Source organism: Tetrao urogallus, assembly GCF_951394365.1.
Source record: "Tetrao urogallus genome assembly, chromosome: 5".
Classification (NCBI taxonomy): Eukaryota; Metazoa; Chordata; class Aves; order Galliformes; family Phasianidae; genus Tetrao; species Tetrao urogallus.
Genome location: NC_136818.1, coordinates 953080 through 1095542, shown reverse-complemented (window position 1 = coordinate 1095542; position 142463 = coordinate 953080). Strand labels below are relative to the sequence as shown.

Sequence of the window (142463 nt, the reverse complement as noted above, 5' to 3'; positions counted from 1 at the left end):
CACTTATGAGATATGATTGACTATTCTGAAAAACTGTAGAGCACATATATGTGAATGGTTTGCAGTGGTCCTTATTTTTATATCGTAATTACTTCCCTCCCTCTTCCTCAATTAGTACAAAGATTGTTTGTCAGTCACATCACTTTTCATCTCAGATTCATCCTTGTCTTTTCCTAGCTCATCTTCATTTAATTTCTGTGGCTTTAGCTGCAGGAATGTTCCTATTTTTTCTACATGTTGGTGATGTCTTTGGGCCACTTTTGAGTAGAATCTGGAATCAGACCGTCTGCTAAGTATGAAATGTGTTGAGGGCAACATTCTTTGGTTCTTGCTTTCAGGTTAGATTGTTCAGGTGATTTTACTCCTCAGGATTCATTAATGCCCACTGGACTTGGTTCATCCTGGCTGATATTGTGACCAAGTTGATATTTAGCTTGGGCCTTCTCCCTGTTATCTGGCAAATGGAAGATCGGGGACAAAGAGGTATTTTCAGCCTTGTGTGTCAAGATGGCTCCCAGTGCCTTAGAAAGCCATGTTGGGAAAGAAGTTGGTGTGCCATCAAGGGTCAAAGCTGTGATGATTTTGCCTTTCTCTGTGATCAGTTGTGCAAACCTTGCCAGCTGCACTGGGATTCATTGCCAGGTCCTGAGCCAAGAGGTTCATTTGGAGACCTGATCCGTTTCCACCACAAACAAAAACGGGTGGGATTTAGGTCCCTGTGCAGAAAGCCTTGCTTTAGCTCAGTGACGTGCTTTTAGCATCCTTACATTTAGCACACAGAGGTTTTTTGCAGAATGACCTGCGTGGTTTTGTTCTGACTGAGTCCTGGAACAGCTCTGTTTCCAATTTCTGTGTGGAGGACGTCTTTCTTAGTGGTGCTTTTTATTTTAAACCCTTGGCATGGGATTAGGTAAAGCCTCCCGAGCCTTCAGTGCCGTAGGTCAATGGCTGTGTTCAGACATCTTCTGAACCAGCAGTTCCATCTTTTGGCCATTGAGATTGTTTTTTCTAACCTTAGCACTGGAAGACGGAGAGCGTGCCCTCACCATCAGCTGAGCGTGTTCAGTGGCACAAGCAGCACTGGAGGTGGAGGCTGCAGATCTTTGGGTGCCAGAAATGGCAGCGTCAGGAGCATCAGCCTGAGTTGGCTGTGTTGAGGTGGTTTTGCCAAACTGTGCTGTGGAACCAAACCATGCTGCTATGCACAGGGGCAGTGGAGCCTGCCTCCGACTCCAGTAGGTTTGGTCCAGATTAGCAGTCTGGCTGCGTTTTGCAATGGTGTTCCAGGTGGGCTGCCTGCTCCTGGCTGTAGTAATGATCAGGCCATAGAGAAACAGCAAAGCAGCACAGAGTTAGTTTAGGCATCATCCCATGATCTTTGCTATATTCTCTGATTTGTGAGTTGATATTTAAAGTAGCAATATAGACGTTCTTAAATATAACTGAAGTTGAAATAAATGCTGTTTTGGTAGTTATTTCACATATATGCATATATTTCACTCTATGTATAACAATTTTTAGTATCCTCAGAACCAGTTTTTCATTACACATATTCTGTTATTTTGAAGCCTAGGTAGATTTGATTATGACAGATTAATTTATGCACATGGTTCTTTGCTTTCCAATACCTAGAATATTTTACATTCTGGGCATGGAGTACGTTGTCCTGAGATTCACTGAAAGTCATGGAATCACAGAGTGGCCTGGGTTGAAAAGGACCACAGTGCTCTTCTAATTTCAACCCCCTGCTGTGTGCAGGGCTGCTGACCATCAGACCAGGCTGCCCAGAGCCACATCCAGCCTGGCTCAATGCTGAGATTTCCGTGTAGCCCATGAAGTGTAGCATAAGGAAACAGGTGATGCAATGTGATACTTCATCCCTGTTTAAAATTTAACTGTTCTGCAAGACTTAACATAGGTGACTAACATTATGCTTTTACAATGCAACTCCTGAACTGGTTAATTAATAAAGTTATATTGTAAGGTTTAAGGTACTGGAAATGGAAGAGTCTTCTGAATGTGATGTTGTTAATAACTTCAACATAAAAATTACTGCATACAATAAAAGTGCGGGGAAACATTGAGATGAATACAGCAGTTACTCCATTAGTGGGAGCATGTTTGCTGTTAGTTGCTTTTTATTCTTTGGGAAAGACTGGTATCTGTTTATCACAAACTCATACAAACATAACTGCAAGCTGCTGCTCACGGAAATGCAGTGTGTAACTGTAATCACTCCGCCAGTCCTGTCGTTGGGGCACAAGAGGTGTGCATTTGTGTTGTGTCACATCTTTGGTTGTGTTTCTGCCTCTGTCTCAGCTGCTTTGCACTCATGGATTTTAACCTTTAGGAGATACCTCTGTTAGCTGCATGCACGCTTCTTTATGTGGGGATAAATGAAGGTGTGAGCAGAAGTTTGTAATCAAGGTTTTGAATAAACCTTCATCACCACTTCATGCCTGCCATGACACCGAGCGGGGTTTTGGTAACGATGCTATGATTTCATTGAAACAGCTTGTGGTAGTTGAGTTTTTTTTCCATGAGCTGTTAAAGGAAGGCATTTTCCTGGTGATTTAATGTATTTACAGTGTGCAGGTAAGTAACTTCTAATGAAGGTAACGAAAGCAAACGTGCAAGAACATACATTAGGCAATGGATGTAATCAGAATGGCTTCTAGCTGATGCCACTGAATTTTGTAGTTTGTTACATCTTATGTACTGTGAATGTTATTCAAACTGGTGCCAGTAGTGCTGTTTTTTCACCAAATATTCAGCGATCTTTCTCTTTATGCTGGTTTTTGCACTTGTATTTTCTCGTGAGCTTCTTACACTGCACAGCGCACCCCTCTGTGAGCTCTGCAATCTCCTCCATGTAACTCCTGCAGTTGCTATGGATGAAGGAATGGATCCAAATCTGGATTAAGATTTATGTGAAAAATTTGGCTGCAAGTTTTATTATCGCATTAATTAAATTACATTACGTCATTGAAGCAATGAATATTTAACTGAGCATTACTCATAATTGCACCTTCCCCGCTCCTCCGTCATAAAATGACCACACATAAAGAAGTGTAATGGATCTTTTTGGAAGAAAAATACAAGCAGTTGTATGAAAGAGACAAAAATATCACAGAGCAATGGGAGATGGGGTGGGATGTTCGTCCCTGTGGGTACCTTTGCAGTGTGCTTTGTCTTCTGGCAGAGTCCCATAGCAAATAGCTGAAATTCATTTGCCTCCATGCAAATGCTGCTGTTTCTGAAACTATTTGTCTGTGTGTCATGAGAAACTGTGCCATCGTGTTTTAAAGTTGTAGTTAAAAGTTATTTTCTATAATCAATTTACAGTGCTGTGAAACAGAACTTTTAAAGTAAATGTTACGTTCACATAGATGGAATACAAACGTGAAACACGGAAATGAGAGTGAAATACTTCTGAGTGTGCATACAGCCACTGCTCTGATGGGAAAACCTTTAGCGTTGCGGGTGTAGGTAATGATGAAATTGCAATGCTCACGTGCTGAGGTGCTCTGTCCAAAGCAGCACCCGGCCAATGGTGGTTGAGTAATTGCAGTCATTTGTCCTGCATGTGTACTGCAAGAGAAATGTGCGTTCATGGAAAGGATCCTCATAAAGTTAATGAGAATCTTAGTGGCAGTGAGGCAGTCTGTCATCAAAAAGTGTTTGCAATTACTAGTGGAACTGCTTTCTCCATTGAGATGACTTAATTAAAAAACATTTGTATTCAATATTTGCATCTTGTACCTGAGCGTCAGAAATGCGAACTGGACTAATAATAATTAAGGCACAATGGTGAAAGTTTCCAATGCGGCAAGCGAGACCAGATTTAAACATTTTCAGTGACTGAGAAGTTATTTAATGAGGTATTGAGTGTAACTGATCTGACTTAAGCACGTTACGGCTTTGTTCAAAAAATGCTTTTGTCTGGGTTTGGAAAATTACAGTCAGCTCTTGCATGATATTTCCAATGAGAATTACAGTGGAGTTAGAGGACCAGAGGGGTTAAAGACATCGTTAGCTAAGATTTTAATGGAGAGCATAATATCAAACAGAACCCTTTGGGGAAATGAGTGGAAAATCTTCGTGCTTGCAGGTGACTTCATTATCCTTCACTGCCTTCGTGTGTTGTGCCAGTGAAGCACTTACTGCTTTGTGAATGGCTCCCAGTCTTCCAGATGCTCTTGCATACTGAAGAGATGCTACTGAAAGATAAAATATTTTCATCATCTCTTTTGGTTTTATAGCAATAATATTTCAAGGTAATGAATACTATAGGAACAAAAATGGAGTAAGAAGTAAGCTGGGAATTGGAGAGAATCAATCAAGAGTTCTATTACTGGCTTAGAAGGGGGGGGTCACGGTATAGTGTATAAAAAGCCACTTTCTGTTTAATCATGTGCACTCAGTCTTGACTAATCATAGTTATACTGATAAGTATTGTTTCAGATTTAACCACTCCGTGCTTTAGGTTTGAACTACATCGTCGTGGTTTGCACCTTGTCTTCCACAAATAGGTGTTACTTTTCCACCAAAGAGGCCCAGATGTATTCTAACAACTCTTCCCTGCAGAACATTAATTTCTCTACAGCACAGAAGCGCCTCCAATGCTTGGTCTTCCTTTGTGACCCTAATGTTCATTCCTTGAGTTCATTCCTTGAGTTGAGCTGAAAGATGGAGGAATGCAGGAGGTCAGTTGTGGAGGCTGTTTGCCTAAAGAAAATAATAAAATACATGATTTCTCAAACGTAAGAGCCAAGTATTTGTTTATCTACATGATTTTTCATTTCAATAGCATATGCTTAGCAGAAAAGGCCTTCTACTGAAGGATGATATTTGCATTTTTGTCAAACGATTTTTTTTAAAGTATTTTAGAAAACGAAACATGAAGTTTTCTCATAGTAAATATGCCTCAATGTTCTCTATCCAACCCTATCACATCATTTTTCTCTAATTGAAATGTCAAAGCAAATCTCCACTGCTTAATTGTAGCATCCTTAATGATGGGCTTTACTTCTGATACAGCATACAGAGATAAAATGGTCAATAGCAGCGGTCCCATCGGTAGAGACTGTGTTAATTTTTGGATTAGGATCAACTCTGAGTACTTCAGAGGGCCTCTAAGTAGTAGAGTAGTTCTAGTTTGTACTAAATTCTTTAATTATTTGTATCCTTTTATTTCTTCCTGTTTTTTTATTTATCACCACTGTAATGTAGTGCTGTGTTCAGAGCATGTTGGTCTACCAGTTTGAGCAAGAAGTTCTGCATCAGCAGTGTGACGTCCATGGAAACAAAGGCAGGATTGGATTTATTGCATTTGAAGTTTATCCATAACAGGACAGCTGTGTTTTGTGCCTTTTGGGAGGGGTCAGTTTTACAGACATGGCCAGTGGGCATGGTGGGGATGGGTTGGGACTGGGGGGTCTTAGAGCTCTTTTCCAACCTGAATGGTTCTGTGATTCTATGATCCTGGCCCAGGCTGACCTGCAGATAATGCCAGGAAGTGCTGGCAGAGCCAAAGCTGGGTGAGGGACACTGGCAGGAGGGAAGGCTGATGGCAGCAGCAGCACGCTGTGGCACGTTGCACCCCTGCACAGCACTTGCCCTGTCCCACATGCCTTCTTTAGTGCAGCACTGGAGGAATATGAGCATTATTATTCCAGTTTTTCAAAATGATTACAATCTTTATGAAATATTTATAATGCTGTTTGGTTTAAATTTAATAACCTCTTTTATAAAGTATCGACTGTGCTTTCAAAATCACTTACGAACATCAAGTCACTCATCATAAACCATGGAGATCAATATATTCAAATGAAGATGCTATTTAAACTCAAGTGTCATCGTAATTTGGAATACAACTTCCCAGCCTTGGCTTTGTACATTGTAGATTCTGACACTGTAGAGCGTGTGAAGTGGCAGTAGTCTGCATCTAGCAGGGATGTGAGCAGTGCTGTGTGCTACACAGGAGCAGAAGAACCTCCCCAGTAAGAGAATCGCAATCCCTTCCATCCTTCAGCTGGTGTTACAGAGTTGCTCAGCAGTTCTCTTCCCGTTTTGAAATTATCTTTGCTGTTTTGGGATTACTCCTTTGGGTCGATGCCTGTGCTGTGTTCTGAGCATTGCTTTTTAAACATCTGTGTGTTCTTAGAAGTTTGCCTGTATTCATACTGATGGATTCTAAGTGCTTGTTGCAGTTGGTGAGCATGGATGCCACGTGTGATTCTCACGTGTGATTGAGAGAAGCATTTTTTTCTCACAGCGTAAATTTGGAGATAAACCAGGGAGATTTATCCCACTCACTTCCTTAAATCAAGAATCTCACCCAGTCGTTTTTCACTTTTATTTCACTGTTTGAGTTACCTGTGCCCAAGCAACAAAAGTGCCTTTTTAGCCGTTACCTACACGGTGATCATTGCAGACATAAATCCAGATGATTCCCCATTTAAAGCCCTTTACTGCATAATGCACGTTTGAAACTAACTTTCTGTTTGCTTTCATATGCTGCCTTCCTGTCCCACTCTCTCTGATAATGCTGGGCAGGAGGACGAGCTGCTGGGGCTGGCATTGCATTGCTCCTCTCCAGCCCAGCTGTGCCCTGCAGCCCAGGGGCTCGGGTCTCAAACTGATCCCTGAGTTTGAAACCTGTGTGCTGCTTTCCATCCCTTTGCAACACCAGGTCAGTGCTCTTACAGCTTTGGGGAGGTAACAGCCACCCTTTGCATTTCTGCTGCAAAAAGCTTCTTAGAAGCTCATAAAGAAACCAATCATAAATTTGCGAACTAATTTAGTTATCACAATTGATATAGTTTTCAGTTGCTTGCAAATGAGTTATTTTCCTTGAGAAACCATGCAGAAGTGTACCAAGATTTTATTGTGATATTGGTGTAATTGTTGCTAGTTTTCTGGTTCCAGAACTTTAGCTGATGTCCAAACGAAGTGCCTTGTTCTCATTTGCAGTTTCCATCTGGTCTAACTCTTTTTACAACAGCAGTATCACTTGAGCCTTAGTCTTATCTAAGGGAAAAGGTAACCAACTGTTTCCAAGGAGAAATTCCACCTTAGATATTTCCTTATCTGTTGCAGGTCGATGCACAAGCTGACTCAGCTGGAGAGACTTGATCTGGGCAATAATGAGTTTTCTGAACTGGTAAGAGGTGCCCCTTTTCCACAGACACCTGTGGCATTTTGTGCTCTGGGCTTGGCCATTGGACTTGAAAGGCATGAAGGCATTGTGGCCACGTGCAGCAATAGAAGCAGTCTGCTGCCTTTGGGAAAGTGTCTGTCTAATAAGAGGAATTGAGAAGAAAATTAAGGTTGAGGGGAGGAATTATGATCATCTATATTAACCTCAGTGAACACCGGAGGAAAAGAGAGTCGTTAATCATCACAGGAACAAATAGCACAAAATGACCACTAATTAACTTAACCTGGAAATTAGTAGTTATTTCAGCCATCAAAGAAGAAAAGGAAAATTCAATAGAATTAGCTCAGGCAAAATCAATTACCTTCCAATTATTGACTAATTGTTTTTTAATAGAAACACGTTATGTGACTGCACATAGAATGGAGGCACTGAGCTGTGGGTGGGTGGGTTCCTTCCTGCCCAATGCACCGTGTGGCTGGGCAACAGGAAGACAACTTCTTATGGGAGTTGCAATATTCCAAGGAATTTAGGCTACAGGAGATGTTTAGATGTCTCTCTTAAGGTGCTGAGATGCTGAACTGACACATTGGATGGAAGTGTCCATAACGTGATCTGTTCTTTTCCTCAGCCTGAGGTTCTCGAACAAATACAGAATCTGAAGGAATTGTGGATGGACAATAATTCTCTGCAAATACTACCTGGGGTATGAACACTTACTTTATGTAATCTAATCTATGGCACTAATGATGAACAGTTCACCGTGCAGCAAATGACTGCATGTGCATTTCCTGAATAGGTGCATATTTTCAGTTAATTCTCATATCATTACCATGAAATAAAAGGCTCAAAATAGCCATGCATATGAAGACCTTCCAAATGTTGTGCTGTTATGTGATAGTAATTAAATTGGAGTGTACCTGTTTTATCTGAGCCTTGTGCAATTTGCATTGCGAGGGAAGTTGTTTTCCACTGTCTTCTCAGACACCGTTGGTACATTTCAGTGTAAGGAAAGCAAGAGCATCAATTTTGCTGATTTTCTTGGTGAAATGTCATGTCTAGAACAAAGTGACCGTCCTGTGATAATGGACCAAGAAGCAGATTGCTTCTGTTGGCTTCAGACTCCACATGCCAACGGATTTTCAAGGAAATCTGAGAATTTTTTCTCTAGCTGCTCACTGATGTTATAGCTGTTGGGATTAACCTCTCATAACTGAACTATGAATATCTGAAACCTGATTTTAGACTTCACAAAATGTAGGCAGTCGATATGACACAGAAATGCACTGCTGCCATATGACACCCCAGTGCTGCTGTGGGTGGGTGAGCTGAGTTGTGTCCCTGGGATCCAGGTCCAACCAAAGAAAGTAATAAAGCCATGTGGCACTGAGAACTCAAATTCCCTCCAGGTTTAATGAATCCAGGGCACCCGAATCAGTTTGGAGTTCATTGTTTATTTTGGTGCAGGATTATAGGCTGGTTTAATGGCAATGGGCAGCATTTTCATAGGCCTTAGAATTATCACCTGGGCTCACAGAGCAACTGATTTTCAGCTCTGCCCCATGCCTTTCCTTCTGCAGCTTTCTGAAGAAATCCCAATACTGATTCAGTGAGACAGATGGAAAAGCATGCTGTGATAACCAGGAGAAGTCTGTATTGCAGTTGTTGGTCTTTAAACTTGGAAATTGGCATGCCATGTCTATCTGTTGAAGTAACGCTCTGTAACGTGCTATTAAGTCTATAGGGAAGTTAAAACAGCTCGTGTACCTGGATATGTCAAAAAACAGGATAGAAACTGTTGATTTGGACATATCGGGATGTGAAGGACTCGAAGACCTCCTGTTGTCATCAAATATGTTGCAGCAACTGCCAGACTCCATAGGTGAGAAAAGCTCCTGTTTTTACACTTTGTGATAAAGCTGGGACAAGAACTGCCATTAAACTCCAAAGGAATTAATTGGGCATTCATACATCTGGTACTGGGGCAGTCCATAAAGACTGCTTTGAACGTCAGAAAAAAAAAAAAAAATCCATAGTTAGGGGCTCCAGGTTATTCTGAGTTGTATTTTTCAAGAAACTAAATAAAGGTACTATTGATCTGGTCTGAATTAGGATGGGAATATAAAAGTGGTTATATTAATAGTATTAAACTCCTGAAGAAAACTAGTTACAGTAGTGCAATTCCAGTGATGGCATTAAAAGAAGAAATAGTTCAACCTATTCCTTTTCTGTTTTGACTATACTGCATATATAGAATTCCTGAATTATTTAGAATGCAGGATTTCTGGAAGGTGTCTGTAGGTACGAGGCTCTGGACAGCCGATCCCTCAGCTTTGCTTCAGGAGCACTGCGGGTTCCTGCTCTCTTCTGTTGCTTCCAGCAGATGAGCCCCCAGATACACAGCATGGTGGCACTGTGGACCCTCCCCTGTTTCAGTTATCAGAGTCAAGCCTTCAGACTGTATAGCTGGCCAACAACACTCTACTACATGGACGTTACTGAGCGACTGTTACAGCTGTTTCCCATTCTGCTCTGATGCGATATCTCACCATCAGCCTTGCAGCTGATTCTCGATGAGTTTTCTGATGTGCATATGCAGATTGATTTTTCAAGGTTACATAACTCTGGTACAGAAGGATGCTGACATTGTGAATTGTGCACTCAGTGCTCATTTCCAAATTCCCATTACTGAATCATAATAGGTGTAACTGAAGCAAAGCAGAAAGAGTCATTTCAGTACTGCATTTTCAGGTGACAGCTTGCTGCAGTTCTGTTTGGTAGAAATTTTTCCTCTTAAAAGACAGTGCTGTTGAAGCCTGGATGTTTGTTGGAACATGTTGGCTTTTCAACAGAAATGTACTATGATGGAAGTGAGTAATGCTTCTGCTATCCCTTTGAAGTGTACTTTTCATCTGCTTCAGCTTTCATACTATGGTGCATTCCACTTAATAATTAGCTCTATGTAAACAGTTAATTTATACTATAACCAATGCTGATTACAAATGTTTGTAAAGCTAGTTTGGAGTTTCCAGAACTCCTTCAGGGCAAAAGCAGACTTTGAAATGTCAGCAACTTCCAGAAGGTGGGAATCTTATTTTCTGACTGTATCAAGCTCAGTTTCAGCCACTGTGATGCAATGATTTTCCTATTCTTTCTGTCTTAACCATTGTATCGATCTCCTTGTTTCACAGTGCAAAGCAGAAGTGTCATTCCCTGGATAAATGTTACCTAGTAATGAATCTGCTGACACTTCAATATCTAGCAGTTCTCTTAACAAAAAGAATTAGCTGCATGCACAAGTGCCTTCAGGACTGATTCTGGTTGTCTGTTCCTACGTATTGTGAAGCACTCAAAGTGCAGCATTTACTTTAGATAGTTTTGCTGGGGACCTTCTGGGACCTGAGCACCTTTTAATCAGGCCACAGGGTACTATTTCTTTTTATTCCTCTCCACGTTTTTCAGCACTTCAGATTGCACTTAATATTGCACTCGTTGCATTTCGGCTCAACGTTTAATCTGCGCTGCATTGTAATGGGGAATATTTTCAATGGGGCAGGAATGTGTTTGTTTATTGTTTAATTGAGAATACTGGAGATTACAGAAAGTTAAGATGAACGTGGAATACTTTTCTTCCCTCCTTCCTTTCCTGTTCTGCAGGGCTGCTGAAAAGGCTCACCACGTTAAAAGTGGATGACAATCAGCTCACAATTTTGCCCAACGCAATTGGAAAGTGAGTATCAAGAGAAATCTTTTCCCTCCAACTTGCTTTTTTTCTGAGATCGAAAGTAAGACAAAGAAGATGCCCTGAATTACAAAATCATCCCAAAACGTGCCCCTGACACACAGCTCGTCACACCGACACGTGGAGCAGCTTCTCTGGACTTACAGTGGCGTAAGCGATGGGAAGGTGAAATGTACCATGTTGTTCAAGACAAAGGATGAAGCGGTGTTTTTGGTGTGAATCACTTGCAGTTTGGATGATTAGAGCAACAAAAGTAGAAGAAAGATAAGAACTGGGGGAATGGCAGTTTCCATAGCAACAGCCGGGACTGATGTTGGAAGGAAGATGGCTGTATACCACATACATATTAAGGTGCCTTAAAATATTGCAGGAGCATAAATGAAAAAGCCATGCCAATTTTGTGGGTGTATGCATAGAAACAGTGAAAATACCATAAAAGCACTGATTTGCTGAAGTTTGATCAGATACTGCATGATCTTTGGTGCAAAATTCCACGTGGTGCTGCTGCGCACAGAGCTTCCCTCTGCTGCCTCGGTGTGTTGCCTGCCTGAAAGCCACAGCTTGCTGTAAAACTCAAAGCAGGTCCAGGCCTTTCCCCAAAGCAACACAAAGAACCAGCTGCCTTGCTTTGGAGTATGATTATTCTGCCATTCCTGGAAGGTCTTTGATTCGATTTATAGCTTCGCATGACACACATCCCTTCCAGCAGAGAATTGCACAGTGAGATCTCCAGAGTAGAAATAATCTCTAACCTCCATAGCCAGTGCTGTCCCACTCCTGAGCCCATTCTATAGTAATATTCTCAGTGATAATTTTGTTGTTTACATGGCATCAGAGAAAATAGTGGACAGTGAAAACTGCAGCAACTGAAACCCGAGGTTTGGCTTCCTGTGATGCACTTCTTGTAGGGCTTTATATTGATGTCATATTAATGGGGTGCATTAAAAGTTGGCTGCATGGGTGATAAAATGGAAATCTGGTTGTGCAGCAATCGCTTCTGACAGTGAGAGCTGACGAGGCTCAAAGCTGTGTTGGACACTGCAGGAAAGTTGATGTTGTGTCCAACGTCACCTTTAGCAATTTTGGGAGTCATTTTTTTAGAAGCTGTCATGTCAGTATTTTCTTACGGATTGCATTGTTCAGGTTGAAGGGAATCCCATCTTTTTTTTCTTGCTTGGTATCTGTTCAGTACTATTTGTTGAGGATCCACAGTTGTGTTGTAAGAGATGTGTACTGCTGCCCTGAAAGGTGTGACTGCAGAACAGCAGGTTGATCACCCAATATTACCAGGTTATTTTTAAATGTAGCACTTTCCCTCACTTAATGAGGACGGTGTCTCCCACATCAAAATGAACTTCCTTTCTCTGACTCATCCACTTGGATAGTTTCCTACTGGGCCTCTTTCTCCATAATGATAGGCACGGTACCCACTGCAGAGTGTATTATTCTCACACAAAGATTAGCAATGTGGAGGAGGGAATTCTCCCTCCAGAGACCAATTTCCTGATGAGCCATGGAGCATTTCAGCACTGCCTGAGTCAGTGTTGTTAGCAGTGAACTGCCACCCTCATTTTTGGCAGGCGTGTTTGGAGCACAAGCCTGCAAATGGCATTTGGAGTTGGACCCGCAAGATGCTATGCTCAGCAGACTCAGCTTAGTAAAATACTTAAGTATATATTTATCTTTCCCTTGTTTGATAATATCAGAGGATTTACATAAAGGGCTTTAGGAATTGGACCCGGGGCAGGAGCCTGTATCCACAGGACCTGATTGAGTGCCCCTGCTTCTGCTTTCTGGGTATAAAGGTTGCAGCCCATGCAACTGATTTTTGTCTGTTCTTCTAAATTCAGATCATTCTTCTATAGATTTCAAGCCCAAGAAGACATTAAAGTTAATACATTACAGCTAATGAAATTTCAGCTAAATTAGCATGATTGGAATTATAGCAGTTATTCTCAACATAGCGTTCATCCACAAGCCATGGTGAATGGTAAATCACTTTCTGAACTAAATGCTTTGCAATGGTGGTTACAGATACAGCACACTTTCGTGAGGACTTTGTTGCTTTTGTTGTGGCCATCTTCATTTGTCTGCTGATGAAGTCACCAGGAGGAACAGAAGCTGAGAACATCCGTGCCAGACAATATCTTTCAAATAAAGTCAAGTCACTCTTGACCATTACAGTTCAGTGGATGAGAGCTTCCAGTCTCCATTAGAAGCAGTTGTCCAAAACTAGCTTTTCAATACTTGAGCTTTTCTGGTTCCGTTATCATCAGTAAAAGAAAGAACGCATGCATCTTTAATTGAACGAGCTTTCGAGTTGGACTTCCCTCTTTCATGCACGTATTTGGTATGAGCACCTGAGAGAAAAACCACAGTACGCATGGAGCAAAAAAGGGCAGTAGAAGTGGGGCATGGTGGCATTCTCGATGAGTCACAAAACTTTCATTCCATGGTTTGAATGAGCAGCAAAATTAATGTTGTTACTGTAGACTTCTTGGGAAATCTGTAATAAATCCATCTTCAGGGCACAATGGCTGCAGAATTGTGATGATTCTAAACTTCCAAAGGTTTTAGATGGCAAATTTTTGTTACTTAACCCCCACACAGCATCTAACAAGTGCGTTTACAATTTCAGTTTATCTTTATTAGAAGAATTTGACTGCAGCTGTAATGAGTTGGAGTCGTTACCTTCTACCATCGGTTACCTTCACAACCTGAGGACGTTGGCTGTGGATGAGAATTTCCTTCCTGAGCTGCCCAGAGAAGTGAGAAGCTGATTCTGTTTTCAAATTACGTCAAAATGTTTTGTGATAGGCCTCAGATTTCATCCCTGTTAAGGCCGTAAAAGCAACTAATTTACTGCAAAAGCAGTAAAGTGGTAAAAATCAAATTAACAATTTGATTTTTATGCAAAAGGGAGAGCGTTGCTGGGAAGCAGCAGTGCAGGTAGCAAAGTGCATCTCCCTGATGTTTCTGTCAAAAGACAGTGTTTTCTGACTCTGTTTTCTGTTCTTTATCATTTATAGGGGGGGGGGGGGGGGGGGGGGAAGATAATTTGGCCACCTTCTGATGTTGAGTGAATGATGATAATGTTTTTCAGAGTGAGTGTTATTATATCTTTGCTTTTTTTTTTTCCCATTCTCACAGATTGGAAGTTGTAAAAACGTAACCGTGATGTCCCTGCGCTCCAACAAACTGGAATTTCTTCCAGATGAAATAGGTCAGATGCAGAAGCTGAGAGTGTTAAACCTGAGTGATAACAGGTATGGTTCAGATCATGTTCCTAACTCGCGTTGTGAGAATATGTTTTAAAAAAATAGCTATTTCTTTTTAGGCATTTGTTAAATTATATTTCTATAATATATGCAGATGCATCCAAAACGTATAAAATTGTATTTATAAATACTTGAAATTTTTAAACTATAGGGAAAAATATCTTGATTAATCTTCATGGTTTGGTTTTAATTCTACTGGCATCCAAAGCAAAGTTGGAACGGGACAAGGATCTGACTCTCAGTGCTCTATCAGAGATGAAATGCTGCTTGCTTATTTTGTCTGCTGCTGTTTCCACGTGAAAGTGAGATATTTGGCTTTAAAACTGGATGCAGTTTTATAATTCAGTGTTGTGTGCCCTGATAAGGAAATTGTGACAAGCTGCTGTATGAGATCATTACATGCCAGCACGTGAAATACCACCCCAACTCCACCGAAATCAAAAGAAAATGTTCTGCTTCCTTCAGTGGGGCGAGGGTCCTGCCAAAAACCAACAGAACCCCACCAGGTTCTGTTCTCATGCACATGGCTGTTCTGAGAAATGCAGTGCTTACTGTGAGACTTTCTTGGTCTGCATCCTGTGCTCCGACTGCCATCAGAAATGACTTTTCCATGGAATTTCCAGATTCACGTGCTCCAAGAACGTGTTCATAGCCAGTGTGTGGACACTTTTCTGTTTCAACTAATTATCACTCGTATCCAGTAAATATCTGGGGAAGCACTTTGTGTACCTGGTTCAATTTACTGTCAGCAGTCTTGTTAAATTGAGGCTGACCAGAAAGTATAAAATCAAGTAATGTTGAAACCCCCTTGTAATACATCTATTCAAAATGGTTCGCTTAATTCCATTAGATCGTTTTCCTCACTGCAATTGTGTATCATAAAATACGTTATGTACAGACTGGTATGTAAAGCTAAACTGAGCTCCAGGTTTGTGGAAACCGCCCAAGTCCCAGAATCAGATCTTAGATCTTCTTGACCTTGGGTTTCAGGTCCCAGTGCTTTCCCAGGGATGTGGGTGCTCTGTCCCATCAGCACACCGCAGTGCTGGAGGTTTGTGCTCCTACCTGTGCTCCTGCAGCCTGAAGCTGTGTTTCAGGCACATTTTGAGTTCTTTCTTTTCCAGCATTCTCCCCAGCACAGCAGTCAGCTTCCCCACACTGTTCTGCATCCACCTGCCCTGTCCTGTCCTAGCTCAGTTTTGTCCAGACAGCTGGGGGTCCTGAATGCATAGGGATGCAGGTGAAAGCAGCCTGTCAGACACGTGATGAGTTTTCAGATGGGTGCTTCCAGTGGCAGCCCCACCTTACTGCACACAGCCAGCTGGAGGGGCACCAGGGCTGTCAGAGCACCTCAGTGTGCTTTGGAGATGCCAGGGAGCTGCAGCTGTCGTACCTTCCCTGGCACATCAAACCACTCTAAGCTGGATCTCGGACCTTTTTTTCAAACCTGTTTTTATGCCATGAATGTGTGTTGAGGAAGAAGAAAACTACTCTCTTTTTTTTTCTTTTTTTTTTTCTTTCTTCGCTTCTTTCTTTCTTTCTTTTTGCTGAGCCAGCTGCAGATTTCAGCCTATGACTACATCTGTAATTACTGCTTTCTGAGTGCTGTTACTGGGGTGACAGGGAGGGGGTGGCTTGCTGCTGGGAGAAGGCAGCAGAGGTGTAGGAGTATGCCAGGTCTCCTGAGCAAGCTGACCTGACAGCTGGCTGCCATGAAAGCAGCACTCCTGCCCAGCTGCCTTTTTCTCTGGCTGCCCAGAGATAACAAAGCAGTGGGATTTCCATTGTGGAGTAAACACTGAGACTGGCATCTCGGGGTGTTCCTTAGGCTGGGGTGTGGTGATCACTGTCCTTCCCACTCCCCTTTCTTGCTGGCTAATAGCCCTACATCTCCTTGTGCTTTCTCAGGGCTACTCAGAGAAGTGGCTGGGATGGCCTGACTCCCTAAAACTTCTAGAAGTGATCTATCTTGTTGTTGTGGTCACATTCTGACTTTCCCCACATATTCACTTTGCTCCCAGTGGCGTCTAGCAAACACCAAAGGCAGTTGAAGGTACACGGTGGCTGTGCACCAAGGCAGGAAGGAGGGGAGGGCAGGAGAAGACAGCCTTTCCTCGCTGGGGTGGGAAGCTGTTCTCTCAACTCAACCTGAAAAGCTGTGCAGTGAGTTGCAGCCATCAGAGAGCTAGCTGGAGAGTGGTCTGAACTAGAAGAGGTAGGAACAGTTGAATTATATCTCACAGAGATTCCCTTCTGCGGGGCCTAGGGGATTTTTTTCCTGCTTTGTTGACATCAGTTTCACCTGAGGTTGATTGTTGCCCTGCTGACACACTGTGACCATGCTGATTTCCTTTTTTTTGTGGAACTTCCTACCTTAGTGAAACGGATGTTCCAAAGTTTCAGCGCCAAAGAGTTTGCACAGAGCTCAGATGCAGTCTTAATGCTGGATCCTTCTTTATTCATTTGGTCTTCTCCATTTTCCGTTTTCATATGTATGTTAGCAGTAAGGCAATATCCATTTCTTCTTTGAATGAGTCCACGTATACATGCTAATAAGGACTGTACTTGGGCTCTACTTGTGGTTAGGAACTTTTCCATGTTATCATAATACTTTTGCCCTTCTGCTCTTCTTCAGATATGACAGAGAAGGTAGAGCACATCAGCTCTTTTCCTTTGAGCCATCGGAAGAAGATACACAGACGTGCAAGCAGAGCAGAAAGACAATTCTAGATCCAAGGTGCCTCTGCACTTGCTTTGTACTATGGCACGGAGCTCCTGGGTCAGGGGTCAGGCTTCTCCCAGGCTTCTTCCCTCCCTGTTCTGAGACCTGCTGAGCCCTGGACTCTGCAGGCTCTGCTGCTAAGGAAGACCCATTCACACTACATACTGCTCTGACAGAATCTTTTGCATGAGACCTCCAATTTTTACCCAAACCTTCTGAGGGTTGGCAGTCACTCCTTGTACTAACAACAAATGGGGATGGACTGTGCATATGATCATAGATTTCCTTTAGAATTTGTCTGTCCGTTCTGTGTGACTTTATTGCTCCTGACTCTGGAGAGGATTTCATGTCCATTCTGTTAGGCTGCTCGTGCAGCTTTGCATGTTAATTTCAGAGGGAACAGACTCTGCTGCTGTGACTGCCAGCCCGTGCTGGATGTTTGAGGATTGTCATGGATATATATTTTACAAAGGGGATGCAGTCTTTCACTGGGGATCTGCTCACTGCAGATTCCTCCTAGTGAATAACTTAGATCAGAGCCATCTCCTTCTATTTTGTCACATGCCAAATTTTACCTACAGTGTCTACAGCAGTGGCTGAACTTGCATGTCCAGTAGCCTCTTAGGTCATTGTCTTTATCCCAGTGACTTTCTCTGCTAGTAGCTGTGCTACTTGAGTGTTTCTTGTGAGATGCCATTTTTCCACAAAAAGTGTTCTATCTGGATACGTTCTTCGTGACATGGGGAGTGCAGTCTGGCTCCAGGCATGCAGAGTGCAGAGGTACTGGTGGCTTTGAACTTGCCAAAGTGCTTGGAACGTTGTCAGTCTGCTCTCCAAATGGTCGTGCATACAAGGTATGATGGACAACTTAGCTGTGAAGTAGCACGTGATGAGGAAAAACCCCATCCTTTGCACTGCCTGGAGCTCGTCTGCTTACGAATATAAAATACCTACGTTTTTCATGTGCAGGATTTTCCATTAAGTTCTCATTGGATATCTTTCAGAAAAGAGGCAAACATGACAAACAATACACTCAGGCTAAAATGAATCTTAATTTTTTTGTGAGCTGACATATTTTGCTCGAAGGTGGGTCAGTGTTTGGAGTCCCTCCCTAGCCTTTTTAATACTACGGTTTCAGCTACTACAGGTTTTCACTCTTGTTTTGTCTTCTGAAGGCCCTCAATGTTTTAAGATGGACCTTGCTCATTTGAATTGACCAGAAGCTATCTTTTAGTTTCAGGATTTTCTACAGGTATTCATATCATAACTCAACTTCAACCAGATAATTACACTCCAGCTTTTCTTTCCCATGCCTTATGCACTAAGACTGTATCTATCCTTCTCATCTCTGTAGCTGCGAGCCCTCTGTCCTTTTATCTTTACAGGTCCAAACCTTTTCATCCCTTTCACAGACTCTTCATCCCCAGGAAACGCAGCATTTTGTTGTTACTACATAATAAAAGGCAGTGGTGGACTGAACCCCAACTTGCCATCACATTGCTAAGTGGAGTCTAATGAGGGCTAGTGTGCATCTGACCGGAGCATAGGTGGCTTCACACACCTTCCTGTGCATTCAGGAGAGTTTTGATTCCATTTACCTGCAGTGCAACTACCTGGGGATTCATCCTTGCCTTTGCCAGGCATCTCTGGTGCTTCAAGAGCCAATGCACATCTGATAATGTAGTTGTGCAGTTACTGATGCATGAAAGATGCAGAGACTTCCACCGTGTAGCGAGTCCCTGGGGGGAGCTGCTTGGATTCGCTCACTGCTAAGAGTGCAGGTGGGATTCGTTCAAAGAAAAAAAGATGTCTTACCAGTAACCGGTGTTCTTCACACTGTGTAGTCCACAGATACATTTGTCTTCCATCTGCTTCTCCTCTCTCCTCAGAGTCCTTCCAGGTCTGAGTCCTGTGATTGAGAGGTAGAATTGTTAGAATGTACATTTGGGCTACACTTCTCAAAGAGCATCGGTTACTGGTAAGTAACCTTTCTTCTAGTTTTAGATTGTTCTTACAGAAGAGCTTAACCAGTCATCACCTTTCTGTATTTGCATTGCTTGTGCTTCTGTCCCGGGGTCACAGCTTGACTGCTACACTGAGTATCAGGAGCAGAAGTTGGATGAAACAAGCATAAGATCGCGTTGCGTTCCAAAATGTAGGACTGTTCCTTGGTGTATCTTTTCCTGTTCAGTTATTTGTACAATATTGCTTATTGACAAAGAGGTAATTGCTTCTGGCCATTAACATCCTCCAGTGTTTTTGTGAGCAGTAAATGAAAGAGTTAATATGAATTATGTTCTTTTGAACTTTCACGCTCTGAAAACCCTGCTATTATCCATTTGCTGAGCATGACCATGGAGAGCTGTCCCTGGCTGGGCTACTCTGAATTACCCCAGTGTCCTCATTCCAGCACATCATAACGCACTGATACAGCACTTCCTTGAGGCTGGGGGTCACAGGGTGCCAATAGCTTGGTGCTCAGGGATGTCCCTTTAAAAAGTGCCATTTTGCACATTTAAACACTGTGAGAAGGACGCGTGCATCTCATGCTTTAGTGGCTGCTGCAGGTCAGAGGTGTTTTGCTGAAAAATTGGTTGGTGCTTCAGAGCTCAACTTATAAGAAGTATTTCTGCTAATAACCTTTAAGCTTTAGCATGGTTTCATATGTACTTCAACCTAATACAAATACAGAAAATATCTGTAACACTGAGAGATTATTTTATGATCACATCTAGCTCATCGTACAACTCAGTTTAAAAGATTCCAAACTGAAGTTAATAGGGATTTAAAAATGGCAGAGAAATGAAACTTGTTTGTGGAAGAAAGTGTGTGCAGTGGAGTGTTAGACCCAGTGTCTGTGTTCCAGAGGGCTGGAGGAGTCCCTGCCTGCAGCCCCTGGGTGCCCCCAGGCTGCCCCCAGCCCAGGCTGCTGCACGGTGGTTGCTCTGCCCCAGGCCAGCAGCAGCTTCCAGCAGGGCGTTGTTGGCTCCGTAGTAAGAAAAGGTTCTTTTGGTACGGTGTAATTTGTCCCTTTACTTGTAAGTTAATTAATTTGACCATCTTCTCAATGAATTATCTATGCACCCATTAAAGTTTAATCTAGAATTGTGGATATATCTTCTTAGACTTATAAAACTGATTATGCATGTAGCTTTCCATGCTATCTAGTGAGATCTTTCAGTATTTAGTATAAAAGAAAAGCTCTTCGTTGAGCAGCACAGTCATAAACTTTCCATGTCTTTGTACTACTATCTGATTGCAGCCACATGTTAGGTGCATGGAAGCAGAGCAAACCAATCACGTTGTCTGTGCTGCTGAAAGGCAGAGGAGAAAGCCAAATCTTTAACTGAGGTGTGTGACTTACTTCTTTGGAACCAGTGGAATTATGCTGATGCAGGCCATGTGGGATCTGGCCCACAGTCTGGAAAGTAAACATAAGTAAATGTAAAGTAGATGAAGCTGCATCTATGCATAACATTGGAGGTGCTTTGTAACGGTGGTACGACCTCGTTTTGGCTGATGAACAGTTATGTATTTACCTTTGGTGGTCAAACTAATGCAGTGTAAGCAGCAAGTACAGCAGGCCCTGTTCTGAAGTGTGCAAAATGCAAAACCTTCTCTCTTGGTAATTCTGTTGTTCATGAAAGTCAGAGAGATGCAGCTGCGTTGTTACTGCAGATGGGGGGGAAATGTTGATGAACTTCACACAGTTGGAAAAGCAGTCATGAATTTAAATGTGGAAAAAAAAGTTGCAGTCAGAAAAAGAGGCTGGGTTTCATTTTGATGGCAGATTGTCAAAAATCAGTGCTGATTTTGGGTGCCTCCATTCACTGATCTCTGATTTGACATCTTTTCTCCTTAACGGCACCTCAGAATCACTTAAAGCAAGGTGTCGGGGCTTCTGGCCATTACAGATGAAAAACTCTGTGTTTGGTTTGGCTGGAAATGTAAAACCAGCCCGGGGACTCCCTTGCCACACATCATTTCTGCTTACCAGGTGTGTTCTCCCTCTGATACCCCTCACTCAACTGGAGTGAGCTGGGAGCAGCAGCAGCAACCTCTGCAGACGCTGCGTCCCAAAGGCAGAGCGATAAGGGGGTCACTTGAGAAGCCACTTCTTGTCTCTTTATACAGAAAAAAAGATCTGAGTAAAATGTCCAGATAACCACGATTGAAGAACCGTTATGCTAACTGTGAGAGCCTACTTGTCACCTCTGTGCATAAAGAACATCTCCGTCTGCGCTGTTCCAGAGATGATGTATGCATTTTAAGATAGCATTGAAAACTAAATCTCAGCAGGTTCAGAGACTCTTGTGGCATTAATTATAGGTTTAAACATGCAAGCACGTGTAAAAACACCCTGATCTATGCAGGTATTTCATAGCACACTGAGTATATACACGTTCATGTCAATTTATTTCATTTGTATAGGGACATCACCTTTAGGACAAGGTATTCTTATTGAAATCACAGTCTTCATGACCGTAGGGGTATTTCTGGTTATTTGCTGGTAGAGGGGCAGAGGGTTCTGCTGGCGGCTGCTTGTCTTTGCTGGAGGTTTGTCACTCTTTCTCCCTGTGCTATCAGTTCGCCTGCCCCTCAGGGAAGGGATTTACACCTCCTTTCTGTGGTTAGATCACAGTAATCGTTCTGCAGTCCTTCCTTTTGGCGGTCTGCTTCTTTTGGCAGCCCTCTGTAACGCAGAGCTGGGGAGCAGCAGCGTGTGACCAGGGCTGCTCTCTGCTTTGAGATGGGCTGCAAAGAGAAAATACCGTGTTCAGAACAGGGTGCTTCCTGTGAAAGCGTGGCTGGAGCTTCCACAGCCACCTCATCACCTGTTCCCTGCTCCCACATGCAGATTGTTTTAGGCAAGGTATTCACATATATCATGAAAAGGCTTTTTTTTTTTTTTTTTTTTTTTTTACTGTTTTGTTTGATTTTGCCGTTTAGGTTCACTGTGAATTTGTCTTATTTTGATTTTATACCTGGCATTTCTGCAGAAATGAATTTCCCGTTATCCTCGAGTAATTTGTGTTCCAAAATGTAACTGGTAAGTCAAAGGTTCCCTACATCACCTGTGCTGAAAGCTGGTAGGACTTTGCTATACGTCCTGCTGGGACCAAATCTTTTCTGTGTTATAGGGTGTAAATATCTCCCTTAATGTGGGAGTACTTAAAGAGGAATCCCCTTAGTAAAATGCTGTATTTTAACAAGATGTGAGAGAAAATAAAGATAAGAAATGATAGCACTTTTAGTCTGATCAAGCCAATCATGCTGTGTATCGAAGGAATTATGTAGCAGTGAGGGACTCACGCTGTTCCCTTCTCATTTACAGGCTGAAGAACTTGCCATTCACTTTTACTAAACTCAAAGAACTTGCAGCTTTGTGGCTTTCTGACAACCAGGTAATGGCTTCCAGCGTTCATAATTTCTTTAGTAAGGTACAGGGGCCATGAACGAGGTCTGTAGCCATACATCACTGCAGCAGAGCTTTAGAAGAGGTCTGTCCCAGCCCAGCTGCTACTTTCCTACCAAGCTGTAGGCAGTCCTGGCTGGCATTCATTATCTGGGTAAACTTGCCATTGCTGGGCTTACTGCTTGCTGCAAACTAGCCTTCTGTGCCCTGATAAAAGTGGTAAACAGGGATCAGAATTATCAAGACAATGTTCTGTAAACAGAAATCCAAGAGGCAAGGCTTTGTTCTCAGCCTTGCTCTTAGTTTGTCCCATTCCTTATTCCGTCCCTACCCCTCCATTTTTGTCTTCTGCCTTTTCCTGTCCATGCTTCCCTTCCTGCATATTTCAAACTCCAGTGAAGCCAGTGAGAGTTTAAATGTACAGAAGATGCACAACAACTCTCAGTCTTGTTTTAGAGAAAATTCTCACTTAAGTTCCTCTTAATTTTAGATATGCCTTCCTTAGTTCCAGGGAGCTCAGTTCATGTGGCATTACCATTAATTCCTTAGGTAACAGCTACCCAGCATCTGAGCACTAGAATAAGTCCCCATCAGTCCTGGCAGTATTGGTGGATAGGATAATTTTGCAGTTCCAGAATGTGATTAAGTGGAGACAAATTCAATTTGTACAGCTTTAGACAAGTTCAACATACCTAGCAGGTTTTAATAATTGCAATAAGTTCTCATAGTGTCATCTTTCCCACCCTACAATAAAGCCCAGCATCAACCATTACATCTCCTTAACTGAAACTGAGGAGCATACTGATGCTGCTGGGAATGAGTCCCTCCTGTATCTCTATGAGGCAGCCACAGGAGCTGGGGCCGTGCTGTGCTGCCTCCAGTATGCCATCCACTGAGGCAAAGCAAAGGGACAGCTGCATCAGTGCTTTGTTGCATTTCCCCTTCAACTTAGTTTTCACTTGTATGGCTAAGGAAAAGGCTTCAAGCTGAAGGGAGGGGAGACAGTCTGGGAGGATTAATACACAAGGATGAATAAATTTTCAAGCACTAAATTAGGATTCTAACTCTTATTTCCATAAAAAATGCCCCTACCCATCCACCAAACATACACTTCCAACTAAGCAGACAATGCTTTTTCAGCATTTTGACATTAGTGATCAGGTTTAGATCACCTTCTAATCCATGAACTGTGACAGTCGCTCCTGGGTGCTGCACTACAGCAAATCAATAACGATAGCCAGCTGAGTAGAACTCAGTGTTGCCTCCATGCAGCTGGCACCAGGAGCACCCTCACAGTTGCAGGACCCACTCCTTGGGCATCCTGGCTTAAAGCATGCAGCTGGTATTTCTGGTGTTAGAGTTCGTATGGCGATCCTGGTGGGAGTTACAGGCAGACTGAGGAATGGGAGAGGTAGAAGTGCCACCAAACACGGTTGGCTTGGCCCATGGAGAGGGTTCTTTCCATTCAGAATTTTGGTTATTCCTGTGTTTTCTGCTTGTTGCCTGCTAAAACTCCGTCCTGGCTAACAGACGTGCTCTCAGTGACCAGCTCTTTGTTTTGCCTTTCCTACGCAGTCCAAGGCTCTCATCCCCCTGCAAACTGAGGCTCACCCGGAAACGAAGCAGAGAGTTTTGACTAACTACATGTTTCCCCAGCAACCCCGCAGCGATGAAGGTAAAACACCATCAGCCTTCCCCCCTGAGGCAGCAGCAGGCTGTGGGGTCTGGTGGCTCAGCGGTGGCTCTGTGCAGCAGTGTCTGTGCCTCCTGAAGCTAGCAGTGTGCACAGAGCAGCCCATGTGCTGCCATGCACCAAAGGCTCCTGCTTCCAGCCCATTGCTCTCAGAGAGGAGTGGGGGCACCTCCTGGAGCCCCAAGGGCATCCGACTTGTTGGCCTGCCTGGGCTGCACAGAGAGAACAGGAATTGCCTTGGGCTGCGTACAAAATATCCACTACTGTTAATGTTTATTGAAAAAAAGAAAAAGAAAAAGGGGTAACAAAAGTGTAACACAGCAAGTTGGACACAGACGAAGGGTCACAGGGAGCAGAGCTGTGAGCCTGACAAAACCCGGGCTTGGCTCTGAAACCCCTGCATCCTACTAGAGAGCCTCCATGCTCCTCCTCCAGCTGTGCCCCAAAGCCCTCTTGCTCTCCACTATTCTCTCTGTGATCTGAGCATTCGCGTTTATTTTTAATGGTGTTCTTAGTTATGACTTCCATTGCCCCCTCAACAGTTTTGAGACAATGATCCAGCGTTTCAGGATCACCCAAGAGCTTCTCTTTTTAGATGATTTCCAGTCTTTGCTGAGGGCATTAATCTCTTGTTCTGTTGCATTGCCGCTTGCAATTTAACTGTAGATTTCCAGTCAGACAGTGATAGCTTCAACCCTACTTTGTGGGAGGAGCAGAGACAGCAACGTATGACTGTTGCCTTTGAATTTGAAGAAAAAAAGGAAGAGGAGGAAAATCCAGGGAAAGTTAAGGTATGGGTTTGTTTGTTTGTTTGTTTGTTTGTTTGTTTTGCATTCACATATTAGAGACAGGGTCCAAAATACAGATGCTGAATTGAACTATTTCTCTGTTCTGACTAATGAGAAAATACTTGGCCGCATTTCATAAGCATCCCTGTTTTCTCTGAGGTGCACAGAACTGGAAGTTTGCAGTTATTTTCCACACAGAATGACTGGGATATCAGAAATCAGTCCAGACCCATAGGCTGAGTGTTGGGCACCTAATGGGGCACCCATTTCATCACTAAGACAAAATGAACACAGAACGCTGGGGACTTGGGGTTACTCTCCAGCCACATCATTCTTTAGAAATATTTAGATCCCGTGGGGATTCTGTATTCCTCTCAAGGTGAAAGCTGATGAGAGCTGTTAATAATAAATATTTAATATCCCATTTAGATCTTGTTGGGAAAATTGATTTTTTGGTTAAATATTTTTCCTAATCAGGAGTTTTCACTTAACTCTTGCAACCAAATATAATTCTTATATATGCTACTGCTTTAATACTTTAGCAAAACAGAAAATGAATTAAAAAAGCAATCTGACTCACAATAAATAGATTAAACAGAAATTTTACCCCATATGAACTGCAGATTTATAGCTTATGTGTGGAAAGCAGAGTTCCTGGGAGTTTCACATTGTTCCACTACTTCTTGTTATAACCTTGACTGTGAGTAACATGTCCAGGTGTGCAAAAGTGTTCACAGAGAAATAGATAATTTTAAGATTGTAGATGGATTTAATTGTATTACCTTTTGTTTGCGAGCATCGTTTTTGGTATTGAAATGTAATATAAGAAATACATTGCGTAGCCATTTTGGTTTTAATATATTTCAGAACTCAGTGGATGACTGAAACCAATGCTTCCTTTGAGTAAGCTATTTCTGTAGACAAACAAAATCCTTCATTCAGTTAATGCTGTTCCTATAGTCGAGTTTGAGTGCTGCCATCTGCTGTGTGGGAATTGGGGAGGCAAATGCCGCTGAGCCCAGTGCCACATCTTGGGGTGTCCCAGAAGCAGCCCTGGACACACAACCCATCCTATGCCTGGGGATGTGCTGAGGACAGCCCACCCTGTCCTGTCCTTCTTGCTGGGATGAGGGGCTTTGCCATAGGGGTGAGCCATGGCCTGCAGGGCTGCTCTGTCCCCGATGCTTGGCTTGGCAGCTGAAGCCAAGGTGGCATTTACCCTTTGGGCCACTGTAGGGGAAGAGCCCAACACCAAAATATATTTTCTGGAGTTCTTATTTACCTGTTTGACTCCCACCTCTGGAGAGAATGTAAACCAATGATCAGCGCGAGTCTTATTTCTGCACAAGATTCCTCCATTTCCATATATAATCATAGAGCCATAAAATTATAGAATGGTTTGGTTGGAAGGGACCTTGAAGACCACCAAGTTCCAAGTAGGGAACATTTCCCACCAGCTCAGCTGCCCAGGGCCACCCACAGCCTCGGGCATCTCCACGATGGGGCACCCACAGCTCTGGGCGGCAGTGCTGGGGCCTCCCTGCCCTCGTGGGGAAGAATTTCCTCCAAATCTCCTCTCTTCCAGTTAAAAGCCATTACCCCCTGTCTTTAGCTAAAATTCTCTGATGAGAGACCCCCAGCTTTCCTGCAGCCTCAGAGGCCCTGGCAGGCTGTAGTGGGGTCTGCCTGGAGCGTTCTCCTCTCAGCCCCCCTCCCTCAGCCCTTCTCTGCAGGGCAGGTGCTCCAACCCGGTGCTCTCCTCCATGATGATCCTGGTATCTCTTCATCAGAGCAAAAATTTACCTTCTGGAGTTGACACCTTAGTCATGCTTAAAGAAGAGTTATTAAAGAGAAAGCTAAGCAAGAGTTAGGAGCTGATCAGGTACGTCCTTCCATCGGTGCATCCTGAAGAGAGCGTTTCTCCTCTTTTCTATCTCTGTGTGTACACCAGATACCCATCACTACCAGGGACCTTCATGGGATGAATTTGAAGGTTATCCCAAATTAGCAAGGGGTGGTTACCACAAACATTGTTTGCATTTTATAAAAGCACACGTGGTTTTCATTTTATGTATTTCATATTTAAAACTGACTTCCCATCCACGCTACATAACACCGATTTGAAGATCAACGTTATTCAACAAATTCTTCCTTAAAGCATTTTGAACTTTGATAATTCTCTTTTCAGAGTCGCTCTATTTTGGTGTCGCATTGACAGTTTTCTGTGTAGCAATATTTCTAAGTCAGCAATGACAATATCTGCTTTCTAGTGCATAGCACCCACCACTGCTGCCAGTATTTTTATGCTGTAATACGCCCAGCGATATCAGGCTCTTACTGAAATCCCTGTCTGACTTGCCTATCACATGCAAGTCCTTTAGTTAATTTCTCTTTGGCTAGTGCTTACTGAGGATTTGCTCTGTGACTGCAGTTCTATGCTTGTCTGTAGCTTTTGCATTGAAATCATGGCTCGGATTTTCTGAAAAAGCGATTGCCTCATTAGGCCACATCTGAAAATGATTTCTTTCAACCGTAAATCAACCACAGCCTTAGTAATGCTTTACAGACTTAATTTCTTTTTTTCTGTTGAAGTTCTTTATTAACATATGACATCATAGCCATACATTTTAACGTTTTATGTTAAAGTCATGTCAGAATCTATTATATGTAATGTTTATTCTACTGTGGCTCAGAATTATATGCTAGTATTTCATACAGCTTTATTTTCAAATCAATCGTGATTTTGCTTCCAAAATATTCTCACTGACAGACCATAATCATCTGAATCCAAAATTGCCCTTTTCCCACCTGTCACAGGTGTAAAATCCAATGACTGTATGGTGACCTATTAAAAGCAAGCTCCCTTTGCTCACCTCATGTATGCAATTGGGTAAAACTTTGCCGTAGAGGCTTCTGCTTACTTATCACACAGCAAAGACAGACTAATTTCAAATTTCACAGCCTCACAAGCAAGCTCAGTTATCCTGACACGCTCAGCTTGCTCTGGGAGCTGCCACTGTTCTTTGCTGAAGGAAATTCAATTCAGAGTTGCTGCGTTCGCACCCCAAGTTCAGCCCAGGAGAATGGCAGGTAGAGCCAGCACCTGCTGCGTCCCAAGGGCTGTGCCTGGGGTCAGAGCTCCTGCCTATGGAAGGGCAGAGCAGCGGTGGGAAGCCTCCACCACAGGCAGCGTGCTGAGGTCAGGCTTTGTTTGATTCCTCAGCATCTCTCCTCGTGCCAGGATGTGACGTACAGCAGACAAAAGAGGTCTGTGACACGATGGGGAGGTGTAAGGAGAGGCCAGCACCATGTAGTAGGTCTCCTTTCCTGCTTGGATCGCTCCTGGCCTGGTAACCTGCCACCCTGTCCACTCTGAGCAGTTTGCTGACAGTGCTGTGTCATGCCCCTCTTCTCCTGTTGCTCAATCCTGAGATTTTGTAGTGCTGTCTTCAAGCTGTGATTGATTTGGACTTGGATGACTGCAATATTTCTTTACTTCTGAGTGATAAAAACAAAAAGCTCAAAGTGTTGATTGTTGTAGGGAATCTGTAGGTCTGTCAGTCAAAGTACTGTTCAGTGTGACACGGGTTGACTTTTCTGTAGTGGTTTAAGTCTGTTTTCCTGTATTTCTGTATACTGGAGCAGAATTCACGTACTCGAGTGCATGTATGTACATTACACATCTCAAAGAGCAAATAGATCCCAGTAGATCAGATTCTGTTCTCAGCTATTATAGATAATTCTGATTAATTCTGTAATCTGAGCATAGCTCAATTAGTTCTGCATTTGCATCAGTATCGTTTTGGAGAAGTGTGATTTAATACGTTAGTACTCTCAGGCCAAGTACAGAATTAAAATGCTATACTCTCCCAGGGTGAAAGGTAGGCTTGCAGGGAAGCATGCCCATCCATTATTTTATGTCACTGGAATTCCATCATAAGTTGCCATAGTGTAACTGATTGCCAAGTTTGGTCCAAGAACTGAAGAATCCGTGAGGGCTAGCTGTATGTAACAGGCTACCTCAAATAGACTAATAACAATTTGAGGAATTTACACTTAGCCATAGTACTGTAACCATGGTTTTAGTTTGCATGCTGTTTTCATTTTGTATTTGTGCTTTAATTCTTTTTATGAATGTTCAGGTTGAAATAAATCTAAAACGTTATCCCACTCCATACCCGGAGGATTTAAAGAATATGGTAAAATCAGTTCAAAATCTGGTGGGCAAAACAAGCCATGGAGTACGGCCTGAGAACTCAGCACCAACCGCCAACACTGAACAAACTGTGAAAGACAAGTATGAGCACAAGTGGCCCATGGCACCAAAGGAGATTTCAGTGGAGGTAATGTAAAAGGATCGTTGTTCCTCTCAAGAGTTCAAGACGGGGTTTTAGTATAACTCCCTCAAATGCTGTGCTGCATCTGCTGTGAGCTTCTTGCCTAATGCTTCTAGTTTAATTCTGCGAAGTAAGCCTGGTTTTATACTGAGTTGCTCTTTCCTCAATGCTACTAAGATTTTCAGATTGCAGCTTTGATTTTAAATCTAGCTGGATCTGAATTTTTGTCTTGATATGTATCAGCTCTCTCCTAAATGTTACCGACATGGCCAATTGGTGAGAAAATGGAACTGACTGTGAGTTACGCCTCAGACTTAAATGTATCTCTGCAACAATATGTAAATGAAAAATCAGTTTGTTCTGTTGACAGTGCTACACCATAAGGTTCTGCTTCTTACAATCCCATTGCGTGTAATACAGAGCCAGCAAGCCTTGTCAAAAGCTAATGAAGCCAACAGAGGCGCCTCCTAACCGCAGGGAGCCATAGATCAGTGCTGCCCGGTGACTTCCAGTGTGTTGCACCACCCAGCCATGTGTGTTGGCCAGAAGTGGGACGGCACACATAGTGAGAGTTCTCTATTCTGACCTAACTGTATTTCATGAAAGGTAATTCCAAAATACTGCACAGACTTGTGCAAAGCTGACGTAAGCAGCTGCAGTTTGATCTGAGAGGACATCTGCTTATTGATGCCTTCATATTGACAGCTTACTTTACGTAGGTACGACTTACGCATAGGGGAAATTTCTCACTCTGGCAGTATTTACTGATAGGTTATAAGGTGCTTGGACAGGTCTACAAACTGTATTCTAACACAGAACACATGAACTATTTCCATCCTGTCAACGTAGACGTGTTTTTCATCCTCCTTTACTGCAATACTGGAGATGGTAGACCTTGCCTAGATGTTGGTTTCCCTAATACTTTAAAAGGGCCAGCAGCAAAATAGCTCAGCTACAGGAAAAAAATAGTGTTCTTGTCATTCAGACAGATAGCATCACTGGGAAGCTTTCATGGCAGGAAAGCAAGATGGTGTATCTGTGTTATTCTCTTTGGCATCCTGTGTAAAGATGAAGAAGGGGTGTCGAAAATGTGTGAATGATTTTGTGAATAATATTGGCATGATTTCAGTTGTAACATATTAAATAAAACATAATTAAGCTCCATTTGCTTTGCAGATAATTAGGAGACAGGATCTCAAGCCTCAAGTTAAAATACAGTTTGAAAATGCAGGTGTGTTCTGATAGATTTAGACTGAAGACAGTATCTTATAACAAGGTAATTTAATTTCAGGTGCAATGCTCACTTTTCATCCTCTGAAGCCAGATCGGCTGGTTTCTTTTCTGATCTCTCTTGGGTTTTCTTGCAATTAATTTACACGTGTGTCTTCACAGAATTGTTTCTAAATAATTAAAGGGAGCATCTGAAATGAATAACAAAGTACATTTCAAACCCCCTGCATCACCCTCCACCTTCAGTGATAATAAGCAATTTCTTAATTAATCATCAGTTAAAATAAGCCTGTTCATTGTCCTGTGTTTCATTGTGAAAGATGTGCCTTGTAGCCAAAAAGAAGGTTGGGATAACACTGTGTACCCCTTCCATGAGCGACAGTGAGGAATACCAAAAATTGGCAACTACGATCTTTACAGTTAATATTCTTGGTATGAATGGGCTGAGAAAATCATTGGAAAGAGATCTGCATGACTCTCAGGTTTCTGTTTTTTAAAAAAATCTCTTTTTTAACCCAGAGTGCAGCATTCCATCCCTTGTGTTAATTCCTAGCAGGTTTATTAGCACTGAGTAGAAAGAAGAGATGGTTTTCTTCTGAGTAATCTGCTGCAGATGCTGTGCTGGGTCTGCTGAGACCTTCATCTCTCTTCAGTCAAAACAAGACCTCAATCCTTTTAACTTCCTTCTTCCTTACTTGCTCAGCTTTGCGTTGTTTTAGGGGGATGGGAGTGAGAGAGAGAAGGCTGTTCTTTCTGTTTTGTGCTCAGCCAGATCTTCTAGAGAGTCTCTAAAACTCATCCTGCCTTTCCAGAAAGACTTTGCATGCTTTTATTTCCCCTGGGCTGCCTGGCTTCAGTTCATTCATTGATGTATCCGTCATGGGAGCTGTTTTCCCCTGAGATGCACAATGACAATCTGACTGGGAGGGCAATTTGTCCTGAAGGTTTTCAGTTTGTGTCTGCTTTTAGGCCGTGCCTTGATGGGCACTTTGCAACAAAATGACCTATATTTAACAAGGAGCCAGAAATATCTTCGTTATCGAGTTTTGCCATATGACTTCTCCATAGCACAGAGCATCTTTATTGAGGTTATGACCTTGGTGGCTTCCAGTCACAGAAGGAAGGTGATGGTGTTCTGTTCTGGAGGTCTGACTTGCAAGAGAGCTTTCTCCAAATAGGGTGTCAAACATCTTAAAGTTAATTCTGAGTTACTTTGACTCCGGCCTGACGTTGTCTAAGAGTCTGGATGTTAGAGGCATTATTCAGGACTGTCTCCAAGGTAAAGCCTTCCTTCCAGAAACTCAGTCTTGAGGCGTGGGTCCTGCACGAGGATTCAGGAGGTGCAGCACTGTGTCGTGGCACGCTGTGCCACCATATGGGCCTGGTCTATGCCTCATGGACCATACAAGGACTTTTTTCCAAGAGACTCGAGACTCTCTTTGTTGTCAGCAACCCCAGTGATATGTCTGCCCTCGGGTGCATATCTGTGTGGACTGAGAGCTGGTTTCCTCCTGAGATGGGAGAACACAGGGAGTGCAATTCAGAGCCTGAGGTGCTCAGGGCACCACTGGGCCTTCTGTCCTCACACTGAAGACCACATACAGAACAGAACAGGCCCATGGTTTATAACTTAGCAAGATGCTGCCAGGTCTGCCATCCTCTGCAGTTCATGACTAAGCACTGGCTGGTTAGCATCTGCAGGTTTTCTTTCCAGAATTCCGGCCATGTTGGCAAACAGGCCTGGCCTTTTGAAGTAAAACATTTTCACAATAAAAAGATCATTACGGACTTCGGCATCTTTGGCTGTAGGGAGTTCTGGTCACTGCTTGGATGCTGTACTTCTGATCACTGGAGCAGTCTGGGTTAGTGTGTGCATTCCTCCAGCTGCTGGCCAGTCCATGGGGCTGCAAAGCAGAAACATAGAGCAGAAACAGCCCTACCTGCCCATGGCAGTTGTTTTTCAGGACCTGTTATGTCTCACTGCATAGTGCCCCCAAAACTCCTTGTCCCAGTCTGCTCCTCATGTACTTATGTCACCAAATCAGCAAGCTCGTGTCTTCTTATAGAGCTCTGCTGCATGGGAATGCCTGCTGGAGATGGCTGACGGTGTGCTGGCTGCTGGACCAGCTGAGATGTGCTTGAGGGTTCCTTCATTCCCCACCTTCTGATCCCAGTTCTGCATTCAGTTTTCCTTCCACCAGTTCTGTCCCTTAGAGGGACTTGCATCTCATCATTACCCTCTGCGTGGGACAGCCCTCGGGTCTGTGGTCACTGAAATGGCCCTCCTGGGAGCTGCTGCTGTGGCAGGAGAGAGGCACAGATTAGGGGACAGATGGCAGATCCTCTGCTCTGCATTCCTGTGGGGTAATCCCACATTCTGGGGACTCTCTACATTTCTAGATTGATGGCTGCATTTTCTTTTGGTCAGTCTAGTAATTGCTATCAGCAAAATACTATGACTGGTTTTCACGCACAGCTTCAGGCAGGTTGCATTTTGTGGTCTTGCCAGGAGAGGACTTGTTAGCCAGGCTTTGTAGCTCTCAAGGGAGCCCAGGCCTGCAGAGGGGTGACCTGGGTGAGGGGCACAGCAAGGCTTTGTCCTACACACACACAGCTGGGCCTGCGCCTGAATTGGCCTCACTTCTATGGAAGGGGATTCGTCTTTATTCTTTCATTAAAACCTTAGTACAACCTGGACCAAGTAACCTTGGCCTGGATCTGGTTATTTGTTGCATTTGCTTCTCGATTTCTGTATGGCTGGCGTGGCATCTTTCCGATTGCCCCAGCTCTCAGCAGGTTGTTCCTCTGGTCCAGTGCAGGCTAAGAGCCCTGCACCATCGCCCCTGCCTTATGTGTGCTGCACCTGCACCGAGCCCCGGGCTGCTCTGCTCAGAGTCTTTCTGTTCTTTGCAAGCAGACCCTAAGAATGAGGTTATTTCGAAAATCACAGCTCTCTAGATTTTGATGTGATGTTTTTATGTTGTCAGACAGTATTTCTCTTTCCCGATTATTTTGCTGGTTTCTGCTGTGCGCTTTCTCTTGAGAAACAGCTCGCTGTATTTTTCTATCCTCAGCATATATCCTCCTGTGTTTAGTCCTGGGGAATAAAACACAAGTACATTCATCTCCTTCCTTTGTCCTCACAACTGATCTATCCAATAATACCTTTTATTTTCCATTAGTGCCCTTTTTTGTCCTTTTAAGCCAAGTAGTAGCAAATGGAATATGGTTGGGGTTTCTTACATCTTTCACTTCATGGCATGTTCACAAATGCCAGACTAATTCTTTCCAAAATGTACTGATTTTTGTTGGAACTGCCAGAGTGGAGGCTAAAATGATAGAAAAGAAAGAATATGGCATAGAAAACTTCATAAAGTCATATGCCTAAAATAAAATCTGTGTTCATCGTTATGTCAAAAATGGAACTGCTGGTTCATCCTGCCTTACAGCAAGTAGTTTTATTTTGAGCTTTTAACTTTTGAAAGTTTCATGGCACAATATTGGGATTCTAGGTGCAAGAATTCCATAAGAGTCACCTGTCTGATACAGACAACACTCATAAATCGACTCTGGACAGGAAGGAGAAAGAAGAGCGTACAAAAAGCTCAGAGGTACAACAAGAAATAAGTTTGAAGCATGCACCATGCTTCAAAAGTGGGAAATCTCTCTCCCTGAATGTATGCACTTTGTTACTTTTCAAAAGTCATTTTGCATGATAAGTTTGTTACACTGCAGTAGAAATGATTGTTCTGCACTGGAAAAAGGCTGTTCACTATTGCTAGCTTTGAGCTGTGTGCACACTGGTTCTGTTAGGTGAGAAATCACACGCACCACAAGGGATCTGTGTACATCAAGGCAGTAAAATCCTGCAGTATCCCAGCATGCAGTGTGAAGCTGTATTTGCATAAACGTTAGCACTGATGGGGTTGAGTTAATGGGTGGTGAGGATGCCTTCTCTTTTCTGTGTTGGTATGGCACTATCTCTAGTAGTACACAAAAGCAGAAGGATTAACATACCTGTTTTTTAAATCTAATCACATTCATCAAGAATAAATCACTCAGCAAATGCTTCTACAAATCTTTGTTTCCACTGCTGTTACAAAGTAGTTAATGGAGCTCAGTTTCCTCGAGGTTTTCTTTTGGGTTAAAATCAAGTAAAATTAAAAAAAATGTTTACATTTCAGTGATGCATTTTTGTTTTTGGTACTCCGTTTTAAATTCTCTAAATGTTGCACCTCCTACCTTTACTGACTCCTCTCTAAAACTGTGTGACCCGTGATCACTGGAGTGCCTTTACAGCTAAGGTCTGGGCACAGGACCCCCATCGTGTCTCCACAAGGGAAAGCTCCCTCCCAGTTACGTTTCTTCTAACCGTTTCCTTCCTCGTTTTCTTTACTAATTTTTCGTTTTCTCCTGGTAGCTCTCTAAAATGTCTTCTTTCTCACTGGGTATTTTCCTTCCCCAGCCTCCATCCTCTACAAAATCACGGCTCATCCTCCCACCTCCAAGCCGATGCATGTTTCTCTTACTCCTTCCCGCAGGGATCTTCCCTGCTGTTAGTTAGCACAGTCTTGCTGTACCCATCCCCACCAGTTCTCTCCCCATGATGTTCCCCTGATCCCACACACTAACGCCCAGTGTGGGCTTCCCATATTGTTTGTCTTCCTCCTCGGCGCAGGGTTACCTCTGCCATCCCTCCGCTTAGCATCCTCTCCTACCCTGTCTCCCCAGGTCACCCATCTTTGGGAATAGCACCTTTCTTATTTCTAAACTTTTTCCCGGTGGTGACATAAAAAAATGCCCCCAAATTGCTTGTTTTCATCTTAATTTCCTGCTTCTGGCTATCCCATGAGCCTAATTTAAAAGCACTTGTTTGAAATACTTCTTACTAAGACCCCATCTCATTTTCTTTCCACTTTTTAACGTACATTATTTTCAGTATGTATCCCATTGCTGTCTGGAACTGCAGAATGTTGTGCAGGGGAATCTTAGAAAGTCTGCAGAAAGAACTCTGCTGAACTCCTGAGGAGTTTTTGAAACCCAAATTATTTAATTTAATGAAGTGTAGCAACATCATGACCTGAATCTATGGAAGGACTAATGCCACAAACGAATGAGGAACACTTACTCCTGAAGTTAGAAGTAGATATTAATATTATTTTTTTATTTATTTCTACTGGCAGCTTGCATTTTTGTGACTTCTGCTTCATCAAAAATGTCTACACGGCCTTGATGTATCCTACAAGTTCCATCTGTTTTGTCCACATTTTCAAAATGAATGCATCACCATAATGTTAGAAGTATTTCTGTAGGACTGATTGGAATTTTCAGCTGACAAATCATTGTGATTAGATTATTTCTGTCTGGTGGGGTGTCGGTGTTTTGTCACATTCATGAAAAGAAGGCTTTAAAATGTTTGTTGACACTGTTTCCTATGTTCACTCTACATTATTGTATTCCTCAGGATGCCTTTGGACATCCTGCCAGTGAGATGAGGATAGGGGAACTTCGTCCTTCCCTGCCAGAGACTCCGTTGTACCCACCCAAACTTGTTCTTCTGGGTAAAGACAAGAAAGGTACTAACTTGACTTACAGCCTTTTACACGGGTGCACACATAATCTGCATAGACAGGATCTAGCATATTCTATACTTCACTGATTATAAAATGTATTTTGTACGTATTTATGCACACAAACTTATATATATATATATATATATATATATATATATATATATATATATATCCATAGTATGCATTTGAAAATGTTTTTTTCTGGAGCTTAGTTTCCAAACGTCACCTCCTGAAAATGTTTGCTGTGTTTTGTTTCAGAGTCGACAGATGAGTCTGAAGCAGATAAGATCCACTGTCTGAATAACAGCGTTTCCTCAGGCACTTACTCAGACTATTCCCCTTCCCAGGCTTCCTCAGGGTCCTCCAACGCGCACGTTAAAATGGGGTCCTTGCAGACATCCGCTAAAGAAGCAGTGAATAACTCTTTGTGGGGGAACAGGTGTGAGCCTCTTTTTAACACAGCTTCTGATTGCCTTTTGTCTTACCTTGTCACACCATATGGACTGATGCTAGCTGTTAAAACATTCAAATCAAAACAGTAACGTTTTACCCCAGGTTTCTTGGGGTGTACATGGCAATACGAGCCCAGGCTGCAGAGTGTTGGCCATTCCTTCCTGCTCTGTAAACGTCAATAATTCTGCGGCTGCTTTTCCAGCCACGTACAACAGCCATGCCCTAAAAGCACCTCATAATTGAGCTGTAATTACTCCGCTCTGTGTGGTCCTAAGCTGCAGCTGGCTGTAGTTTAGTGTTAACAGAGTGCGTGTGTCTCTCATTCATGCTGTCCTGAGCCTCACTCTGCCCCAGAACTCCAATTGCAATGCAGATGATTGGAATTTGTAATCCACACCGGCCATCAGCAGCTGGAAAGTGCTCTTGTTGCATTCAAGGAACACTGTGCTCTGCCTGTTCCTGCCTCCGGTCACCCAAATGTACCTCCATCTTATGAAATCCCCAAGCCCTTTGCATTACACAGGGAGTCTGCTTGCTGGAGATGTGTAGCGTCTTGGTGGTGAGAAGACACACAAACTCCATCTGGTAGCTTTGTTTAAAAAAAAAAAAAAAAAAGTTGCAAGTGTGAAACATTTCCCCTGTACTCACAGAAGGTTATTTTTGAAGCAGGAAAATATGTTCAGCTGGATTTATGTGTGAGCTTGGTTTTGAGCCATCCAGGAATTCTGACTTGCTTCTTGTTTTCTCAGTGTGCGTACCTCCAGCATCTGTGCTCCAGTGCAACATACTGCTGCGGGCACATGCCAGATCAGTGACATAAGGTGCACATCTCATGATATGATCCCAAAGCCCGAGTACAGATGGGAGAATATTAAATAGCGTTACGAGTGTGTCTTTCTGCTGACTGCTTCTGTGCTCCAATGGAGGGCATTTTACCTTGGTTTGCTTTGTTTTATTTCAGCAGGCTGGTGCAATCGTTTCCGCAGCCCCTCGAAACAAAGCCATTACTGAGCCAACGGGAATCTGCTCCGGCAGGGAACGTGCCGCCGCGCACCGACCGGCGTCCTCTGAGTGAGACCTTCACCGACAGCTGGAATGACAGCTCACACTACGACAACACCGGCTTCGTGGCGGAGGAGAGTGTGGTGGAGAACCCCAGCGCTAACCCTCTGCTAAGCACGAAATCTAGAAGCACATCTGCGCATGGGCGCAGGCCGCTGATTAGGCAGGACAGGATAGTTGGCATTCCTCTGGAGCTGGAGCAGCCGACGCTCAGAAACACACACGAATCTGAAGTGCCTCCTCCCAACCCTTGGCAAAATTGGACCAGAACCCCTAGTCCTTTTGAAGACAGGACAGCTTTTCCTTCCAAACTGGAAAACACCCCCACCACCAGCCCTTTGCCCGAGCGGAAAGATCATGTCAAAGAGTCTCCTGAGATAACTAGCACTTTCGCTCCCGGAATAGCATGGGAATATCACGATTCAAATGCTAACAGAAGCCTCACAAATGTCTTTTCACATATCCACTGTCGCCCAGACCCTTCTAAAAGCGTTATTTCCATCAGCAAGAGTACGGAAAGGCTTTCTCCGATGATGAGGGATTTAAAAACTAACAAATTTAAGAAATCGCAAAGTATCGACGAGATAGACATCGGTACCTACAAGGTTTATAATATTCCTTTAGAAAACTATGCATCTGGTAACGATACTGTAGGAGCCCACGAGAGGGTGGACAAGCTGCTGGGCCCGGAGCACGGCATGCTGAGCATGTCCCGCAGCCAGTCGGTCCCCATGCTGGACGACGAGCTGCTGACCTACGGCAGCGTCAAGGTGCAGCCGCAGCAGAAGTCATCCGTGACGAAGAAGGTCTACCAGTTTGACCAAAGCTTCAACCCGCAGGGAGCAGTGGAGGTCACGGCCGAGAAGAGGCTACCGCCGCCTTTCCAGCTCAACCCCGAGTACATCGCCCCGCAGAGCAAGAACCTGCCCCAGGAGCTGGTCAGCCCCAGGGCGTACCGCGGCTACCCGCCCGTGGAGCACATGTTCTCCTTCTCCCAGCCGTCGGTGAACGAGGATGCCGTCAGCACGCCCTTCACGAGCCAGGGCTCCAGGCCGGGCTTCTTGAGGAGGGCGGATTCTCTGGCCAGCTCCACCGAGATGTCCATGTTCCGCAGGGTGAGCGAGCCCCACGAGCTGCCGCCCGGCGACAGGTACGGCCGGGCTCCATACCGCGGGGCCATGGAGCGCCAGGGCAGCATCTCGGTCTCCGAGTCCCAGTTCCTCAAGAGGAACGGCAGGTACGAGGACGAGCATCCTTCCTACCAAGAAGTGAAAGCCCAGACCGGCAGCTTTCCCGTTAAAAACCTCACCCAAAGGAGGCCCTTGTCCGCAAGAAGCTACAGTACAGAGAGTTATGGCACCTCTCAAACCAGGCCGGTCTCAGCGAGGCCCACCATGGCGGCTCTGCTGGAAAAGATACCGTCAGACTATAACTTGGGTAACTATGGCGACAAGCCTTCCGATAGCAGTGATATAAAGACAAGGCCCACCCCTGTGAAGGGAAATGAGAGCTGTGCTAAAATGCCTGCTGACTGGAGACAACAGCTACTTAGACATATAGAAGCTAGAAGGTTAGACAGGGTATGTTTGGCACTTCTCTGCAATTAATGCCTTTAGTCGTGTGTTTTGGTATTTCAAACTATTTGCACGTGCAGTGGTGACCGCCAGAGCTCCCAGTAATGAAATCCCGCGTTGGCGCTGCGGGGGTCTTTGTGTGCAGAGCGGCAGGGAGGAGCCCTGCTGCTGCCTGCCCAACAGGGGCATCCCCTCCTGGCCTCAGCTGTGGGCGCTGCCGAAGGCCGCCGCTCCCGTAACGATTCGAGAGCGTGGGAAGAGGCCGGATGCGTCTTTGCGGTAAAACAAAACGAGGAAAAATATCAACCAAAAAAAAAAGAAAAAATAATCATCGTAATTTTAGTTTTCAGATTGCTGTTAGCAGAGGCATCTTAAAGCTCTCTCTTAGCATTGAAAAGCATTACTGGAAATACGCTGCCACTGCTTTTAACGTGGAATATGATCGTTACTCCTCTTAGCAATAGGAGCTTTTGCCCATTTATCTTCTATCCGAAACGTAACACGATTAGGACAGTGCATGATTTCTTATAATGATGTTGACTATTTAATGGCCTACTTTATGAATCTGGGTTTACTTCATAGCCTACAGTGATTGTGAAAAGCTGCTGTGCTCTGGCGCATAGGTTAGTAGCAAAATGTGTCTGCCTACGTATTTCATGCTAGATATCCACGAGTTTGGTGTGGATATGTTTATTGTCCCTCCCAATTGCACAGACGTGACACATGCTAAAATACCACCAAGAGTTAAGTGGGTAACCTTTCTGACCTGGCTCAAAGGCTGAAGCTCTTTCCTTCCTTCAGCTAGGTTCCCTGTGCTGCGTGAAACAGGTTGGAAAGCGCCCACCCCAGGCACAGTACAGCAGCCAGGTAGAGAAGGTTCTGGTAGCAATAAACACTTCCCAGGTGCTTTAGAAGCATCTTTACTAGTAGCTTACAAGGAGTATGTGCTTAAGAAATGCTCTGATTGGCGGAAAGCTGACACTGGTGATGTCACACAGTTATGCCCCGCTCCCAGCGATGCTGCAGAGGCAGAGCTGGCCTCCAGCTGTCTGCAGCACCCAGCAGCTCGGGGCGGGCTGCCCGCAGGGATGCATGCCTGCAGGCTCATCCCGTGGAGGACTTCCCACCATTATGCCAGATGTGTTTTCTGGCCCAGCTGGGGTGGTGCAGACGTGCCAAAATTTGGCCGTATTTTTAAAGTAAAGACGTGTGCCACATTATATACCGCAGTTCTCAGAATATAGATAAGAACATATTTCATCTGCTGTCAGCGTTGAAGTCTTTTATGGTACCCATTTTATGTACAACTAGCGATGTATTTGCTTCCGTGTGACTCAGTGCATGCATCAAAAAGCTATTTACTTCTTGGTACTGTTTGTTTGCTTAAACTAAAACTTTGTGAAATTAACCATATATGTGTGATACTTAATTGAAGGAGCATGTGTGTTCATATCCTGTCACGTGGTTGTTTCCTCTACTCAGACCGCTGCTTACAAACACAACACAGTTAGCCTTGGCATGCTGCACTCTGGAGGGTTTTCAGCAATGCATGCCGGCAGAAGCATGACTTTAAACTTGCAGACTAAATCTAAATTTGAAAACCAAATGCTTCAAGAGCTACCTCTACCGAAAGTAAGTATGGGATAGCCAGCATATACCAGCATTACCAAATAAATTGATAATAATCCTTGCTTTCTCTTGGTTTAGCTTTTGCCTACTGTTCATGCTTATATTGTACACAATCCAAAAAGCAAAGATGATGGTAACGGTGTTTTCCTACTCGATGATCTTGCTTTTTGGATGAAGGAGCTCACATGGCTGTCATTACTGCTTTCTGCTCTTGTGTTAGATGATGCAATCATTATGTTTTCTAAACGACTTGATGTGTGCATAGAAATGAAGAACATGCTTTGTTTTGCGACTGTTTAATCTTAAAAAATTAATGTAAAGATGTTTGACATGCAGTTGAATAGGTTCCAAGAGACAGGATTTGTAACATTTGAACATCAGCGGGGCACTCTGTAATAGCTGATATGTGCCACGATAAGTGGCTCGCACACCTAACGTAACGTTCAACTGTTTTAGTAACGCCCTTAGAAATAGCATTTTTCCTATTTTTGCTGAGTATTTTGCAACTGTTAATGATATATTGTTGATAAGTGCATACATACACTGCTCTACATGTGCAGATGTTGGGTGAGGAGAATAATGAGGGCCACTGCTGACCCGTCTCTGGGTGCCAGGGAGATGCTGAGCCCTGCTGTAGCCACGTGTGGGGCCGTGTGGTGCCAGAAGGGCGAGCATCGCTGCGTGCCGCACCTCGTTACAGCAGTAGCTGGTGGTGCAAATGAGCTGCATCTCTGCTTGTAATTAAATGGTAGCAGAGTGCAGAGCCAGGCACTGGAACGCCATCATCTGCCCTGTTAATTGCTGACCTGCCGCGGGCACGTGGCTGCAGCCAGCTGGTGCAGTGCCAGGGAGGGCTGGGCTGCTGGGGTAGGGCTGACATCCAACCCCACGTGCCAGAGAACCGAGGGCAGCAGCGTGAGCAGGCTGTGCTGGCCAAAGGGCTCCTGGCTAACGCCAGCACACAGCGGGGTTCTCAAGCAAAGCTGCGATAGCCTAACAGCGCGCACAGCACGCACGGATGGCTGTCAGGTTCCCCTGCTGTGACTCTCCATACCACCACCACCATTCAGCTGTCCCAGGTTTGGGCGAATCCCAGTGTGGGCGTCTGCCTCCTCGTTGTCCAGCTCAGGTCTCGGCTGTGGCTGTGTGTGCTGGGACGTGGACAGCTGTCCGGTGTTGCTCGTGCTGTTTTTCCCATCTGAGAGTTTGTCTGTCTGTTTGGGTGTGTGGTACCTCTTGTCAGCAGTCCTTCACAGACACCCATCCATCCGACAGCAGCTGCGGTCAGGCGGAGAGGTTTTGTACACAAAGTTCAGAGTAATATCACTTCCACAGTTTTGAGGTGTAGGTGAATTTGGAAATGAAAACCTGGACATCAGAGGAACCGGTCAGGGTGATGTGTCTGGGGCGTGTGAATTATTTTGCTTTATATCCCACTGGCATTTCATTGCTACATATCCATGTGACGTGATGCTGAAAGGCACGAGGGGTGCGTTCTCTCACTGTACCATTTGGGAAGGGGGTAAGACTGTTGTTGGACAAAGAATAATTAATGTTTATTATTGTTTGATTTTGTTCTTTCATGCATTGTAAAACATTTTGCGCTTCTCAGTGAATCCAGGCCATGGCAGCTCCATCCTCTCCTCTTCTCCTCCCTCTGTGCTGTGGCCGGATTCAGGAGAGTAACGAGTGGGGTCTGCTTGTCCAGTGGAAGATCAGGAAACCATGTTTAGCAATTATGTATTCTGATGAGGTTAACTACTGAGCCCTCTCCACGTATGAACTGCTGCCCCCAGTTCTCCCTGACAAAGTGGAGAAGTGGTTTTTGCTGGTTTACAGTCCATCCAAGCTCTGTGAACGAGTAACATGCCAAGGAGGGGGATTCGTTTTGCTGCAGAAAATGGAAAGAGGAACTTTTATCACAGAATCTTTCTTTCTCTTCAAAAAGCACCCTCTGATTTTTTTTCCTCGTTGAGTGTGAACTCAGCACCGCACATCAGTTGGGTGCTCACGAGGAAGGCTGCGGTGAGGCTTTGAATGGTCAGTGTCTGCACCACACTGCTTCTCATAGCTGTGCTTTGGGTTGCAGCAGGCGCAGAAGTGTGCAGCAGCCCTGCCAGGCATCAGCATATGGACGTGTGTTGCTCAGCAGGCAAAGCTGCAGCAGTGAGCTCCTGCCTGGCAGCGCTGCGTCCACAGGGCCCTTTCTGCTCCATAATTTCCTGCTGCTCCTCAGAGCTCGGCGTTTTGCGCAGAGCACTTTTGTTGCAGAAGCAGTTTGCTGCTCCTGGTGGGGGCACGCAGGTGTGGAGGCAGAAGAGGGGCCGATCCCCTTAGCAGGACCTGCATTCTGCCCGCAGGAATGGGGGAACTCCCGGCTGTCAGTTTCGTGAGAGGAAATCACAGCTTTCCTGATTCTTCTGGAAGACTTCTTGAATGATGAGAGAATGGTGACAGTTTCCTTGGATTTGAAATAATTAAGGAGGAATTTCCTTTACTCACCCCTGAGGAGTGCAGCTTTTAAAAGTTTTACTGTATTTATTCTTAAAGGATTGCTAAGCCTGCACTGTAGGGGAAAAGTTCCTAATTGGCCACTAATTGGCTGTAATGTTTCAAAGCTGCAGTCCCATGTGTTCTTCAGTCATCTGAAGAAGTGTTTTGCAATTGTTTCAAACCTAAATGGAAAAAAGAATTGGTTGGGGGATGGAGAGAAAAAGCACTGCACCAACCAAAGCTGAAGGAGGAGCTGCTTCCCGCAGGAGGGCAGTGCTGGAGAGCTTTGGGGGCCTGGCACAGAGTGCCATATCCATGTCAGTGTTATTTCAGCTGTGATAAAGAAACACAGCAAGAGGAGAAAAGCTGGAGGAGGCAGGAAGGTGCAGATGGCTTGAAGGGCACCGAGAACTGTGGGGTGAGGAAGTGACCCGAGTCGTGTCTGAAAGGAGAGAAAAGCAGAGAAAAAGTACCCGAAAAAGTGCCAGACTTATTTAGGAAATGATGCGTATGTGATGTCCGTTTGTACTCAGGAAAGCAATTACCTTGTGGTTAATGTGCTTACGGTGCCTGGCTGCCTTGGAACCAGGAGAGCTGTGTGCTGAGCATCCCATGGCCGCAGTGCCACTGCAGGGGATGTCTGTCTGAGCAAAGGGAGGGGAGTCGTCTGGCCTTGCTCAGCATTCAATGAAATGGTTTTGGTGGCCAGTAGGAAAGCTTTCATTCAAACAATTAATGCCCATTGAAATACGCGACTTTGCCAAAATTTGTTGTTCTGAAAACAAGGATCAAGGGTAAATGAGTTTGCTCTTTTCTCTCATCATTCATCGTGCTCGTTATTTCTCCTGTGTATTTAAGATCTCTAACTTGCAGAGTCCCACTGGCGTACGACTGTGCGTTAACGAAATGCTGTAGATATTTAAGAGATTTCCATTTTAGCACTAGTGTTGATTACTGAAATAAGGTTGGAGCAGAGTTGTTGCTGGTGACTAAAGGCTGCCCTACCGTTTGTGAACAGACCCCGTCGCAGCAGAGCAGCGTCCTGGACAACGGGCAGGACGAGGGGCCGGGGAGCGGCCAGTGGAACCCCTACCCGCTGGGGCGGCGGGATGTGCCCCCCGACACCGTCAGCAAGAAGGTGAGCAGCGCGGCCGGGGAGCAGGGGGGCCCTGGGGCGGGCCTGGGAGATGCTTGTTTTTGTGGAATTGTGGAGTTGCTCGTGTTGGAAGGGGCTTTTAAAGGTCTTCTGGTTTGGTGTCAGTGTTTTAAGCAGCAGTCACTAGGAACGAAGGGCCTTGTTTTGATGCTGTACCCATCGTTGTATTTATTCCAATGCTGCAGTGTGAGAACTGGGCACCGTGGGTCGTAGATGTATTCCTGCACATGGCGGGCAGCCACCAGCCCCTCCTGTCCTCAAAATCCTTCACTCACATTCCTCATTTCAATCACATCCGTCGGTTCATGACCAAAAGGAAACGTGCTGAGGTGGGGAGCAGCTCATGGGCTGCCACTGCCGGGACACCCCGAGCACCTCCAGCTTCACAAGGGGAGCTGTGCCTGTAGCAGCGACAGTGGCACCCATTGCTGTCTGTGTGGAGACGGGTCCTGCTCCTGGATGAAGTCTTATGAGTTACAGTGTGCCTATTGAAAACTTCAGCGGTGTAATTAACCGTCAGCACTGATGAGATAAATATTCCCCGACTGGCTTCACATCTGTTTCTCCAAGACAGCAGCAACCCTTTCAAGAAGGTAGAGACAAGGCAGTTTGCACTTATGAGGAGTTACGCTTTGTATCCTAAGTTATCCTTAACTTCACAAGCATTTGGGGGTAAAACCTGCGCTTACCCACCATCACGACTGGATACCTGTTTATGTCTCGCATCACCAGTGTCACTGTAGTAAGGAACTGCAGATTCTGGTTCATTCTGAATATTGGAGCGTCTCAGTGCTCCAAAGCAGTAAGCACAAATGTTGCATAACTGTACTGAAATCTGCTGCACTCCAGGGAGCAACCCTTTGTTGCACCCACTGCTTCAGCTATGCTGTAAGCATCGGGCACTGAGCTAACAATAATTACCATTTAGGGTGATGCTGAATGAAGTACAGAATAGCAATGAGATCAGGGGAGGCGGTGGGCATGATGGAGACCTTTTTCTGAAGAACAAATAATCGCCCTTTCTGAGAACAGGGTTTGTTTTCAGCTTACCCACCTCCAGCAGGAGCCGCAGCATGAGTGCACAAGCAGTGGTGATATCATCTCTTCAAACAAAGTCTATTAACAGGAATGAGAAATGAATTCTGGAAACTGTTTACCCGTCCTCAGGAGGTGCTTTGCAGTGTGTTGTTTGGACAATGCTCATCTCGTTTCCAATGTAAATCACCTGCAGGGCCTTGGATTCCAAAAATCTCCTATAGAAAGGAAGTACACCATAAGGAACAATGACATGATGTAATACACATTGTAGAAGCTGTTGTTGTTTACCCATAGCACAGTACCTGTAGTCACAGTTGGAAAGGGCTCCCACAGAGCAGTCAGCCTGGGGCAGAGCTGCCCTTGGGACATGGCTGGGAGAAAGCTGGGATGTGCTCTTCTGAGAGGAAGTGCCACCCACAGGCTGTGCTCAGAATGGTGGAGAATGTCGCCATCACAGTGCCTGCTGCGAAACCAGCTGCACCCAGAGGGCTGCAGTTTGTGTCGTGGTGGTACTTCAGTTCGTTGGGGGGTGGGAATACTACACATATAACTGTGTAATGTATGGGATGTGAGGGTTAACTTCTGACCTCTTCACTGCTCACGCTACGGACTAAACAGCAGCTTTGTTTTCATCTAAGTATCATCATTTAAGTGATCAGCTCATACTCTGTGGGATATTTATTGTACGGATAAGTTTTATGGATAAGTTATGGTATATACAAGATATCGTATGGATAAGTTTTAAGTTTACTAACCTTCAAATCAAGTAACCACTGCCTTGTTAGAGAACTGCAGAGCTTGTGCTTTTATGTCATGTCAGCTTCATTCTGAACGACCTGCTTTTCTGTAAGAAGGAAGGGGTAGAGGTGTGGGAGAGGAGCACCCAAAGGCAGCCTGGAGTCACTGCTGATGGAAATGAGTGGCTGAAGAGTGAAAATGAAGATGGAAGATGAACGGCCGCTGAGACCAGCAGCCTGGGGGCAGGTTGGCTGCTGCAGCGGCTGTGGGTGGCAGTGGAACACGCAACTGAGGCTACACAAACTCTTGGAGAGCCCTGCGTGGGCTGTATGGGGCTCAGCAGCTGTGCAAGGAACTGGAGCAAGGCAGCTGCCTGGAAATAGGACGCACTAACATGGCTGAGTCTCCGTTTCCTCTTTTGACTTAGAGGTGTATCTGTTAGCCAGAACTGGGGAACTGGAGGGTCCTTCTGTTTTATTTCCAGTGTCTGCTGCTCAGTCTGGAGCTCTTTTAGGCTGATGTGAAGATCTGAAGATTTTCAGTGAAGAAGCACGGTGTTGTTTGTGTCCGAAATTGGTGTCTTCCTTTGAGGTGGACGTTGTGCCTGATGCAGATGCTGTGGTGGATGAAGCTGCATCATATCTGAGTCAAACAGTGGGATTTATGAGATTCCTCTCTTTTTGGATGCTTCAGCAATGAGTGCCAAGCACATGAAGCACAGGACCTGCATAGCTCAGGGTGACGTGGGCATGTGGTTTGATGTGCTGGGAGCTGATGAATTGCTCCAAGTCTGTCCTGGGCAATTCCCTTCTAATCTTGGGAGGAACTGCAGATCTTTCTGACCCGTAAAGCAGGATAATCAGTGCAGACTGACTTCCCCAGGCTCTTCCAGGAGCAAGTTGGTCAGTGCCCATTAACACTGTCATGTCCATGTGCTCTTTAAGAAGAGAGCTTGGGCACTAAAGAGCAGGGTACAACAGTAGCAGAGTTCTGTGCCGTTTTTCATGAGGCTACCCATCTCAGGTACTCAGACACAGACCTGCCAGACATATTCTGGCTGTGCTAGCTGGTCCTTCTGTTCAGATGCAATCAGCAGAACACCAAGGCAGAGCAGTTTTGCTTGCAGTCATTGTGCATCTTGCTGCATTCAGTACCTTGAGTTGCTCCAACGGCATCGAAATTAATGATGTATTCAGCAGGCAATTCTTGAAAATTCATCCCAGTGCATTTTAGCAGTGGCAGCAAGCAGTTAGTTCCAATGCCTTGGTTGTTATCACTTGCAAGGTCAGATGAATGGCTGACAGGTACAAAACATTCTGGTCTTTGGCTGTGTTAATGTTGATCACCTCTGAAATACCATCTCTCCAGTGCTGACTCTCAGCAGAGTCAGAAGGGGTCAGTACTAATGAAGATCAGAGCTGCATAACGGCAAGGGATTGTGCCACTGTTGTTTTCACTTTGTCCACAGAAGCTGGCAGATACTGAGATGTGCAGTTCTAATGCTCCTTCATGTTCATGGTCTTCAAATATAGTGCTCAAATGCTCATCCTTGGTGGGTGGCTGTAATCTGAAAGCAGTGCAGTGGAGTGATGGAGGATGCTTCTCAATGTCTTTGAGTATGCTGTGATGAATAATCCACTCCAGTTCAGTGTATTTTTTAATACATTCTGAGCTGAAGCATGTATTCATGTATCACGACACGAGGAAAAAACAACTTTCTGTTTATGAAACGTACTGCATCTGGCTGATTTCCCTTAAGCCTTTCTGGGTCGCTAAATGAGCGTATCCTCGCCGCTTTTAATCACAGCTGTTCCTAACAGTGCTCAGAAGACAAACCTCTGATGGGATTTAAGAGGTTTGCTCGTACTTGACTCTGTAAGTTGTAATAATTGCTTCTTTTCAGCTTCCTGACTTTCTGGCCTAACGGGCTGCATTACCCACAGGCAGGTAGCCACATCCAGACCTTGATGGGGTCGCAAAGCCTGCAGCACCGCAGCCGTGAGCAGCAGTACGAGGGGAACATGAACAAGGTGACCATCCAGCAGTACCAGCCCCCGCTGCCCATCCAGATCCCCTCCTCGCAGAGCTCCCGAGCGCCGCAGACGGGGCGATGCCTCATCCAGACCAAGGGGCAGAGGAGTACGGACGCCTACCAGGAGCAGGTGGGAGCGTGTCTGCAGAAAGTAACGCTGTGAAAGATGCTCCTTTACCCCCCTCTTCCACACAGCCGTATGAGGGAGCCCGGGGCAGCACTGCCATGTGCCACGCAGGGCGGGGAGGTGGGCTGTGCTGCCCAGCACCAGGGAATGACACTGGTTTTCTTGGCTTGACCAGGGAATGCTGCCACTGAGGTTGCTGACATCAGTGGTCATGCTGAATTTGTCCGCAGTTCCTCCCAGTTTGCAGCATCCTGGCTCAGTGCTGACAGTGCATGTTTGGCAGATGCTGCACCCTCCCCTGGTGGGTGCTGTGAGCTTCCCTGGGTGGTCCTGTCCCCGATCTGCTTGGCCTTACCGATGTCAGTGACTGCTGGAGGCACCTGACTCGAGGAACGAGGCTCAGATCCAACACTAAAACTCTCTCCTGTGTGAAGTGCTGGCAGGCCATGCCAGCAGCTGCCTGGTTTAAGTCCCGGGGCTGAGCACTGAGATTCAGCAGCCATTCCTTGCACCTTGATGAGTGGTCATTAAGCTGCACAGATGTCATTTTTATTTTACGCTAAATTAGCCAATGCCATTGAAATCCACCCTGACCGACAGATAAGGTTCAGCACGATTTCTTGGAAGAGAGCCCTTGTAAAACCATTGGTGCTCAGAGCTCCTGGGGCTGATACTGGCAAGATTCTGAAGATCTCTGAGCTTCCCATTGCTTGCAGCTGTTTGTCACCTGCACAGCAGCCAGGGGTGTGACAGCTGGAGCAATGGAAGTGCACAACATGGACTGTAGGGGCAGATTCTGTTCTTACTGACATAATTACCCGAGGTTCCAGTGAGAGGGAAAGACTGGGCTGACACAAACTGCCTTTTCACAAGTGTCTTTTATTTTTCTCCTTGAAAATAAAGATTGAAATATATGCAAAAAGAGGCAGAGCTCTGTGAGTATCGTAGTATCACTGTAGCATGTTGAAACCGTGAAAATCTTTCATTTTAAAAACATTTGAATGGCTTTTACTGCGTTGTGAATACGGCTCTTGAGAGGGTGAACTCATCTTGTTGATGTGAGCTCAGCCGTACGAGAAGATGCCATTGTTTGGTCAGGCTTTGGTGCTGGCAGTCACTTACCTTGCTGTATCTTTTTAACCTAGTTTTGTGTGAGGATAGAGAAGAATCCTGGCCTTGGTTTTAGTATCAGTGGTGGAATAAGTGGACAAGGCAATCCATTCAAACCTTCCGATAAGGTGAGTCGTGCGTTTCTCACTAAATGGGCTTTATTTTAGAGTGCCTGTAGTGGAGACACAGATACAATGAATGCCATCTTTATGAACTTCTGTTACAATAAATGGAAGTTTTCCCACACGTGGCCTTGTTCTGCTATGGGAGAAATGTTTGCTTTTTGTTTGTTTGGTTGGTTAATGAAGATGGGAGACTTAAAGCAGAAGTCACATGGGTGTCTGGTTTATGGTTCACACAGATAAATTGTCAGACTGTGGTGCACAGCATCATCTCTCTCACTTTCTCCTTCTGAGAATCAATATAGGCCCCAATTAATTTGTCACTTAGCATCATTAGAGCGACTGCTGAGGCAGGAGTAACCATCAACCAGGTAACTGAAAGAGCAGTCTGTAGCAGGGGCATAACATAAAGCAGTCCTGGTCCACAAACTGGTCTGGAGATGAGTCATAGCTTAGGAACACCACGGCAAGCAATCTCCTGGTTTGTAATGCTACTTAAAGGCTTGGCCACTGTGGTGCATTGTGGCCAAGGACAGCCAGTATTAGTTCTGGTTGTTCATGTTGGGTGTCCATTGGTACTGCAATTTGGAACATTGTGTCCTCTTTTTCAGTTTGATGTATGAGGTTAGAATTAAGTTGTGCTTCCACTGTCTGTCACTGGTCTGAAATCCTTAAAGGAGAACCTGTGTCCCACTAGGAATGTACCTGCATAAGCTAGTTACACGTGCAGTGCAGCAACAGCTGTAGATAGAATATTACTAATGAAGACAATTCAAAATTGAGTGTAAAGGAGTGCTAGAATGGTTATATTGAAGGAAGGAACAGTTTAAAATGTTGGGGCTTTTTCAATTGCTTCCCAATGTTGTCCTCAGCAACTGCCTGCTGTCTGCAGACCTCTGAGCCACACGCACATGGCACTGCTCTGCCCCTGAGATGGGAGCAGCAGTGATGGCAGGGAGCAGTGCTCTGAGCAGCTCTGTGCCCCTGCCGTCACATTCTGATGGTGCTGGGATGGGGGGAAGCAGCACAGAGCAGTCGTTCTGAATGGCAGATGTTTCAAACTGCCATTTGAATGGCACGTGGGGGAGATGTAAGCACCATAGGTTCCATCCCTCTGCTCTGCAGGAGCTCAGGTTTCTGGAAGGGCAGCAGAAACACTGGGCAGAACCCTGCTCCAGAAGGCTGAGGAGTCCCCTGAGGGGACACAGGATTTACATGACAGCAACGAGCAGGGAATGTCCCTGGTGCCTCAGAGCAGTGTGCCTGGTGAAATGCAGCCTGTGCTCAGCTGCGGGCCGGCGTGAGGTGCTCCCTCAGTGCCGTGTGGGGCAGTGGGGAGGTGAGGCTGTGGGTGCAGAGGTCCAGGACCTCGTGAGCTGTGTGGAAATATTGCACTCATCACTCAGGAAACACAAATCTAAAAATATTCTTCATTATTTAATAGTTTATCCCCTTTCAAAGTCATTCACTCTGCAGGCAATGGATTCAGAGAGGATTCTAGAGACCATTGCTCTGCTTTAATTAATTAAGTCCTGTTAATCCTGTTTCTCCTGTTTCCAGAAGCTCTTCCAATTGCATGTTATTTGTGAAGTGGAATCTTGCTTCAGATGCCCCTGAGTTTCGTGGTGCCAGGAGCTAACAGGCTGCAGGTCACGAGCGCTGCTACAAGCTGCTGCTTGGCTCCTTGCAGATTAAAACAGGGGTTTGGTGTTGAGAGCATTGCCAGAGAGCACAGGTCCCCAGCCCAGCAGTTAGGGAAACACCTGTATTTTGGGAACTAGTTCTTGGTAATAGCATCCTAACCTCTGTTACTTCTGACTTATAGGGTATCTTTGTTACTAGGGTTCAGCCTGACGGACCAGCATCCAGCCTGCTCCAGCCTGGCGACAAGATCCTCCAGGTAGGGATTTACTGCTTTGTAACCGAGCTGAGATATAAGGCATGCCTTTGCATCTCACACTAACGTTGTTTTCAGGACAATTCTTGGCACTTTAGTGTTGATTTCTAACAGTGTTACTCGCAGTAGTCTTGAAATCTGGTCTCAGAAGGAATAAAGCTGTTTGAAGCCATAAGTGTATGTGGAAAAGAGGCCACAGAGCAGCTGTGGCAGCAGTGGTCCCTCCGAACTCCTGGTTGCAGGAGATCACTGTGTGACTGCTGCTCGTTTTTGGCTTTTTGTCCCTTCTGTGTTATCCCTTCCCCTGAAATGAAGCTATTACAGAGAATCTCATGTGATTTCCCTTCTTGTTTCTGCATTGCAGGCAAACGGACACAGTTTTGTACATATGGAACACGAGAAAGCTGTATTACTACTGAAGAGTTTCCAGAACACAGTAGACCTAGTTATTCAACGTGAGCTTACCGTCTAAATATTTTTTTATAAATAGTAAATACGTCTAGCCAGATCTAATGTTCAAACAGATTTATACATAGGAAACCAATTGTTGCCAATTGCTGGACCAATGGCAAACAGTAGTGCCAAATGTATAATACTCTATGTTAGTACCAATCATCTCGAGAGAAATACACGACCGACACAAATCTCTGGTTCATGTGGCTATGTATCAGTTCTACCCGTCAGCCTCCGGCTGTGCATTGGTGCGTTTTTTTAATCGAGTTACTTCTTAAGGTCAATTTCATATGATTTCAAAACACAGAAGCACATACCAGTTCGTTAGGAATTCTGCTGTCCATCAGAAACACTGCCTCAAAGTTGTATATGCCTTTATAAAGATGAAATATATTAACCTGTACTTCCCATGAGATATTTCTATCATGTCACATACGAAAATATAGAGAAAAGATATTTTCATAAACACCTCAAAGAAAGTATATATTAAATTAAATTTAATAACGTTCGTTTATTTTCAATGCAAAGATATTCTATGCCTTATGAAAATACCTGTACATATGCAGTGTGTATAGCTGGCTCCGTACTAACGAGTGAAACTGTCGCTGCACAGGGTGAGCTCTGGACAGCCCGGGTAGCGTCACCAACGGCAGGAGGTGGGCGCACGTCCTCCTGGTGGGCGCTCTCAGTTGCTTCATGCGAACGCACCACGAGGACGAGCAGTGAGTGTAGAGAGCTCCGCTTCCTAACGGGAGGAGTTTGCGATGGGCGGCAGTCAAACTTCTTTTGTTGCTGCTAATTTCATTATTCTATCTTTTCCGTTTGAAGTGACGGCCCCTCACCTGTGTTGCCCATTTCGCTTGTGTTACGGTGTTCTGTCTTTTTGCTCTGGCCCGGGCTCGCTATGTCCATGACCAGTATGGCTTTAGCCTTTACAGAACCCTTTATTTGAATGATAGTCTCTAAAACGAATGGGGATTGACTCAGCATACCTGAGAAATGGTGGAAGAGTGGCACTGACAGAGCATGGGGAGCTTTCCCACCGAAGTACCGAATCTGAAAACCCTTAAGGTAAAAATCCTCGCGCTGTTTTCAACAGAGACAGCACCAAATTCTGCCAAACTGCTGCTGCCTCAGTAATTCAGGGGTACGCCGTGCTGACAGCAAGGAGGTGAAACACAAGGAACGCTCCCACGAGGTGCTGCCACTTGTGCTGCTGCCCACAGTCTGGTGCTGGGCTGCAGGCAGAGCCAGGAGCTGCTCACAGGGTGCTGCCCACAGGCATCTCCTGACTGCTAACCCTCAAACCTTTCGTCTCTTCCCCTCAAGCACACGCTGACTGAAGTGATTAAGACTTCCAGTTAAACTGACATGATGTCAAGAGGAAGTGGTGCCCCTTCTGTGTGCTCTGTGCATGGGCCGGGTGCCTGCCACAGAGAAGCACCCCACAAATAGGTAAGAGTAGGAACTGCCCCCTGGGTGTCATGAAGCACCAGGCCTTTAATTGTTTGCACTCTTCCTTATCTTTTTAGGCTGCTGGGAAGCACTGGAGGGCCTTGGGAGTGTGAGGCTTTTATGTCAGCATGTAAATTCTATATTCCATGGTGGTTTGCATCTTTCCTTTTCTCTTTAAACAAGAGTTATGGAGTTTATTAGTACAAATAATAACAAACCATAATTTCCTAAGTGACATAATACTAACTTTTCCTTTACCCGTGCAAGTGCTCTTAGTGGAAGAGCTCCTGTGACCCCTGGGTGGCACCACACTCCCAGATCCACTTGATATTACAAGCTGAAGCTGATCCGGGTTGGGGTTGTTTCCCTGTTTTCAGTTTTCCATTTTTGCCACACAGATTTCAAAACAAAAACCACACAGGCTCTGCAGAACCCATTTGAAGCTCCCCCCTGAGTTGGCACATCAGGGACCAACGTCCCCACTTTAAGTCCTTTGCCCTTCAAGAGAAAATATCAAGTTTTACTCATCATCATGTTCAGAAAATTGTACCTTTGTAGTCTGTAGCTACACTGAATGGAAAAATCAGGTATGTTAATAGGCATTTATGCACCTAAGGCCTCTTTGGAGCTACTTTTTTCATGCAGAAAAATCACTGTCACGGATGTGAGCACACACAGCGTGCACAGCACATGTGTACAGCTGCAGCTGTGCAGCCCACAGGCACCTTATGGCAGCACGGCCCCCTGCTCAGAGCTTCCCTGTCATTTCTGCTTCCAGTAGGTAAGTGGAGTGCATTACTTCTGCAATTCTGCATCCTACTGTAACGCTGCAGAACGCACAGCACACATCCCTCCTTCCCTCAGCACTTCAGCACACAGCAGCTGCAATGCACAGAGTGCTTTGGTAGCATCCAAATGTAGCAGGGAGTTGCAGAGCTAAGGAGGCCCATTGCCAAGGCAGTGGAGACAGGTGAGGATGGCTGAACTCTGACTTCAGAGTTGCGTGGCTGCGTGCTTGTTAATGCTACATTGTTTGCTTTGGTGGGTTTCTGCACGCTGAGTTTATGAGACTAAAACACAGTGGCAGCAAAAATCGAGGCTGTGTGCACAACTGTATGTCAAGATTGCTGAGAGCTTTCATCAGTGGATTGTACTGAAAAGGAAATTACAATAAAATTGAAGAAAAACCTCAGCCACAACTCCCCAACTCCAGGAGGGATCTGGGACGAGTTTGGCCTCCCAGCTGAAACGTGCAATAGGTAAGCTTTAATAGCAGCCACCACTGTCCAAATGCCCCAGCAGTTTCTTCTTAGCGTTGTTTTTATTCAAAGTGATAGAAGTGGAGTTTAGATAGGAGCAACTCGTCTTCAGTGGGACTGCTCAGGGTTTCCACATTAATCCACTCAAACAACCTGCAGCTTTTTCTTTCCCAGAACCTCACGTTGCACCATTGTGCACGGCCAGGTTTGCAAGCAGGGTACTTAGCTACATGCAGGCTTTGCACATAAAAAGCCCATAAGTATAAATACAGCTCTACAGCAAGTCTGGTGGGTAGAGGACAGCTTGCCCAGAGGTGAGCTCCATGTGTGGGTTCACTTGCGTGTGTCTGAGAGAATTCTGATAAGGCAAGCGCAGGCTCAGAGCTGCAGATGGTTTCCTTTCTTTGGGCTGCACAGCACTCCTGGGCACACCACATGTTCTCCCTTGTCAACGATACAGGCACTCAATGCCCTGTTTTTTAAGCTCCTAGTGGAAGCATTAATCTCAGTGGAACTGTGCTGGGTTCTTTTTTACATTTTTCTTGCAATAAACAACAAATGATCCTCAGGGAAGGGCTGGATTGCAGAAGGAAATCTGCACTGGGGTTCTCTTACCCTCATTTTGCAGCAAGTGAGTCTTAAGGAACTCATGGTCAGTACTGGGGCTGATGGCCCTGTGCTGCTGGTGGCTCCTGATAGGGCCAGGTGTGTCCAAATCCCAGGGCCCAGCTGTTCTGCAGCCCTGTTGCCAGTTGGCTATTAAGACCAAAAAAAAAAAAAAAAGGAAAAATTAGAGAAAAGAAAGCTGCTCACAAAGTGCTTTTCTTATTTTGAGAAACATTTTTAAGAAAAGATCACAGGAAGCCTGTGGGGCCTTCTGGTCCTAACAATTTGGTCACTGAGCGCTGTGTTGATCAGCTTTGATATTTACAAGCCAGTTGTTCTAAATAGCAGAATTCAGATCCGTTGCGATGCTTTCCAGAGCTAAGAGCAGGGTGAGAGCAGAGCCCTCAGGCTGCATGCTGGGCATCCATGGGACCACAGACACGTTTCCAGGCATTTATTTATTGGGAACGTTCTGCCTGAAAGGCTACTGATGCTGTTACAAGGGGCCTTTTTCTGAACATGAATGAAAAGACCTTTGAAACATAGCTCTAACAGCCATATATTTTTAGCTGATAGACGAATAGCTAGAAGTTAAATCACCAGTGCTGTAGAACACCACTGATTTCCATGACCTGGAGGTTCAATTAAAAATTACAGGACAAAGTGTTCATGAAATTGGTTTGCTGTTGTTAGTAAGCACTTTGAATGTAAAGACTCTCCCATGGTGAATCCTCTCTTGCTTGTAATATAGCATTTGATTACCTTATGCAATGGGAAGTCTGCATATTTATAAATATGTGTATATATGTATATATCTGATAGAGATATATGCAACAGGAAATGCAAAGACAACTCTAAATGACAAACCTTTGGACCTGTTCACATGCAGGGTCTGGTCTCCAGCAAGGACGCAGGCACTGGTGCTGGGCCCAGGGTGGCACAGGGGCTGTTCCTGAGGAGCCAGCCAGCAGCAGGCCATGGGCTGGAGGCTGTGCACTGCCTTGGGTGGGAGTTCAGCACACGGGGATCCGGGTTCCCTTGTCCTACACAGCCAGGCAAGTCACATCAAACAGAAATAGAATAGAACACTAAGACCAATTTGCCCAAATCAGAAACACAGGAGATCATAACGCTCGGCGGGGTCACTACCTACCTTACCAGATCTTACATTTAGAACTAACAAACCGTTAGCTACAGCCTGAGCCCCTTACCCACGAGCTGTGGTACCATGCTCTCCATCCTGCCTCAGCCTCCCAGCTCTTCTGCCTTCAGAATTTTCATTTAATTAGTGCACAAAGATTTACAATGTTATTTTCGGCTAATCAGATTTAAGGACTTATTTGTTAGTCTTGCTAGTATGAGTGGAATACAAAGTAATGATACAACTTTCAGGCCAGTAGTTTGGATAGGATATGAATTAATTGGTGGTTTGATTTTGTTTTGAACAAGTTTGGTTTGGGTATGCTGGAGCAGTAGCTCTGGCCACGTGTGCAGTGCAGCACAGCAGTGACAGCAGAGGCCAGGCAAGGTGATCCGTGCTCCTCGGGGGGGGAGGAGCTGGGGGCAGCCAATGTGAATCTTCTCTGTAAAAGCCAATTTCTACAGACACCATTTGTTTCTCCTAGAACTTCAGTAGTTTCTCTTAGGGAAAAAAAAAAGCCCTTGCAAATCCTCCTAGGGGACAATTCACACAAATGTGCTACAAGTGAATGACATCATTGCATTGCAGCCAGAATTTACACGGCCCTTGTAAGGCTTCTCCTGCAGCACCACCAACCGAGCCACAGCCCTGCAGCACAAGAGGCTTCATCTTTGTCAATTGGGGCCTTCTTTGTCTCTTTGCTAGCATATGTGGCTTTACCCTGAAACCCTGCTCAGAACAAACACTTATCGGTTAAGTTTTCTACTTGTGAGTACTGTATCCAGTTCAAAACCAACAGCTTACTTTATTAAAAATTTTACCATTTTATAAGAGACATGTTTAATTATGATGGAGATGGCTGTATTGTAATTAATATTTTGAGATAATTGTGATTTTGAGCTTAAATTATATACAGAAAATGGTCATTTTTGTATGTGTTAAAAGATTGCTATATTACAAATGACTAACTGTACTTTTCAGTTTAATTACAGTATTAATGTAAATAAAGCTGAATGAAGAAATATTTACTACTTTATTAACATAGATTGTGAATGTACTTAATGTTTTTTGCAGTATAAAGACTTACTGAACTTGAAAGCTGCTTCATTTTATGTGCAAAAAGGTACTTCAAAATTATATTTTAAATCTATTGATTCAGTGCAATCAATTATATTGTCAGTTAATTTGCACACGCAGGTTGTATCCTTCCAGTTTTCTTTCATGTATGACACTTACCCGTAAGGTGCATATTGTGTTTAGAATGCATTTTGCAGATGCTTCTGTACATAAAACAAATACAGGGACTAAAACAATGCTGTGCAGTGTATAGCAGAGCCATTTTTCGGCTTTGGTGTACCCAACTTTTTCAGTATTTAAAGAAGTGTTTTGAATAACATTAAAAAAAAAAGTCTCTTTATTGTATAAATAATAAAAATGTCACCTTATTGTAATTAACTTTTGTCATCTTTTACTATTGGAAAGGACCCGAGCTTTCCAAATCACTGTTCTGTAAGTGATGGGAAACGAGACGGCTGTTACCTCTGCATCTCTGTAAGTGCTCCAGAGCTCCCCTCCACCTCTAGCCTCAGTGATGTTCACTACAGCTTCAGCTGGAGCTGCCAGCAAACGCAGTAGTGTTTCAGGGCTGTTTCAGGGAGAGGCCCTTTAACTGCAGGATACATCAGAGAAAGACCTGAAAAGCGAGTGACCGCACTTGTTTGTACATCTCTGCTGCTGGGACACCACACGGCCACGGAGCGACGGCGTGTGGATGAGGAGCAGCCCAGCACGTGCTGCTGTTTGTGGACTTCGACAACTGCCTCACACAGCAAAAAGGAGCCAAAAAAGGAGCCAAACCGAGGCTCACAGGACTGACAGCAGCAGCAACTCAGCCATCCGTGTCAGCACAGAACAGCTCTCGATTTGCTCAGCTCAAGAACGACTTGGGCCGCACTCACCTTTCTTCTGCACAAATACGCTGCCGTGCATTTTAGCAGAAAGGCCACTCTCCCATTCCCTTCCCTCTGCCCCTCCTGGCACCAGTCGCTCTCTCACCCTACATACCACCACCGGGTCCCCCCAGACGCTTCTTTTCTAGCAGGTCACAGCCCTGTGCTGCTGTGTGAGGTGCACCAGACGTCGTCACTTTTGCTGAAAGGTGCTCGCTAAGCTTGAAGACCCTGAGGATAAGGAAGAGTGGTTTTATGTTAATTCTGGTCACACACAAAACCAGTGGTGTTCAACTCTAAGCCATATTACACTTTTCTGCGTTACAGCAAGAACAGGCAGAGGAAATGAAAATGCTATCATTCCATACGTTTTACTTGATAAAAAACACACAGCATACCTATTTTGTGTCAGCTTGCTTTCATACACGGAATGGAAGAATGAGGTACAGTTCTGTTCCTAGATGCAAAGACGTCTTTTAGTTTAAAGCTTTTTTTTTCTAAATTTCATTTCAGATTGCAAAGTGAAGGGTTTGCAATTAGTTCTCACTCACAGAGACCCCAACTGCAGCACCTACACAGTACCCACACAACAAAAGCACTCGGTGCAGTGTAAAAGAAGCCAACAAACAAAAAAATCTTAGCAGTGGAAATCCACGTGGTATCTGCTTCCATTCCATGTCCATAGGCCTGTGAGAAGCAACGAATCATAGTCACAGAGTAACATCAAGTAACTCTTCCTTTCATATTGTTAATGTCCACCCTGCGTTACTCTTTTAATTGAGATCATTTTCATGATGTTGGAAGTGCATTTAAATAAAAAAGCTGAATGTCTGTATTGTTACTGGCTAAAAAACTTCAATGACAGCACAAAGATTTAGAAACAAAACATATATCCAACAGCAAACATTTATTGTTTCAGTGCAGCCACCAACACCAGCCACGTTCTGCTCACGTTCACGCAGGACATGCACACAGTCTGCAGAACATTGCACACCGTATTCATCATGCTTAAAGGTTTGGGCATTTTCCAGGTACAGACCAGCAACCAGTGGTTTGAGGCAGCGGTGAAGAAAGATCAAACACCCTGCAGAAGATTGTAAAACAGGCATACAAGAATCAAAAAGCTTATTTCCCCCGTTTGCTAATTACTTTGGTGATTACAATCCTTAAAAAAAAATGGCTTAACTGTAGAAAAACACTGTCTCTATTACCAAACACAGCTTTCAGCTGCATTCTTTCGTACAAAAAGTGTAAACATAGATTGTGGTGTTTCGAAATGCACTCCTGAGACATGCAGCCTTGAGTGGGAAATACTTTGTTGCTGAATCATTTCTTAACGTGCAAACTAAGAATAGTATTATGAATGCTTTATGGCCCAGGCCAGACCAACAGCTTACAAACAACGAGGAAGGGATGCAATGCATCAGACAGGCTGATACTCTGCTTTCCATTCAGAAGTGTACAGGGAAACAGCCCATCAAGTAGGGATCCTGCTTCTCAGGTACTCCAGCACTGCAGCCGTTCCTTTTGCCAGAATGGCTGCCCGGGGAGTGCGGAATGGATTTCCTTCTAAAAGAAGTGTCCTGGAATGACAGAGATGTGCAGTTATTTGTACACAGGCTTTTCCCTCTTGCAGCACATTCATACACTGCATACAGGGGTAAGAATCTTGTGAAATTCTTAAGTCTTCTTTTGTTCTTCCAGAACAATTTTAATTTTGCTACCTTAATTCATGCTAACATACCTTCTTTAGAGACAGCTGAATTCTAATTTATGCTAATTGACTACTGGTGGCACACCCCCCCTCCCCCTCTTCTTAAGCAAGTCTTTGCCGAAATACAGAGTGAGAAAAAGAGCTGCTGAAGTGCATGAATTGCACAGTAAGAGTGAAGAACAGTTACACTGCAGCCTCTACGTTCTAGCTTGGCTGCTAGCTCACTTTGCACTCTAAATTGCCGTGGAGGGTTTTTGCCTGTGTGTGTTCAGGGGGGGGTTGTTTTATTCTGCATATTTATAGATCAGCAAGAAAATATACTTTACAGGGGAAAACCACACTACCACATGATTCGTTATTTCTGACATGACAGAACTAGTTAACCTTAGCTGTCTTTGAGGTATGTCACGTAAGAATACTCACAGCCATGCTTCTTTAACAAGCATTACTATTTGCTCTTTTATAGCAGCCTTAGACAGGTAAAGAGCCAAACATATTTACTGGCACCCAGGGCTGTGGCTCACCCACCTGGCCAGCAGGCTCTGCAGTGTGTAATACACACAGCCACCAGAATTGTCCTCAGCTTTAACATTAAACTACACCAACCAACACAACCTGCCAATTCCATTCTGCATGCTTCTTTTAGAAATCCTAGCATTTTCCTTCATTCTTCTGCTTTCTCATCCATAGCCAGTAAGCAGTGAACGTATAGAGCTGATGTTCCTACCTGGAGAGCCGAGTGGTCAAAGCTGCTGAGAACTCAGCAATTAGCACTAGGTGTTTGGTATATTCTCCAAATGCAGACTGTCACAAGATATTGCATAGTGTGCATCAAGTTCTGCTAATAAATATGAATTTATTTTATATTTTAAGATCCCTGATGACTTTTCGTGTCTTCATTAATGAAAGCAATCTCCTCCTCAAATATTACCACTTCTGTTCTTAATTTTCTGCTGGGCCTTAAAATGGACATTTTAAGGGTAAAATCTGAAATGATTTTAGTGACTGAAGTTGCTAACCTTCTAGCAAATCAGTTTTGGCAGAGGGCAGAAAAATGCCCACAGGAGGGGCGGTCCTAATGCCAAGACAGCTCTTCCTGCAAAGAGCAACCAGCCATCTAAGAAGCTGAGCCAGGAACACATAACTTTCAGAAAATACAGAACTAAAGCTGGACTCTACCAAATGTTGATCCTTACAGTTAAATTCCACTTTCAGAAACACTGAAACAAATTTCTGGGCATCTGGTTTTCCAGGTACGTTTCCGTATTACTCTGTCATTTCAGTTTTAAATCCTGAAACAACTCCTCCAATTTTCTACAGTCCTGAGAAGCGATGGAAGGAACTGCACTGTTTTACAGATGGTAAGAGAGACCATTTTGTGCACTTCCAAGCAAATCACTGCCTTACCCTCTGACAAAACACGCCTTGAAGAAACCAGGCAGAATATGCTTTTACAAAACAAGTCCTCACTTAAAATACACACCTCAGAGTTTCACAGTTCCCAAGTTCTGGTGGCACCTGGAGAAGGTCATTATTCTGGAGGTCCAGTGTCCCGAGCTGCTCCATCTTCTTCAGCTGCAGAGGGTCTACAGCCCCCACCTGGTTGTTACTGAGCAGGATGGTCTCCAGTGTGGGGATGCGGTAAAGGACACTGGGAAACACTTTAAATCTTCAGAAGGAAGAGAGAAAAGTCAGCAATAGGGCAATTGATAAACCTTTAAAATGGGACAGCGCTTCAGCACTGTTTATGGAAGTAAATATTTACATGTGCTGCTGTTTAACCTGATTATTTTGCACAAAGCCAAAAAGCTGGGTGGAATTTGCACCGTGACAACTCAGCACCTGCAACAGAACTGCAGCCAAGACCACCCATTTTACAACTGTGAATGCCAGCTCGTGTCACACAGAAAGTGACTGCAGTGCGAAGAGAGCAGTGTGAGCAACTGCAGGACTGCTCAGGGACACCACTCCCCTGCTGCTTTTCCCATTGTCTGGAACTGATGTATTACGGGTGCAACAGGGCGCTCCTGCTGGCATCCACTTCTGTTACACTGCTCACAGGTCTGTTTAATCCTTTTTAAACCAGCTTCTACTGTCTCTCTCCAAAACGTGTGATAGAAAACTCCAAAAATATACCACCACTGTGTAAAGATGCACATTCCCTTCAACTGTTCTAAGCTCAGAGCTAGCTGAAGCCCTTTCTCATTTTACCTCACATTAAAATGACATAAAATTCTTTTTACTGTTATTTAAAAAAACTGGAATAGTTGCTCACCTATTAAAAGATAGATTTATTACTTGTAGTCTTGTCAGTGCCTCCATTTCTTCAGGTAAAGACGTCAAAACATTATTTCTGTGTATCAAATTAAGACAAAGAATAATGACCAACTTCTAAGAAGTTTTAGTTAAGAATTCACAGAAAAAGAACACCCAGGTTTACTGGTGCTAACAAGTTCTTTCAGACCACTCGTTTACTTCATAAATGGATCAAGATGGCAAACCAAGTTTGTACTCCCATGTTTACCAGTAAGGAAACATAAAGCCTGTTCTCTAAGGATTCCCAAACACTTCTAAGCACCAAACAATTCCAGAAACATGCTTGGCAGTTCAGCTACGTGGGTCCCAGAGGGAAGTTCAGGAAATAGTCCCACGTTGGTGCCAAGGTCAATTGCTGAGATAACTCCACACCTCTTGAAAATTCATTGAGTCTGAAATCCATTGGCTCCAACAAACTCATTTACGGCCATTATTACTGCAGCACTTTCCACAACAGGAAGCCATTCAGAAGCTTCTTACATAGAAAGAAGGTGGGTTTGTAAGGACAAACAAGGCACCCCTTGAGTGCGACATAAAGAGTCATTACAGGAAAATCATTCATTGAAAGATGCTCCAGCTCCAGGCAGAATACCAGAGTTGATACCTTCACTGTAATTCTTCCCAGATGTATTCCCAGAATTGCTTTCTGTTTTGTTTCTAAACATCCTTTTAACATCTCTGAGAAGTTTTTAATGACTGACACAAGACCTGTCACCACAGCAAGCCTTAGAGCTTGCCCGCTTTTTTGTGTGTTTCTCTTTAACCCATGCCTAAATTGAGGCCACTTGCTATTTCAGATCTGCCGGTCATTCAGCTGGCAGGGAGCCCTTTTGGGAAATGAAACATTATTTCAGTACTGCTATTCCACTGCAACAGATGGCTGGTTTAAAGAGGCATGAAAACGAGTCACTGGGAAAGGAAGTCCAACACTCATCACAAACCTGATATCCAAATGTGTCAATTTATGAAGCGTGCACAGCTCCAAGGAAACAGAAGAGATTTTATTGAAGCCAAAGTTGACATCACAAACTGAGTCTTTCAGCTCCACGATCCTGAAACCCAACATGAATATATTTTTACTATGGAAGCCCAGGTTTGCATTCCAAGTTAGTAAAAAATCTGTTTTATTCTAGAAGTCTACAGATCAAGGAACTTCCTACTGCTCTTGGCATTCAGAAGCCATTTTGAGAGTGGAAACTACCTGTGAAAACTGCCTGTCCTGGAGTCTTACACTTGATGTAAAAACAAAGCTCAGAATCACTTTACTTGTAGAAGGGTGAATTTCCTCTCACAAATTAGGAGAGTAAGTTTTGCTACAAAGACCTACTTTCTTAAATGCAGTTAAGAAAGATTTCAGAAATTATGGCACGAATGACCATCACTGCCACCTCCTGTGAATGTCTCAACAAAAACACTATCCATCTTCTTCATGCAGTCGAACAGAAAGAGACTGCTTCTTTTGTACCATCTTTTGTTTCTGTTCCACACTCCTGCTATTACAAATTGCAGGAAACAAGCCTTCACTGCATCCTGTGAAAGGAATACTGTATCAAGATGCTTTGATGTAAAGTATTTCTTTAAAATACTCAAAAAGTTAGTTGCTGAATCTCTGTAAAAGAACCTCTGTTGTAACACTAGAAGCAAAAGGCAATTAAACAAACTAAATATCCACCTCTCCCATCTGGACTATTACTGCACTCCTTGGCACCCAGCAGTGCACCATACCTACACCTTCCTCCCTGCTGTGCAGAGGAGCCTCTAACAGAACAAACAAGCATGGAAGGCCCAACATTCCTTCACTAAACTGTACCAACAAGAGACTTTCTTCTATGAGAGACAGCACCTCGCCAAGTTCTACGTGCTAAAGGCTGATTGTTCAGCACATTTGTGTCCCAGAATTAAAATGTCACCCCCACAAATACAGTGGCATTTTTAAAAATGAGTGCTCATGATGCTCTTAGGTTACTGAATGCAGTGAGCCTCCTCCCTGCACAGCACCAGCATTTGTTACCTTTGCTGTCAACAGAAAGCTCTTCCTTGAGATAAAGCAACAAGTGCAAAAATGTCCAATGCTATGTGATGGGACAATGCCTATCAAGCAAAAGAGCATGGAAATTGTTCAGGCTTCCTTAAAAAAAAAAAAAAAAAGAAAAGCTATCTGAAGAAAGTGACTCCTAGAAGGACCTCTTCTCTAGCACAAAGCTATCATCTCATAGTTTACACATGTATTATCTTCAAACAAGAGGACCACTTTGGAGAGAAAACAATACTAGACTGCAGTTAAATACACCACTTGATTATGATGAGAAGTCACACTGCAGTCTGCCCTTACTCATTTAGATAATGCTTAATAGTGCAGTACAAATGACAATGTACAACGAAAGCACTGCTGCATATAGCCAAGCCTCACTGTACTGAGATCCTCATGCAGATGAATGGACCCTCCTGTGTGTCACTCACACTAGAAATGCCAGCATTATTCAGCATCCCTGCTATGTCCTCTGTGCGTGTTTGCAGACATACCGAAGAAAAGTGTAAATATCCTCAACTGGGAAAACAAACTTAGTAAAACCAACAAAAGGTGCTGAGGAACAAAACAGAAAAAAAGCAGCATGTAAAGAATGATCTCTACAGAAGTACCTTGGAGGAATGGCAGTCAGCTGATTCTTGCTGAAGTTGACACTGGTGACAGGATTGCTTCCGACCGCGTTGAACACGTCATCAGGGATCACAGCCGCCTGCTTCTCACTGCACAGGGAAAAGCACTGAGCTCAGCAACAAGTTAATCATCTCTTATTTACTAACAGGACATCTTCGAGGAAACGATGAGCAGCACAGTAGATACATATGTACCTACAAACTGACGTCCTCACAGGACTGTTAATGAGAAAGCTGACCACTGCCCCACGTCACCGAGGCAGTAACGTCATTCCACCCTGACAGCTCATCTGCTACCTGGCTTAAGAGCATTCACTAAGAGCTGAATTAGGTCACTGCCTCAGCACATATGCTGTATCTTGGGTCAGACGTGCAGCAGATAGGTGTTCAACAGGTTTCCTCCTCAGTTCAGAAAACGTTCCCCCACAGTGATGTGCAGCTCATGTAAGCACTGGATTTCGACCTTCTGAACGTTTACAGTGACTAAAGCCATCCCAACCCTTTCACTGCAGTCATGTCCTTTCTGCATCCCAGCTCTTTGCAGGACTTGCATTTTATCTGGCAGTTCTCAGCAAATGTGGTTTTCTCACCCTTTCCTAACCTAACAAGTTAAACTATTAGTTAATATAAGAACAAACTGATAATGTACCTCCTGTGGGATGTTTTGAGACTTATTTTTACTAAGGAAATGTGAAAAAAGAAGCACCTGAAAGGATTAAGGATTTCAGTGAATTAAAAGAAATGGTACTATGAAAAGTTGTATTTAAAAAAAGAGATGAGCTGTAATTCAAATCTGCCTACTCCTGAACACCCAGAGTTTAAGTGCAAAATGCCTAAGTACATCAGAATCTGCAGACAGTCTGGTATCTATCGTTAAGCTAATAAAAAACAACACAGGAAAGCTTTATTCCAGCTTTTGAAACAGGCAATATTTCAAACCACATACCTAAATTCCAGTAATTTGAGGGTAGTTATGGCATGCATGTTAATCCTGGACTCACTTGGGAGAGTCATGGCTGTCACAGGAGGCTCCTCGCTGGGGCTGGTTGTGTCATCTGGAAGGAACACATAGCAGTCACACAACTACAGCCTGCAGTCAGACGTGCCCTCAACAGCCTAGGAGGAGAGCTGTAGTGTCCCTCATTACCTGTGCTTGCTCGTTTTGACTCTTCCTGCCTTCTGCATTGATTGCATATAATCAGATTAATATTATGTCAAGGTCTTTCTAGCAAGGGGCTTTTGTAGTTCAGTTTCCAGATTTGGGTTGTTTGTGGGCTGGTTCTTTTTTGTTTGTTTGTTTATGGAGGCAGAGGGAAGAGCTGACTTGGATTGTGAAAAAAATAGGTCACACACCAACACAGCTGTTGTGCTGGCTGTTACGTCAGGCAGTCACCTCAAGGGGCAGGGAGCTAGAGACAGTGATGGACAAGAAGTGATCCACATCAACTTTTCTATTCAACTACTTCCAGAACAGCCAAGCTGACCACAACTATAGTTAAATCATTAATATTTATAAAACCCTTCATAATGCCCCCCTCTGTAGAGCTCCTTCTGATTACGCCCTCCAACGCACATGGAAAACTCGGCGGCTGCTCTGAAGAGCTCAGAAATGAAAAACCTTGCTGTGCACAGCCAGGCTGTGGCACTGTCCCCTAGGAGCTCGTGGGCACTTCAGAATGGTGAATCACAGAATCACAGAATTGCAAGGTTGGAAACGACCTGCAAGATCATCTAGTCCAACCACCCTCCCATTCCTATTAGTACCACAAGCTACTAAACCATATCTCGTAGCTCCTCATCCAGGCGCCTCTTGAACATTGCCAGGGACGCCGACTCCACCACCTCCCTGGGTGAAGCTTAGTAGAAGCCCAAACATGATAAATCCAACTGCCACTAAAAGAAGAATGCTACAAGAAATTCAGCAGCATTCATGAACTAAAGCCTACCAACTTGCCCCCATGCCCAACTAGGAATTCTTTCATTAAGGCCAACAAGGTTAGTGGCACTTGTTCAACTTCAGCCTCTGCACACGTAGGTCTGTTGCTGCTCCTGGTTCAGCTCCCCTTAAATGCTTGAAAAGGCACAATAAAACCACAAACACTAAGATCCATGCAAGACCTTAGCTTGTTTTGTCACCCCCAAATATAAAACCTGTAACAGGTCAGCAGATGAGCACGTAAGCATGTACTCAAGCACCCAACTCATTTTTGCAAAGTTAATAATATGTCAGATTTGCACAGGCACTTCAGAGCAATTTTACACACTGCAGTAATCCAATTAATGCTGCCATCCTCTGGCAGATGGAGAGAAAGCCCACTCACAAGTCACACATACCATTCCCAAATCAATTTTCCTGTATGTATCATCAAGACCTCCAAATTAAAAGGTTAAGCATTTTTCTGCATTTAAGTGCAGCATAATTATTTCCATGCTATATATTTAACATGTCCAGTGAACTCAGTCATCTTCCCTATTTCACGTCTTAAAATCTAAAAAAAAGAAAGATTTCTAAAGGTAAAAGAAAATCCTGCTTTGAAAAGATTTGCTCTCCTCCACCTGCAAGTTGCTCAGACTTTGACAGCCAGTTTCTTATATAATCAAAAAATGGTGTCATCTGCAATACTTCAGAAAATATGGAATGAAGTGAAAAACAACAAAAGAGAAACAAACACAAAAAAACCCCCACCCCAAACCACAGAAAATTAACCAAATAACAAATGATCTCACTGAATGAGAGGACCAAGGAATAGTCTGGAAAGCTGCACACCGGCAACCTTTGAACCCTTTTAGTAAAACGGATCCAGAAGTCCTGCATCACTTACAGAAACTGATATCACCAGCCAGCTGCTTTTTAAATCGCCCAAGTTACATCTCAGAACCCAGAAGGGGATTCTGCAGAGACGTGCAGCAGTTTGGTTCAGAGAATCAAGCTTGAGATATTTCATCTGAATTTGTGCTCTGTGACTTCTTAATTATTTCCAGAGGGAATGGTGGGGTCAAGGCTTGTGTCACAGAGGGACGAACGGGCCGGGATTTGAATTCTGTTTAAAAGAACCTCTTACTTTCTCCCCCAGGATTTTTTATATTCTTAGTCAGCTACATGGTGGAGTTTGTGGCACCACCATGGCCCTGAGGCTGCCTTTCTCATGCTTAATTTCTGGGAACCGCAGGACTGTGCTGCCCACACTACAACATGAATGAGTGACACGTATTACCTTTGCAAAATCACCTACACTTCTACACTGTGACAAAGCCAGCAGGCAGACAGCAAGCTGAAAATGAAGAATTCGTTGTGGAAATTTCCCATGATGTCCAAAGGAAAAACAAACAAACAAACAAGAAACAACTTGAATTCTTCATTCAAAACACATAAAGGGACCAGGGAAAAACACTTAGTGTTGCTTTTCTGAGTGATGATGCTCCATAAAGAATGTTGTATTATTCAATAGAGTAAGAAAAAGAACAGCACAGAAATACAGAGCAAACCGTTGAGTAAAGAAACTTATTGCAGGGTAATTGCAGGAAACTGGCAGCACTTTTAATTTCTTAGAGAGATTCTCTGTAAGATGCAACTCAATAAAACAACATACCTTGGATTCTGCTTCTCAGGTATTTCAGAAGTTCCTGGGTGCCTTTCTTTAAAAAAAAAACAACAAAGAAAGAGCAGAAGGTCAATAAGCATTTACCAGCCAGCATTTACACCGCTGTTCTGACAATGAAGACCAACGATTTTGGTCACATAATGGAGCTCATAGCACAGCTGGTTATAAGAGCTACCCAACAATTCCTGGGGAAAAACCCTATTTGCAACAGCTCATGTCCTTATTTCTTTAGAGTTTTGTGTATTTACTCCAGCTGAAAATTCCCAGCCCCACGTTACTACCTTGGGCTCCACGTTCTTAGCTTTTCATCTGAAGTTCTTTGGCCAGCTCCAAGAGCAAGGAAGAACCCTTCAAATGAACTCAGCCTTCTCTAAAGAGCCGAAGCATGATTACTCTTGAAGAAGAAATTCACTATTTGACGTGGAAATAGATCTGGATTCTGGATTCTCCTAAAATTTTATTGGCAATCCTCTCACAGCAACTTCTACTGGTCAGACACAGTAACTGCATGATCTCCAAGTCATTACCTATCATCTCATCCAGCCCGTTTGTTTTAGGACAAAACTAGCAAGGACAAAACTTCCTTACAATATTGCATGTTTCTCTTTGATGTTTTAGAATAAGAACTGAAGCAGCAAATATGAACTTTTCTCATTCTAGCTGACATTTGTACTATATGAAGACTGATCTGAATGCAGAGGGGATGAAGAAAACGTGGAGGATGGAAGGGAAGGACCACTCACAGAGAATTTGGTGAAACTGGACAAAAACTGAAGAAAGAAGACAGAAGATAAGCTGCAGTGCATACAATGTTCACTTGACCAGATCACATTTTCTCCCTTATTTCCAACACACATTACTGAATTCCATTTCAGTAGGGGACATTCAATGCTATTTATTTTTAGAGAATATTTTAGAGAATTTGTAAACATTTATTTTATAGCAGTGGCAAAAGAAAGAAGTAATCTATACTACCAATGAGAAGGGTTTGCTGGGATAGAAATTAGAAAGAATTCTATAGCAGCAGTGGTGCCTGTGAGCCAGCCTCCCTGCTGCCCATGTACTTGTTCCTGATGTGTAATTCCCACCTTCACTTCGTAGGTCATCCATAACTAAACACTGTACATGATACTGTCATTGCTCAAAACACATCTGCCAGCAAATACTCCTTGGAAACTGAATCCAAGGTCTTTAATTCAGGCAAGTAGGAAAGGAGAAAAAAAATCCATGCTCATCTTGGAAAGCCTTCACATCAAATACTTGCCTAGCACTGCAATGAGCTGTGACTTGCAGTAGGATTAGGCAGCAGACAGCTGCTCTATCCTTTCCCCAGATACCTGCTGCTTCATTTGTAATATATATTACAACATCTACAGCAAATCAGGAACAGGTCCTGTGAAGCAATGACTGCTTTATCCCACAGCTCTCATCACGTTACGCATCGCATCAGAGCCCCTGGGAACGGCAACAAAATCACACAAACAGCAGCGATGAAGAAGCTGAAGCTACTTCAGATGGAGGGGCCTTTTAATCATGCTGTGCCTGCACCATGTGCAGAACGGATGTCTGCAACATCACCAGCTTTCATGTACTTTCTAAATGGGCTTACTTGCAGAAGGTCTCTTCGAATGGCTCTCAAAGGATTTCCTTCTAATGCCAGGAATTTCAACTGAGAAAGGTTCCCCAGCGTGTAAGGCAATCTGCAAACAGAAACAATCCATTTCAGATATGAGCTGCTTCAGTACAAATCCTAAGCATTGGCAATTGTCTGAAGAAGACCTGGTATTCTGAAGCTTGGATTCTAACAACAAGATACACAACACATCACATTTAAGAAAGGCACAGCGCGACTGCAACACTGACAAAACTAAGAAATGGAGCCTTCGTTTTACAGTCCAGACCTTTTTTAATTACTGAAATAAATCACCCATAGAATCAGCCACCCACAGATGCCCCAAGGAAGGCCTCATCACAGACGTGCATTTTTTTATTACCTACTGATGTCATTGTTGGCGAGGTCAAGTCGCTCCAACTTCTGGAGTAGAGTGATTTCATCAGGAACCAATTTTATCTTGTTGTCCCGAAGTTCCAACACAGACAAGGAATTCAGGTGCTTCAGGTCTTCTGCATTTAGTATTTCAATCTGATTTTCACCAGCATGTAATTCCTATGGAGACAAAGATCGCTCACAGATCCAAATGGTTCTTTAAAGCCAGAAGAGACATTTGCTGCTGGATGTGCTATACAAATACACAACCTCACATACCAGCAAGAACTGTGCTAGAAAATGCTGGAACAGCTTGGAACTTTAAGTGCAGAGTTTGGAGTTATGCTGAACTATCTACATATCTATCTACGTATCTACATCCTGTGATGGATTTGGTTATTGATTATATACCTGGTGACATTAACACTCAATTGACCTGATCACATCGCTGTCTGATGAGTAACACACTTGATATTCTCAGACAGGCAAATTGCAATTATAAACAGAAGGAAAGTTAAGGTCACAACATTTGAAGGCTGTGGCTCTTTTGAATGCACACTTTCTCTGCAGTTACAAGAAAAAACAGGAGTGAACAAAGTAAGTGTAGATTGATTCATAAAATGTTCCCATAAAATGGAAATAAAACGCAGCTGTTGCAGGCAACATCACACTTAATATTCAAGTCATTCTTCTCCTTAAATACGTTTTTTTTATTTTCCAAATCTGAATATTGCTGTTTGTCCTCCAAATGCTGTTCAGACAGATCAATATGGGCAGTAAGACTAAACACACAAGGATATGTATTAAAAAGAGTTCTACGCACAGATTTACTAACTTCTGATCACAGCAATTCATGATAACTTGTATGGGAGCTAACAATCACTATTCTCAAAGCTCACTGCAAAGACATTTACAGCACCCAGCAATTCAAACCTTGCCTTCAGTAATTTGCACGAAGGAAGTTCTGGCAAGGAACGCAGTTTATTTTTCCTCAGATACAGCTGCTCCAAAGATGCCATACTGGCCAGTTCAGAAGGTACAGTTTCCAGGTAGTTTTTTGTACAATCCAGTTGTCTTAGGCCTACAGAATAACAAAATAAAATAGAAATAGTTTTCTGCAGAAGTATTGATACCCTATTTTTTTTGTTAAGGTAGGCATAAAAACATCTTGTCACATCCAAACTTCAGAAGAAATCAGATCAGTCAGCGTCAGCACCGCCGAAAGCAACATATTTGCTTTTCATTCTTCCCTCACAAGACATTCTGGAATGCCTTCGGTGACACTGCCAAATACTAGCTCTTGTTTGGAGTAAAGGACTGCAGGCAACATGCAGGTTAGGTTTAATGTCATAGGCCATCTCAGAAAGATCTGCAGGTAATTTCTGTAGCACTGACAAAAGCTGGCAGTCTACGACCTGCTCCTACAGATCTGCCACAGCTATTAGAACTCGCTGAAATTGATGTCAGCATCAACATCAGCAAGTTGGTATCACCATCACAAAAGTTAACTCCTATTGCTGACCAGTTTGTGCTGTCCTGTCTTTACCAGTGAATTCAACTAGCTCTTATTTATGCTTTACTTTCCACTCAAAACATGCACTAGACACTCGTCACAGTTCTAAGGCTAATAACTTCACAGCAGAGCAGGAATCCTGACACTTTCCTAATAGTTCCCTGAGCATCTGTCAAATAATACGAACTACAGGAGGATGTAAGTTTGATACATGGGAGCTGTAGTAGCTTTCTTCTTTTGTTAAATAATTCTAAGCTAGTCCTCTTGGGAATACTTTAAATCCTTCAGAACCTACTTTCATAACCTGGAATATTATGTAATGTATTTCTGAACATAACTACAGAACTGGCTGCCTGACATTTAACAATCCAAGGAAACTAACTTACTTCTCATTGCACTGATATCTGCAGGCAGGTTTCTGAGTTGATTACAAGCCAAATTGAGTCGCACCAAGTTAATGAGCAAAGCAAAACTTGTTGGAATGTCTGTAAGATGATTGTTGGACAGATCCTGAAGAGTAAAAAAAAAAGAAAAGAGAGAGAAAGAGGTTATAAATAGAGACGTTTAAAATACCCCATGGGTGCTGTTGTTGCAAAGTTAATTACTGGCAGAATGTTCAAACTAGATTGCTGACATCTCCAGGATTTCCCTGGTAGAGATGTGAATGGAAGAGATAAGTCTCCCATGATGGACAGATCACCAGGGACTTGATTTTTCTTAAAATATCTGGAAAATCCAAATCAAAACCTGGTTGCAAGCGCATACGCAAAATAGCTGATAAGCTCCATGAATTATTGAATAAGGTTCTCAGACTTTTTTTTTTAATTAGCAGTAAAACATAGATAGATTGATGTTTCTGAACAAATCAGTGTTTTTCAAGAAGTTGCAATTTACCAATTCTTCTAAACTGACGAGCTGCCCAAATCCATCTGGCAGGTGGCTCAGCTCGTTGTGCTGAAGAAGAAGGCTCTTCAAATGTGACAACTGCAGCAGCTCTTCTGGGATGCTCTTCAGCTTGTTGTGGCTGGCATTCCAACGTGGAAAACAAAGCCAATTAACAATTGTTAAAAAGTTTTGAGAATACAACCACGTATAGAATCTTCTGCTACACACTGCACTGCCCCAACTAGGGTTGCATCACACACATCATTTGAGATGCAAACTCTTCAGACCACAGAGCAAGTAGGAAGCACAGCCAGCATTAGATGCATCTGATGCTCTGCTGTTGGCACAGACCAACTGTTCAGAACAGCTGTGAAACATTTCCACCTCGCAGCCTGCATGTAGGCGTGCTGCACAGGACACCATCGCCCTTAAGAAAATCTCCTTCTTACAATTATTACAGCCCTTTACAGTGGATTAGTTGCCTAAGAGAAAATAAATTTCTTTGTTAAAGAATACTTTTCAACCACATCTGAATCTACAATATTCCAGCTGCATTTAATGCTTGTTTATGGTGCAGTTCAACAGACAAAAAAGAAATGTACTCTCCCCTCATGTACAAACTTACAGAACAATATGAAAGTTACAGCCTGAATGATATCTTCAGCTATTTCCAATGTATATTATTCATGAAAAAAACATTTTTATTCCTTTAAAACACAACTTCTGTACTGAAGCAAATGAATGCTGATACAGCTTTTGTGTGAGTATTCAAAGCATCAGTATTCAGCTTCCAAATAACGCTGGGACTTTTGAGCAATAGTCAAAATTATCTTAACAAACCTCAGATCATCAGTTTTAATCTAAAACATATAATTCTCAATGCATTCATGTTCTCTATTAAAAACAAACAAACAACAGATATTAACTTTTCTGAAAATGAAATTAGTTTTACTAATCTCTCATTCACACCTTGAAAATCAATGCTCTAAGTTTGTGACAAGTACCTGACATCAAGTTTCTGAAGATTTTCTAATTGTCCTAAAGCAGAAGGCAGAGATGTCAGCTGGTTATCATGTACCTGGAAAATAAGTTTTGGAATACTTACTGAGTTGCACTTTGTAGGTTTTCTTCCACCTACTCGGCAACAAACCAAGTTGAACTAATGCTCAAAATTATTCTGTGCATTAGCAACACCTGAGTATGTGCTTCGGTACAATTCAGTCCATTCTCAACACCTGTGTACATTGCTCTGTACCATTCAGTCCACCACCAACACCTGTGTACGTCTGTTCCTCTGCACAGTTACCAACAGCAGCACTTTAACTGCCGATCTTGTAGGTTTCTATTTGAGTGTAAGCACTGAGAGATCAAATTATTTGATATGAAATCTGCAGAAGCACATTATGCAGCAACAGCTCTTTCAGTGTTCACGATGGGACTCTCGGACCTCTCTGCACAGCATTACCCACTGCCTGTGTGTAAAGCAATGTACCAAGGGGAGATAGGGAGCAGCCCCTTGTCCTGAGAATATACTGGTGCTGCTTCTACACATCCACTGCTGCAGGAAATGGAAAACAAGGATCTAAAGCTATGTTGTCCCATACCATACAGCGAGAGCACGATCTCACTGATATGGGATCCCAATACGTACATCAAGAACAGTGAGCGCGGGCAGCAGCCTGACGTCCTCAGACAGGCACTGCAGCTGGTTGGAGGCCAGGATCAGCTTGGTCAGGTCTGTCTGCTCCCACCAGCGGTCCGCAGCACCGAAGGAGAGGTTCTGGTGGGCTTCCTCGGGGGTGTCCAGGTTGATCCGCCACACGTGCTGGGGCACTGCAAGCCAAAACACAGGGCTCAGCCGGACGCTCCACACAGCGCTCAAACGCCCGTTTTCTCAGACATATACACGGTTTCTCAGAATACACACACACAGTGACTTTTACAGAGCCGCTTTCCCGAAGCTGGCAATCCAAAGCGCTCCTAAACAGCCATTACAAGGTAGCGATCGGCCAGCGACAGCAAAAAGAAAGCGGGCAGGGAATATTCATCGCTTTCTTTCTTTGTTTTGTTTATCAAAGAAGGCAGGAAGCAGCCGGCCCGCCGAGCGCCCGCAGCCGGGCCACAGAGAGCAGCCTGGCACGTAGGGCAGCCAGACACGGGCTGAGCCCGGCTCCCCGGCTCCCCATTCCCGCCCGCAGCACGCCGCCTCCACACGCTCACCCTCGCCGAGGCCGCGGCCCGCCAGGTTGAGCTGCCCGCTCTTCCGGGCGGCCCGGATCAATCCCTGCGGCACGGCGGGGCTCCGCTCGTCCGCCGCCCGCCTGAAGCCGGCGCGAGGATCCCCCGCCGGCGCCCTCCGCGCCGCCGCCATCCCGCAGCGCTGCGCCCAGCCGGCACCGCCCCGCCGCGGGCAGAGCGGGCGGAGCTCCTCGGAGGGGCGGCGGGCTGGCGGCGCTCCGCGTGGGGCACAGCCCGCCCGCTGCCGCCATTTCCCGGCCGGAGCGGCCGCGCCGAAATGGTGTCACGGCGGCGGGTGGGGAGGGTCGAGCCGCGGAGCAAAGCCGGGCTGTGGGAGCTGCGGCTGTGCAGGCTGCAGAGCGGGAGGCTGGGGGACCTCATCGTTCTCTACAACTCCCTGCAAGGAGCGAATCCAGAAAAATCATGAAATCATAGAGTGATAGAATGGCTTGAGTTGGAAGGGGCCCCAAGGATGATGAAGCTCTAACCCCCCCGCAGGGAGGGCCACCAACCTCCACATTTCACAGCTGCCCAGGGCCCCATCCAACCTGGCCTTGAACACCTCCAGGGATGGACGAGGGCATCACAGCCTCTCTGGGCAGCTGTTCCAACAACTCACCACTCTCACAGCAAAGAACTTCCCCCGACATCCAATCTAAACCTTCCCTCACTGAGCTCAAGAAAAACATTTTAAACATATGCGTAAAGGATTCCAAATAAAAAGGCACTTTTACTTAAACTTGCTATTTGTTTTTCCTCTTCCCTTTAGCCCAGAGTTTGAAAAATTTCTGCATTCCAGCCCTGGCAGTTAGCAGAGCAGACAGCCCAGGCAGTGCCATCAGTCACGGGAACAGATTGCCTGTGGATGCCCCTTGGAAGCACTGAAGGCCAGGCTGGCTGGGGCTGTGAGCAGCCTGGTTTAGAAGAAGGTGTCCCTGCCTGCAGCAGGGGATTGGAACTGGAGGATCTTAAAGGTCCCTTCCAACCCAAACCATTCTGTGATTCTCTCAGCCCGGTGCTATCAGCAGTGCCTTGAGGGAAGTGAGAACGGCCATGCTTCCTGGCCACAAAGGATGTAACCTTCAGTTCCGAGTTTTCAAACACAAACCGTTGGGGGAAAAAAAAAGCTTTTTCTAGTAAGTTCCATTGGACTTGTGAGCAGTGAGTTTGGTGCTAAACACCAGCATGGGTCAGTGAGCACATGGCTTGAGAGCCCACCGCCCATCAGGCACTCGCTTCTGATAGCAGGCTTGGTCTTTCTGATTTTTAACCACTGCTCCTTAGTTCTTTGGCAACATTGCCCAGGGAAACACTGAGCTTTCCCACTGCGTATTTCCCAAAGCACCGAGTGTCCGAGTTACGTTTAGTTTGTCCCTGTAAGAGGAAAAGCCGCCCCGACGCACAAACACGAGGCCCAACGCCTCGCAGCCTCCGGCCCCATCCCCGCTCCGCGCGTGTGCGGTGCGTCCCGCGCGCCCCTGAGCACCCAGTACGCGTGCGCGGAGGCGGAGCGACGCTCTCCACACGGCTGCGCAGGCGCCGTTCCCGTGCCTTCCCGGGCGGGGCAAGGGACGCGCGCGTGCGCATGCGCGGTCGCCGGCGCTCCGCGCCGCGAGGCTGCGTGGGTCGGCAGGGCGCGCGCGCTGCGCTTGCGCGGGGGCGGCGGCGGGGGATTGTGGGATACTGCGGCCCAGGCAGGCTGGTGAGGCGGCCGCGCTGCGCGGCGGAGCTTCTGCGCCAGGCCGCGGTCCGCGGGAGGCCCGCCCGGCCCGGAGGGCGCAGCCGGGGGCCGCTCGGGCCTTGACGCGCTCTTCTCCCTTCTCTCCCTCCGCGGTGTGTTTGTAGCTCCGGCGCGATGGCCTCGAGCAGCGGCACCGACGTGATCCAGGTCACCAACGTCTCCCCCAGCGCCAGCTCCGAGCAGATGCGGACGCTCTTCGGTTTCCTCGGAAAGATCGAGGAGCTGCGCCTCTTCCCCCCGGAGTGAGTCCGCCGCCCTAGGCCCGTCTGCCTCCGCCCCCCTCCCTGCGCCCGCCTCCGTGCCCGCGGCCCGGCGGCCGCTCCCGCCCTGCTCAGCCGCCCTCCTGGAAGCGCTGCCGGCCTCGGAGCCTGCCGGGCCGCGGTTCTGCGGGCTCCCCTCGTTGTGGGGCTGAGTTTTGGAGCTGAGGGCGAGCCTTAAAACGAGTGTTTTCCACTCGATCCTTGCTAAAAGTTCCGTGCAAAACCGGCGGCCGGTGCTGTGTTTAACCGTAGTGGGACAGCCTGCTGCGGGGCGGCCTCGTTTTCCGTCGTTTGGTCTTTGATCCCTGCAAGCAGGTCTGCATGTCCTGCTGTGCAGACTGTGGGTGCTGTGCGGGTTGGGTTGGCTGCTGGAAAGTCGGTGCTGGAGAAGAGAACGTGGAAGGAAGGGCAGTGTGTGACTGAAGCAGAGGCAGCGGCGGGTGTGAGCGCTGCTTTGTTAGCAACCGGGTAGCTGTGTGTGATGGCAGAGCCCGTGGTGCTCAGCACAGCCAACTGCCTTTAAACAGATGCGATCACTGAGTGTGCTGCTTGGCATTTCCAGGTGTTGGCTGGTTTTTCAGGAGAGGTTATTGTTGGTAAAGTCTGTTCCCGAAGCTTTGTGCTGGTTTAGCTACATATTAACTTCATACGTTAAAGAATCACTTCTGCTGTTTCAGAAGGGAACAAAGCTCAGCCCAGCAACTTTGTTACCATAGCTGAGGCAGCCAGCTGTGCTTGACTTGGCTCTGTTGCACAAATGTGTGAATTGCTGGCCCTGTAGGACCTTGCTCAGTGCAGCTGGTGGATCTGCCCTGGATTGTGTTGAAGTCTGCCATGCATATATCCAAGGACTGGGTTACAGGAGGGATGAGGTGGCTTTGGAGAGCTTTGAATTGTATCCTCTTGTCTGTTGGATGCGTTGGATGCTGGGAGATAGCCAGTATCTTCAAGGCATCCTTTTGGCACATCCTAGTGTAAGGCTGTTTCTGCATGCTGAGCTCCTGCTCTTCCCAGCTCACTTCTGCCTCCTTTGTTGTGGCACTGGTATTGTGGCTTTCACAGCTGTGTCGGGGAGGGCTCTGTGCTGGCGGAGGAGGAGGCAAAGTGGTGCAAATAACCTGAGATCTCAGATGTCTCAAAGCATTAAAGGTCACTGAGAACGTTTGGCCTATATTTCTTTTGTGTTTCAGATCTCTAAATGAAAGAGGATAATGCAGCATCATCCCTTAGGGTTGCTGTGAAGATCTTAGCCCTTTGCGAGGAAGTTGTTACTGTAGAAAAACCACTGAGGAGGTCAATAGAGAACAGGAAATGTAGTGTAACAAAATGGGTCTGGCACAGGAGATGCAGAAGATACTGAATAGCTGTTGGAGTGAACTGTGTTGTATCTTAATGGAAAACTGGCTTTACTTAAAACTCTGTACGCTGTTTAAATGAGGTAAGGTTGTGCAGTTGAAGTTGGAAAAGGCTTTTTTTCATGCTGGGATTGCATTTTTAACTTGGTAGTGGTGAGGATTTTTCCTGTTGCTCCCTTTGTGCCTCTGTCGGTGCGGAGGTGCCGCGCTGTGCGCCGCACTGTGCCGGGAGGTGTGGCCACACTGGGTGATGGATGGTGGGAGGGGTGCTTGGGGTGTCTGGTTTCGTTGGAAGCCCGGGGGAGAGGAGTATTTGCCCACACTGTGGGTTCTTTCCTCTGTGCTGGAGGCTCTGCTGTTCCTTCTCCTATAAACTTGAGGTCCTGACTCTGAGATGGGCAGAAGTGGAGGGAATGGGCTTCTGGCCGAGCTTACAAAATGTACATGTGTACCATTTGTAACAGAATCATACAGGATATATAATATAGAAAATTAAATTATATTGTATGCATCCACATAGGAATATTTTAAAAACATTTCTGCACGCATGTTTAGAAGATGATCTCAGCATGTCTTGTCTACCATGTGGAGGCTGTCCTTCTATCAGAACGTACATTTCTGCTCTGAAATGTGGATGCAGAAATCAGTGTGGATTCTGGTCCTGTTGGTGGATGAGTGATCCAGTGCAGCGAACAGAGAAATTTATCAGGAGGAAAACGTATTTGCTGGAAAATCTAATCTACAGAGTGAAAGAATGATAAAATTAGGAGTGTATATTTTGACTTTGTAAGTTGGATGTGGTGGTAATTGGCAAAATCTTTTGCCTTCTCTGTAATAATTGCAAGTGACAGTAAGGCAACAACTCTCCTCAGAAGAGCAATTGCAAGTGACAGTAAGGCAACAACTCTCCTCAGAAGAGCAGCTTTGCTTGGTTCTCAGTGCTGCATAGTTGCTGTGCTGGGAAAAGGATGACAACTCCTTTGCAAAGTGAGCATGGTTCTGCTCTGGTTCTTCCCACCCTACTATGAATATGGTGATGCTGAAAGACATCTCCTACTTGCCCACTATTCATTGCAGCCTGGATGTTAGAGCAGCAGCAGTGTTGGTGTAAGCAGCAGGAATATGCCTTCAGAAATATGATGTATTTGAAATGCAGACTGTGATGTGGGGGAACTTGGAAGGAGGTATGTGGGGGTTTAGGAGGTGAGGGCTGGAATGCCCAGCTGTCCTGATGTGGGTCAGAACTGATACGTTGTTGAGACACAGGAAATCATTGTGTGTCTCAGCAGGGGGGTTGGACTCGATGATCTCTGGAGTTCCCTTCCGACCCCTACAATTCTGTGATTCTGTGATTCGTTTGCTTGGTGGTGGTGAAGGTTAGCTAGTTGTTGGCATTGGCACTGATGGAAGGAAAAAGGTGTCATTTTGTACTTCATATCATTCTTCTTTCTCCTGAATTGTGATAATCCCTATTTTAAGTGATGAAAGACTTGGTCAGTTTTCCAGATAGAACAGTCTGGCAGTGGGATGCATTTTCAAAACTGTCCTGTTAATTGTCTCTGGGTGCTGGTCGGCAAAGGCAGGTCAGTGTGATGAAGACTCGGGGAGTGTTCTTGAGAGCTGGCTCCTCTGCTGATTGCTGCCTGAGAGCTGGGAGCAGCCTGGCCCTGGTTGGGAAGCACAGCATTAGGGACTTGATGCTGCTTCCTGTGCCTGCTGTGAATCTTCTGTAGGCAGCTCTTACCTCACCTGCTGTGCAGTTCTGTCTGCATAACATTTTCTTTTCCTGTCATGTAATTTGAATCACCGACTAAAGGAAAATTTGCAGTTTTCATACAGTGTGGACTTTTGGAAATCTATTTTGGAACTTTACTGAGTTGATTTTGCCTTCATTCTTTCTGTTGTCGTTGTTTTCCCCTGGGGGCTTGCAAAGCCTGCCGCGCTTTCTTACTCTTGTAAGAGAGAGATCTTCCTAGTCTTTAAATGGACTCAAATTTTCCACGTTCTCTTTTGGATTTTCCATACCTGGGGATTTTTGCACAGCCCTGTTGAGGCGCTCACTCTGAGCTGTGCGGTAGGCAGGGCCCGTCTTGCCAAGAGGCTTATGGTTACAGGTTGGCTGTCCAGGAGCTCTTTGCCCTTTTGTGTGATTTCATCTATAGCACTGCCTACGTGACAGTCCTGTTTGGTTTTGTTCTGTTACTGTTGAATAACAGGCATGTTCTGAGCAGCGTGCCTCCCTCTGAAGGGAGATGGGTGGGTTCTGTGCGTGTGTTTGGCAACAAGGAGAAGCACAGTGAAGTTTGGGCTAGAAGCATTCATGAAACAGTGTTAAGAAGTAAAATAATCCTATTTTAATCATTGCCTTCTTTATAGTTTACTTCAAAAATATAATCTGGGTGCTTAAGCAGAGAGTACACAGCTCCCATTTCTGAGGGCTTCTGTAGTATATATGTAAGATAGCTCTGTTTTCCTTGAGTAAAGTATTTCATAGAATCACAGCATGGCCTGGGTTGCAAAGGAGCACAACGCTCATCAGTTCCAACCCCTGCTGTGTGCAGGTCGCCAACCAGCAGCCCAGGCTGCCCAGAGCCACATCCAGCCTGGCCTTGGATGCCTGCAGGGATGGGGCATCCACAGCCTCCTTGGGCAGCCTGTGCCAGTGCCTCACCACCCTCTGGCTGAACAACATCCTCCTAATACCCAACCTAAACCTCCCCTGTCTTACTTCAAACCATTCCCCCTTGTCCTGTCACCACCATCCACCCTCACAAACAGCTGTTCCCCTCCTGTTCAGCTCCCCAGAGACCTCGTTGACATTTATTTGTCATTTGTCTCCTTCCTTTCTTACAGATTAGTAATGAGAACTAATTAGCCCGTAGGTGACTGCCATAGATATACCCTGCACGATGGAATTCATTTTCAGTTACAAACAAGGCAGTGGGATTATTTCTGTAATTTCATAAGAGAGCGTCTTCACTCCGTGTGATTTCTTCTATAAACCCGTCCGACTTTCCGGTTCAGTGGCAGGCAAGAGCAGGTAGCATGATGTCTCCTCACGACCGATTTGGTTTCATCTCATCGCTTTCTCTCCTTGTTTTCCAGTGACTCTCCTTTGCCCGTGTCATCCCGTGTGTGCTTTGTAAAGTTCCACGATCCCGACTCGGCGGTTGTGGCCCAGCACCTGACGAACACGGTGTTCGTCGACAGAGCGCTGATAGTCGTTCCGTATGCAGAAGGTTTGTGAATTGTTTAATGGTCTATGAAGCCAGCATATGATGACATTTTGTTCCAGTGTAGTTCGCAAAAATGAGCGTTAGGAAAATGCCAGACGTACGGCCATTAATGTTTAAAAACCCTTGGTATATTGCAATTGGCTCCTGGGCTACAAACCGCTTTTATTTAGCGGTGCTGAATGAAAACGGGAAGCTTGCCTCTGACTGGTTTTGTGTGTCTTAAGATTAGAATATGAACAGTTTAGGCAGAATTGCTTGCAAATTGTGCTCTTTATTGATGTCAGTGAGACATTTTCCTCAATGGAGTTCTGCAAACAGGTCAACGCTCAAGGGAGATTTTGCCTTATTCACCTGTGGGTGAATCTCTTCACGAGAATGTTTCTCCCTCCCCGAGAGTCCACGGGAGAGCAGGCCAACACCTCTTTGGCACGTGCTGCCTTGCACCCGGTGGGGAGCTTCCCTGAAAAGCCATTCATTCACTCTCATTGTGAACTCCAGTATACCAAGGGTTTCAGTAGTCAGGATTGAATTTGAAAGTGAGATCTTCCGAGAGGTGCCAAATGGGCACTGGTAATAGTTTTTATTCCAAGTTTTCTTGTTCAGCCATGCTATATTTTAATAGAATTTCACTAAATAATAAACTCTTCTCTCTGTTATTTGTGTGTGTGATTTTTGTAGTGGAGAAGGCAAATGCAAAGCCCTTCCAGATGACTGAAAAACAGTGGGTCCTCTGCAGCTACAGGGGATTCTAGACATTAACTAAAGGCCAGCAAGCACTCAAGTCCCCAAGTGTTTTCCTGGTGTAACCACTTGTTAACTACATTTTCTCTTCTTCTTTTTATTTTTACATTTTAGGGTGTTACAGTAATTTGAAAGGCAATGAGCAGGGTTTTTGGAACTTAAAAACTGTGCTGAGAAGACACCTCTTCTTGCAGAAGTCTTATTAAACTCTTCTAGACTTGCTTTAGAAGTAATTGATTTCCATTGTACTGTTTTCTTGTACTGATGTACTTCTGAAATAATGGGTTTTCCCAAATGGCTTGAATTAAATACCACCTCTGCAGATTAAGTCATGCTACAGTGATAAATGTGGTGTACGGTCTGTGTTCAGACCTTTTATCAAGACATTGTAATGCTATGAGGATGTCTTTGGAGGCCCGGGGAACCGTCTTATCTTTGTATTCCTGCAATGTAAGAGAGATGGAAACTCAATTTCTGGAACGTAGGAATCTGCAGCGTGACCTTTGCTTGAGACATGCTGCTTTGGGGAGTATTGAGCACATTCAGAAATTGCTGTGGAGTTACTGCTTCTGCTTTCCCCGCTCCAGGTATTACAGTGTAGTGGAGAGGCATCTCGTTCTCCTCTTTGTATGAAAGCATGACCTAGTAACAGTCCATCAGTCGGTACCAAAACGTTCTGCAAGGCCCGTGCTGGCAGATGTCAGCGTTCAGCTTTTCCAGCAAGGATAAAAACGATACCTTTGTCAGTCTGACTTGTCCACTGCGCTGCACGTGGATAAAGCTGGCACGTCAAAAACTCTGCCCAGTAGTTTCAGTCTTGTTTAAAGTTGCATTTTAACGGGCCTCTTTAAGTCACAGAGTTCCTCATGGGCTGTTCCTTATGGTACTGCAGAGATTCGGAGTGTGAGCAGTTCTGTCACGAGGATGTGGCACATCGCAGCCGCGTGCTCGGCCAGTAAGGCTCTGCCCTCGTTTGGGAACCACGGGCTTCTGTCCCTGCCTGGGAGCATCGCTGCACCTCTCGCTGCGTGCTGCCGGCTCCCACTTCAACAGTTACTTAAGCGCCGTACGGCGAGATTCTTCAAAGCACGGTGAAATTGCTCATGTGCTGAAAGTCAGGCAGATGCTTAACTGCTGTGCTGAACCGGGCCCTCACGCCTCCTATTTTCTGCTGTGATAATTCTGTTGTAATATTGCCTGTCGCTAAAGTAAATGTTTATTATCTGTCTAGTGCAATAATTATCCCATACATCACAAGCGCACTCCAGTTTTAGCACACACAGACATTTTGGTGTTGGCTGTTGCTTTGTGTTGTAGAGCTATACACAAAGTCTACGGTAAGGTTTAGTCTTCATTGTAATTTTCACTGTGATATTCCTAGATTTGGAAGGAACTCTAAGATTAAAGATGGCTGGGGGGGTATCTAGGTTCTTTGGTTAATGTTTGTTTCTTTTGTCTGTTTCTTTTTCTTTCATTTCTACATATTCATACAGTATTTCATGGTTCTAACAAAGCAGCAGTAAAAAAAGCTCTTGAAGCATGAAAATTAACTGGTGAGGGGCCTCATTGCTTTTTTTAAATTGTAGTTTATTTATTTCTGAATACTTTTTTAAAAAACGAGTAGAGGATCAGATGCATGATTTTTTTTTAATGAATGCAGATCTTCTCTGAGGTGTCTGGAGATGAGTGAGGATTTGTGTCTAGCTGCCGGAAATGTTGTAGCTGCACTAATTTGAAATGTTTAGCTGTAATTGATAAATATCCTCTGAGACATAATTTTGCATGCGAAATTACCCCATAATCTCTCTGTAGGTATGTTAATATATTTATGCCTTAATGCCCTTTATCTAAGTGACCTTTTTCCCCTCCTCTCCCTCCATAACTTTTGGTATCTAAATTGATGGCAGCTCAATGACACGAGCCAGATAACAGTGCTGTGTGTTGTACATTTGTTTGTATTATCGGCACTTCTCAGTATAGGTGGGAGGAACCATTACCTTTATTTAACAGTGGTTTTTCTTTTTTGTTGTTGTGTTTTACAGTTCTTTTCCCTGGTTCAGCCTGAACTATATACCAGGCCCTGCTGAAAATACCACCCAACAGTTTTCTTCTGCAGCTTATCCAGTTTCTCTTAAGTGCCCTGTACATATTGTATGTTTTATGATGAGATGCAGTTTCTTAATATGTATTACAGAAACACTACTGGTATTTGCAAATATTTAGTAAAATTGTTTTATTGAACTCTCATTTTGGGGGCTTGGGCACATTAACAAATTAATCCATCTGTATAGGGCTTTTGCTGTTGGATAGAATGTAAAACACCTGCATAAGTACTTGTCTCGTGGTAGGACCCTTCAAATTATCCGTGCAGAGCAGGCAGTGCAGTAAGACGCTTGTCTTAGTTGGCTGCAAGATTTGGGGCCAGAAGTTTCTTCCGTAGCAGCATTGTTGGTACAATAAGCATGGCACATATTGGAACATAAGCATTTTACTGCACAGGTAAGGAATGTGCCACGACGTACTGTACGTATGCACCCGCAGACACTCACACACAGCCCGTATGGGAAGATCTGCAGAGCCTGTCCTTTTTATTTGACAAGTCAGCAAAAGCCCTACGCTTGATTCAGCAAAAGATATTGCCGTACCTTCTCTTTAAGTTTTACAAATTTGATGTGGTAGGGGTAAAAGAAAACATAGTGAACTGTACCGTATTATTAACCCCTAAATCAAACTTTTTTTGTCTTGTGTATCTTGATTTTTCTGTGTGCTTTGTAGTGAAGCAGCCGACACGAGTCGTTGTTCATAAAACAGCTTTTGAAAGTTGAGAGCACACCCCTGGAGAACCGACTGTGCTTGCTTACGTTTGGTTCATGACTTAAAAATCGAGTACAGGTGATGAAATCTTGGCAGTGTTAACAAAAAAGTAGTGTGTATTGTGCTATTTTTTTTTTGCTCTAGATACTTAACCATTTGTAGAGAAAAAGGAACAGTCAGATTTTCACGCATTGAAGTTTCATTCTGACAAAAAAAAAAATTAATGATAAATATTAATAGCCATCAAGCTTTGTATTTTAGCAAACATAAGTACTTTCAACAAACTCAGGTGGTGTATCAGGGAGACATTTTCTTGGGTGTATTTGTGTATTTTCTGCTTTAGAAAAAGAATGCATTCTAATGCCCGGCTATTTCTCTGCAGGAGTCATTCCTGATGAGACTAAGGCTTTGTCTCTCTTGGCACCAGCCAATGCTGTGGCAGGTCTGCTGCCTGGAGGTGGACTCCTGCCTACTCCCAACCCACTTTCTCAGGTAGGTTTTCTGGTTGGTCGGATGAAGGGAACCCACCGCTGGCCGCTCGCTTGCTTCTTGCCAGTTCTTGGTTGGTTTCCAGTCAGAGCCACTGGTGTGCCGATGCCAAGGCACAGAGTGTTGGAGCTTGGGCTCCTTTATGGACGGCGTTGTTGCAGCGCTCCGATACGGTTTCTGTCAGCATGTTGATGAGCTGTTAGGAGTGCTTCCCTTCCCTGTGTGCCCTGCACAAGTCTCACGGCTCGTCTGCACCTCAGCTCTCTTTTCTCTCCACTGTTCCCTTACTGACAGACCCGAGAGGAGCAGAGACCTTAAGGGTGGAGTTTAAATTCCTGAATTTCAAGAGAGCGTTGTGCTGTGGAGAAATAACTTCCAGTAACATTCAGCTGAGGGAGGAGAAAGTTACAGCGTGCGTTTGCTCTTTAAATACACAGAAATCATGTGGAAGATGAACAGTAAAAAATATACATATATTACAGAATAAAAAGTCCAACACATCTCATTAGAGCACAGAACCAAAGTGCGGGAGGCAGATCTGTAAGAGCAGAAGGCTTCATTAGCTCTGCGTTTTTCAGATCTTCTTCAGCTTGTGCTTTTTGCGCTCCTGCGTGTGACTTCTCTCATTTGTGACTGTGAAAGATGAACTTGCACTGAGTTGTTCAGGAGCTCAGAGCTGGGCTTTGAATCCTGGGCAAAGTTAGGGAAGAATGAGGTCACTGGCTCAGAAACTTCAAGTGAATTTTCCTGGTAACCCCTGACAGCTTCATGTTAGGATATTTATGGATCGTGTGGAGACTTTTAAGAGTTTGTATCGGTTGAACGTTGCTCTAATTGCTGCCTTTGTTACAGATTGGTGCTGTTCCTTTAGCTGCTCTCGGAGCTCCTGCTCTCGATCCTGCCCTTGCTGCTCTCGGGCTTCCTGGAGCAAACTTAAACTCTCAGGTGTGTCACACGTTCTCTTAGGTGTCACCACTGTATTAAACAACAAGCTCGAGATCTGGAATTTGTTTTTTTTTTTTTTTTTTGCTGCCCTCTTCTCCAATGAAAAGCAATTTTCAGTTACATCAGTTCAGCAGCCACTGTCTGAAAACCCCATGATTGATTTTCTTCTTCAGAAGAAATGGTATCTGCAGTACTTTTACATTCAGTGCCACAAGAACCTGTGAATAGTTTGAGAGGAACAGTGGAATGCTTCGAATGCATCATTACCATCCTGTGAGTCTGTCTTGTGACAGAACAGCAGTAAAAAATGGTGGTTGGCTCCTTCATTCTGTACTGGTAGGAAACACCAAGACTTGGTTAGATTGTGGCTTTGTAACTGGGGAAAAGAAAAAAGATTTTGAGTACTAAGAAACAGTGAGTAGAACACTGAGTTAATGTCTGAGGTGTGAGAACCAGGCACTGCATGGAGAGCATAACCTACAGATGAAAGAAGCATTTGTTAATTGCAGTGCTGAGGAAATTCCTCATCTAGCATTCTATTTATGCAAGCCTTGTGTGCCAACAAAAGCAAATAATGCCAACATGGAAATGAAAGAAGGAAAAAATAAGCATTTTAAAATGCTTTTTAGAAAAATACACATTTGGAATGATTATTTCCTTTGTCCATTAAGCCAGTTGGACTGCAAGACTGGGTTCTGCAGTGGCTGCCTCTCTGTGTTGAGGTTGCTGGAAACAAAAGGTTTTGCTTTGTTAACGTACTGTTGGTTCAGGAAGTGGCAGAGGTGGTAATACCTGCATTTACTGAAGTGTTGTAGAAAGAACTTAATGCAGTTCTTAGAGTGGAGAAACTTTGCTTGTTTTTTAAGTTGACACTGAGAGCTTCTGCTGGGCATGTGTCTAATGAAGTCTGTGTTCTTGAAGTAACTGAGCTAACCTGTACTTAGAATAAGTGTGTTCATTTTCATCTGGAAGTGCTTTGATTCTGTCTGGGAAAAGCTGCTTGGCTCTTTGGGGAGCAAAAAATGTCCTCAAAATGCAGCGGGCAGCCGCTCATCCCCCCCAGGCTCTAAAACAGAGCGGTGCATCTTTCTGTCTGTAACTTGTTGGGGGGCTGCTCGCTTGCAGAGGCTGCTTTAGTCACTGCTGGTGGAACACTGGCATCTTCAGCATGTGCTTCTTCCAACATGATTTTAACTTGTTCCCCCCCACAGTCTCTTGCAGCAGATCAACTCCTCAAACTGATGAGCACAGTGGATCCAAAGTAAGTTTTGTTACTTACAAGCAGTTGTACTTGTGGGAAACTTTCTTTTGGGATGACGCCTGTGATTCAGAACCCCACCTCTGTGCTACTGGACCTAATTAAGGTTGGAGAAACCTCGTGCTGTGAGGTCATTGCTGATTCTGTCTGCTCTGGTGGGGAGAAGAGGACAGGAAACTAAGATTATTCTGCCTTGGGTCAATGAAATAATAATTATTGTAGATATAAAATACCCAGTCAGTCTCTGCCATTTCATTTTGCTAGAGACAAAAAGTTTCCTGTATGCAATTTTGGTCGCTCTTGTGCCTCTGATGTAATGGTGCAGCTTGCAGACAGAGCCCTGGAGAGCAATATGGCTGAGAACGAGCCAAGATGAGCAGCAACTGTAAATGACTGCATAACAGTCCTTATTTATTATTATTGATGGCTTACTGAGAGCCATGTTTACTGCTGTTTTGTACGGCTGTCTCCATCACAGGCTTATTTCTCTGTTACCTGAATGGTAGGCTGCAAACTGGCAGTGTGGGCTTGTGTGTTTTGGATACATAAATATACTGAATGCCTAAATTGCTGCTTTTGTTCTCCAGGTTGAACCATGTAGCTGCAGGTCTTGTTTCACCAAGTCTGAAATCAGATACCTCCAGTAAAGAAATAGAAGAAGCTATGAAAAGAGTACGAGAAGCACAGTCGTTAATTTCTGCTGCTATAGAGCCAGGTGATTTTCCATTGTAGCATCCTACATTCGTGCAGGTGGTTTGACATAATGTCTGTCCACTACTGGTTTCATGCCTTTATCTTCTGTGGTGGCTGAATTTCTGATTCACTGGTGTGAACACATGCATTGCTGCACACTGTGCTGCAGCTGTCCTGGAGATGCAGGAAGACGTAACCTCCAATTCTGTTTGCTCTTGGCAATGATTTCCTTTCTTTTAGTTCCTGATCTGTGGACAATGCTTTTTTTTCCTTTTTTGTGTGTGTGTGTGATTCAGTTCTGCAGTGATGAGGTGTAGGAGTGTTGCAGCAGTTTGTTCACAGATGTGTCCAGTAGGAATGAGAAGTAACTTGGATCAGATTGAAAGCAATCTGAGAGGTTCCTTAGCCTTCATAAAGGGATTTTAACAGAGCTCCTCATTGCCTTCCAGCTGTTATTCTCTAAGTGGCTTAAATTAAAAATTTCCTGGATTTTGACTTGTTCAGTTTTGCACCTGAATTTGTGGATTTTTATTTCATGCCTGTCTTTGTCGTCTGTTCTTCTGAGAAAAAGGAGAGCTACAGTTCAACTTCTGTGTTGTACTTACATCTACAGTGTGAAGTCCAACTTGGTTTTCTTTATAAAATGTTCTTGGGTACTAAAATAATACTAAAAAAAGAAACTTTTTCTTTTTAACTCCAGACAAAAAAGATGAAAAAAGAAGGCATTCAAGGTCAAGATCGCGCTCGAGGAGGAGGAGGACACCTTCTTCATCTAGACACAGGTAGTTACTGGAAGTGCTTCTAAAAGCAAAACAAAAACAGCACTGCTGGGACGATGTGTTCAGCATCACTTCTTTGGAGCTGACACTTGGAGGCATGGAAGAGTTGTGAGGAAAGCTGTGTGTGGTTTGCCTGAACGGCAGTGTGGGATGAAGGCCTGCTCCTGTTTCTGTAGGAAGGGTTGGAGAGCAATGCTTGCAAAAATGCCTTCAAAAATCCTTTAAACTACAGCAGCAAGAACTTCAGGAGCAGTTGAGCAGCACGTCTGCTGATGTGGCTTCCTTGCCTATGTGAGTTTGGGCTGGTTTTAAAAACCAGGCTACTTATTTCAGAAAAGCAGCAGCTTAGCACAAGCCTTGATTTTGCACGGCTCTTAACTGCTGTCAATGATTTCAGTTGCAGGCAGTCTGTTTTACAACGTTTCCTTAAACCTCTGCTCTTTTTTCAATGTCTTTCCAACATGCTCATGTGGAAATGACAGTTTGTCTTAAAACCAAGCACTGGGAGACTTGTGTGAGCACCGGTATTCGTGCTCAGAATCTGTGGGCTGCTTGTTTCTTGTATGTGCAGCACATTCTGTTTGATCTGCTCACATACCCTGACTAGGATGTTAATGCTGACCTGCCTAAGCAGAAGTACTGTTGGCTTATTTATAATGTCAGCTTGTCAACTCCCTGTCAGACAGCGTGTGCCAGCAGCCTTTGTGAAGCTGTTATAACTGACCTGCTCTTTGCACTTCTTTGCTGTTTGCCCATCAGGTCAGTATTTGGGTTTGGTGTTCTAAACATTTCTTCACACCTCAATAGTGCTTGCCAGTTGTCCTCCCCAGTAGGTCTGCTATTTTCCTGCAAGCAGGGCGTTAGGAGAGCTGACTGAAAATCCACTCGTTTGGTTGCTTGGTTTTCTGTACTCTTTTTTTCTGTTTCCTCCACTGCAACACAGTTAGCATGAATCTGATCAGCATTTCATGCATTCAACTCTCACTGCAATGTACTTTTGGTAGACGGTCAAGAAGCAGATCAAGGAGAAGGTCCCATTCAAAATCAAGAAGCAGGAGGCGATCTAAAAGTCCCAGGCGAAGGAGATCTCATTCCAGAGAGAGAAGTAGAAGATCCAGGAGCACATCCAAAACCAGGTAATCCTTCAGTAGTCTATTTGCTAGTGATTGAGTTGTAAAATTCAGGTGTTTAATTTAAAAGAGGAACCTGTGGCTTTATAGTAACAGCAGTCTGTTGTTATGTCCTTGTAGAGCTTGCCCTGCGTGTGTGCAGCCATTTGTGTGAACTGTGCAGGCCGTGCTTTTCTGCAGAGCTGCCAGGCATTGGGGTTAGCTGTGGTTCTGCATGGGCTGCCTGTGGGAAACAGGGAATGTGGGCATCCAGGCTTACAGATCTTGTGCTGTTTGCACACAGTAGTTCTTATAACAAAACTGTTTATATTTCTTAACAGGCAATTGTCTTTTGGGTTTCTTTTCTATTAAAATCGATGTGACTAGAAAAAAAAAGATAAAATATATGCTATGCAATGAAACTGTCGTGTCTTCATTCATTTTTCTGTATAGCAGAAGTAGCGAATTCTGCTTGAATAGCCTGCAAATGACTTAACATAAATGCCTGTTTTACTGACAGGGATAAAAAGAAAGAAGAGAAAGAAAAGAAACGTTCTAAGACTCCCCCCAAAAGCTACAGCACAACGAGGAGATCCAGAAGCACAAGCAGGTATGGAGACTTGTGGGAAACCTGATGGTTCTGTATTTCCAGCATACCTGGTCCACATCAGTGGAAATAACAGTCTTGTAATTAGTAGGGTGGTGATTGCTGTGGAGATATCAGGGATGGGATCTATGGGGCAGTGGTTTCTTCGTTAAGGTGGTGGTGTAATAGCAAGTGGCTCACTCTGCTGATAGCAGCTGCGTGGGCTTTGCAGTACTGCTGACAGTAGGTACCAACTTCCACTTACATTGTATATTTACTACCCTTAGAGCTCATTCTGGAGCCACGGATGTATTTGGAGCTTAAAAAAAAAAAAAAGGCTTTTAATGATTCTTTCCTGCAGAGAAAGACGGCGTAGAAGAAGCAGGAGTGGAACACGGTCACCTAAAAAGCCCAGGTCACCGAAAAGGAAAATGTCACGGTCCCCATCTCCCAGAAGGTCAGTGAGCTCTTGGCTGAAAAATGCATCCAGGGCAAAACTCCTAACGTGAACTGAAGCACAGAGCGCCGTGGGGTTGGTCTGGAGGTGGCACGAACACGGCTTGTCTCTTCTCCCTGTGAGCTGCCTCCTTGAGAGGAGTGCATCCGCTGCCTCCTTTAGCATAACTTAATCAGCTTCGGGAATGGAGCTTCTGTACAGCAGCACCCAGCAGCTCCACACCAGGGCTGTTCAGGGCGGAGGAGCAGCAGGCAGCCGGCACCTTTGGCTCTGTGCACTGCTGCTCAGCTGACTTCTGGTGGACATCTGATCGTCTCCCCTCCAGCGGGCAGTTCCTTAGTAAAACACTGAGTTTGGCTTTGTTAGCAGAGGCGCAGCTATCGCTCTGTGGTGGCTGTGTTTGATCAGAGCTGAGGAATGGGGATGTTTGGTTATTATCTGAAAGCAGGTGGCACTACGTTGCCCGTAGTTCTTCCTGCCTTTGGATTTTTTAGGGACTGCGGGTGACGGTCTGGGCGTAGTTTGGGTTCTGTCCATGCAATGGTGTGATTGTGGTTTTCGTTCCGTATTTTATCACTGTAGGCATAAAAAGGAAAAAAAGAAGGATAAAGACAAAGAGAGAAGTAGAGATGAGAGGGAACGGTCAACCAGCAAGAAAAAAAAAAGCAAAGACAAAGAGAAGGATCGGGAACGGAAATCTGAGAGCGATAAGGATGTGAAAGTATGTTTAAGGACCTGTTTATCTTCCCCGCCTTTGCTGCACAGCTGGCCTTGTGCCCACAGGGGCTGTGAAAGCAAGTTTTAATTTGTTTTCTTATCTCGGCAAAGCAGGTCACAAGGGATTATGATGAAGAGGAACAGGGATATGACAGCGAGAAGGAGAAAAAGGAAGAAAAGAAAATGGCAGATTCCTCTTCTCCGAAAGTAAAGGAGTCTGCGGCTGAGAAAGGAAGCGGCGAAGCAGCAAGGGAGTCCAAAGTAAATGGGGATGATCACCACGAGGAGGACATGGATATGAGTGACTGAATTTTGCCTTTGCAGTGAACACGGCTGCAGACGTGCATCAGTGTCATTCCTGTGTGATTCTTTTATGCTGTACTTGTTAATCCTAAATCTAGATGTATACAGCTCCAAGCTATACATGGTTTGTAAGGCTCCTGATACTAACTCACATCAAAAGCTTTCTAGAAAGGTAACCATCCTTGTTATGGCCGAAAGGGATTGCGTAGCCAAGCAATTTTTACTAACTTGGTGATGCTTCAAGCAAAAGTAAAAAGCTGCATGCATCTACAGCAGGCATGGACTGTTTGTTGTATGATCTCCTGTAGTAAATCAGCTCACTTATGATAGTGTTTCTAGACTTTGATTCATTGCAGTAATAGAGCAGTTTAGGGAATGCACTGACTGCATGTTGATTGTGGCAGAAACATCCTAAATGTTCTAAAATCCTACAACATACAGTGGATCTCCTTAAGGGTCTTAAGTGTGACTACACAGAAAAAAAAAAATTGACAGTTCATCTGAAAAGAAGCATTCTGACATAGGTAGGGTTTGTTTTGTTCTAAGCCACGTGGCTGGGCTTCTGTTTTTGGGGTTTTTGTTTTGTCTTTGGTTTTTGTTTCCTTGTTTTTTTCCCCCTGGGTTTTGTTCTGGCTTTGACAAAGTTAAAATGCACTGACCTTTTGGAGGGCTGACTTCCACCTGTGGGTTCCAGTCTTTCACCCCTTGGTTCCCATCCACCCCAGGCAGCAAGAAGTGACGAGCTGTAAATGGTTCTGAGCTTCTGTGCTTCAGCTGTGGGAAGTGAGAATCCCTGCTTGATCAGTGCCCGGTGATTACAAGTCAGTAGTAATTGCAGTTCTCCCAATCAGGTTGTTCTATCTGCTCGTGAGCTGAACCCGTGGGTACAAGGTAGTGCATTTTAAAATTGACCTTTGTATGCTTTTAAAAGCAAGTCTACTTGATAATGTACTTTCTACTTGATCTCAAGTTGTATAAACTGATTTGTGTTGCTGTCACTGCAGTAGTAATCTTATGCACACAGTGATTCCACGTTATATGCAAGGTAGTTAGGCAAGCAGTTTTCTTAGTTACAGAAGTTCAACAGCTTTTACTTTTGTGCAGGTAAAAAGACAAAAGTAGGCTACAGTCTGTGCCATGTTGATGTACAGTTTCTGAAATTGTTTTACAGAACTTTGATAATAAAACCCTTAAACTTATACTCCTGTTCCTATAAAACTGTACTGGTATTTATTTACACTGCTGAGTGTGTGAGACTTGACCTGGTTGTTTTCTTCACTCACCTACTGCAAAAAGTCCGTCAGAGCTCCCCCTTCTTTATGGTAAGAGCTGTGAGCGCAGTGACAAAGCTGCTCTGCCAGGGAGCTCTGAGTGGCTGGGAGCGGAGGGAACAGGCCTGAATGGTAGGAAGGGGCAAATGCTTTTTAAAAGAAACGTGGCTTTGTAAATCCTTTTGTATTTCCATTGATCTTTTACCTTTAGGATGCGAACGGAAGGTGCGGCAGCAGGAAGCAGCGAGTGCTTTGTGTGCATACAGTAAGTCTGGGAAGGAAGCTGTGAGTGGCACTTGAACTTCTTGAATCCCCTGGCTCTGACCGCCTGCTTTTTAATCTGTCCTTTGGCCATAGGAGAAGTGAATTTGCCATTTACAGAAGCAGTGTCATTTTTTAGAATTTGTAGAAATGTAAATTTTTACCAACTGTTTTGAGTATTTTGTCAATACAGAGAGGTATATGTCATAAAACCAGTTCTAGCCTTTTATTTCTGACCGTGCAGAGAACACGATAGTTCTTGTAATAAAATACGGACACAGATGAGGTGCATGACGTCTTCATAGATGTGCCTTTTTAGTTGTCATCAGGATATTTATATGTGAAGTCTAAGAACATGAAACAATTTATAGTAATAAAGTAAACCTCCTTGATCCTTAGCCGTTGGTGTTGTGGAAGTCATTGACGTGCCGTGCGTTAACGAGCCAGATCCTTCACAGGGCGCGGAGCTGAAGGTGGGAAGTGCAGGACCGGCTTGCATTTAATGGTCCTACGGCTTCCAGCTCAGCCTCGTAGCAAAGCGTCTCCTCTGCGCTGCGTCCTCAGGCTGCCTGAGCCCCACGGCACCAGCTGGAGAACCCAGGGCTGTTTGCTGAGGCTGAGACGTTTCACTGCCTCCCATGGAAGTGGGGCGGCTGCCTGGCTTCGAGCGGCGCGGGGCTGAGATGGGATGCCATGTGCCGCAGGGGCAGCTTGGGGCAGTGCTCCCCTCTCAGAGTCCAATGCTGCCAGCTCCTGCAGTGCTTGGGCCTCTGCTGCCCTTCTGCGCCCTGCAGCCGAGTGCCAGCTCTCACACAGCGCCGAGTAATTTCATTTTAGTGATTTAAGTGGAATAATTATCGCTGAAAATAAGATCTCCTGCCTCTAGAGATGAGGCTTTCCGGGTGCTCTGATAGTCTCTGCATTACTTAATTAGTTCAACCCTTACTGAGTAGCGGCTTCTGCTGCCCTGGCATTCCTAGAGGTGGCTTTAACTCACACTAGGAACTTGCAGCACTGTTTTTTTTTTTACCACTTAAAATTGCACAGAGAACTGCGCAGCAATGTGTGCACATGGAGGCAGCTGCCCATAGCTGTTGGCTCAGTTCACAGATAAAAGAACTGGGTAACAAGGGCACTAATTATGAGCTGAAGGGTGAGCGAAAATCCCTCCTTGCTTTTCTCCCATTTCTGTTTGCAGAGAAAAGCTTCATTTAGGGCAAACTGAAGGTGCTTGGAAAACAACAGCTGGGAAGCAAAGGTCAGAAGCACGGAGTACCTGTGGTGGCTGGGTGTGGTTGCAGTTGTTAAATCCTGCACTATATTAAATATTTAAGTAGCTTTTATTGTAAGAACGCCAGTGGCAGAAATAGATATTTTAGCACCAAATGGGATTCACTGATGTTTACGCAGCAGACTTACATTGGCTACTGCAGAATTTCATCAGCCTTCACCCATTTCTAGCAGCCTGGCTGTTCTGCTTGCATGCCATCACCAGGATGGCCTGAGGTAGGTCTGTGTTCTGACTGCCAGCTTTTCCCCTAAAACGAAACAAAACAGAAGTCATTATTTTGTTGCAGTTGGGCTGTATGCTGACACGGTTCCTGAGTGCTGTTCAGTTTGGAATTAGTGTGAGTTGCGTTACATACTGCAATTTAGATGGAGAAAGTTTTGTCCTGCTTTAGACCCCTCCTGTCTCCCTAGGCCAGACATTCTGCTTCCATGTCTTTTCCACACAAGGGCTGAATGTGTTGCTCTGCCCTACATTCACTGTCACCAACCCTCTACCTGAAGGGCCAGGCCTGGCAGAACAGCACGTGCTGCCACATCCACTTCAGCCTGCATGTGCTTGGCTATATGACTGTAGCTGAAGTCAGGCTTGTAGGTACAACACAGCTTTTGTTGCTATAACACAACTGCTAAGCCTACATGTGCACAGCTGACCCAAATCCACGATTTTACTGTTGGAAGCACTTTGGTGGTTCTCTAAACACGAGAGATTTACCTCTGATAAAAGGAGGGTAGGAGTCAGCTGTCTCAGAACCGCGGGCCCCAGGAGAGCCGCTGTCACATCTCACTGTGGGTGCAGCTCTGGACTGGGGAGATAAAACTCACGTCATTATTGAACACCAATCAGTGAAGCTGAAAGGTCCCCTCTGCTGGCTCCTTTGCCCCAGGAATGCTAGAAGCTTTGCTCCAGGTTCCACCACCGCTGCTCCTGCACCGTGCACAAGGCCGTCAGTAACATTTCAAAGCTCTACAAATGCTGACAAACAATCCTAGATGAAAAACGGAGGATTTTATTTAAAATCCAACCAGGACGGGGCAAAATTCCTCCTCACATCGCTTCGTTGCTCTGAGCTGCCCGGCCCGCACAGCGCCACGAGGGGAGAGTTAAAGGCCACGTCCACATGTTGAGCAGTTCAGAATCAAACAGCATGTTTTGGTCTTTATTCTAACAAATGATACAACAAAAAAGTACTATTAGTGAAGGGAAGTTAAAAACATGGACCGGACGGCTAGTAAAAAGCAAAAACGTGACATTGTTTCCATGGTAATTACAAATTGTAAGGAAAATAAATGTGAAACTGCAGCATTACAGGAAATTTGTTAATACAGATTAAATAACGCAGTTATCCTGGCGTGAATTACAAACCAAAGAACAAACACGTGTAAAAAGATGGACGGTTGCTTTGAATATCAACCACGTGGGTTTCCAGCACAAATACGTCCAGAGGGTTCTGTAACAAATCATTTCAATACATAAACGAAGAACCTCAGCGAAGTGAGTGCAGAGATTGGAACAGCAGCTCCTCCGAAGGAAAAAGAAAACGCCACGTTCCCTTTGCCACAAAGTAAAGCAGTGTTTTGGAAGACCAGCGGAACGGTTTGGTTAAGAAACAACCCCCTAGAATTCGTCTGCCACGATTTCTTGTTTCAGTTGACCAAAATCAGTGGCCGCCTTTGAAGATTATCATAAAAACATCTCACAGCCATCGTAAAAAAGCAGTGCTGGGATCAGAGAGGAGCACGGCGAGGTGGAGCCCACAGCAGGGCTGCAGAGCCTTCCCCCCTGCCCAGCACTTGGCGGCACGCTGCTCAGCGCCGTGCTCTGCTGAGGACCTGGGTGCAGCACAGTGCTGGGCTCCGTGCTGTGAGACCACCACGATATGCATTTCATCCTAAAGGGGACCACAGCTTCCTTAATGCCCAACTGGGCCTTAAAGTGGAGGGAAACAAATAAAGCTCTGCTGGATCAATCCTGCTACAAAAGGTAATTTTCCAGAATTCCAAACAGGAGATCACAAGCAGGGCAACACTGCCCACAGCACAGCTGCAGGCTCTGTGCAGACCACAACTGTTTCACCCCCAGCAGCGCCGGCCCAGCGGAGCAGAGCTCTGCAATGCCACTCACTGCAATGCCACTCACTGCAATGCCACTCACTGCAATGCCACTCACTGCGTCAGCGCCAGAGGCCTCCCGAGCAAAACACCGATTAGATCAAACGTTGCAATGAGTGCGGGGTGCAGCCCCTGCTGGCAAAGTGCCCCAGCACCGCCGCACCCACGGCACGGGGCTGTGCCTCACTGCTGGGATGGAGCAGCGCCCATAAAGCTCACTGCGCCCCCTCCACTCATGGCCAGGAATGTCTTGGATAGAAAACACATCACTAAGTGCTGGGAGGAAATGCACCGAGAAGCAGTTCAGCAGTTCTTACTTAACGAGGATGACACAGGAATCTAAGGGCAGTCACTGAGGTGGAAAAGAGAAGCGGATGGAGTCAGCTCCCTCAGCTTCAGGCTAAGAAAAGCAGCCAGGTGCATTCACTGCAGTGACACACAGGGACTTCCCTCAACAAAATCTGTATCCAACCCACATCAGGGCAAACCCTAACACAGCCACCACTACAAACAGCTCCTGCGAACCTCAAGATACTGTATAATCACAAAGGTTAGGAAACCAGAGCTAGCAGATCTGCAGCCAGAGCTCAGGAAAGCACTGACGCTGCCCAAACCTCACCACCATGAGCAGTCAGCACTGCTTCTTCTATGCACAGGGATGCCCAGGACCTGCCTTCCTACACAAGGCTACTCTGAAAGTATTTGTTTTTGTTCACATCTTGAATCTGCTGCTGCTGCAGCTGCTGTATCTCCTCAAACACCCAACCCTGGTTCTGTGGGCACTCTGGAATATCTGGAGACACAAATAACACAGAACACACAGCTCTTGCCCTGTGATACTGCAGAGAAAAAAAAAAAAAGATTCTGACATTCACTTTTTACGCAGTAACGTTTTTCTGCATCCGCTGAAATTTCTCAGCAACTCATTGCTGTGCAGCACCCACAGCCACCCCAGCTCCACACCTGCCCCAAACCTGACCAGCAGCACCTCCCCCAGCAACCTGCTTGGTGTCGGGCACCTGGAGGCCACAGCAATGGGGGAACGCAGCGCGTGGCCCCACTGACACACAGCCCTCCTGCACAGGCTGTGGCATCGGCCCCTCCATGCGTTCAGCAGCGTGGATCTCAGCTGAGGTGCTGTCGGTTTGTACCACAGATGTAAAACACTGCAAGGAATTCATCATTACTTGGAAGAACAAGTAATATCATTCCCACTGAATGTCCAACATCTGCTACAGATACAGTACTGAACAATGACCGTCATCCATCTCCCTTTTCCCCTCTTTTCCCTTGGATACCGAACCGCTGCAGCGCCTCAGTCATTCCGTGAGCAGCACCCAGCTGGCAGAGCCGAGGGCTTACAGCCACGGGACGAGGGTCAGCTCTGCTCCCTATTTCCAGCTGCCTCGTGTGCTGCTGACAGCGCTTCACCCGGACTCCATGACAGCAGGCTCTGCACCTCCTGGAGCACCGCTGTGTTGGTACGGATGCCAGCAGCTCGGAAGCCTCCTCCACACGCAGCTCCAGGCCCACGGCTGTGCCTGACGAGCTCTTATTGCCTTGTGAGGAGAGAAGCCATTCACCACCTGCACGGTGAGCCGGGTCGGCACCTTCACTAAGCAGCCGTGGGACTTTTTGTACTAAGTTTTGAAACTTACCTCTATTGACTTCCAGAAAAAGTTTTAACTACAGTGCACAAAGAATATAATCTTCAAAATATTTACATCTTTGTACAATTACACCACAGCACTTTAATCTAAATCTCTTAATACAAACAAATAGCACCATTAGCCTTTTGCACAGATTCTTTCTAACAAACCGAAAGCTGGATTACTGTCAAATTAGGAGACTGGAACCACTTGGAATGAGAATAAGCTCGAGAAGGCAGAGCACTGGAACTCCCATCTATTAAAACCACTAAGAGGAAGAAATTAATTTAGAAACATTGTAAGCATTTGCCAACAAAATCCTCCACTGAGCCCTATTCAGTGTGCACCACAATTCAACTAACTTCAAGGAAAGCCTTTCCTCATACAAGACTTGATGCTTGAGCCTCTTGTTCTCAGAGCTCCTCGCACGCAGCCGTGCTTTCCAGCGCCTGCTGACGTCCGCCCATCATGGAGCAAGTCTCCTCGGTGAGTGGGAAAGGAGCAGAAACAAGGGGACACTTGCAAGCTCGTGAACTTCCACGCACGCTAATCAGCACAGCATCATGGACACGGAGAGGACGGCCAAGCCAGTCACAGGGAACTCGTGTGCAGAGCCAACGGAAGGAAAATGAACAACCAGCCCTGTGAGAAAACTAACGCTTCGGAGAGACACGGGTAGCACCAGAACGGCTGCGCTGAGGGGCTGCACTGAGGGGCTGCGGGAGGCACCTCGTTCCCTGCAGAGCAAATGCTGTTTCTGAAGTATATTGCAGTAGGAAAATGCAATCGTTTAATGGTTACCATTTGGTTCATTCGGCTACAGAAAACGCGTTCCTCCTAACTTACGCTCAACTAACATTCAGAGTACTGAAGTATACAGAATGATACATAGTTTACACTTCTTGAAAACAAAGCTTGAAAGAATATAACATGGTCATCTTTAAGTAGGGTGGGACGTTGGAAAGGACGAATATGCAGCTAAGACATTTCAACCTTTACGCTATGGTCCAAGAGTGCTTTCTGTATCAACAAGAAATGTAAAAAAATTTAAAAACGAATGACAGTCCTCACAGCTGTTGAGCATCCTCAGGGCCAGCGAGGCGACAGACGACCTCGCCTGCAGCACTGGATGTATAAACGTGTGAAGGACACATCAGGAGACTTGCTGTCCATCAGGAACTAGATTAGATGCCCAAGACAGTGTCAGTAGATCAGTCATTTGATGCACGTTCCCTTTTCTTCTGGATTAGTAAGTTCATCCCTTTCCCTTGTCACCCACTTCTCTGTCTATATCCGTGGGCTATTTGCATCCATTTGCTTTCACTGCGGTACGCTGGTATTGTTACTTTGTTATTCACCATTAACCTTCCAGTTTAATTAGAGATCAGGGAAGCGGCTGGGGTCCTCCTTGTAGTCATCAGGAATCGTGAAGATGGATTCATCAAATTCGTCGTAACGGAACTCCTGAAAAGTCACAGTGGCTGTGATGGTGGGAAACACAGGAATATCTGGATAGGAAGCACAACGGCACAGTGCAGATCAGAGAAATTAAGGCTTTCCAATGATTACCGACAGTGATTTAATGGTTTTTAAGTTCAGGCCTGCTTATCATGTAGAAGATTTTACACAATGGCAATTCTAAGCTCCTTACAAAAGAAACACCAAAGAGGTACTTCAGAAGAACGTTATTGCAGAAGATGCTCAAATACCCTGAGCAGGGAAACATCAAAGGGTTTTCATTGAGTTGGGTAATGTAATCAATTCAAGGGCTTTCCTTTCACACTGCAGAATCATAAAGTGGAAATGAAGGTGCTGCAAGCACACAGACTGATCTGTGAGGGTACAGGTGATGCGAGGTAAGATAACCTTGCAGTGCCGTTGCTGTGTAACCTGGCACACAACTGAGCACAGCTGTCTGCTCACTGCCACTGCAGTCAGAGGAGAGGAAATGAGACAAGTGCAGGAACTCCTGGGTTGAGATAATGTGAAAGTTGAGCAAACCCACCTGTACAAGTGAGCATTTCAAAATGAAAAAGGCCACTTTAGAGCAAACGTTACACTGAGGTCGAATATTTAAGAATTACCCTTACTAGAATGGGATTACCCTTGAAGCAACTGAAAGCAAGATTCAAAGCTCAGTCTCTAAACAGAACTGTGCTGTTGCAATGGGATGTGGAACATCATCTGCTCAGAATATCCAAGCTTACACAGCTTACTGGCAGGCAAGAAGTCCTGTAACACTCACAAAATGTACTGTTACTTTTTGATAGACTATCCTAGGATAATAAGCATAATCATCGACACCCACGAGTAAGCTGTTTTATATGCTTCCATTTGGTAGCAAAGGTAATGGCTTGGCTTCCATTCACCTCCAGTACATCACCTGTATAATACTTGAGGAAAACAAAATAATAAATGCTATCAAGTTCCTATCTCATGGCTAAGATCATCCTTTAATGCAAGGAAACTTCAGCTTATCTGCTCTTCTAAGAACGAAGCCCTGCCAGCATCAGGAAAATGTAAGTCACAGAGCTGGACTCCTGCTAGCACTGATCTCCTCTGAGCTTCAGATTGTCTCTTTCAAACCAAACATTCCTTGCAGGAACATAACCACGTTCCCCTGACACGTACAGCAACACGCTCTGTTATGTAAGAGTTCTCCTCCAGAACTCAGCAGGACTCCTGAGCACACTGCATGAATAAGCACAGACATTTCTGAAAAACAAAGCCATAAATGTTGTGAGCGCAACCTTACCTAATTTTACAGGAAAGCCTGGTGGAAGCTTCATTTGAACAAATTCTCTAAGTTTGTTAAAGTGCTTGAAGGGTGCAATTACTTCTAAAACATTCAATAATCTGAAAGGGAGAATGGACATCATCACAAATCATTTCACAAAATAACCCAGAGAGCAAAGTGAGTAAAGGGATCTGAAAAACTACACCGTGTCTGCTGTGTGCCCCTAGAGCCCCAATGTCAGCACTGCCACTTTCAGACTGTAGAGACCCACAGTGCGTTGCTGTATGAGTGCAAATGAACCCCCAGCTATGGGTCTCTTGTCCTCATTCCACAAAAGACACTGAAGCACGAAGCCCCACAGCCTCTCCTCCAAAGATAAGATAAGATGCACGGTTGTGCATGGATTTAGAGAACATATAGTTGTGCTGAAACTTGTCAGGGGCAAAAAGGCTTTAGTATTGTGCAGAATCAGACAGATGAGTGCTGTCCAAGTTAACCACACAGCTGCTCACAGCTCAGGTCTGGTCACACGAGACAGCTGCTTTGCCTTGCCAAGAGCAGGCACGCAGCGAGCTCTAACCGCCACAGCTCACCTCCCTAACGACACGACTTGGTCACTGTTTCCAAACTGCTGACATCCCAAATCTGAGCACTGGCAGAACTCTGCAGCTCGCAGGCAGGCTGCCACACCTGATACATGAAGGAACACCCAGAGCCAACGAGTCACACTTACGATTCGATTCCTAGCGGAAATTCCTGGCTCATCGCTATTGTTGCTTTAAAGGTTTTCTTGCTTTCTTTGCAGACCAGTTCTCTACCCAGATGAGGAGCTCTGCAAACGGGAAGGGAGGAGGACAAAGTCAGGTTCCCCCCCTCCTCATTACAACTTCAGCTTTAAAGAAAAGAATTAAGACTCGGTTTTGAAAACCTCAGTAAGGAACCTCTGCAACAAAACAGAGGCTGTGCATAGTAAACACGAGTTGGAAGCCATCTGAATTGAGATTGCTGTGAGCTCTGCTAACCATGGAGACAAGTTAGAATGAGGGAAAAGAAAATAATCTTCAAGTTACTCCATGTGAACATTTTATTAATAATCACGACAGAAAGACCTGACCATTAGCTGGAAATACACAAACCAGTTGGTTGCAGGCATTAATTAAAATAGTCTGTGTGTGAGCAAAGTATCAAACTGAACTGGAAAGCACTAAGTTTGTTTCACAGTTTAAGCTGGAAGCAATCTCTGAGGAAGCAGAGAAGTTACCCTTCTGTCCCCAGAGGACAATAATGGCAAACACAGAACAGAAAACAATTCTGGAACAGAATAGGCAGAAGGTAACAAATCTTACTGTCCTCCAATATAGAAACCTACATTTTCCACTGAATTCCCTTCTGGTAATTGATGACTAGATTTATTTTTATTAACATAGACATACACGTCCTTCTGTGCTGTTCCAGCATAACCTACTTACTGTGCTTGAACATTTATTCTATTTCAAATACATAAAGTAGAAAACCAGCAAAAAGAATCCAAGTGCCTTTTTAGTAAGCCTGTACTGTAATAGTATCTTCCCTGGTAACATCTGACTACAGGAGAACCTATACCATCTGTGGAGCCCAGCTTCTACCATTTCCTTTTGGGTCCTTCCATATGCAGCAGAGCTGGATAACATTCAAGTCCTGGCAGTAAACTCAACTGCTTGGATCTATTACAAACCAAGCTGCTATAACTGAACTGAAAATGTAACTGTCTGCTGCACACCCAGAGGAGAGCACCTTGCACAAATCTGGGTGGTGCAAGGAGTTCTGTATGCCACTGCATTCCAGAAGTCAGCATTTTTGCACACTGACTCTCATTAAGTCGTAAGCTGCTCCTTTAAATATGGAGGATTATTGCCATCGTAAGAAAAGATCAGCAAGTTACAGAAATGAGTCTGACAGGAAATCTTCCCTTAAAAACATCGCTGAGAGGTCTGTATTCACAGTAAGTTGGAATTTCAAGATGCAGGCACGTGCCTACATGCATATTTTCATCTGCAGCAGATGGAATAATCTTGCTTATGTGAGCTGCTGTCAGGTTCTCCAGTCTACAGAAGAACACTAAGTATCTCAGCAATGAAAAGCAAGATCCCCCTGCTCCTTGACAACTACAAACCACAAAGAACCCACGAAGCAGTGGGCGCCAATCAGCAAAGGCTGTCCATGGAAATAAAACAAACTACTTACTTTCCATTTTCAGCAGATATGTACTCCTCCCATGTAATGGTATTGGGTGATGGTGGAGTAAGGGATTGTCGTCTGACCGGCTGTTCAGAGAAACACATCTTAGCAGTTGATCTTTCCTGACGTTCTCTTACAGTTTTACTATTCAAAAGATGCACTCAGTTTGCAGCTGAAACTTCACGTGGCTTTTCTATCTCTTACTCCTCCTTGCACAGACTCCATTTAGCTACCAGGCCTCACACAGCTCTGCATGCAGACGCTGGCTGGTGCGGCACATCAGCTCATCAGTTAATTCAAGTGCTTGAATGGCAAGTAATAGAGCACGAGCTCATACAGAAATAAATCAGCCCTTCTTAAAAGGCTCGTCTGCGTGTTCCCAGATGATGTCTGGCTCATTCTGAATAGCTCTCAACTTCATGGTGATAATAACAGGCTTAATCCGTTTTAATGAAGCTAAATGAGAACGTAATTGAAAGAAGAACCAGGAAGGGCATTCGAGACAATAAATATTTGGTCTAACGAAATTGAAGTGATTTGCCACAGCTAAAAACATCCCCTGTATTAACAGACAAATTAAGACTGAAGCATTCAAGAAAAAAAAAATGTCTCAGTACATGCACTAATCAGCACAGTACACAAACAGATGAGCAGGAATGCATTAAAGGTCATATCATTTTAAATATGACACTCAGAATGGAACAAGGATATTATTTATTAATCTTGCTACATTTATCCTCTCTGACAACAATTCACACAGTGAGAAGAATGATGTAAGTATACCTCAAAGTTTTGTTCCATTAAGTTGCCACCTTTACTCAGGCTCTCCATGATAGCTTTATTTCGAAGAATATCCTCCTCACTGAGATGTTCTCTTCTTTTTCTTGATTCTAATACAAGTCCATTCACCAGGTAGAAATCTGCCAAAAAGTTCCCTACCCTTTCCTAGAAGAAAGGAATTAGACATTGGAGAATCACAGAAGATTAAATAAAACCACTTGAAGTCTTCTATATACGATTAATTGCAGTATGGTGAGTCCAGGATTGAAATGTTTCAATGTAAACTTACACATCTCACCATGTGAACTCTCATCATACACTCCCCCCAACCTACACACAGAACAGAGTAATTCCCCCAGTAATTGGTATTTTACATCAATGGAAACTAAAGGAGAAAAGACTGCTTCAGAATCTGAGAGTGGCCAAGGGAAATCCCACTAAAAGCCCCTCCACTAAGCTGTGCTAAATGGTAACTTACACCCATGGTATTTTACACACTTAGAATATAGATTTCTGATTTCACAAAAGGAAAGAGCTCCGAAAAACCAGCTCAGCAGAAAAGCTGTGGTAAATGGCACTACCTGACATCCAAGTCAATACAGCATCCTTCAGAGCTATCTCAAAAAAGCAACTTCCTACATAACAAGGCAGAAGCTTCAGTGTTCTCACACCTGAGAGTTTGTGCCTCAGACTGGCAACACTGGAAGGAATGAGCAAAGCAAACTGTGGCCAGAATGCTTTCACCCTCCTGCACTCCACAGACACAGGGACATACAGAATTCTTACATAAATCCTGGGATGACTTTCCATTCTCTACGTACTGCCATTTGCAGCAGTGTTTCTCCACACACACTTCAGCTGTAGTTGGCTATTTTTTTCCAAGCCACCATTCCCTGATGCAGGCAGCCCACAAGACACGCTGTGTCAAACTAGTGACAACTGTGGGGACAGGGGAAGCCACTTTTCTACTCCACCCCAAACATCTGATCCTTTCACTCCTCCTTTCTTCCCAACCACATTATGACATGGCTGCCTGCACCATTTTGCCTTCAGCAATGCCAGCCTGACAACTTCCTTTGGCTTACTGTTTTGTCTTCCCGAAAAAGCCATCCCGTTTGGGCACGTGTGAAGGTGATCGATTTGGTTGATAACGTTGCTGAGTAAATATCACTGCTCATCAAAATGTCAACCTCTTCCTCTGTTTCCATCTCAGATTCCTGGAAGGAAGATTACCAAGCACGGCACAGAATTTAATGATCATGACCAATCTTTTTTTTTTTTAATAAATAATTTTAAGAAAATGAAAATCAATAAACATATTCCTTTGGCACTTTCCCCACAACCAGCACTACTTGAATTTCCAAACTGTTTTGTGGAAGCTCTGATATCAGCTGCTCACCAAACCGTTTCAGCTTAAATCTCAATGCAGTGTCCAAGTGTGATTTACCCAGAGGCTCACCACCAGCCAAACCCTTCATATAAACCCACCAGCTGAAGTGACTGGCAGATAGAGCTATAAACACAAGCCTGACCAGACACAGCAGGCCCTCCCAGTAAGACCCTTGCGCTGTTAACAACCAAACTGGCCACAGAGTGACTAATGGGGGCAAAGCAATGGCAGGCAAGTTTGAGAATTCCACTTGAGGAAGCCCTGAATTATGCCCACAGGAAATACTATAAGCAGAATGCTTCAAACTCTGAAATATATTCATCTGCCCAGGAGGACACTGAATTTTCCAGCAGATTTGAATTCTATTTCTCTCCGATTTCTTAGCTCGCATTAACAAGCAGTTTTTCAAAATAAAAGCTTATAAGCTTGTATCAGCTGAACAAAACTGTAGTTTGCATTTCTTTGGAGTTTGGGTCTTTCTGAGAGGCACACCTTGTTCAGTAAATTCAGACTTCTGATGGGAAGTAAAGGGTTGAGGTGTCGCACAGATCCTTACCTCGTGATGTATTCGCTGGTAAACTTTTTGCTCATTGTCTAAAACTACAAAAGATTCAGAGGGTGCTGCATCACCATTAAAAATGAAGCTTAAATCCCCTCGTTGGCACTTCATGTCAGTAAAATCTATCAGAGTTGTGTCCAGCCTGTGAAAATACACCAGAACATTAAAAGAAGTTACCCATAAGCAGTCACACTTATTGACTGTAAGCTCTGCTTTCAAGGAGAAGCCTTTGATTACTATTATTATTTATTTATTGGCACAAACAAGTTAAGGTTCAAGTCTTCATAGAATATGCCGTTATTTAAGCCTGGGTATAGAAATAAAAATTGGGTAAGAAACACTCAATAGGTGTCACATTACTCTTACCATGGAGCTGGATGGGGAGCTGCACTGGATGGCCCTCAGAGGCCTCTAAGGATTCTATGAGAACATGGCCTATTTTTATGCCATCTTCATAGAAGTGCCACCTATACCTTCATATCATATTTTTAGCATCCACTACATACACTCCATGCTTTCTAAAGAGAAACAGCAGAAGGAAGTGACAGAAATTATGTAGCCAGTGTGTGCTACACAATGAGAAACGTAACTACACCCTGCAACAAACAGCTGCAGCCCCACAGCTGAGTAGCCCTGGTAAGATGTGGCTGCAGTTACAAAGAGGACTAAAAAAGGGCCTCCATCCCCATTTGAAACATCTCAGTTACTGTTGTTCTTCTTTTCTCTCACCAACAGAAAAGAAATGCTCCTGCTGAGCTGGAAATCAAGAGCTGGAGCCAAGTACAAAGATCTCTCTAGCAACTAACAGGTATTATTGTTAGAATATTTCCTTCTTTGTGAAGTTGGTTAAAGAGCCTGAATTCAGTAGCCACTTCACTTCCAAAGGGTGGTTGCTTAATACTCATCATGTATTGGCCTCTAAATTCATGAAAGAATCTGCAGTTACATCCTTGGAGTGTCAGCCTCACAACTCCCCTCTGTGCAAGCAGAAGAGAGAAACGAGAAGGAAAATAAATGGTCTCAATGGACTCAAGTCTAAGCTAAGTTCACATATCTGTGCCAAAAAGCTGTAGTACGAGAACAAAATGTCCATGATCTTCTGAATCATAGCTGTATTTTCCCTCGTTAAAGTTTAGGAACCAAAACAGACACCTGAGCCCAAAATCACAACTGAGGGCAGCTGAACAGCCAGGCTCAGCAGATGTCCAGGAATCTGTGAATCCTTCACAGCGAGCATTTTAAACAGAGAAACTGCATCACTCTTCTTACTACACCTCCTGGAGCAGCAAGATTTCTCCACAAAATACTGAAAGCTCACTTATATTTAAATATACTTACATTTGGGGGTTGGACTTGATCTCTGGAGGTCCCTTCCAACCCCTACAATTCTGTGATTCTGTGATACTTGTAACACGAATTTTCAGATATCAAATTCCTGTTTTTCAATCAAATCATTGCCAAACTGCACCAAAGCCTCTATCTACCAGCCAGAACTGGGTTTGCTTTATGTGAAGTGACTCGAGAATTAAAGCTAACTTCAAACTAATGGTGGAAAAAGACTGTAGATGAAAGCACTTCCTGCCTCCAAGCACCTATGTACCAACACACCGGTGTTTCACAAGCATTTGCAAGCAATCACTTCCAGACCACACTGAAACCAGCGTTCCCATCAACACGCAGACATCTGTGACTTAGTAAACTCGAATGGCAGATCAGTGCTTACCTGATATTTATACCTTGTTTGTGTATTTTACATGCATCAGAAGGCAGAATTCGGGAGAGTAAAGGCACTAGAAGTAGGTAGAGAGATTGGACAATTAGAACAACGAGGTTTCTCTGCAAGGTACTTTGAGTAAAACTGCACCCCACCTTGAATTTCAATGTGTTGTAATATAAAAACACAGCATATCCATTTTCCATCATCATCTCAGCACAAGCACACTAACGTCATGCTTGTCTATTAACTAACTGCAGGACTGATACACCCTTGTACAGAATATCTCCAGCAAAACAAAACTTGAAGCCTCCTCATTTTAAATGAACTAAACCATTTGTGAGCTCTAGTAACTTGTCTTCTAACTGCCTGGAGTTTTAATTCTGCAGTTGGATATTTTATTTGAATATTATGCCAGCTGAAAGCCCAGCCACAATTAAACAGAACACAGGCAAGCAGAAGACAAATCCAAAGCACTAAGGTTTAAAACCTAAGGAAACGTTGAATTACCAGAGGAACTGAGAGCCAGCCCAGTGTTACAAGCCAGACACGTGAGCCCACAGCTGTGCCTATTTTAAAAAGCAAGATTTACTGCAATAAGAACAAATAATGGCTTTTCAGCACCTTCTTCAAACGGCACCACGAAGAACTGAGACCACCTGCAGAACTGAGCTCGCTCAGAGCACCAATGGTCAGCACCAACACACTGCTCAGGGCCTTTCTCCCCTCAGGAGAGTACCCCAAACACGGGAATGATGCAGGCAGAGGAATGCCCCCTGCATGGTGACACTGCTGGAGAAGACAACCACTGCAAGCTGGTGCCAAGCAACTGAATGCCACAAGTCCTGTCACTCAGCAGAACTGCACAAACCACTGCTCTGCAGTGATACCAGATGACCAGATTAAGGCATTATAACATTTTGTTCTTACAACCATATTCTTTAACAGCTTGCTCCCCTCCCCATCTCATATCGTGTGCCTAGATTACAGAATTAAACTAGAAAAAGTCATTAAAAATAATTCAGAAAAAAAAAGTGTCTGTCCTTTATTTGCACTTTACAACACGATTATGAGTTTTCCAAAATACAAACTGGAAACAAATTTCAGCTTGAGAGAACAGGTGTGTGGAGGCCTGATAATATTATCTCCCAATGAAAAGGGATATGCAGTCACTTACCCCAACTTTGAAAATCCCAGTGAAGCTCTAGATAGAAGTCACCTAGCTGAGATGAAAAGAATACATTGACATTTTGGTCAACTGTGAAACGTGCTGGAAGTTAAGCAAAGTTTGTGTTTTGCCAAAAAAAAAAAAAAAATACCTTTTCCCCCCTATGATGCAAATAATTGAACTTCAATTGAAATTCCACATTTCTGAAGCTTCACCAACAGCAGAATCAGTAATGCTAAACGTGTGCTTCATTTAAGCTACTAATCTTTGATGATTTTTTTCTGGAAAAAAGTTACACAGCTATTAAGCTGTGAACAAAATAAATTGTAAATCCCAACTTTAAAAGCCTGCAGAGCTCTTTGTTTGCTCTGACTGACCACACCTAACTGCATTCTCTGAATCAATGGATGAGGTTTCACCTACCAGTATCCATGTACATAACCTCCAACTTATACTCTAGAAATACACTTCCAATCATCAGTACTGACAATTGTTTGACTGTGCTCAAGAAAAACTGGCTGCTGCATGCAGAGGGAGAACTAAGCTTAGAAAAAACTCCCTTTCTTTACCAAGCATTAAACAAACAAAAAAACCATCATTGGTGATTGGTGACAGGATGCAACAGCAACTTCTTCGCCAGGCTGAGATTTAAGAAGCCTTAGAAAGCCAATGAAATAAGCACAGATTAAAAACACATCCTTTGACTTTCAGGTTGAAAAGATGGCAGAAAGGGCTCTCTTATCCAAGGCTTTCTTCTGCCTGAATTTTAGAATTTGAGGGGGAGCATCTTAGGAATGCACACCGTTCTGTGAGCCCTTGGCATGGACAAAAAGCTTTTTTTCTTTTATCAGTTTGCTAAAGCATCCTTCCTATACGAACAAAAGCTACCAGTTTCTATCACAATCTGGTTTTTGCCAACAAAGCTGCCTTCAATTTACCTACCTCTTTCAGGGCTTTTAATAATCGAGGTCGCTTTTCTTCAACACTTTCCCTGGACTGCTGTTTAAGCTTCCTTAGGAGTGCTGTAACTGAACAGAGGTTAAACATAAGGTAAAGCTGTGCTGCTTGGCAAACTGCAGCTTAGTGCTGTCATGCAACAGATTTTTAAAAAATGAGAAATAATTGCTGTTAATAAAGCATTTCATCACTTTGGAGTAATGCACTTCAAGTTACAGTAATTATAAACAATTCAATGTGATCACAGTAGGAAGAAAAGCTTCAGAAACTGCTTATAACCTAAAGCATTTGATTATGTCAAGATATTTACTAACACATGTATACACGTGTAAAAAGACACATGGTATGTGTGTATATTGCTGAATGTGATGCAGAAGATTCTTCAGCAATGATCTTACTCATTTGTCTGTCTCCATAGCTGATGGCTTCTGCAAGAGGGCTCCATCCCTGAGCATTTTTCACCTTTACTGGAGCATTGTGGGCTAAAAGCAAGTGGGCACATTCTGTAACAAAGCAGCAATAATTGCTGTCAGTAAACACAATGGGTACTGCAATTACATAATTCATGACAGAGGAAACAGTAACGGAAACAAGAATAAAACAACTAGTAGATATTCAATATATTAAGCACCATCAGAACACACATCCAAATTATGAACTCAAGCTATAAATAATTTTCAAAAACATTCATGAAATTATTTATTGCATTTTCCTATTAAATATGAGCACTGAAAACATCACTGGCAATCAACAACCAATTGCATTACCACTGAAAGACATTTCCTTGTGCTTTTCATAAAGATGTACTGTTGTGTATACACACTCACTCATCTATGTAAAAAATACTTTAAAATGCTTGTTTAATCACCTCTGTGTAATGTCTACCTCTGAAATGTTAGAACATGTGCATAACATGCTGTGCAGCAAGTTACCCTAGGACTAGCAGAGTGCCTCCATAAAGCACAACAGCACAGAGCTCCACTTGCCATGCACTGCATTGTTTGCCCACGCATCAAAGCAGGCCTTGATGCTCTCCTGGCCTCTTGGCACACGTGTGCTGTGCTACCAGAGCACACCAACATCCCATAAACACCACACCAGTTCCTAGCGTAGTCTCAGCTCAACTTGCATTCCTTTCTCTAAGGATAAAAGCTGATGATACAATCAGGAGCTGCCCTTGAAATTCAGAAGGGAAGAAATGGTTCAGTATTTCTGTGTTTTGAATAAGCTGTCCTTGTTTTAAATGGTCCTTCCATTCCTAACTATGGAAAGCTTCCTCACCACAACTCATTAAAATCAACCCGACCCATCCGCAATGATACAGCAGCATGGAGCGGGAGCTGCAGGCTAAAGAAACTCTCATTATGAATAGGATGGGCAGGAACTGCAGATAGAGGACCTTCCTGATCCTTCGCCCACAGGTGTTACAGGAAACCTTACCAGTCACTCAAGATGCAAAAATCATGAGTCACTGGAAAACGTGGCGTTAGGAAAGGAAGAGCTGCTTTACTGGTGAGCACCCCATCCTCTGTGGTAAACAAACAAAAGCCCTATGTACCCTGTCCAGAAACATGCAGAGATATTTTCTGCAGGCTCAAACAGTGCCTAAAGCAATGACTACACTGATGTGGAACAGGCATTTACCAGCCAGACCCCATTTTCAGTTAAACAAACAGGATGTCAGGTTCACCCTGCAATTCACCAAAGTCTGGCTGCAATGCTGCTACATGCACCCCAGCAGTCCACATGCACCATCCCAGAAAAGCTGCCCCTCAGCATCAGTCAGACTGGCTGACATGGCAGCAAAGGGCCTGGGGGTCTCAGAGAATCAAAGACCAAGCAGGAATAAAAGTCAAAACAGTAAAACCAGGTATTGTTCTTGATATCATACACCAATAGTCCTGCTCCAGCCAAGCTACATAAAGGCTTACCATAAATATCCCAAGTAATTAAGGGCTTTACTCATGGGATGGCTGACAAAGAAGCCAGGAGCGAACTACAAAGCGAGATCTCAAATACGCAGCCAAAGGAAAAAGGAGTAAGGGGAAGAACTGCTTCTCCTCTCCTTGCTATGCTATGTGCCACGATAATCAAGCAATCTGACAGCACTGAACAGCAAGGGCTTTTCATCCTAGAGCTGAAACATAAAATAACCACAGTTCAAGAGAAAAAGTATTCAAGTGTACCAAATTAAGGGTGATAAATTCTTTCACTTGGTATCAAAAGAAGCATCTTTGATCAAAATCATTTGTACTCCAGTGACATGACATTGCTGCAGTTAACAGCCCAGCTACAGAGCTGGGCTCACCACACACCAGGTGCAGGACTCTCACAGCTTGACAAAAGCAAGGCATTCTTTCTCTTGTTACAGTAGAGAAAAAGAATTCTAGTGTCATGGAGACTTAATCATATTCCAAGTTGTTGTTTTTTTCCCCAGTCCTGAAATATGCCTACTCCGACGCTTTCTATTTCAAATAGAAATGTGAATCCTTTGCCTTGAAATGCTGCTGTAAAAAAAAAAAAAGAAGTCCCCCAAGGATATCTGAAAAGGTGACAGCCATCACAGATCAACAGGCAGCACAGCCTGGTAGGCTGTCCTGGACCCTGCAGAGAGCAGCCAGTCCTGGAACACAAAGAAGCAGGCAGGCAGTGGGCAGAGATCTGAATCAGGGGAGGAAAGGAATATGCAAAAGGCAGGGATTGATTACGATTCCACTTGCAGAGTCACTTTATTCCAGAAGACATTTTTGTTCATAACAGAAAAGGCTAACAGGGGTCATTCAAGACCTCTAATGAGCAGATCAGTAACAACCACAGCAAAACTATTAACCAAGAAAACAATGAAGAAAAAGGGCACCATCACACAAAAGGAATCAATAAGCCTTCTGTTAATAGCATTAAAACAGAGATCTGCCTGGATGAAGACTCCTGCCTACCCAGACTGAGCGTGTCCCACTCGTTTGGACACCATGAGGACACAGGCACGAATGTGCTTGCCTCCACTGCTGAAAGCTGTTCCTTGTTTCTCAATCTTCTATGATATTCCAAGTCCTTCTAACTGTGCAACAAGACAGAAGCTAGTTCTTGTTCCAGTCTCACAAAGGAGCCCAGCGGTCAGAACTCCTTCTCTGCCATTCTCTCCTCCCAATCCAGCCCTCCGCCTGCCTGGCTCCCTGATTTTGGCCTAACAGGCAGCCCTAACTTTCTTACAGACTTTTCTCTTTCACATCTGGGCAGCCCCTACTTTGCAGAAAACCTTAACTTGCAACAGGTTCGAAACACAAGATCACATTCAGAAAAATTGAACGGTATTGCCTCTAAATTCTCAGGACAACTTAAGAGTTACAAAACCAAAGGTTTTACCAACCTTTATGTCCCAACATCACAGCAAGATGCAAAGGAGTGTTTCCTAAAAGAAAAAAGAAAATAAAATGAGATTAGCTCCAACATAACAGAATTCATTGCAACTCCTTCAGGAGTCTGGACACACAGCTCCCACACTGTTATTAAGAAACCACACAGCCTAAGGAAGGAGCAGGTACACATACAACACAGCAGTTACTAAGCAAGTCCAACATACAGATTTTTTATTATGCCTGTTAAAATATAGCTGAAACATTTCATGGGCCAGCAGGGCTTCTTAATTATACCTTGAAACCTGCCAAAGTGGCACAAGTGTATCTTTAAGAAGGCAATAACCCAAACCTCTGAACTCATGGTCTAAGAAATATGATATTTTACACAGAATGACATATCTAGGGTAAAAGCTACTCAAAGATACGACACTTATTAAAGTTTTAGGAGCAAATTTTATTAATTTTTCAAAGACTGAGCATAAAATTTTTACTAATACAGCAACAGACACATTGCAGAATAAAAATCATTTCCCTAAAGAAAACCCAACCATCCACCACCACCTTCTGGTTACTTCAATGCCACGTTTCCAAAGGAAGCTTCCAAGACTACTAGCAGATATTAAAAACGTGATTATTTTCCTGGCTCTAGGTGACCCAGTTTAGACTCCTGCTCTTAGATATGCACAGTAAAGGTACAGAGAGCTGTTTTTCTCAATTAGTGCTGCTACCAGAATTCTGATATATTTCATTTTGGGGGCTCAAGGATATAGGATCCTTCCATTTCAATGTAACACTTTGTACATTCAAATGTTTTCTTGCCAAGTTAATTACTTGTAAACAAGTTTCTTTTGCAATTATATCAAACATAGTTGATCTTAGAAGTATTTTACAGCATCACGTTAGCAATAAGCACTTGCTGCATGCCAAGGATGATGCACATCTCAACCATGCAATCCAAAACATTCATAGATTGCTGTATGAAGCAATCACCAACACACCGCAGTATCTCTGATCAGTGGAATCTCTGATCAAGATAGGCAAGCAGTCAAAGTCAGAGTTTGCAAGTGGTTTTCAAATAGCTTTCCAAAAAAAGAAACTAACAACAAAAAACAACAGCAAAACAAACCACACCTTTTCAAACACTGCATAAGAGCCAGACAGCTCCAATATCTACAAGAGCTTGGCATATTGAGAAGAAACAACAAGATGAGAGTTAACCAAGTGTTTGGCAGCCTTCCTGAGAGATGTGGTGAACGTTCCAGCTGATAAGTGGGAAACGCAGTTGTGCAATATCACAGCATTTCAAAACCCCTCTGGACAAGGTTCTGAGCAACCTGAACCAACTTTGATGCTGTTTTGTGCAGGATGCTGCGCTACATCACCTCCAAAATGCTCTTCCAGCACAGATTTTACTTTGATACTCGATCTTCACACCAAAAAGTATGCAACCCAAAAACTGAACAGGAAACTTACAGACAAGGTGGGGTAGGAAAAGGACACAGAGCAACAGTCATTACAACAATTGAGAAAGCACAGACATTAGAATCTATCAATTCCAGAATGAAACAACAAGCAGTTTGTGAAGGAGATGACAAGAATTCTTGCTGGTCTCTAACCAGTGGGATTCTAGCAAAGAGGAGTGTAAGGTTTTTCTGACATCTACCAGATAAAACAAGAGGTTTGCTGCAGCACACAGGGAGAGGTAAAGCCTCAAGGAAGGGAGGAGAAGGAAATGCACGGCAAGCACTAAAGAGAGGGACGTTGCAGCACCTGGAAACATTGCCATTCCTATGGCACTCTGCATCGCTCCAGCCTTTTATCACTGCCCAGGACAAGTCCTTGTCAGACACCACTGCATGCAGAACAGCCACAAAGCCATGCACCTTTCCATTCCAGCACAAATCCATTGCTGCTTCACAAACAGCTCCCACGGAGGTCAGGCACCCAAATATGTTTGTGGGCCTCGGCCTGGCAACAGAGCACTGTCTCACTCCCAGATCCTCTCCCCAAATGGTCACCATCTCAGCAGGAACTGATAAACAAAGCCAGCTTTGGCACAATTAAAAAACAAGCACAGAGCAGCATCTTGCTGTTCCATCACTCATCATCCTTCTTAACATCTGATAAATCTGTAGAGCTGTTGACTGTCTTCGAGCCAAACAAAATGAGTTTTCCCAGTAGTAAAGTTAAGTCAGAGTTACCAAATAAACCATTCAAACTATTCCAGGTTAGATGCCACATAACAAAGAAATTATACTGAGGAATTACTCGATACACAGAATGCCTCTGTGCAACCTTCAGCATCTCTGCTCCAAGAGGAGGGAGGAGCAGAGCTGTCCAAAGAGGAAGGATCCTCATCTGTCTGACCACAGTCTTAAGTGCATTCATTCTGCATGGGACAACTGAGGGAAGGCAAAGGTCTCAGGACAGATGTGTCCAGACGGGGCCATCCAGCCACTGTCACTCAACATCCTCAAGCAGCAGCAGCAGCGCTGATCGGGCTCAGAACCAGCCAAAACCTTCCCAGAGATCTCATCTCAGAAGCCTGGCTGGCCAGCAGGCACACCACACATCTCACTGCTCCTCCTTCAGGAAAGCTGGGGATCTGGAAGTGTAAATACAGCCCCAGCAGCTGCGAGGGCAGTGCCACACAATTACACTCCCTATAGCACTCAAGACTCATGAATTAAGTAGCACCAGCATCTACAGGACTCAAGTGGAATTGTCCCACTGGAATTCTATAATGCTACAACCTTCAGCTCCATCAACCCTTGAACATAAACCACAAATCATGTTTAGTTGCTTAAGCTTGGCTTCTGCCAGAACAAGCACAAGGGAAGGAGAGGGGAGTTCCACTTCTTGCAGCTGCAAGGCCAGCTGTAACAGCTCGAGGTGTTCAGTGAACTGCAGCATAATCACAACAGCAAGTGCCAGCACACACGTGGCTCTGCAAGGGACAGCTTCTGTTAAGACAAAAGAGGGTGCAGCTTCACTGTGATGTTTACCTACGTGACAGAGCTGCAATTATTTACAGCACTCTTCCTATTAAGAGGCTGACACGCGGGATGACTTCACTGCAGTGTCACAGATACTTGATGCGATTGTTCCCAGACCTACTACACGTGGATATGTGTGTGCACGTGGATACACGTGAAAAGCCGCAACCGAATTTCTTCTCCTTTAGGTTTCTTTGCTGGTAACAGCTTGATTCACCTTAGAAACAAAGCCCACTTAGCCCTTCCATCTAAAGAATGTTTCTTCAGTGTCCATAGCTTCAGAAACCAACTTTTACATTTCCCTGCCCACATTTAGGCTACGGGGCCTTAACCTGAGATAGCAGTGATTCCTGCAGGTCTCCAGCCAGGCCGTGCAACCAAAATCATCTGCACTTCCCTTATGAAAGGTTAGAAGTTAAACACACTCATGTAGATATCTGGCATGCCTATGAGGCAGCTGAGTGTCTTCTGATAGTAATTCAGCAAGATTTATCTATTTCAGAAACAACTATTTTCTTCTGAAAATATGTTTAAGCTTTTAAAAGTGTGTTACAGCAAAAATAAAAGTAATCTAAAAACATACACAAGCTCCTGCCTTTTGGAATAATGATGCTGGTCTCACCAACAAGAAATGCTTTTTTTGAGGTTAATTCAGAGTGCAGCCTGGCTAGCTCTCTATTTATTGCTACAGCCAGCATTTGTTGTATCAGAACACCACAAGTTTAATGTTCTGTGGGACGTGGCTCTTCTACTTAACCGCTCACTAAAAATGGAACTGAATTATAAATAGTAACTGTTACTAGAAGTTGTCCCTCTTCTGTCACTTCCATATCATGCTCTAGGATTCTTCAAACTGACTTCTGAGTATAGTTGTAAGCTGAAGTTATCTACCCCAAATAACTCACAATTCAAATATGTAAACAAGTGGCAGATGGACTCAGGCAGGAAGAAAACAATAACAAGGAAGTAACAGTCAGGCCTTTGGTATGTCAAGGCACCAAGGGTTTGGTTTTGTTGTTGGTTTCTGGTTTTGTTTTGGATTGGTTTGGGTTTTTTTTGTTGGTTTTTGGTTGGTGTTTTGTTTTGTTTTAATTTAAGGACAAAAGAACAGTGAAAGTAAAACTTTGGAAGAAGATGGAACAGAAATCCACACTGTTCCTATTGCAACCAGCAGTGAAAATGAAGAAAAGTTCATTAAAAAAATACATATATACTATTAAAAGTATATAAACATACATGAAAACACAGTATCAACACTTGTGATGGACACTGAAGACAGCAGTTCAGCAAAGATGGGTCACGAAGTGCTTCAAAGTACAGACACAAAGCTACAGCAATGAGTCATTTGATAGGAACTGGAAGAGATGTAGGGAAGAAGGCAGCAGAAGGCACACAGGGAGAAGGTTTCTTTCCAGGCCTGTTGCTTTCATTCTACCAGACTTTGCTGCAACTCTTGGAATGAAGATGACAGGATAAATATATCTGTAGCAATATTTATAGCAGGCTACTTAGAAAAATGTTATGACAGTTGTAAGAAATGCTCCTTCCTATCTCATTTGAGGAAACTGAGCCGTGAGCTACTCCAGCATACACCAGTTTGTGTTTCAGAGTGCTTTCTATTATCACGGAGACAGTTTTAAATTTCTAATTATGCTATTTTTCCCATCGTATCAATCCTAAGACTGCCCTATATTACTGTTTGGTTTTATTTTACACAACACAATTAAGTAAAACAAAGGGAACACTTATCTCATCATCAGAAAAAGAGAGTAACTCTACCCTTTAATCACAACTTGCCCAGACACCACATGCAGGATGACTTACACCCTCCTGCAGAAACGTATCATCTTACTCTGGAAAAAGGCAGGAAACACACAGACGAAAGCTAACCGTGAAACTTCAGCTGACTTGACAGGCAAACTTATTTTACAATGTAAAACATTCCCCAAATTAAACATATCATTTTAAAATGCCCTATCGAGGCTTCGAATGGTTGCACATCTTAAAGTAATGCAAGGCTCATCTTAAAGTAATGCAAGGCTCGTTTTTCTACCTCTGTTACTATTGCTTCTCTGTCCAAAGCAAGTAGGAAAAGCAGATGACAACCTTTTGCCTCTTTCAAATCCCAAAACTATATATATACACATATATACACACACATCTCTCTCTCTCTCTCTAATTTTTGTTTAAGCTGGGGAAAACCTAAAGATAATCCCACCAACAGCCAAAGAAGCCACTCCCAAGTGTCCCCTAAGCCCCATCATTCCTAAAAAGCAAACAGGTGACAGTTCACACACTTCAAAAAAGAAAAGAAGAAAAATAAAAGGCGTTCTTGCAAAAATGCATCTTCAGGTCTGAAGCAAGACTTTGTAAGAGGAAGTTCTTCCAGGACAACACAAACAGCAGCGATGCACTCATTCCTATTAGTGAATCCAGGACACCCTGGCGATAGGAGGCACAGCCACACTGCTGTGCAGAGCTCACTGCAACTCCCAGCACAGCTAACTACTAAACCTCAGGGAAGATAAATGCACTTAAAACAGTAAGATAAAAACAATTAAAAACAGAACCATCACGGTTGGAAAAGCCCTCTGAGCTCCCCAGTCCACCCCCCTATGCCCACGTCCCTCAGTGCAACATCCCAGGGCTCTGAACACCCCCAGGCTGAACAGCACAGCCTGTGCCTCACAACCTTCTGTAGAAGGAAGAGATGAGAGCTTGAGCTAAGCAGAAATGAGACAGCGAGGGTGATGAAACTCTCCAAAAACATGACGGAAGAAGGAAAAAGCAGCTCACACAAAGCAGAACGAACACTGTATGCATCAAGCGGTGCTGCCTGGCCCGGTGTGCCCTGCGGGTCCGGCCCGGGCTGCTGAGGCAGCTCCCCAGGGGGGAAGGCAGGAAGGCAGGCAGAAAAGCAGGCAGGCAGGGAGCACCGTCCGCCCCCAGCAGCCCCGAGCACGGCCTCGCCCGCCGCTCACCGTGGCTGTCCTTCTGGCCGATGCCCTGCGTGCGGATGAGCGCCGACAGCCGCCTCACGTCCCCCTTGAAGACGCACTCGTGCACGGGGAAGTGCGCGGGGCTCCGCTCGGGCTCCGCGGCCGGGCCCGTCCCGCCGCCCGCCAGGCCGCCCTTCGGCGGCAGCCGCTGCTGGTGGTGGTGGTGGTTGCTGAAGATGCGGTGCCCCCCGGCCCGGCCACCTTTGCCGCCGCTCCCGCGCCCCCCGGTGAAGATGGCTCCGGGCGCGGCGGCCGCCTCCTCCTCGCCGTGCCCCAGCAGGTCCCCGTCCTCCTTGCTGGGTTTGTGGTCCCTGCGCAGCGAGCGCAGCTTCTCGCCGGTCATCGCCGGCGGCGGCCCCGCGGGCGGGGAGGGGGGGGACCCCGCCGGGAGACTGGCCGCGGCCGGAGGGAAGAGGCGCTCAGAGCCGCGGCGGCGAGTCCCGTCCCGTCGGCATCCCCCGCCTCAAACGGCCGCGGAGCTGAGGAGCCCGACGCCCGCCCGCCTCCGTCTGACGCCTCCCGCCCGCGGGGGCCCGCTCAACGGCCCGGCGCCGCCGCCATCTTGGCCGGCTACTCCCGCGAGAGGCGCGGCGCGGGGCGAGACTTGGCGGCACCGCGAGACGGCGGTGGGACACCGCCCCTGAGCGCCCGGTCAGCGCGGGCGGGCGAGAGGGCGCCCCGCAGCGGGCAGAGCTGGGCGGGGCTGCTGGCCTTCTTAGTGGGGTTACCTCACGGGTACGGGATGAGAGTCGTCACGGTTGGAAAAGCCCTCTAAGCTCACCAAGTCCAATCAGAGCCCTCACCAAGCCCACCGGCCGTGTCCCCTGGTGCCACACTAGTCCCCTAGTTCCACGGCCATGGAGCACCTCAAGGGACGGGCAGCCCGTGCCAGTCGGTGCCTGACCACCAGCAGCGCCTGCCTGCCAACCCGCAAACCCCCCGTCCCAGCTGTCCGAAGTGCTGCAGTTCCAAAGGAAGGAAGGCACGCGGGTTTGCCGAGGAGAAAACCACAGCCTGTAGTGCCATCGCAGCAAGAAGAGGGGGCCCAGGTTCTCAGTCCGTGGCAAATGTTTTCTCTGAACATACAATCACAGAATGATTGGGTTAGAGGGAAGCCCCAGACTCCCCATCCCACCTCTGCTCAGAGCTTTCCTGCCCCCCCAGGGCCCATCCATGGCCTCGGCACCTCCAGGGATGGAGACCCATGGCTCTGGGCAGCAGTGCTGGGGCCTCACCGCCTCTGGGTGAACAACTTCTCCCTCACATCTGACCCAAGTCTCCTCTTTTTCAGCTTAAAGCCATTCCCCCTTGTCCTATCTACTCACGTACAAAGTCGTTCTCTTGTTTATCAGCTTCCCTCAAGTACTGAAGGCAGCAATGAACTTCCTCTGCAGCCTTCTCTTCAATCTAAATAAGCCCAGTTCCCTCAGCTACAAACTGATTCCTTTCAGGTCCGGTTGTGAGGAGGCAAGCTGGCTCCGTAATGGCTTGGTTAGAGCTTTAGTTACTCAACTCTGGACAACAATGTCCACCCTTGCTGCATGCCAGGTGTGTACACAAACCACGCAATGCTGCAATAAACCCGACGAGTCCATTCACCTCCCCTGTAAAGAGCACGGGGTGACTACTGGTTACAAAAGGTCAACTGGCTTTGTTCAACACCATTTCCTCAAATCACCATTCTTGCATGGTGGACAAATTGTCACCCTTAAAAGCACACAGAGTGATGGGAGACAAAGCAGTTGTCCTGTCCCTCAGTACTTGCAGATGCATTATTGTTTTATAAAGCAACTGCATCACACCGGATTGGCGTTTCCCACAAGCTGCTACTCCAGCATCAGTTCTGCAAGCACTTACAATAGTGCAGTGAATCATTTAGAAAATGATGATGTGTCAAATTCCAGGAAGACTGCAATTTTTACCAGTGATTCCAGGGAAGACAACGTGCAAGTTGTCTGAAAGGTTAGATCTGCAGCGATAAACAGCCCACCTTTCTGGATGCCCTCTTTCTTTACTCAGTTTGCATCATATTAAGTGACTCAGAATAATTCTGGAAGGAGATAAGAACTATGAAATGTGATTTCTGTGCCTTGTCATCAGTGACAGCACAGCTGCTTCTGGCATGGCTATTTATAATTCTAACAAGGAATTTTACATAAGTAAACATATCACTTCATTCTATGGTCCATTGCTCTTTCCTTGAGATTTGTCTGGCTTTCCTTACTCTTAGAGGAAATTAATATCCGCTTACAGACAGGATTTGAGAGGCTGGTGCTGTTGGTGATGTTACGTGATTGCTGTTGGCAATTCTGACGTCTCTCCTCTATTCTCCAGTGCAACACAAGGGACTGTTTGCACATACAGTTGTTCTCGTGGGGGAGGTGTGCTAGCTCAGCTTTTGGCTGGTGCTTCCCGAGGGTTGGAAGCTTCGGGTTGCACTTCTAATTACTGAAGGCCAGCTAAGGGTAGGCAGAGGCATGAAGTCACTGTTTACCAGCTTATTATGGAGTCCCTTATTCAGTCCAGAAAAACAATGAATTCATTACTGATGGAAACTGCTCTGTGGAAAATGGAGTTGGTAGTGAATCCAGATGTCCTCCCTCACTGGGAATGTACTTAGAAACCCTTGAGAATGTTTGTTTGTTTAACAACTTGACTTTGGCTTGTTTATATTCTCTATCTTCCCAAATCACTTCATTTGCTCTCTTCCAAGCAAGCTAGATAAAAGTAGTAGGATCAGATCAGATGCAGAACTGCATTTTCTACACTGTGAGCCTATGGAACCTTCACTTATGGAAATCCTCAAGCAGGATATAAATAACAGAGATGTAATTTCTTATGGCTATGTTCCTCTAGGAGCAATGCCAGCTTGTGCAGTATATAAAGAAACTGGTCAAAAAATAGGGAGGTGTAAAAAGCTAAGGCAACAACCCAAAGGTAGGCAGGCAGGCAGCAAATGACAATAGCATACCATAGGTGTCCGCATGCATTTCTTCTAGCTGTAAGTCCAATAGTAACACTTGAGCTTGTAAAGAGTGCTGAACAGAATACTGAAAGCACTGAGGAGTGATCTCTCCTGATGTGTTTTTTCCTTATTTCCAGTGGCAACACAAAAATAAATGAGGTCCAGGTGGGCAGTGAATGGAATTTGCCAGCTCAGTGAAATTAACCTGCTTTTCTGAGGCACTCAGAATGACTGACTTGAGAGATGTGCTAGAGAGAAAGACAACTTTCAAAGTGACAAAGGCCACTGAATAAAACAAAACTTCACAGGAAAAAGTAGGTAAGGAATTTTAAGACATCGTAGCCTCCATGACTATCTCAATGAAGGAGTAACTCTCTTTGCTGTAGGGCTGGTGCTGTCCTGAAGCACCTCGGAACTGCCTGCATCTTCCTGCTAAAAAGAAAGGAAAGCATGAGCAGTTTTCTCATGTTTCCCACGCCAATCCATGGGACTGAGCCATCCGCAGAGTTCCTTTATATATTTACTCAGCAAAGTGCTTCAGCCTTCCGATGGGGGATAAGAGGATGAGGGTCTGTGAAAGCAAGAACGCCCAAAGAGCTGTACGTCAGCAGCACAGCATGCTCCAACAACAGCCACAAAAGACTCAATTTGCCTCAATTTATATAAAAATAAATAAAGTCCAGGTTGGAGTGTAAGAGAAGCCGTCTGTAACCAGAAGCACTGAGTTCTGGGCTGTGTGAGTTCAGCTAGGCACACCAGCCGATGTGCTGAGGCTGTGCGGTGCTGCCATTCCCCGGTGGTCACCAGGCCCCTCAACAGCTGTTCCCTGTTGCACACAGTGCTATGGGAGGAATGTGGGCAATGTTTTTACCTACATGCCTGTCATTTTCCATCCTCAATCACAGAATGGCCAGGGTTGGAAGGGACCCCAAAGATCATGAAGCTCCAACCCCCTGCCACATGCAGGGCCACCAACCTCCCCATTTCACAGCAGCCCAGGCTGCCCAGGGCCCCATCCAACCTGGCCTTGAACACCTCCAGGGATGGACGGGGCATCACAGCCTCTCTGGGCAGCTGTTCCAGCACCTCAACACTCTCATAGCAAAGAACTTCCCCCAACATCCAACCTCAATCTTCCCTCCCTCAACTTCAAACCATTTCCCCTTGTTCTGCAGTTATCAACCCTTTCACAGAGTTGACTCCCCTCCTGTTTGTAGGCTCCCTTTAGATACTAAAGGCTGCAATGAGGTCACCCCGCAGCCTTCTCTTCTCCAGGCTGAACAAGCCCAGCTCCCTCAGCCTCTCTTCACAAAGCAGCTGCTCCAGCCCCCTGACCGTCTTTGTGCTCTCCTCTGGACCCTCTCCAACAGCTCCCTGTCTTTGCTGTACTGGGGCTCCAGACCTGGACACAGTACTCAAGATGCAAGCTGCTGTATTCGGCCCACAGATCAGTCATATTTTATGGCAGCACTTCTGAAATGGCTTTTTGGGGGACTTTCCTGTCATGCTGTGCACACGAGGCCGTGCAGGAGCTGGGTGCTGCTATGTGGCCCCGCCACGTGCCCAGCGCAGCACACGGAGCAGCTCCAGCACTTGTTCCTCCCGGTACGGCGCAAACCGCGCTGGAAACAGAAGAGGAGCTGAGGAAAAGCGCAGCTCGTTCTGCGTTTTAAGCGCGCATCCTCTACAGCCGCAGCTCTCCGCACCCGCTCCTCCCAGCCCCGCCGCACGGCGCCCAGCCCCGACCCGAGCCCGGCCCAACTCCGCTGCCCCGCCCCGCGGCGAGGGCGCTGCCCGGCGGCTCGGAGCCAATGGCGGGGGGCGGCGACGCCCCTCCCGCGCCGTGCCCCCGGGCGGAGCCGCGGCCGTGAAGGACTGGGAGGCTGCGCGGGGCCGGAGCGGCGGCGCTCGGATCGCGGTCATGGAGCGAGGTTACCTGCAGCCCTTCGCGCACTTCGGCACGCAGGCCATCCACGCCGGGCAGGAGCCCGAGCAGTGGCGTTCGGGCGCCTTGGTGCCGCCGGTCTCGCTCTCCACCACGTTCAAGCAGCAGGCGCCCGGCGAGCACGCGGTGAGTGCGGGCGGGGCCGCGCGGGGTCGGAATGCGGCGCCGGGTTGATCCGAACCGCGCTCCCCGGAGGGATCTGCGGGCGGTGAGCGCCGCGCTGGGCTCGGAGAGGGCGATTTCATCAGCCGTGCCGGGACGGACCGGCCGCCCCCTGCCGGGCTCGGCGCCGCAAGCTGCGGGGCGGGAGCCGGGAGCGGGGATCCGCTGCGCGCGGTCAGCGTGCGGCCGCCGTGCGCAGCCTGTAGGTCTCGCGGCGTGTGGGACGTCCTGGCTTAGCCCATGTGTCACCGAGGGAGCCGCTGAGATAAAAGGTGCCGTGTTCTGCATCGTGCCGTGCCGTGCCACGTGCTTTTCTCACATCTCGTGGATGCTTTGTGCAGCCCTCTTGAGCTCTGTGATACCACATTCAACTTTGCCGTTAGACCCGGGCAGAGTATTTGCTCGTTTGCCCGCATTTTGTAAGAGGCCACTTCCGTTGACCTTCCAGATCAAGTAAATATTCCATTGCATTTTATGAAGCACCGGCAGCGTTTACACTGAACGACTGAACTTTCTGTAGTACTGTGTCCAGGTCTGGAGCCTCAGTACAGCAAAGACAGGGAGCTGTTGGAGAGGGTCCAGAGGAGAGCCACAAAGATGGTCAGGCGACTGGAGCAGTTCCTTTGTGAAGAGAGGCTGAGGGAGCTGGGCTTGTTCAGCCTGGAGAAGAGAAGGCTGCGGGGTGACCTCATTGCAGCCTTTCAGTACCTAAAGGGAGCCTACAGACAGGAGGGGAATCAACTCTGTGAAAGGGTTGATAACTGCAGAACAAGGGGAAATGGTTTGAAGTTGAGGGAGGGAAGATTGAGGTTGGATGTTGGGGGAAGTTCTTTGCTATGAGAGTGTTGAGGTGCTGGAACAGCTGCCCAGAGAGGCTGTGATGCCCCGTCCATCCCTGGAGGTGTTCAAGGCCAGGTTGGATGGGGCCCTGGGCAGCCTGGGCTGGTGTGAAATGTGGAGGTTGGTGGTCCTGTATGTGACAGGGGGTTGGAGCTTCATGATCCTTGGAGTCCCTTCCAACCCTGGCCATTCTGTGATTCTGTTGTGAGGTTTCTGATGGCCACATGCGTGTGTGAGGGAAGTAACACCGATGTGCAGCCCACAAAGCAGTGCTTCTTCCAGATCTCAGGGCAGGATGTCACACTTTGCTGCTCGGGCAGTTGGAATTTGTCTTGTGATCTCTGATGCTATGTGGAATCACTCAGGCAGAGCAACACTTTGGGTAATTAAGCGTAGGTGCTGAAGGTCACGGGGCAGTCATGCAGTGCTGTGTATCGATGCCACAGTGGTCCTGCAGGAAGCTCAGCAAGATTCCTGAACGTGATGAGATTGTCATTAAACAGAATTCCTGTACGCATGCAAATACCAAGAAGGCCCTCCAGATTCTTGGGACATTGCAGCACATGCATGTTCGTGTTGTTGTTGATTTTTTTTGGCCATTATTCGTATAAAGCTGTTGTGCAGAAAGGTAGACCTTGGCATGGTCACGTGCCAGGGAACATTTGAGCTTCTAAGAACTTTGTATCTGGTGCAGATAGGCACTTGTTGGCGCCCTGTTGCACCCTTCCAGCAGAGCATTGTGGTGATAAGATGTGCCACTCTGGTAGGAACTGTGTCCCAGCATGGCCTTCTCTCCAGAAGTGGCCGGAGGTGGGAATCTATAAAAAACAGGAGAACATGGATAGGCATGGGTCCTCCCTTGGTGTTCTTCTAGGAACCATCCTCAGGTGAGGGATGTCCATCAACAGGCTTGGAACACCCTTTGGAGTCATTTCATTCCTGGTCTTGAGAACATAAGCATTTCTGGCAGCCCCTCAGGTGATCACAAGTTGTCGTTGCAGTGTTATTTTATGGGTATGTGGTCGAGCTCAGACTACACAATTTTGGGTCTGACAGACACAGGCTGCTTCCTGTGGAGTCACCGGAGTGGAGGGTGCTTGTCCTTGCATTGGGCTGGGCCCTAGGCATCCCAGTGCAGTTTGGGGTGAATAATTTGCTTTCAGGTTCATTAACTCAAAACAATGTAATTAGCATCTGCTTGGATAATTGCTACAACAAGGCAGTTAATCAGAGAGCAGTGTTGCTGTCTAGATCAAAGGTTCTTCAAAGAATGGGGAATTTGTTCTTTACTCCTTGGGATACAGGCTGTGTTTTAGCCAATCAGCAGCAGCCTAAATTTTAATGAATTAAAGCTTTAGTTTAAGTTGCCCGACACTTAAACGTGCTGTGGTCTCACAGCTCTGAGCTGTAAAGCACTGTCAGCTTTTTGCTCCAGGGTCACTTAGCACAAACTGTGTCAGTATCTTTTCAGTATCTCCTGGGGCAAGGAAGCAGCTGGAAGGGGAGGGGGACAGTCTGGTGAGCAGGGTCTGTTGTGACAGGACAAGGGGAAGTGGTGTCACACTAGAAGAGATTTAGATTGGATATAAGGAAGAAGTTCTTTACACTAAGGGCAGGAGACACTGGTGCAGGATGCCCAGAAAGGCAGTGGTGCCCATCCTTGCAGACACCCAAGGTCAGGGGATGGAATCTGAGCACCTATGGAGCTGTGGGTGTCCCCATTCATTGCAGGGAGTGGGACCAGATGGCTTTTAAAGGGTTGTTCCAACTCAAACAGTTCTGTGGTGCTATGATTCTGTGAAAGTCTGCACTGCCTAAATTCAGGTAAAGCTCAAGCAAATGTCTTGTCATGGCTTGTGGGGGTTTAACAGCAAGTAGAAACTCACAAGGTAGGAAGGATGGATCCCAGTGGATGTTGGGTGAACAGCTTGGCCCAGCCAGAAAGGCAGCCCATGGTCACTGGAAAAGGTGAGTGTGTGACCTCAGTGCCAAGAGTGACGGCCTGTTAAGAAACCCAGAAGTGTTACTGTCATCATCCAGAGCATTCTCACTGCTTCCTCTGATGTTAAATGTGTTTCTTCCCTTCATGACAGGGTTATGATTACAGCCGGTGTGGAAACCCTACCCGAACCTGCCTGGAGAAGGCTGTGGCTGTGCTGGATGGAGCGAAATACTGTAAGCAATTTGTGCTTTTCTTGAGCAGGTTGGCAGCATGTGCATCTTGTGATGATGCTTGCAGTAGCTGTAACCTGGAGAGATGAGGACAGTGGGCTGCCACCAGCAGTGGCCAGTGATGGCTAGCAATGGGCAGAGCTGCTCTGCACTTCTCCCCCAGGGCAGCCCAGCTCGATCTCTAGTCTTTGTACAAAGCCTTTGTTTCTTACTTTGTGTAGTGCCTAACACATCTCCTGTTATGAACTCATCCTTGTATTGCAGCACTGAATTTGGTGATGTGAGGGTGAGCTGGGCAGCAGCTGCTGCAATGCTCATGGAGGGTCACACCTTGTATACTTCTAGTGAAGCTGCTTAGAGAGGGAGACAGCATAGGTGAGGGTGATACAACAGGTTCGCTGCAGAAGCAAAGTAAAGAAAGCAAAGGCAAGTTTGACAGGTTTGCATCTTATTAAAATATGATCTCTCTGCCCCTCTTTTCTTTTTTAGCTTTGGCCTATGCTTCTGGCTTAGCTGCTACTATGAATATTATTCACCTATTAAAGGCAGGAGATACAATTATCTGTATGGATGATGTCTATGGAGGTAAGTAAGATGCAAGTGTGTTTTTGATCGTCACTCCCAATTAAATGTATCTATTGGCATTTCTTGTGAACTTTCTGGATTTAAATTACTTTTCTTCAAAACCCTTTCACTTCATGAGAAGACAGAATACTCCTCCCCAAGTTTGGTGTTAGAAGTTCAGACATTGAAAGGCTGCTGCACAATGTGAATGCTTCACTGGCTAGTAATGTATGCTGCAGTGAGGGGAAAATAGCGATATCCTAGCTTTGCACAGACTTATTGGCAGTCCAACATTGCACAGCTTTCCAGCTTGCTTTTTTGTGCCGTTCCTTTCCTGGGCTTGACCCTTTACCAACCAGTGTTCAGGCTGGACTGTTTCAGAAAACTGTACTGTTGTCTTCCCTGAACACCCAGTTTTGTATCTACTCTGGCTGTGTCTTCTCAATGCAGTTCACTATTAGGCTGTGAACTTGCATAAGCTTTTTGCTCCAGATACCTTCTCTGCTAGCTTTCCTTAATGTTGTAGCTCTAGTTTGGGCCTGAGTTTTGTAAGAATCCTTCTTGATTGGGATAGAGGTTCTGTGTGTGCTAGATCAGCTGAGCTTGTAGTAATCAGGGTTGCAAGAAAAATGCTAAAAATATGTATATATCAAAGGGTTTATATGGTGCACTGTTATTAAGAGCGTGTAGGACTGCTGCAAGGCAACTTCTCTGTGGGTTGTGTTTGTGGAATTTGTAGCCTGTGTGACAATTTCCTATGCTTGAATAAGCCTCCAACAGTATGAGAGAATATAGTGTATAGTTTATTGTAGAAATACAAGTACTTTCTGGGAAAACAATATCACTCATGCAGTGTTTGTATAAAATCAAATCCTGTAATTGCTGTGCTGTTACGACAAGAGGGCAGCTGCTGTCTTGTCATAAGTGAATAAAGGTTAAATGATCTTGGCAGACCCAGTGAATTAATTTTTAACCCAAGCAGTCAATATGTTGTATGCCTATTGTTTAATTGTCTGCCTGAGGTGGGAATGTCATACAGAGGGATGTGGGCAGGCTGAGGGCAGTGTTTGAGCTGTAACGTCATCCAGTCTGCCCAGGGGGTGGGGGTGTGGGGTCAGCATCCCTGGGGTGTTCGGAGCTGTGGGATGTGGAACTGAGGGATGTGGGCATGGGGGGTGGGCTGGAGGTGGATTGGGGAGCTCAGAGGGCTTTTCCGACCAGAATGGTTCTGTGATGGGTAGTTGGTGCTTTTTCCTGCCTTAAGCTCTTCGCTGAAAGGCTTCGAAGACAAGAAGGAGGAATCTCTGTATTCTGTTCCTTAATACATTATTATTTAATGGAAATACGAGAAAACAGCAGCTCGCATCTTCCTCTTGATTCTTCTCCCAGGTTTTTGATGAGGCTTGTTAAATAGAAGGAAGACCTTAAAAGTGCAAGGTGGAAAAAAGTTACTGTAACTGGGGTGGAGGAAAGGTGATATAAAGACTGGAACAGTGCGTAGCAAAGTGCTGGGAGAAAAGTGAGAGGCGGGCAAACAAAATGGGGCTGTAGGTCACAGTTGTCTGCTGTATGTTTATGTGATTAAACTGTGCATGCAGATCCATTGTTTGACACAGCAGAAGAGGAGCAAAAGGCAGAGATACTGCATACAGTGTGTTCCAGGGGAGTGAGTTTCAGTGGGAGGAGGCAGGAGGCTCAGGGCTGACCATGGGTGCATGTTTTGGGCTGCAGCCAAAGCGCTTCGTTTGTTTCATTTTCCAACTGAAAAAAAGAGCAGCTGTTGAATGAAAGTACTTCTTAATTTGTGTGGTTCCACCTTCCCATTATTACTTTTCCATGGTGTTTAAAAACACAGCAATCTTCAGAATTCTTAGAAGTAACAGTGTACTGACCTGCCATTTGTAGTGTACAGAATGGAAGTGTGAAGTCTTGACTTCCATGGGTGGAAACAAGAGGCTGGAGATCAGTGAAGGAAACTTGATAATGCTGTTTCACTCTGTCTCTGTCTTTTCCTTTTCTAAAGGTACAAACAGATACTTCCAGCGAATAGCCATGAAAATGGGTTTAAAAGTAATTTTTGTGGACTGTACAAAATTGAAATGCCTGGAAGCTGCAATTACACCTGAGACAAAGGTAGGAGAGAGAGAGCTTACCTGCTTAATGTCCTTGAATAACTTCATTGATGCTACTGCTGTATGGGGTGTACGTGGAAAGGTTTTGTGTTGGAAAGGCACAGGAGTGGTCTCTGTGGGAAGGGGTCAGGGCACAGCTGCAATGGGACCACCACAGTGCAAAGCTGAGCCTGGCACTGAGGTCAGCGGTGCCTCTGAGAGCAAAGGCCCTGGGGGGAGAGAGGAGGGGAAAAAGAGTAGGAAACAACAGAGGGAGCACCAAGATTTGAGAAGGAGGACAGAATAGGTGGAGCAGGTGTTCCATCACACAAAGGAGAGAAGTAGTCCTCAGGACAGTGGGGAGGAAAGTTGTTTAATTGGCAATAACTTAGACTAGATTTCCTCAAGTTGCCCATGATAGCAGTTGGTGGTTGGTCTCCTGTCTGTTGTGACCCAGGAGCATTCTCATGTGAGCCTTGAGTGTCTGCCTGTTTCCTAGGCTGACAGTGCAGGGATTGTAACTGGCCCTATGATGGGCTTTTATGTACTGTATAAAATAAAACAAATGCAATGCCTGGATTTTTACTTTCTGAAGTCTCCAGGAAGCATTGAAAAATTGGACAATTTCTTGTCCAATTTCTTGTCCAAAGTGCTTTAAGATTAGAAATAGGAGAACATCCCTTAGCAATAAGGGTTTGTTCAGAGAAATGTGTTGCCTTCTCTATCGAGGAAGAGAAAGAAGCCTTTTCTGATACCTGTATTACTGTTCCAAATCTAGCTTTTTTTCTTCTTTGAGGGGAGGGAGGAGTAGTTAATGACATTGTAAGCATGATATGAAAATGGATAAGCAGTGCTTTGGAACAGTAACAGTTTCTCTTGGGCTTAAAGGTTTTCTTCTAGTTGTGTCAGGCATTCTTCACATGCAAAGCACTTACATTTCCAAACGGTTTGGTGTTCTTCTCACATGTCAGTTATCCCTGGGGAGAATGCTGTCTCTTCCAAGAAGTCCCACCTTTCTTAGAATCATAGAAAGGATCATCAAGATCATCAAGTCCAACCGCAGCCTAACCATACTACCCCAACTCTAACAACCCTCACTAAATCATTTAAGTCATTAAGTCATCTTTAGTAATCACACCTGATTTTCACTGTGCAAACCTGCATCAGGAGCTGACACTCCACAAGATAACCTGTAAAAGCACTTACAACTTCTGAATTGCTTCTTACAGTAAATACCTAGTATTTGTGATGGTGGAACTGATAGTAGTAATATTGTCCCAAATGATACAGATGGTGATGTTAAATGGTGGTAACAGTACCTTGTGTTTATTTGTGAAGAGAGAAGCCTGGATACTCCTGCTTTGGTAGGTTTTTAGATGGGTACCTTTAAAAATACATAGAAGATGGGAAAGGTTTTGGCACTGTGCAGTGCATGCCTTGTCACCAGCACTGTAGATGATGTTTGGTATTGTTGTGTTACTACAGCTTGTTTGGATTGAAACGCCCACAAACCCCATGATGAAGGTTATTGATATTCAGGGCTGTGCTGATGTGGTCCATAAGCACAAAGACATTTTGCTGGCAGTAGACAACAGTTTTATGTCTGCATATTTCCAGGTAAGTGCTCGCTTTCTTTGTAGCTTCCCCAGCATTTCAGTGTCTTCAAAGATGCCTTTTTGAATGGAAACTGTGGTTTTGACATGTCTACTGTAAAATTGCCTCTAAATAGAAGCAATGCACCAGTTGTTTATAATTTAGCAGAGATGGCATGCAGAATATTTTATAGCTAGCTATATACCAGTATGGCACCAACAGAAGCAACATAGCTCACAGGTTGAGTAATTGTGCTTATGCAATTGAGGAAGTAAGTTGAGCCATTGGGAGGAAGGCTTCTCTGTCATTCATATGTCTTGTGTTTTGTGGATCTAACTGATGGGAACCCTAATAGGCCTATTGAAAAATGGATTGTTTTCCATCTTTGCCTTTTTTCTACTAATTCTTTTGCACATGTTGCTGGGATCTGTTTTGAACCATTTGATGTTCCAAAAAGGAAGTGGAGATAAGGGTTAAACGAAGCAGAAGATTTTAACTGTCTTTCAGGTGTTAAAGTTGACTTTTTCATCAATATTCTGATGAACAGATGGCTTAGGTTTGTGATTTTTTTTTTTTACCTTGGACAACTGGTACAACTTTTCTGCTTTTATAACTAGAATACAGGAGGTAAAGGCAATTTTAAAGCTCTAAAACTGCTTCTAAATAATGAACTTCAAAGTCCTGTTCATCTCAACGTGGGCTAGAAGTATCTCCATGTATTTCCCTGGAGATCAAAGAAATCCCTCATGTTTCAGGTCTACAGAGAACTTTTTGAGTGCAAGTAAGGACAGTGTCTTTATTTTTTATTAAGGACACTGAGGTCATTATAAATTAAGAGAGCTCTATGGGAAGTGTTAATGCTTAGCTAGAGCAGCTCTTGAGCTTGTCTTGCATATACCAAAGATTTTCTTTTCCTTTTATTTATTTTACTGTTGAAAGATTTGCATGAAAGGAGAAAAGTCAGCATCTGTGTATGTAAGCTAGTTAATGTATATTTTATTGGATTGGTCCTCAGAGAGAGTCAGTAATGATTAAGCCCACTAAGCATAATAGGTAACGTCTTTAAACTCCTCCAGACTCCTGAGTGTACTAAGAAAATCATAATTTTAGAGTGATTTATACAGTAATATTGAGTATAAGAGGCACTGGTGTTTATGCTACTGTTCTCTTGGCTGTGCAATGGGAATGCACATTATCCATGTCCCTGCCGTAGACTTACGTGCTTCAGCTGACAGCAGCACTCTTTTATTCCAAATCTGCTTGCTTTGTCACCTTGTAATGTATTAGTACTCTCCAGTCTTTATAATCTGTTTATGTTATACACATAAAGTCCTTTACTTAGGCACTAATGGAAAAAAAAAGTTCATAACTTCTTGCCCAACGTAGCCTTGATTTGCCTCTCGCCTGAACGAGGCTCCTGGGCAGGAAGCTGAGCACACCAGGGAAGGGAGACCTGGCGAACACCTTTTGTGCTTTCCTCAGGTGTTCAGCAGTCCTTGCAGTGCAGCAGCAGCAATGTGGGTTTCTGGAGAACTGAGAGTATCTCCGCTTAGTGTGGAGGTCTTCCTTTCCTAAGGAGATAGGCTTAAGGCAGCATTACTTAGCCCTGCCTCAGCTAAGCAACATAACTGGTTTTTCTTTCGTAAGTATGAGCTTGTGGAGTATGTAAGACACACTTGTTTCATTCAGATTTGTCTCGTTTCTTGTTAGCGTCCTTTGTCCCTGGGAGCTGACATCTGTATGTATTCTGCAACCAAGTACATGAATGGTGAGTGCTTGGGTTCAACACAGCCCAGGCTGTTACATAAAAGCCATTTAAACATTACCTGAGAGCCTTTCTGCTCTCACCTCTTGAACCACTTCCATGTCTCATGGATGCTTTTAAACTCCCCCTTGCCATGGATAAATCCACAGGTAGTAGCTGCTGCTATTAGCACCAACAAGCGACGTTGTGCAAACACGGTTTGCACAGCGATGGAGTCCAGATGGTTTGCTTTAATGGGAAGAACAAATCCACAAGATCAGAGTCTTTTTCAAACTTGGGCTCTTGCCCAGCTCAGCTGGTCTTACAGTGTCCCAAACGGAACACTCTTGAGCAAGGAGAAGCCGAAAGTGGCCTTTGGAAATGCACCATGCACACGCACTGAGCCATAAAACCAGAAGTGAGCCTTCAGTATGAGATAGCTGCTGGAAATGATACCGAAGGTTAAGGCAGGTTTTATGTGTCAGTGCTGGAGCCTGTTCAGAAGCACATTTGCTGTGTTGTTTCCCAAACAATCCAGACTAAGAGGTAGCCCAGCTGTAACAGCTGTGCTGTGAGCACGTCTGCTTGTGGTGCAGATTGAAGTGGAAGTTTTCTGCTTGGCTGCTGCTCTGTGGGAGCTCGCTGGTGGCTGAACGAAGTCCTGCTTCTTGGCAGCTCACTGCAGCACGCGGTGGGAGCTGGGGTACGAGCAGGGTGTGCATCAGAGCGTGTTGCTGACCCTCACTTCAGATCACGTGGAAATCTGCTTCTGTTCCATGTGACAGCACAGCAAGAGCAGCTGTAGTGTGAAAGAATCCAGTGTATTGCCAAAATGGGACTGTCTTAGCACCAAGGCTGAGAAAAGAGAGGGTTTGTGGAGACCCCCTGGGTAGATAAAGTGGCTAACTTTCTCCTTCTGTTCTTGCATTTTTAGGGCACAGCGATGTTGTAATGGGGCTCGTTTCAGTAAATTGTGATGACCTGTACGAAAGGCTCAAATTCTTACAAGGCTGTAAGTAGTAAATATAGGAAATAACTTCAAATATATTGTATTCTGATGTGCCAGCTCATGCTACGAAGCATATATGTGCACACAAGTGTGTGTCACATCCAGAAAGCATCAGATGCAGAGCAGCTCAAATGTGCAGTGCCTGCAGTTACATGGGGCATGGCTCTGCCAGGTCTCACTTCAGGTTTGGCCTAAGCCTGTGGCAGAAAGAGCATAAACTTTTCCTACATTTACCTGACTTCACTCACAAAAAGTTTTGCAAACCTTCACATATTTAATTAAGTTTATCTAATTCATGCTAACTGTATTTGATTTTTTAAAAAACTATCCTCTGATGTGAGTTTTCATGATTTTACTGCCTCTTAATTGTAACGAACAAATTTCTGTGCAGTGTCCTCTCTACAACAGAAGGAGTAAAGGTGCATTGCACTTAATAAATTCCATGCACAAGTCTTCAGTGTGTTATTTTATCTCACTAATTGGCTTCCCATGTGTGTGGAACAGATCACATCAGATGTCTTTACTCGTGTCTTATTGATACTTAAGAACTGTGGGAAATGTGGAGTGTAGTTTCACTCAAACAAACAAACAAATGAAAAAACAACAGCAAAACCCCTCTTTGTTTCATGTGTGGTTTTGTGTTTCAATTCCCACAGCTCTTGGAGCCATCCCATCTCCCTTTGACTGCTACCTGTGCAACCGGGGTTTGAAGACTCTGCAGCTGCGGATGAAGCAACACTTCAGCAACGCTTTGGCTGTGGGTCGATTCCTTGAGTCCAATCCCCGAGTGGAGAAAGTCATTTACCCTGGTAGGTTGGCAGGACTGCAGAGCAGGTCGTGCCCTGGAGCGAGGCAGGGTTTGGGTGCTGCACTGCTACGTGCCACTTGTGCAGCCTTCACGTCTGATGACTCGTGGTTAGGTGTCTTGGCAATGGGCTTCACATTCCTTCCCATCAGAAGGACATTTGATGCAGTTCAGGGTGAGCTGCTGTACTCTTTGATGTGATGGTAATTAACTGACGGCAGCTCCTTCGTATTTCAGGGTTGCCTTCCCACCCTCAGCACGAGCTGGTCAAGAGGCAGTGCACTGGCTGCCCTGGGATGCTGTCGTTTTACATTAAAGGGAATCTCCAACATGCTACCATCTTTCTGAAGAGCATAAAGGTAAATGATGGTAAATACTCTCTGCCTTAAAGTGAGCTGAACCTGTCCTTCTGAGTGTGATGACGGAAGCAAGGGTTTTTTCTTGAGGCAGGGAGAGTCTTCCTCTGTACTTTTAAAGCTCCTAATTTATTTTGGGTGTAACCATCTCTAAATAATAGATTGCGCATAAATGAGACACTAATGAGAGGGAAGAAAAGGATATTTCAGCTCATTTGAGGTGTCTGTTTACACAACGTGGTGTAACATCTCCAGGTTAGCCCAGGCACTGCTTCTAACCAAGAGCTGGCCTTTTGTAATTGGCTCCAGTGTTTGAAGGCAGAGTGGCTGGTGCAATACTACTGTTATATTTCAAAGCACTTGTCAGGCTGTTTTTCAAAATGCTCAATGAACCTTCAGACACAAGGAATGAGTAGAAAAAACAGTGCAGCCTTATGGGAAGAATCTTAATTTCCATCCCTGCTCCCCACTATCAAATTTGCCTTCTGGCAGCTTGGAAAGCCTAGGTGTGAAAATAGATGTGTGATGCTGGTGGTGGAAGAAGAATATGTAAGGGCAGGTTATCATCACTTAAACCTTAACTGAAGTTTTTTGGATGTGAGTTTGGCTTTGTTGAGGCAGCCTGCTCTGTCCTTCCTCAGAACAGAATGAAAGCTCTTGGTGCCCAGGCAGGCTCTGTGCCCTAATGTTGTTTATTTTCTCTCCTGCTCTGCTGGCTGTGCTGTGCCACACAGAAACTAATCCTGAGTTACGTTTGCTCAGCATGGGCATATTTCAGTTTTGCATCTGCAGTTCTTCAGAGCTGTTTCAAAGTGAAGTCTGTTTCAAACCTTAATGGCTCTTAACTACTAAGAGTAATTTTCTCCTTTTTATACCTAATACTTCTTAAAATACAGAAGTTACTGTCGAAAACCCTAGGGAAAAATGACAAGTACTAAAAATGGAAGTTCCTTTTACTTTCACTGTCTATTTCTAAGCAATCATAAACTCAAGCTTTTTGTGTTAACTTCTGTTTACTGTTTCCCTGTAGGTGTTCACGCTGGCTGAGAGCCTGGGAGGATATGAAAGCTTAGCAGAGCTTCCGTAAGTCATTCTTCATCTTAACAATCCTACAAAAGCTGCAGAGTAACAAAATTCCTGAACTATTTTTGTGGGAGTTCTAAGCCGTTCTCGTATACAAAGCTAAGATAGATTGCATACAGTTGTCATCCAGGAATAGCGTGTTGTGTAACACAAAAGACAGTGACTTCTCCAAAAATGAATGACTTCTGTGAAAATAGGAAGATAGGCTGGTGTGAGCAGGGTGTGCAGACCTGTGGCAGTGCAGATGTCTTCGTTGCTGCAATGGGGTTGAGGCCTGGAAGGTTCCACCTCCCTGCCCAGGCTCTGGATGTTGGTCACCCATCTGTTGGGTGCAGCTGCAGCTCTTTTCTGCTGTGAGATTCTTCCAGAATCACCTGTTACAAAAATCTCAACAGCAAACGTGTCAAAAGGGAAGGAAAAAGTGCATGTGGTTTAAATAATGTACATGTCTCTGTCCTGTCAAAGCTAAACTGTTCTGCACTTGTGGTCTCTGCACCTATGCAAACTGGCACTGCCCACTTGCATTCCGTAGGCTCTCCTGAGTGCACTGTGGAGAGAGAAGTAGTGGGAGCAGCCCATGGGAGCTGCCCCAGAGCAGTGCTGAGGAGATGCAGTGACTGCAGAGATGGCTCCAAGTGCTGTGCTTCATCTGTCTACTTGACTGGCTCTCCTGGCTCTAGCTGGACCTGCATTTTAAATAAATATCCAAGCATATTCATCAACACTTGCTTTTCAATTTCCTCAAAACCACTCTAAGGTGCCACTGGCCATGGCTGGAATTTCCTACTAGCTCTTGGTTCTGCTGAGCAAATCATTCCAGAAGCACTGTGCATTTCAGCAACACCTCTACACTGCTTTCAGCAATACTACTGCTGATACTTTCCTCACTTTGTGTTTTAGTTGGGAGACCTAGCTGCCATTTGATATTATGGTAACAATTCCAAGGAGTCAGGGTGATTTAGAGCAAGTAGAATTGGGTGGATTTGTCTACACTGCCATTCCAGCTGCTTACACAAGAGGGCACGTTCAGTACGCTGCACTGAGCCGAGCCTGTCTGCATGCCAAGCAGAATTGGAGGGGATTTTAGTAGTACCTAGGCACCACTGTCTAGGTTAAAGGGTTACTAGTAGGATTCTTCTGTAATTGGACTGTTTTACTGAAATCTGATTTGCTAGTCAAAAAAATGCATGGGAAGTTAGGACTAAAGATCTGTTAAATAATTTCAGTTTCTCATTTTAGAATAAGAGTGCATCTTTAAACACTTAAGCAGTCAAAATGCAATTGCTAAGTAGTGGGTATCAGTAGCTGAGCACGTAGAAAAGCAGCTTCTTAGCTTCCTTCATAGCTGGGGAGAGTAGTCTTGCACTTGCATGGCACAGAGTGACAGGTGATCTGAGGAACCAGAAGTGAAAAACACACGTCAGAGGATTTCATGCTGGAGGTGGTACATGTAAACCTTTCTCCACGTGCCTAAAGTAGAGCTTTTAGATACTGCTTACCAGAAATTTTAACATACGTCTGGAAGGAAGTGATAAAGTTTTTCTCAATTTCAGTTCCAGATTATTAAGTCTCCACTTCTTAGTCACTGTTCTTTGAAAATACTGCCCTGACAGTCTGGGAGATGGAGGCCACTGGCTTCACCACGGTTGACATAAGGTCAACTTATGACAAAATCTTTCAGTCTGTGGTTATCCAGCAGGTGGCATGTAAGAGGTGTAAAGTCTTCCTGGAAGTACAGGGAATGCTGGCAGGTGATCAGTTTCCTTGATTTTTTCCAGTAAAAATAACGTATCTTAGAAACAAATCTGCTTTTTTTCTTTTTCTTGCAGGGCTGTCATGACTCATGCTTCAGTGCCTAAAGAAGAGAGAGAAGCTCTTGGAATCACTGATACATTAATTCGCCTGTCGATTGGTTTGGAAGATGAAGAAGATTTACTGGAAGACCTAGATCAAGCTCTGAAGGCTGCAGTAAGTTGCTTGTGAACTTAGTGCCACCACTCTAAAAAGGATTTGCTCTCTAATCCTCTGCCCTTGTCACTAATCACGTGTGAACTCTTTTATCATCTATCCCGAATCTCAGGAATAAGTTAATGAAGTGGTGCAGCACTCCTCATAACTCTTGCTTCACTTAACTTTTAAGTTACTCAGAAATGTACTTTATGGAGTGCATGTAAACCTTTGCAGCAGCTTGAGTCAGCCTGAATGGAGACTCATTAGTCATCCAAGTGCTTGGCAGGAGTGCTTGCACTTCCAGTTTGTCATGTGTGTCAGAGAGCATGGTGGCATTGTGGTAAAATTGGAGTAAAAGTGAATGTGAATTCTGCAGCAGTTGTAGCAGATGTATAGCAGTTTGATATATGTACAGACAGGAAGGTATTATTTTTCTCTAGTTGGTGGTATGGAATGCCTGTAGCAATCAGCATCAGAAACTACGTATGTTTCTATATGCCAGCACAGCTGATGAAGAAAATCTAGTGCTTAAATGTGTCCTATTTACACAAAAGAAAAAAAAAAACAGTACCTGGTCAATGTAGGTGCACAGCCTAATTACCTCACATTTCTCCTCATTGCAGCTGCCAGACCCTAAAGCTCTGAAATGACAACTGAAACCTGAAGTTGGAAGTTAGACGTTGAAACATCTAAAGAAGATGATGCAGAAAATTAAATTGCTAACATTTTTCTTTGCTATACCTTTGAGAACTGATATCTATTCAATCAAACTCTGGATTTCTGGGGAGTTGTCACTTTGTGGTACCATGCTATTCTGGTTGTACATTGCTTTACACCTTGATAGGAATCCTGTGCTGTTCTCTGTGTCCGTTTCTGCTGTGCTGTAATTCCTCTGTCTTTGGAACTGGTGGGTCAGTAACCTGTGTTTGAGAGCAGCTATGAGACACACTCAGGAATACTGTCATGATTTCCTCTCCAGGGAGATGGATGTTTCTCATTTGCCTTACTAATGCTTTTAGGGGTGTTAGCTCAGTAGGGTTTGTTTCTGCTCTTTGGGATGCAAAATAATGTTCTTCTCGTCTCTTCTAATCCAAGAGTTTAATCTCAATATTGCTGATAACATTTTGATTTTTTTTTGAATGAGCTTCTGAAATCTGGTTTAGTATTTTTTCACCTCATGAGATTGTGTGAAATACTGAAGCAAAATTCAATACCTGGTAAATAGCGGTAACTTTATAAAGATGATTCTCTGACTTAAATAATAATAATAATAATAATAATAGTGCTAATATTTGGCTTTTAGAATTAGGATTGTTCTGATTAAAATACACTTTGGATCTCTCTGATATATTCTTCTTGTGGTATTTGGGTATGCTGCTTGCATTCTGGATCAATTGATAAAGTGACCCTCAATCTGTTTAAATTCTGTTATAGGAAAATGACATCATTGATAGACACTGGAACAGGCTGCCCAAGGAGGCTGTGGATGCCCCATCCCTGAAGGCCAGGCTGGATGTGGCTCTGGGCTCTGGTCTGCTGGCTGGTGACCCTGCACACAGCAGGGGGTTGGGGATGATGAGCATTGTGCTCCTTTTGTTGAGAAATAGGAATTCTGATGTGTAACAGCTTACCATGCTAACTGCAGTGTTCAGGCAAGCAAGGCTTTCCCTTGGGCAGGAGAGTGACTCACAGAAGGGCACCTATTTGCAGATGAGGGCTGTGCTGCACGGAGCTGCTGCTGTGGCCTTTGGCAGCATCCACGCCGGGTTCAGGCCCACCAGCTTTCTGAGCCAGCTTTCTCAGCCAGGCCTGGGCTGTGCTTTTTCTTCTCTTTCATTTTCCTAATGGGAACTGATAGGAAATGCTGCTTGATGACTTCTCTCTCATCAGCTGTTCAAAAGCGTTTAGATGAAACACATTCATTTGCATCTTAGCCCTAGAAGTGTTAATTATGATTCATTCTCAGCTAACCTGTCTGGAAGGAGAGTGAGACATCGCAGATAGCTGTCCATTGACTTTAGCAGGATAAACATTGCTACTGAGCTGTCAGGATATACATATATTTGACCCTAAGCATAAAAGCATTATTTGACATTATGACATTGATTTCAAGGGGAGGACATCAGCAAATAATTCTTTTTATATGTAACTATGGGTACGGTTTTGTAAGTATTGATCTGCTTTGCTACCTGGAAGACAGAAGATACAGCTGTGGTGGGTTATTCGCTCTTCCTTCTGCTCTATATTGTTGTGTTTTGGCAATGACAAGAGGAGGACAAGCACTCCCCTTCTTTGTTTCTTTTCATAACTTCATAACTGGAAAAGACATGAGGCTGGCTTGCACAGAAGTGGTTTTTGCTTCTTAAGAAGTGATCATAGTCTGGAGACAATAGAGTTTCTTTGGCTGTCTTTCATATGTATTTAAAAAAAGAAGTGCTGAGGTGCCCCAGGTGGAGCCTGGCAGAGGGCAGCGGATGCATTGGCTGTGCTCTGTGTACCAGCGTTCTCATGGCTGCAATCTGGCCATGCCGCTGGCCAGCCAGGGCCTTTCCCCAGCTCTCCTGCAAATGCCTCCATCATAGAGTCCTCACCTCTTCTAATCTGCTTAAACTGGAGAACATAATGAGCTTCCCAGCTGCCAGTACTGAGGCCACCGAGGTGAGGACCGAGGAAACCATCACGTGTATTTCACCATGGACATTTCTGCAATGGATTTGTCTCAGAATAAATCATTCCGTGACGCCGTAAATGACACAGAACCTGGTGCAAGTGGTGAGACCAGCTAAGTGATAAATGTTATAAAGGTGGGATACTGACAGCAAATGAGAATGCTTTGAAATAAGCAAAATAAGTGAGGGTGTCTGACAAATACTCCAGCAGAGCTGGAGTTCAGTGGGTGAGTCGTGATCTGTCCAGTATTTCACAGAATGTTCTCTCTGAAGGTAAAAGGGAGACTTTCATCCTCTGATTAGATTTTGGACATGTGGCTTCAGATTGCATTACACTTCAAGGGAAAGTTCTTCTTTTATGTTGGGTCCCAGACTGCACTCCTATTGAAGAGAAATTGCATTTGCTCCCCAGAA

At 44.8% G+C, this 142463-nt stretch overlaps 5 protein-coding genes across 9 annotated transcripts in view; 3 read left to right on the top strand and 2 right to left on the bottom strand.

The window, feature by feature from the left end:
• LRRC7 (leucine rich repeat containing 7) overlaps positions 1-51841 on the top strand; it is a gene marked incomplete at its 3' end in the record, with an annotated part of 70000 nt that extends 18159 nt beyond the window's left edge. Inside the window, exons 6-25 of one of the 4 annotated variants that reach the window (XM_079535597.1) lie at positions 7102-7165; positions 7791-7865; positions 8897-9041; positions 10817-10889; positions 13540-13669; positions 14052-14167; positions 22237-22306; positions 23893-23992; positions 24677-24801; positions 28941-29141; positions 33878-33976; positions 35830-35941; positions 36197-36377; positions 37353-39033; positions 40510-40659; positions 44168-44287; positions 48025-48243; positions 49386-49478; positions 51298-51372; positions 51734-51841. In XM_079535597.1, coding sequence (XP_079391723.1) covers positions 7102-7165; positions 7791-7865; positions 8897-9041; positions 10817-10889; positions 13540-13669; positions 14052-14167; positions 22237-22306; positions 23893-23992; positions 24677-24801; positions 28941-29141; positions 33878-33976; positions 35830-35941; positions 36197-36377; positions 37353-39033; positions 40510-40659; positions 44168-44287; positions 48025-48243; positions 49386-49478; positions 51298-51372; positions 51734-51841 — 3937 coding nt within the window. The remainder of the gene's footprint in view (positions 1-7101; positions 7166-7790; positions 7866-8896; positions 9042-10816; positions 10890-13539; positions 13670-14051; positions 14168-22236; positions 22307-23892; positions 23993-24676; positions 24802-28940; positions 29142-33877; positions 33977-35829; positions 35942-36196; positions 36378-37352; positions 39034-40509; positions 40660-44167; positions 44288-48024; positions 48244-49385; positions 49479-51297; positions 51373-51733) is intronic. The other 3 variants (XM_079535598.1, XM_079535599.1, XM_079535600.1) reach the window with 3 other exon arrangements.
• A 7868-nt stretch (positions 51842-59709) lies between these two features.
• On the bottom strand, positions 59710-75278 carry LRRC40 (leucine rich repeat containing 40; the record flags this gene model as incomplete). The annotated part of the gene is made up of 15 exons (XM_079536279.1): positions 59710-59815; positions 61430-61615; positions 62222-62299; positions 63204-63314; positions 64903-65010; positions 65867-65975; positions 68511-68556; positions 70132-70222; positions 70517-70689; positions 71448-71590; positions 72409-72532; positions 72917-73046; positions 73912-73985; positions 74559-74740; positions 75128-75278. The coding sequence occupies 15 exons, from the start codon at positions 75276-75278 to the stop codon at positions 59710-59712; spliced, it is 1812 nt and encodes a 603-aa protein (XP_079392405.1).
• A 1722-nt stretch (positions 75279-77000) lies between these two features.
• SRSF11 (serine and arginine rich splicing factor 11) lies at positions 77001-92761 on the top strand (the record flags this gene model as incomplete). 2 transcript variants are annotated; one of them, XM_079536473.1, is made up of 12 exons in its annotated part: positions 77001-77128; positions 81607-81740; positions 85675-85784; positions 86634-86726; positions 87938-87987; positions 88572-88699; positions 89378-89459; positions 90461-90592; positions 91086-91175; positions 91513-91608; positions 92191-92329; positions 92437-92761. In XM_079536473.1, the coding sequence occupies 12 exons, from the start codon at positions 77001-77003 to the stop codon at positions 92632-92634; spliced, it is 1380 nt and encodes a 459-aa protein (XP_079392599.1). In that variant the 3' UTR covers positions 92635-92761. The 2 variants fall into 2 exon arrangements, with proteins under 2 accessions (XP_079392599.1, XP_079392600.1); XM_079536474.1 differs by having other exon boundaries at positions 91086-91187.
• Positions 92762-100585: 7824 nt separating this feature from the next.
• On the bottom strand, positions 100586-120424 carry ANKRD13C (ankyrin repeat domain 13C; the record flags this gene model as incomplete). Its single annotated transcript, XM_079535411.1, has 13 exons — positions 100586-100716; positions 101964-102064; positions 102679-102777; positions 104169-104248; positions 104946-105107; positions 106028-106159; positions 106889-107033; positions 108615-108681; positions 109783-109828; positions 110716-110801; positions 111129-111233; positions 114098-114139; positions 120064-120424. 13 exons carry the CDS (start codon positions 120422-120424, stop codon positions 100586-100588), a joined length of 1557 nt encoding a protein of 518 aa, XP_079391537.1.
• Positions 120425-124967: 4543 nt separating this feature from the next.
• On the top strand, positions 124968-140030 carry CTH (cystathionine gamma-lyase; the record flags this gene model as incomplete). The annotated part of the gene is made up of 12 exons (XM_079536575.1): positions 124968-125117; positions 128087-128168; positions 128655-128750; positions 130753-130862; positions 132326-132457; positions 134144-134201; positions 135112-135189; positions 135843-135995; positions 136229-136350; positions 137378-137430; positions 139260-139398; positions 140004-140030. The coding sequence occupies 12 exons, from the start codon at positions 124968-124970 to the stop codon at positions 140028-140030; spliced, it is 1200 nt and encodes a 399-aa protein (XP_079392701.1).
• Between the last annotated feature and the right edge of the window lie 2433 nt (positions 140031-142463).